Source organism: Coregonus lavaretus (genome assembly GCF_964263955.1).
Source record: "Coregonus lavaretus genome assembly, chromosome: 17".
NCBI lineage: Eukaryota > Metazoa > Chordata > Actinopteri > Salmoniformes > Salmonidae > Coregonus > Coregonus lavaretus.
In genome coordinates, this window is record NC_140004.1 from 32,003,014 (window position 1) to 32,147,192 (window position 144,179).

The following is a 144,179-nucleotide window of genomic DNA, read 5'->3' on the forward strand; positions in this document are numbered from 1 at the left end:
TTGTGCTGAGAGGGAGCACGCTGACCTACCATAAAGACGAAAAGGAGGGGACTGTCCAGGTGAGAGATGATGTGGTGAGGAGGGCAGATAGGTCTGGGCACTAGCTATCCTTTAACTGGCGTTTCCTGATCTGGTCATGTGGTTAGGAAAAACTCAGAGCCCTTTAAGCATCCAAACAACACTACTGCTGTCAATATTCAGTTAGCATGTTTCCATCTTTATTGAAGTCCTTTCCTGTGTTTCCTGTAGCCTATATGTGTTCTTTACTAAGATGTCAGTGTCTGTCTGTCCCTCTGTCCGCAGGGAGTGATCCAACTGAGGTTCAGTAAAGTCAATGAGCTCCCACTGAACCAAGATGACCCAGGGAAATTCCTCTTTGAGATCATGCCGCGTAAGCAGAAGACTGTCTCTGTCTCTTTCTCTCTGTCTCTCTCTCTTTCCCCTTTTCCCTTTATCTCTCTATCTCTCTTTCACCCTCTCTCTCTCCCTCCGTCTCTCCATTTCTCACTCTCTCTCTCGTCTCTCCTCTGAGAGAGGAATTAAAGAGCCATCTATGTATGATGTATCCCAGTATGTTGGAGAGTCATACCCTCTCTGTCTCTCTGTGTATTCCAGGCAGCAGTGGTGATCGGGAGCGGTGCCCCTACATTCTCATGGCCAACTCCCACAGTGAGATGGATGAGTGGGTCCGCACGCTGCGCAGGGTGGTTGGAGCGCCCTCTAGTGGAGGTACAGATAGCCTAGTGAACATATTTAGAGACAGGAGTTTTCCCTGACCAAGGGACCTGACCAGGAAAAACAATGTATAACTAGGACCTATAATATATTTTTCCTGGTTGGATCACGTGGTCAGGAAAAATGCAGGGCTCTAGCGTGACATCTGAACTTATTTCCTTGACTTTTGGTTCGAGAACTCTTTTTGGAGTTGTCTTCGGGCCCATGACATAAACCATACAAATGTTTCTAGCCACAGGTCAGTAGGCCTACATGGTCGCAAAGCATGAGGAGCTAGCCACCGCTACCCACCAGACCAGTGGGTCTCGAGCCTCGACCCACAACTTGAGAAACCCTGTTTTTGATTCTCCACATTGTCCTCCAGTCTGGGCTGTGACTTACTCTAACTGCTCTCTTACCCCCTCAGCGATATTTGGCAAGAGCCTGGGTGATACGGTGACCTATGAGCAGCGGTTCGGCCCCCACATGGTACCCATCCTGGTGCAGAAGTGTGCTGAGTTCATCAGAGAACACGGACTAAGTGAGGAGGGCATCTTCAGACTGCCAGGACAAGACAACACCGTCAAACAGTTCAGGGACGCTTTCAACGCCGGAGAGAGACCTTCCTTCCCAAGGTGAGATGCCTCAGAGCTAAGCTAACTTACGCAAGAGCGTTTGAAGGAACGCTCAAGGGTGCCAACATACAAACAGATAATTATTACACCCTTTTTATACAAACTCAAATCTGCCAATTACCTAAAAGTTGCACAGAGAGATGAGAGAGATGCAGTCAGGATGATAGCGCAGAGAAGCCTAATACACTTCTTCTGCTCTCTGTGCTCTGTGGCTTACACCACATCCTGTCCAAGTAGAAAGAGAAGAGGAGTGCAACATTAGTCAACATCACAGGAAACAGTCTTATTAGAACCTTCTGCCCACACTGAACTCTCTATTGTGACAAAATGAATGAAAACGGGGATAAACTGTTTTGTAGCTGGATTCAACACAAAATAGCAATACACTCAGCACGACTGTATGTTTGTGTGTGTGTGTGTGTGTGTGTGTGTGTGTGTGCATGCATGTGTGTGTGCGGTAGTGTGTGTGGCTGCGCTTGCCTATGTACAGTATGCACTGTTTATGACTGTTTTGTGCCCTGCAGTGACACAGATGTCCACACAGTGGCGTCGTTGTTCAAGTTGTACCTACGGGATCTGCCTGAGCCGGTGGTTCCTTGGACACAGTACCAAGACTTCCTGGACTGCAGCCCCATGCTGGACCCCAACAGTGCTGCAGTAGGAACTCATATTTACTTAAATGAAGACTTTAAGCAAATATTGTCATAAATAAACCCTTTGCACTACAATTTGTGTTTCTATCAACTTGTATTGGAACAAATATTTACTTCAATTAATTATTTAGCTAATATTCTTATAAATAAACCTTTTCTCCAGGCTACAATTTGTCATTTAGCCTTATTTCTATCAACAGTTCTAAAATGAGTATCTACTGACTCAATGTTTTGACTTCCTCTCAATGAAGACCATAGCCAAATATTAATATTTTAAAAAAAATTCGGTACCGTTTGAAATGTATCTCTATTTCTGTCAATTGTGCCAAAATTACTATATGGCTGCATTTAGACAGGCTGCCCAATTCTGATATTTTTTCCAATAATTGGTCTTTTGACCAATCACACCAGATCTTTTCACTTCAGATCTTTTTCAAAGCTGATCTGATTGGTCAAAAGACCAATTTGTGAAAAATATATCTGAATTGGGCTGTCTGTTTAAACGCAGCCTATGTAGGCCAACTGAATCAGTGTTTTGACTTACACAATGTATGTTCTAACTCTCTCTTTGCTCAGGGTCGTGAAAGACTGGAGAAGCAGATCACCCTCCTTCCTAGACCCAACTATAACCTCCTCAGCTACATATGCAGGTGAGCTTACAGTCACACAACCAAAGATCAGGGGGATAAGGGGGTAATTGATTGAATTACAATTCATAGAACCTGTAGTTTGAAGCGCCTTGCGAAACATTTGAAAAGCAATTTGATTACTACACTGTAATATTTAGTCTACAGCTTGCTCATACAGCATTTTGTGTTTGATTCGAAAATGTTTCTGGTGTGTGAGTGACTTTGCTGCATAACCTCTCTTTGCAGGTTCTTATTTGAGGTCCAGCAGAACTCCAAGGTGAACAAGATGTGTGTTGAAAACCTGGCCACGGTCATTGGGATCAATCTGCTCAAGCCTCAGATCGAGGACCCCATCACTATGATGAAGGGTGAGACCAGACCACTGCCTGTCAGGATCCTCTTAGTGCACAATGTAACAGGGTAGTACTGTCATGATCAGCAGTACGCTTTTATCATACTTAGATTTTTCACAAACTGCTGCTGCTTGACACAATGACCAACTGACCTTACTGACCTAGAATAAATACAAATCATGATGTACTATTTGATTAATTATGAAATTAATATACATAAGCAATGGCTCATAGATACAGTTTAATGCACTGTATATCTACAAATTACCTTGACTAACCTGTACCCCCGCACATTGACTCGGTACCCCCTGTATTTAGCCTCGTTATTGTTTTTTTATTGTGTAACTTTTTATTTATTTTTTTACTTTATTTTATTTAGTAAACTGCATTGTTGGTTAAGGGCTTGTAAGTAAGCATTTCACGGTAAGGTCTACACCTGTTGTATTCGGCGCATGTGACAAATAACATTTGATTTGATTTGATTTGATATCAACAAATTGTTTATTTATCCTCATTATATGTTTCCCTTTCAGAACTGTTTGTGTGTTAACAGACTGTATACTTGTCTGTGTCTCCTCCAGGTACTCCTCAGATCCAGAAGTTGATGACAGTGATGATCAGACAGCATGAGGCTCTGTTTCCTCCGTCTGAAGACGTGGCTCCTTCACCCCCCAGCAAGAAGAGTGAGAGCAAGAAGCACAGCGCTCCACGCAGCTTCGTGGGCTGGGAGTCTGCTGAGGTAACAACATAACATCATTAAACGCAGCACATAGGGCCCTAATCAAAAGTAGTGCACTATAAAGGGAATAGGGTACCATTTAGGATGTATACTTAAAGAGGTTCTCCTATTATATCCAAGATGGCATAGCAGTGCGGTCGTGTTTTCTGTAGTGTCCTTATGTAAATAGCCTGTTTTTTGTTTTTTTGTCTTTTTTGTATATATTTCTCAATCTCACTTTCCATCCTTTAACTAAATATACTTTCCTGCAACCCGCCTCACCCAATGTGGAACGGATTCTGTTGTTTCTTCATACATTTTTATCCAGAACCTCTGGCTGAAACTAGCCAGCTAACTAGCTACTTGCTATTAGCCACCATTAGCGGTCTTTACCATTGTCCGTGGCTGTGGCCTGCACTACCTACCAGCCAGCTCTAGCCTGGACAATTGTCGGCCAGTCTGCACAGTCTGCACAGCGCGCTAACGAGCCAGAGCATATCGGATTTTCTGCCGGAACCACTGAATCACTGGACCTTAACACCGGATCATCGCTAGCCAGCTAACTAGCTACTTGCTATTAGCCACCGTTAGCGGTCTTCACCATTGTCCGTGGCCATGGCCTGCACTACCTACCAGCCAGCCAGCTCTAGCCTGGACTATTATTCGGCCAGTCTGCACTGTCTGCACAGCGCGTTATCGACCCTGAACATATCGTTTTTCTGCCGGAATCACTGAACCTTTAACACCGGATTCATCGCTACTAGCTAGCTGCAACCAAATTGACATTTGTGGTTGGCTAATCAGCCCTGAGTTAGCCTTGAGCCAGGCCCATCTCCCGGCTATCTACCTCTCTGTCAACCGGACGGGACCTCCTAGTGTTGACACGGAGCCCCGCCGATCCAACACGACTGGTCTGCCGACGAAATCGTCTGATGTGGTTACAACAGGCTTCCCATTACGACGTCGACCACGAAGATCTGCTAGCCCCGGCCCGCTAGCACACGCTAGCCGTGGCCTCTTGCTCGCTAGTGCTATAGCAGCCCCCGAACTACCTCCGAACTATCCTATTGCTGTTCACCGGACCTTATGATAACTCAGCTATACAGCTGATGCCTGCTGGACTGTTCCTTTATACAGTACCGCATCCTGTTTATGTTTAGCCTCAGCCCAAACTTTGTCGCCATTACCAGCTGTTGTCTTAGCTCTCTCGAATTACACCTGTGATTGCTTTATGCCTCTCTCCCATGTCAATATGCCTTGCTTATTGCTGTTTCGGTTATTTCTTATTGTACTATTTCACTGTAGATCCCCCAGCCCAGCTAAACCTGCCTTAGATAGCTCCTTTGTCCCACCCCCCATACACGTGGAGACCGACTCAATCGGTGCCTCCAGTGATGCTATCTCTTTCATCGTTACCCAACGCTTAGGTTTACCTCCACTGTACTCATATCCTTCCATATCCTTTTCTGTACATAATGCCCTGAATCTATTCTACAACGCCCGGAAACCTGCCCCTTTTTTTCTCTGTACCCAACGCACTAGAAGACCAGTACTTAAAGCCTTTAGCCATATCCTTATTCTACTCCTCCTCTGTTCCTCTGGTGATGTAGAGGTTAACCCAGGCCCTGTAGCCCCCAGTATCACTCCTACTCCCCAGGCGTTATCATTTGTTGACTTCTGTAATCGTAAAAGCCTTGGTTTCTTGCACGTTAACATCCGAAGCCTCCTCCCTAAGTTTGAGTTATTCACTGCGTTAGCACACTCCGCCAACCCTGATGTTCTAGCAGTGTCTGAATCCTGGCTTAGGAAGGCCACCAACAATTCAGAAATGTCCATCCCCAACTACAACATTTTCCGTCTTGATAGAACTGCCAAAGGGGGTGGGGTTGCAATCTACTGTAGAGATAGCCTGCAGAGCTCTATCGTACTATCCAGGTCTGTGCCCAAACAGTTTGAGCTTCTACTTCTAAAAATCCACCTTTCCAGAAATAAGTATCTCACTGTTGCCGCTTGCTACAGACCCCCCTCAGCCCCACCATTGTGACCTGTACGCTCTTGTTGGCTGGCCGTCACTACATATTCGTCGCCAAACCCACTGGCTCCAGGTCATCTATAAATCACTGCTAGGCAAATCCCCGTCTTATCTTAGCTCACTGGTTATCATAGCAACACCCACCCGTAGTCTGCGCTCCAGCAGGTATATCTCACTGGTCATCCCCAAAGCCAACACCTCCTTTGGCCACCATTCCTTCCAGTTCTCTGCTGCCAATGACTGGAACGAACTGCAAAAATCTCTGAAGCTGGAGACTCTTATCTCCCTCACTAACTTTAAGCGTCAGTTGTCAGAGCAGCTTACCGATCACTGCACCTGTACACAGCCTTTCTGAAATTAGCCCACCCAACTACCTCATCCCCATATTGTTATTTATTTTGCTAATTTGCACCCCAGTATCTCTATTTGCACATCATCTTTTGCACATCTATCATTCCAGTGTTAATACGAAATTGTAACTATTTTGCACTATGGCCTATTTATTGCCTTACCTCCATAACTTACTACATTCGCACATACTGTATATATCTTTTCTGTTGAATTTTTGACTTTATGTTTTGTTTACCCCATATAATAATATAATGCCATTTAGCAGACGCTTTTATCCAAAGCGACTTACAGTCATGCGTGCATAAATTTTTTGTGTATGGGTGGTCCCGGGGATCGAACCCACTACCTTGGCGTTACAAGCGCCGTGCTCTACCAGCTGAGCTACAGAGGACCATATGTAACTCTGTGTTGTTGTTTTTATCGCACTGCTTTGCTTTATCTTGGCCAGGTCGCAGTTGTAAATGAGAACTTGTTCTCAACTGGCTTACCTGGTTAAATAAAGGTTAAATAAAAAATAAAACATTATTTCATACTGTGAACGTGGTATTCTATACAAAACGAAATGAGTCATATATTATGATACATTATACCAGTAAGCATTGCATAAAGCTAAACAATATAAATATAATCTCTCATTCTAGTTTTGTGGTCTATACTACATTCCACATCCTCTATGTCCCTGCAGTGTGAGGGCTTTCTGTCAGAGTCTCCAGAGGAGGAGGAGGAGGACACAGACACCCTGGGGGCTGAGCCAGTTACCATCTCCATCCCCCAGACTGGTCCCCAGCAGCCCCACTCCCCCTCCTCATCCTCAGCCTTCGACCCCTTGTCTGGGAGCCCCCGCAAACGCACCCAGACCCTACCTACTTTGAACTGCCCTGTCCCGGGGAGCGGGAGAGCCGGCAAGCTGGAAGCCATGAACCGCTGGAGCCGCATCCAGGAGAGCAGCGAAGAGAAGGGGGAGAAGACTCTCTCAGAGGACATCTTTAAGATCCTGGACCTGCAGAAGACGTCTCTGTTCGGAGGCGCCCAGAAGGACTGGGAGGACAGAGGGACGGCCAGGAGAGGATGTGACATCACAGTCACCTATGATGACATCACAGCCACCTCTTCGAAACCCATTAATGTCCCCCAGCAAAAGTCTCAGCCCTCGACTCCTGAGAAGAAGACAGAGGCCAGTACAGCTGTGGTTTCATCTTCAGCCCTCCAACCAGACAGCAAGGCTGACCAGCAGGAAGACAGCCAGGGAAACTCAGAGCACCTCATTACCAGGTCTGTATAATGGGGGTAAGAATACTGTCTGCATCCCAAATGGCACCCTATGCCCTACATTATGTTTTACTTATGTAGGGAATTGGATGCTATTTGAGACGCAGACACTATCTTATTGGAAAGGACAAAATGTCAACACTAGTAAGATTATTACATAAACACATGCTTACACACACGCACACACACACTGACCTATACATACTTTACTCTGCATTCATAAATAATATCTCCCCTCTCCCTCTCCCCTCTTCATTCTCCGCTGTCATGCAGCCTGCAGCAGAGGAACAAAGAGCTGAGTGCCACAGTAGCAGAGCTGCAGTCAGCCCTGGACGCAGAGAAGCGCTGTGTGTCCGCTCTGGAGATCAGGCTGAGGAACGCGGAACGCAGCCGAGATGAGGCCCAGAGACGTAACCAGGAGCTGGACCAAGAGATACAGCAGTTCCTCAGCAGAGAACCATGAGGGCCAACTTAGAACCACAAGGGCCAACTTAGAACCACGAGGGCCAACATAGAACCACAGGAGCAAACTTAGAACCATGAAGGGGCTAACCTAGAACCACGGGGGCCAACCTAGATCCAGTAGCTCCCCACCAGGGAACCATGAAGCCCACCTAGAACATAGAACTGCCCATAGCCTTAAGTTATCAAAGAGATCCCTCAATAAAGTATATGGATATTTAACATAGAGATCTCTAAACTGTAACATAACATAGAGATCCCTCAATATAGAGATCTCCAACATAGAGAAGAAAGCTCATCACAGTGGACATCACAGCCTCATGCAATTCACTGACTATACGCCACCTGCTGTCCTACAAGACGTAGAGAGTCAGTGTCTTGGCCAGAGCTGTAACTCTGGCTGGGACAAGGAACATGTTGCTACAGATGCACGATCTTAATTTGACAATTTTCTCACAGCAGGAAAATAATCCTGCAGCAACAGGAAATGTGAATTATTGTGTGGATTATAATTAATGGACATTTTTGTAGGGGGTGACACATTTTTAGTTAGGGCAAATCAAGTCTGACATTTTCAAGTGGACATTACAAACTTTAGAAGCCTTTTTAAACCTTGAATACATTTTACATTTGAGTCATTTAGCAGACGCTCTTATCCAGAGCGATTTACAGTTAGTGAGTGCATAATAATTTTTTTTTTACACTATACACTATAAGTTTGCAACAACAACAAGGTAATCAAATTAAGATCCTATATCTGTAGCTTGTAAGTTTGTTTGTTGAGAAAACCCATGGGTAAACTCTTTATCCAAACCAGCTGTTATGTTGACTACACATCACATTTTATAAACACAAAATGAGGAATACTGTGACTGTTTATGAATGGCCTTTGCTTGGTGTAGCTGATTATGTAGTATGGATGTGATGTGCAGATGCCTATAAAATGCTGATAGTTGTTGACCATGCAGGCTCCATTACATGTATATTCTTAGAGTACTTACAGCATGTAAATGCAATAGCAGTTTGTGCGTAATGTCCAGGTTAAGAGAATGTCCAGGACACTTGGACTATAATGGTCTGTATAAGTATTTTTACCGACGTTCACGGAGATCGTATTCACGGGAAACGCTGTGCACGTCTGCTCAATTGTTAACGTTTGAATCGTGTTCATATTTTGTTTGACCAGCCATTAATAAAGAGGAATAGAATAAGTTGACTTGACTGACCAACAATCTGCACCGTTTGTCATTATAATGACTTACAGGGTTGAACTACAACCTTTTAAGAGGGATTGGCAATACAATAATAACATATATAATGATAAATAGACTTGAAACTTGTATCTCATTATGGTGTATGGTGAAATAAGTATAGCCAGTTATAATTGTAATGGCTTAGCTGATAATAACAAAAGAAGAACGATATTTACATGGCTCAAAGAGAAGGAATAGTTGCGTGGAAAAAGGAATGGGGAGGGGGGGGGGGGGGGGGGGGGGGATATACTTCTCCCATGGGCAAAGAAATTCAAAAGGGGTGATGATATTAATTAATAGTAATTTCAATCCGAATGTGCAAATTGTCAAAATAGATACACAAGGTAGATGGATTATTTTAAATATGTTATTGGACAATAAACAGATATGGCTCATTAACATTTACGGACCAAATAATGATGATCCACACTTCTTTGACAATATATATAATAAATTATCAACCCTGTAAGCAATTCAAGACAATATTATTATGGTGGGGGATTATAATACTGTTTTAAATAGCTCAATGGACCGTAAAGGAAATCACACCACAAACAATCACCCACATGCTCTTAAGGAAATCGTGAATGTCATGGATACATTAGAACTAGTAGATATATGGAGGCTTAAATATCCTGACCAAGTGAGATATACATGGCGGAGACTCAATCAAGCTAGTCGTCTTGACTTCTTTCTTATCTCATTCTCGTTGGCACCAAAAGTTACAAAAGTGTTGATAGGGGACAGAATGCGGTCGGACCATCATATAATTGGCATATACATTACTCTTACTGAATTTCCACGTGGGCGAGGATATTGGAAATTTAATGAAAGCCTATTGGATGATAATTTATTTTTAACTAGGACAAAGGAATTTATAACTGACTTTTTCCGACATAACATACAGTGGGGAGAACAAGTATTTGATACACTGCCGATTTTGCAGGTTTTCCTACTTACAAAGCATGTAGAGGTCTGTAATTTTTATCATAGGTACACTTCAACTGTGAGAGACGGAATCTAAAACAGAAATCCAGAAAATCACATTGTATGATTTTTAAGTAATTAATTTGCATTTTATTGCATGACATAAGTATTTGATCACCTAACAACCAGTAAGAATTCCGGCTCTCACAGACCTGTTAGTTTTTCTTTAAGAAGCCCTCCTGTTCTCCACTCATTACCTGTATTAACTGGACCTGTTTGAACTCGTTACCTGTATAAAATACACCTGTCCACACACTCAATCAAACAGACTCCAACCTCTCCACAATGGTGTGGGGATCTATTTTCTTATAACTAGATGTGATGCCTAGCTTAGAAAGAATACATTAATGATAAAACATAATAGGTTTGTGCTGTACTGATACAGATTGTTTAACATAACAAGCTGTGATTAATGTGAGGAACCATTAGGGGGTAGGCCGAGACAGATTTGTGATTCACATACACACACACTGCCTCTTTGTTAAACCGCTCAAGGACAAACTGTGTCTGGGGTTGCTGACTCGAGACAAGTTGTGGAGATAACAACTAATGCCTGGCAATAGTGAAGCGCCAAGGGGATTGGACCAGCCTGTGCGCCAACGATAGGCTGAGTAAGTCTAAACCACGCTCAGACTCTACTCTGATAGGCCTGCTTGGAGCAGGAACTATCTCTGTCAGAGTATTTAAAGAAGAACTTATGACAATGGCTCAGTTCTCTGACTGCCCTGCGTGGTTTTTCAGTGGGCCCGTATATACGAACATCATATTTACCAATTCAAGTATTTGCATTAATTAAAATATAGTCTATTTTAGAAGACGTGTATTGACCTCTTTTTGTTCCTATACCAGATTTGAATCGATGCAACTTAACAATTGGTGACCGCCGACGTGATCTGGTAGAGGGACTTCGCTGGATATCGTCCGGCCCATTGGACATCGCTGTCGTTGGACGGTGTGTTTCACAAAGAGTCCGGACAACTAAAAACAGGTAAGCAGACACCTATTGTTATATAACTAAAGTTCTGCACATTGGCTTTATCCAAATTAATTTTGTGAAACACCTGTTTGATGTAAGTGAACTAAATTATGAATTATTATACAAATTATTATGAGTAGATAAGCACCATATTGTGACATGCAAACCTGTGGTGAATGTGATGTTAAACCATGGTACCATAGAGTATTGTTCCACTGGCAAGGTCCGTAACTACGAGGGTACGGCTAGGTTCGGGGAAAATACTGAAATCTATCGGCAAGGTCCGTAACTACGAGGGTACGGCTAGGTTCGAAGATACAGGGAATAATTGAATTAGTAATTGCTATCGGCAAGGTCCGTAACTACGAGGGTACGGCTAGGTTCGAAGAATTACACCGGCAAGGTCCGTAACTACGAGGGTACGGCTAGGTTCGGGAAATTTTAGATAAATACTGGCGACTGGCAAGGTCCGTAACTACGAGGGTACGGCTAGGTTCAGCGGAGTATTTTTTAGATAGGGAGGAGGATAGTAGGCGAGGTTGAGATTGAAAATAGAGGTAAAAATAATGAATAGTCAATATAACTAAATTGAAATGTATTGAACTGATATAATTAAACTGTAACGTTGGTGTTTGAAATAACATAATACTGGTTTTAAAGAAGAAATTAAGTTGAAATTTGATATTATTCAACTTAACGTTGGATGTTCAACACAACATGATATTGGCTTGATGTGATTAAGTTCCCAAATATAAATGTTTTATGTTTGACGCCACATTAATTTAACATTTGATGTTTGACCCTGCAAAAATACTGGTTAAATAATTAGACTGAAATAATTTGGTTTATCGTTGAAATATAAATATGCACCGACTTTAACTAATTAGGTGGGAATAATTTGATTTAAATAAATAGATAGACACACTTTAAATAATTAAATAACGGACGAATATTACAAATTAAAACGAAAAACATGACTACCAGTGGAGAAGCGGAAAGAATATTGACGTATGAACCTGCTCACCCGAACGTAGACGTACATCATGGGTGAGAAAGTAGAGAATATTTACATTTGCGGTCATTTAGCAGACGCTCTTGTCCAGAGCGATTTGCAGGAGCAATTGGGGTTGGGTGCCTTGCTCGGGGGCACATCGGCAGATTTTTCACCTGGTCGGCTCGGGGATTGGAACCGGCGACCTCTCGGTTGCTGGCACGGTGCTCTTGGTTACTGGGCTACCTGCCGCCCCATATGAGTTTAAGGTTGTGCCGTTGTTTGATCATGTGATGGGGTTTGATGGGTGATCGGACCATGACTGGTGTGGTTATGGAAGTAATGTATAAACAGTGGAGAGCCAATAGGAGGTTCCATTGAACTATTATGTTTTGTTGGGCATTTCGGTGGCATGGGGTGGGGTCTGTGTGTATGAGTGAATTCGGCGGCTGGTATGGGTGGTGACCGGATACTACTGAGTATTTGGTTTGTTGATGTTGAATGGAAGATATGTAGCGTGGTTGGGGTTAAATACAGTGGGGAAAAAAAGTATTTAGTCAGCCACCAATTGTGCAAGTTCTCCCACTTAAAAAGATGAGAGAGGCCTGTAATTTTCATCATAGGTACACGTCAACTATGACAGACAAAATGAGGAAAAAAAATCCAGAAAATCACATTTGTCACGCCCTGACTCAGAGGACGCTTATATGTTGAGTCAGGGTGTGTATTTTCCTTGTTGTGTTTTTCTATGTTGTATTTTCTATGTTGAGATCTAGTATGTCTAGATCTATGTTGGCCGGTGTGGTTCCCAATCAGAGGCAGCGGTCGCTCGTTGTCTCTGATTGGGGACCATACTTAGGCAGCCTATTGGCACTAGTGGGTTGTGGGATCTTGTTCCGTGTGAGGTTTGTTGTGTGTACCTTAGGACGTCACGTATCGTTAGTTTATTGTTTTGTCATTGTGTTTATTCGTTTAATAAACATGTTGGCATATCACGCTGCGCCTTGGTCCGTCCCGTTCATGAACGATCGTGACAGAAGATCCCACCAGACCTGGACCAAGCAGTGTGCTGAGGAGGAGCAGAGAGGATGGACTTGGCAGGAGATGAGAGAGGATCTGGCAAGAAAGAGGGAGGCCCTGATCAGGGTGGAGAGGCAATCCCCCAAAAAAAATTTGGGGGGGCACACGGTGTGGACGACGAGGCAGCAGGAGGCCGCGACAGGGCGGATCTGCTGGTTAGGAGTGGAGGCCACCAGATTACGTGGGCCATTGGTTCAGAGGGAGCAGAAGGAAGGTGTAGAGGCACGGCGAGAGGAGCTGGTTAGGCAGCAGAAGGAACCCAGTCCCGCTCCTCGCACCAAGCAAGTGGTGCGTGTCGCCAGTCCGGTCTGGCCCGTTCCTGCTCCCCGCACTAAGTCAGTGGTGCGTGTTCCCAGTACGGCCCGGCCCGTTCCTGCCCCTCGCACCAAGCCAGTGGTGCACGTCGCCAGCCCGCCCCGGCCTGTTCCCGCTCCTCGCACCAAGCAAGTGGTGCGTGTCGCCAGTCTGGTCCGGCCCGTTCCTGCTCCCCGCACTAAGCCAGTGGTGCGCGTCGCCAGCCCGGCCCGGCCTGTTCCTGCCCCTCGCACCAAGCCAGTGGTGCGCGTCGCCAGCCCGGCCCGGCCTGTTCCTGCCCCTCGCACCAAGCCAGTGGTGCGCGTCGCCAGCCCGGCCTGTTCTTGTCGCTCGCACCAAGCCAGTGGTGCGCGTCGCCACTGGCAGCTGACCGGTGCCTGGTCTGGCACCGGTCAGCTGCTCTACTCCGGAGCCAGAGCAGTCCACTCCACCGGTGCCCAGTTCAGCTCCGGTCAGCTGCTCCACTCCGGAGCCAGAGCAATCCGCTTCACTGGGGTTCAGTCCAGCTCCGGTCAGCGGCTCCACTCCGGAGCCAGAGCAGTCCGCTCCACCGGTGCCTGACCCAGCTCCGGTCAGCTGCTCCAGTCCGGAGCTTGAGCAGTCCGCTCCACCGGTGCCCAGTTCAGCTCCGGTCAGCTGCTCCACTCCGGACCCAGAGCAATCCGCTTCACTGGGGTTTAGTCCAGCTCCGGTCAGCGGCTCCACTCCGGAGCCAGAGCAGTCCGCTCCACCGGTGCCTGACCCAGCTCCGGTCAGCTGCTCCAGTCCGGAGCCTGAGCAGTCCGCTCCACCGGTGTGTACCTTAGGACGTCACGTATCGTTAGTTTATTGTTTTGTCGTTGTGTTTATTCATTTAATAAACATGTTTGCATATCACGCTGCGCCTTGGTCCGTCCCGTTCATGAACGATCGTGACAACATTGTAGGATTTTTAATGAATTTATTTTCAAATTATGGTGGAAAATAAGTATTTGGTCAATAACAAAAGTTTCTCAATACTTTGTTATATACCCTTTGTTGGCAATGACACAGGTCAAACGTTTTCTGTAAGTCTTCACAAAGTTTTCACACACTGTTGCTGGTATTTTGGCCCATTCCTCTAGAGCAGTGATGTTTTGGGGCTGTCGCTGGGCAACACGGACTTTCAACTCCCTCCAAAGATTTTCTATGGGGTTGAGATCTGGAGACTGGCTAGGCCACTCCAGGACCTTGAAATGCTTCTTACGAAGCCACTCCTTCGTTGCCCGGGCGGTGTGTTTGGGATCATTGTCATGCTGAAAGACCCAGCCACGTTTAATCTCCAATGCCCTTGCTGATGGAAGGAGGTTTTCACTCAAAATGTCACAATACATGGCCCCATTCATTCTTTCCTTTACACGGATCAGTCGTCCTGGTTCCTTTGCAGAAAAACAGTCCCAAAGCATGATGTTTCCACCCCCATGCTTCACAGTAGGTATGGTGTTCTTTGGATGCAACTCAGCATTCTTTGTCCTCCAAACACGACGAGTTGAGTTTTTACCAAAAAGCTATATTTTTGTTTCATCTGACCATATGACATTCTCCCAATCCTCTTCTGGATCATCCAAATGCACTCTAGCAAACTTCAGACGGGCCTGGACATGTACTGGCTTAAGCAGGGGGACACGTCTGGCACTGCAGGATTTGAGTCCCTGGCGGCGTAGTGTGTTACTGATGGTAGGCTTTGTTACTTTGGTCCCAGCTCTCTGCAGGTCATTCACTAGGTCCCCCCGTGTGGTTCTGGGATTTTTGCTCACCGTTCTTGTGATCATTTTGACCCCACGGGGTGAGATCTTGCGTGGAGCCCCAGATCGAGGGAGATTATCAGTGGTCTTGTATGTCTTCCATTTCCTAATAATTGCTCCCACAGTTGATTTCTTCCAACCAAGCTGCTTACCTATTGCAGATTCAGTCTTCCCAGCCTGGTGCAGGTCTACAATTTTGTTTCTGGTGTCCTTTGCCAGCTCTTTGGTCTTGGCCATAGTGGAGTTTGGAGTGTGACTGTTTGAGGTTGTGGACAGGTGTCTTTTATACTGATAACAAGTTCAAACAGGTGCCATTGATATAGGTAACGAGTGGAGGACAGAGGAGCCTCTTAAAGAAGAAGTTACAGGTCTGTGAGAGCCAGAAATCTTGCTTGTTTGTAGGTGACCAAATACTTATTTTCCACCATAATTTGCAAATAAATTCATTAAAAATCCTACAATGTGATTTTCTGGAAAAAAAATTCTCAATTTGTCTGTCATAGTTGACGTGTACCTATGATGAAAATTACAGGTCTCTCTCATCTTTTTAAGTGGGAGAACTTGCACAATTGGTGGCTGACTAAATACTTTTTTTTCCCACTGTAGAAAGACTCACTTATTCAATAGGGAATGGGTGAAGGGAGAGATAATTTTTGTGTTGCTGAATGAGGTGAGAGCTAGTGCGGTTTTCATTTGGTGACGTCACTTGCTCTATGAACTGGAAGTATATACTTTGAAAGGATCGCGGAATGTGTGGGGTGACTGGCAATGTATGTAGAGGGTCCCTGGTTCGAACCCAGGTAGGGACAGTGGGTAAAGCTTTCGCATTGGGGCTATAGACCTAGATTACTACGTGGATTGAGAAATGTGAAAGGTTGAATTAGATAGCTTAAGTAGAAGTATTCTAGAAAGGTCTATGAAAATATGTTACAAGGTCCCCGCGCCTCCCCCGTTGTGTAGGAAGGAGCAAGGGAAGGGGTGAGAGATAGTTCAAATGATAGGAATATCATTAAATGTATGCTTATCAACGATAGCAAGTATTTGTTTTATTAATTAGGGCCTAATCAGAGAGAACAGTTAAAGAAATTGAATAGCGAACTGAAATGGCGATAGAGCTGTGACAACTGAGTTGAGGACAAAGGAGAATATTTTATGGCTCTGGTTAGCGAAAAATAAAATAAAAAAAATATAGAGACAGTCCAGCGAGTTAGATTGAGCTGTAAGATTTCAAGTAGAGGTCTAAATACTTGACTGGAAGGCAGTGCTTTAATAAATTCTAATTGTTATTACTTTATTCGATAGGTTGCTTAACACCAGTGGTGTATGCAAATAGTTGGTGAATTCTAGAACGATAATTTGTTTTCGTTACGGGGACCAGGGGATGCAAGTAGCTTCAGCTATTATGCTGTGGGAATAGCACCAACCTATAGTGGGTTCTAGATTTGTTAAATAAACAAACTTATATTTTAAACTAAAGTAATGCAATAGGCTACAATTATAACATTATTAGAAAAAGGCACAATTTAATGTGAAATAGTTGTTACAATTATTATTAATAGTTATTACAGTTATTATCATTGATCCAGTAATGATAGAAGGATAGTAGAGGAAAGGCAAGGGATTAAATCTCATTTAGGGAAAGAAGAAGAGTATGAAGATATATTAGGGAGAAAATACCATTAACTGAGGGATATAAAACGTTTAGCTGAAAAAGACAACAGAAATCATTTACCTTACACCCTAATATATACATTAGACCACACCAGAAGTAGAGATGGCAGGATCACCAGTAGCAATCATGAAGAGAAGGTTCCCAGAAAATAGTGAAGATATTGGTAATATCTCTAACAAATGAGAAAAAGGACCAGAAAGATAGTAACTAAATGGCCAAAGGAGGGAACATTTGATGTAACCGTGATTGTATTGGCAAAAAAATGAAATATGACATTTACAGGGGGGACAGGAACAATAGAAGGGGGTTGATCAAATAATTGATAATGGATCATTTGAGATGAGATCACATGTAGCAGATTTAGGGTATTCAATTAAATAATCATTGTATACTCGAGGAATTTTGAGTGGTTTTATGGATTACTTATGAGGAATTAGATTGATACAAACAATTATTGATGGGTTAGGACTGGGGTTTAACAAAATGTATAACCAGGAGAAAGAGATTAGCTTATCTCATTGGTATGTTGCCCAGGGCTAGGGGGAGCAGTAGTGAAGTTAGGCAGTATTTAGGTCATAAAAGTGAGCTACCAAATTAAGTGGGGCCTGGCTATTTGTGGTTGTTGTTTTTCAAATTGGGATTTTCAAATAAAAAGCAACACACCTAGTATGATGGTTATAAAGGGTTGTTATGTTAAAATTAGGGGGTAAAAATAAGGGATGGCAATTGGATGATAAATTACCAATATATTTTTTAGATACAGTCTAGAAAGAGAATGCAGTCAGAAATAGAAATTGAGAGCTGAACACGTGTGAAGATAGTTTATTAACCACACCCGTATGTCAGAGGTTTTGTGCCCAACAGGTGAACTAAAGGAGAAGGTGACCCACTCTATCTAACCAGGTGACTGGTGAGCATCCAGTCCCTAAAGAAGAAAAACTGGAAGCAGGCCTGTTGGGAAGGGCCCTATCAGGTTATATTGGTCACTGCCTTTGCCATTAGAATAGCAGAAAGAGCAACCTGGGTCCACGTTGCCCACTGCAAAAAGGTAAGAACACATGCAAGCACCACTGAACACATGCATAGTTAGAGAGAAGAACTGAACCAATAGGGTCTGGGGATCACCTCTGTTAACGAAGATCTCCTACCCCGAACTATCATCACTGTAGTGTGTTCTCAGGGTGTGAGTATGGGGTAGTACCAAGCAGAAAGACTGAGGACAGGAGAGGGTTGGCGGTTTTTGGGAATATGGATAACTTGAGTTGCATCATAGTCTCGGCAATGGTCTTGATATGTCAAGATCCACCACCAATTGTGCTATGCCCTTACCATTGTTAAGAAGTAAAAGAGAAGAGAAGCGACCCGACATACTGACCGTCAAGGACGAGTGGCCTACAAAATGGGAGTCAGAGAAGGGCAGACTGTCAGATTCAAAATAAGGGTTAGGGACGTAGCCAACGGGTGGGGTACATGTCAATAAGCAGCTTGGGATTATAAAATCCTATTATATTCGTGTTCGGCCCCCACGGCGGATTGTTCCTAGACTCAATTGTTTAAAAACACTTGGGGATGGGGATATGAGACTGAGGGGGACTGAACATCCAGATGGGGGGTAAAGAGAAACAAAGATATCACCAATTATCAATTGGAGATAGTAGTAATGTGACAGACTTAAGTTCGGAAGCACAGGAGAGAATTCTAAACCTTACAGCCCCTGTAACCAATGTGTGGTGGGCGTGTGCCAGTAAAGGCAGTATAAGGCAGAGAATTCCAAAAGGGTGGCTAGATACGTGCGCCCTGGTTCTACTGGTTCAGCTAGTTAGAATTAGTCACCAGGAACCAAGGATTAAACAGATGTAGGAGGAGTTTTAACAAGAAGGAGAATAGCCCTATTTAGATGGATGCGATTGGGATACCAAGGGGGGTATCGGATGGATACCGAGCTATGAAACAATTAGGGGAAGGGTTTACTACCACGTTCTTTTGGTGGGTGACAGCCAAAATTGTGGATTGGATTAATTATATCTGTTACGACCAACAACGATTTATTGGCTAGACTAGGGATGCAACAGAAGGGATCTTTGATCATCTCACTCTTATGACTATCAGGCAGAAAGGGGTGGTGTCTATAGAATGGTAAGCCATTGTTGTACGTTTATCCCTAACAATACCAGTCCTGACGGGAGTATCTCTAAAGCCCTAGTTGGTTTAGATAAACTATCAGCTGAAATGAAGAGCATGGCTGGAGTGGAGGAAACCGGACTGTTCTCCTGGTTGGGGGAGTGGTTTGGTAAGTTCACATCATTGGTGGTTACTGGATTTCTGACCCTAGTAGTTGTGTTTCTAATATTAATGTGCTGTGCTGCCTGTGTAATTCCTTGTCTGAGAAAGTCTGTTACAGATGTCGTGCATACGGCTGGTATGATGCCCCTCCTAGGGGCTCAAGAAGGAGATGCAGACACTGAGATGAAGTTGACAAAGGATGACCCTTGGTTTACTATTGGTGAGGTGGTGGAGTGACACCCTAGAGGGTGTCTAAAGGGGGCCAAAGTTTACTTCCCCGTTTATGTTTTATGCTTTAATCAAGTTAACCATTGTGAATGTTTGTCTTTCCTTATGTGAAGGTTTGAAGTTCCTGGGTGGCTGGTAGCCAAGCTAGTACAAGTTAGGTGTAGATGGAAGGACTGAAGGCCTTTTTATTATCATTATTGCCTATTAATAAAAGTGTGATTCTTTTTGTTTGTATTGTATTTTAATGAGTGACACCCTAGTGGGTGTCAAAAGGGGGAATCCTACATTTCCCTGAAATGTCTTATTTTGGGTTCACACCCAGCGGGTGTGAAAAGTGGGATTGTGGGGGTCTATTTTCTTATAACTAGATGTGATGCCTAGCTTAGAAAGAATACATTAATGATTAAACATAATAGGTTTGTGCTGTACTGATACAGATTGTTTAACATAACAAGCTGTGATTAATGTGAGGAACCATTAGGGGGTAGGCCGAGACAGACTTGTGATTCACATACACACACACTGCCTCTTTGTTAAACCGCTCAAGGACAAACTGTGTCTGGGGTTGCTGACTCGAGACAAGTTGTGGAGATAACAACTAATGCCTGGCAATAGTGAAGCGCCAAGGGGATTGGACCAGCCTGTGCGCCAACGATAGGCTGAGTAAGTCTAAACCACGCTCAGACTCTACTCTGATAGGCCTGCTTGGAGCAGGAACTATCTCTGTCAGAGTATTTAAAGAAGAACTTATGACAATGGCTCAGTTCTCTGACTGCCCTGCGTGGTTTTTCAGTGGGCCCGTATATACGAACATCATATTTACCAATTCAAGTATTTGCATTAATTAAAATATAGTCTATTTTAGAAGACGTGTATTGACCTCTTTTTGTTCCTATACCAGATTTGAATCGATGCAACTTAACAATTGGTGACCGCCGACGTGATCTGGTAGAGGGACTTCGCTGGATATCGTCCGGCCCATTGGACATCGCTGTCGTTGGACGGTGTGTTTCACAAAGAGTCCGGACAACTAAAAACAGGTAAGCAGACACCTATTGTTATATAACTAAAGTTCTGCACATTGGCTTTATCCAAATTAATTTTGTGAAACACCTGTTTGATGTAAGTGAACTAAATTATGAATTATTATACAAATTATTATGAGTAGATAAGCACCATATTGTGACATGCAAACCTGTGGTGAATGTGATGTTAAACCATGGTACCATAGAGTATTGTTCCACTGGCAAGGTCCGTAACTACGAGGGTACGGCTAGGTTCGGGGAAAATACTGAAATCTATCGGCAAGGTCCGTAACTACGAGGGTACGGCTAGGTTCGAAGATACAGGGAATAATTGAATTAGTAATTGCTATCGGCAAGGTCCGTAACTACGAGGGTACGGCTAGGTTCGAAGAATTACACCGGCAAGGTCCGTAACTACGAGGGTACGGCTAGGTTCGGGAAATTTTAGATAAATACTGGCGACTGGCAAGGTCCGTAACTACGAGGGTACGGCTAGGTTCAGCAGAGTATTTTTTAGATAGGGAGGAGGATAGTAGGCGAGGTTGAGATTGAAAATAGAGGTAAAAATAATGAATAGTCAATATAACTAAATTGAAATGTATTGAACTGATATAATTAAACTGTAACGTTGGTGTTTGAAATAACATAATACTGGTTTTAAAGAAGAAATTAAGTTGAAATTTGATATTATTCAACTTAACGTTGGATGTTCAACACAACATGATATTGGCTTGATGTGATTAAGTTCCCAAATATAAATGTTTTATGTTTGACGCCACATTAATTTAACATTTGATGTTTGACCCTGCAAAAATACTGGTTAAATAATTAGACTGAAATAATTTGGTTTATCGTTGAAATATAAATATGCACCGACTTTAACTAATTAGGTGGGAATAATTTGATTTAAATAAATAGATAGACACACTTTAAATAATTAAATAACGGACGAATATTACAAATTAAAATGAAAAACATGACTACCAGTGGAGAAGCGGAAAGAATATTGACGTATGAACCTGCTCACCCGAACGTAGACGTACATCATGGGTGAGAAAGTAGAGAATATTTACATTTGCGGTCATTTAGCAGACGCTCTTGTCCAGAGCGATTTGCAGGAGCAATTGGGGTTGGGTGCCTTGCTCGGGGGCACATCGGCAGATTTTTCACCTGGTCGGCTCAGGGATTGGAACCGGCGACCTCTCGGTTGCTGGCACGGTGCTCTTGGTTACTGGGCTACCTGCCGCCCCATATGAGTTTAAGGTTGTGCCGTTGTTTGATCATGTGATGGGGTTTGATGGGTGATCGGACCATGACTGGTGTGGTTATGGAAGTAATGTATAAACAGTGGAGAGCCAATAGGAGGTTCCATTGAACTATTATGTTTTGTTGGGCATTTCGGTGGCATGGGGTGGGGTCTGTGTGTATGAGTGAATTCGGCGGCTGGTATGGGTGGTGACCGGATACTACTGAGTATTTGGTTTGTTGATGTTGAATGGAAGATATGTAGCGTGGTTGGGGTTAAATACAGTGGGGAAAAAAAGTATTTAGTCAGCCACCAATTGTGCAAGTTCTCCCACTTAAAAAGATGAGAGAGGCCTGTAATTTTCATCATAGGTACACGTCAACTATGACAGACAAAATGAGGAAAAAAAATCCAGAAAATCACATTTGTCACGCCCTGACTCAGAGGACGCTTATATGTTGAGTCAGGGTGTGTATTTTCCTTGTTGTGTTTTTCTATGTTGTATTTTCTATGTTGAGATCTAGTATGTCTAGATCTATGTTGGCCGGTGTGGTTCCCAATCAGAGGCAGCGGTCGCTCGTTGTCTCTGATTGGGGACCATACTTAGGCAGCCTATTGGCACTAGTGGGTTGTGGGATCTTGTTCCGTGTGAGGTTTGTTGTGTGTACCTTAGGACGTCACGTATCGTTAGTTTATTGTTTTGTCGTTGTGTTTATTCGTTTAATAAACATGTTGGCATATCACGCTGCGCCTTGGTCCGTCCCGTTCATGAACGATCGTGACAGAAGATCCCACCAGACCTGGACCAAGCAGTGTGCTGAGGAGGAGCAGAGAGGATGGACTTGGCAGGAGATGAGAGAGGATCTGGCAAGAAAGAGGGAGGCCCTGATCAGGGTGGAGAGGCAATCCCCCCAAAAAAATTTGGGGGGGCACACGGTGTGGACGACGAGGCAGCAGGAGGCCGCGACAGGGCGGATCTGCTGGTTAGGAGAGGAGGCCACCAGATTACGTGGGCCATTGGTTCAGAGGGAGCAGAAGGAAGGTGTAGAGGCACGGCGAGAGGAGCTGGTTAGGCAGCAGAAGGAACCCAGTCCCGCTCCTCGCACCAAGCAAGTGGTGCGTGTCGCCAGTCCGGTCTGGCCCGTTCCTGCTCCCCGCACTAAGTCAGTGGTGCGTGTTCCCAGTACGGCCCGGCCCGTTCCTGCCCCTCGCACCAAGCCAGTGGTGCACGTCGCCAGCCCGCCCCGGCCTGTTCCCGCTCCTCGCACCAAGCAAGTGGTGCGTGTCGCCAGTCTGGTCCGGCCCGTTCCTGCTCCCCGCACTAAGCCAGTGGTGCGCGTCGCCAGCCCGGCCCGGCCTGTTCCTGCCCCTCGCACCAAGCCAGTGGTGCGCGTCGCCAGCCCGGCCCGGCCTGTTCCTGCCCCTCGCACCAAGCCAGTGGTGCGCGTCGCCAGCCCGGCCTGTTCTTGTCGCTCGCACCAAGCCAGTGGTGCGCGTCGCCACTGGCAGCTGACCGGTGCCTGGTCTGGCACCGGTCAGCTGCTCTACTCCGGAGCCAGAGCAGTCCACTCCACCGGTGCCCAGTTCAGCTCCGGTCAGCTGCTCCACTCCGGAGCCAGAGCAATCCGCTTCACTGGGGTTCAGTCCAGCTCCGGTCAGCGGCTCCACTCCGGAGCCAGAGCAGTCCGCTCCACCGGTGCCTGACCCAGCTCCGGTCAGCTGCTCCAGTCCGGAGCTTGAGCAGTCCGCTCCACCGGTGCCCAGTTCAGCTCCGGTCAGCTGCTCCACTCCGGACCCAGAGCAATCCGCTTCACTGGGGTTTAGTCCAGCTCCGGTCAGCGGCTCCACTCCGGAGCCAGAGCAGTCCGCTCCACCGGTGCCTGACCCAGCTCCGGTCAGCTGCTCCAGTCCGGAGCCTGAGCAGTCCGCTCCACCGGTGTGTACCTTAGGACGTCACGTATCGTTAGTTTATTGTTTTGTCGTTGTGTTTATTCATTTAATAAACATGTTTGCATATCACGCTGCGCCTTGGTCCGTCCCGTTCATGAACGATCGTGACAACATTGTAGGATTTTTAATGAATTTATTTTCAAATTATGGTGGAAAATAAGTATTTGGTCAATAACAAAAGTTTCTCAATACTTTGTTATATACCCTTTGTTGGCAATGACACAGGTCAAACGTTTTCTGTAAGTCTTCACAAAGTTTTCACACACTGTTGCTGGTATTTTGGCCCATTCCTCTAGAGCAGTGATGTTTTGGGGCTGTCGCTGGGCAACACGGACTTTCAACTCCCTCCAAAGATTTTCTATGGGGTTGAGATCTGGAGACTGGCTAGGCCACTCCAGGACCTTGAAATGCTTCTTACGAAGCCACTCCTTCGTTGCCCGGGCGGTGTGTTTGGGATCATTGTCATGCTGAAAGACCCAGCCACGTTTAATCTCCAATGCCCTTGCTGATGGAAGGAGGTTTTCACTCAAAATGTCACAATACATGGCCCCATTCATTCTTTCCTTTACACGGATCAGTCGTCCTGGTTCCTTTGCAGAAAAACAGCCCCAAAGCATGATGTTTCCACCCCCATGCTTCACAGTAGGTATGGTGTTCTTTGGATGCAACTCAGCATTCTTTGTCCTCCAAACACGACGAGTTGAGTTTTTACCAAAAAGTTATATTTTTGTTTCATCTGACCATATGACATTCTCCCAATCCTCTTCTGGATCATCCAAATGCACTCTAGCAAACTTCAGACGGGCCTGGACATGTACTGGCTTAAGCAGGGGGACACGTCTGGCACTGCAGGATTTGAGTCCCTGGCGGCGTAGTGTGTTACTGATGGTAGGCTTTGTTACTTTGGTCCCAGCTCTCTGCAGGTCATTCACTAGGTCCCCCCGTGTGGTTCTGGGATTTTTGCTCACCGTTCTTGTGATCATTTTGACCCCACGGGGTGAGATCTTGCGTGGAGCCCCAGATCGAGGGAGATTATCAGTGGTCTTGTATGTCTTCCATTTCCTAATAATTGCTCCCACAGTTGATTTCTTCCAACCAAGCTCCTTACCTATTGCAGATTCAGTCTTCCCAGCCTGGTGCAGGTCTACAATTGTGTTTCTGGTGTCCTTTGCCAGCTCTTTGGTCTTGGCCATAGTGGAGTTTGGAGTGTGACTGTTTGAGGTTGTGGACAGGTGTCTTTTATACTGATAACAAGTTCAAACAGGTGCCATTGATATAGGTAACGAGTGGAGGACAGAGGAGCCTCTTAAAGAAGAAGTTACAGGTCTGTGAGAGCCAGAAATCTTGCTTGTTTGTAGGTGACCAAATACTTATTTTCCACCATAATTTGCAAATAAATTCATTAAAAATCCTACAATGTGATTTTCTGGAAAAAAATTTCTCAATTTGTCTGTCATAGTTGACGTGTACCTATGATGAAAATTACAGGTCTCTCTCATCTTTTTAAGTGGGAGAACTTGCACAATTGGTGGCTGACTAAATACTTTTTTTTCCCACTGTAGAAAGACTCACTTATTCAATAGGGAATGGGTGAAGGGAGAGATAATTTTTGTGTTGCTGAATGAGGTGAGAGCTAGTGCGGTTTTCATTTGGTGACGTCACTTGCTCTATGAACTGGAAGTATATACTTTGAAAGGATCGCGGAATGTGTGGGGTGACTGGCAATGTATGTAGAGGGTCCCTGGTTCGAACCCAGGTAGGGACAGTGGGTAAAGCTTTCGCATTGGGGCTATAGACCTAGATTACTACGTGGATTGAGAAATGTGAAAGGTTGAATTAGATAGCTTAAGTAGAAGTATTCTAGAAAGGTCTATGAAAATATGTTACAAGGTCCCCGCGCCTCCCCCGTTGTGTAGGAAGGAGCAAGGGAAGGGGTGAGAGATAGTTCAAATGATAGGAATATCATTAAATGTATGCTTATCAACGATAGCAAGTATTTGTTTTATTAATTAGGGCCTAATCAGAGAGAACAGTTAAAGAAATTGAATAGCGAACTGAAATGGCGATAGAGCTGTGACAACTGAGTTGAGGACAAAGGAGAATATTTTATGGCTCTGGTTAGCGAAAAATAAAATAAAAAAAATATAGAGACAGTCCAGCGAGTTAGATTGAGCTGTAAGATTTCAAGTAGAGGTCTAAATACTTGACTGGAAGGCAGTGCTTTAATAAATTCTAATTGTTATTACTTTATTCGATAGGTTGCTTAACACCAGTGGTGTATGCAAATAGTTGGTGAATTCTAGAACGATAATTTGTTTTCGTTACGGGGACCAGGGGATGCAAGTAGCTTCAGCTATTATGCTGTGGGAATAGCACCAACCTATAGTGGGTTCTAGATTTGTTAAATAAACAAACTTATATTTTAAACTAAAGTAATACAATAGGCTACAATTATAACATTATTAGAAAAAGGCACAATTTAATGTGAAATAGTTGTTACAATTATTATTAATAGTTATTACAGTTATTATCATTGATCCAGTAATGATAGAAGGATAGTAGAGGAAAGGCAAGGGATTAAATCTCATTTAGGGAAAGAAGAAGAGTATGAAGATATATTAGGGAGAAAATACCATTAACTGAGGGATATAAAACGTTTAGCTGAAAAAGACAACAGAAATCATTTACCTTACACCCTAATATATACATTAGACCACACCAGAAGTAGAGATGGCAGGATCACCAGTAGCAATCATGAAGAGAAGGTTCCCAGAAAATAGTGAAGATATTGGTAATATCTCTAACAAATGAGAAAAAGGACCAGAAAGATAGTAACTAAATGGCCAAAGGAGGGAACATTTGATGTAACCGTGATTGTATTGGCAAAAAAATGAAATATGACATTTACAGGGGGGACAGGAACAATAGAAGGGGGTTGATCAAATAATTGATAATGGATCATTTGAGATGAGATCACATGTAGCAGATTTAGGGTATTCAATTAAATAATCATTGTATACTCGAGGAATTTTGAGTGGTTTTATGGATTACTTATGAGGAATTAGATTGATACAAACAATTATTGATGGGTTAGGACTGGGGTTTAACAAAATGTATAACCAGGAGAAAGAGATTAGCTTATCTCATTGGTATGTTGCCCAGGGCTAGGGGGAGCAGTAGTGAAGTTAGGCAGTATTTAGGTCATAAAAGTGAGCTACCAAATTAAGTGGGGCCTGGCTATTTGTGGTTGTTGTTTTTCAAATTGGGATTTTCAAATAAAAAGCAACACACCTAGTATGATGGTTATAAAGGGTTGTTATGTTAAAATTAGGGGGTAAAAATAAGGGATGGCAATTGGATGATAAATTACCAATATATTTTTTAGATACAGTCTAGAAAGAGAATGCAGTCAGAAATAGAAATTGAGAGCTGAACACGTGTGAAGATAGTTTATTAACCACACCCGTATGTCAGAGGTTTTGTGCCCAACAGGTGAACTAAAGGAGAAGGTGACCCACTCTATCTAACCAGGTGACTGGTGAGCATCCAGTCCCTAAAGAAGAAAAACTGGAAGCAGGCCTGTTGGGAAGGGCCCTATCAGGTTATATTGGTCACTGCCTTTGCCATTAGAATAGCAGAAAGAGCAACCTGGGTCCACGTTGCCCACTGCAAAAAGGTAAGAACACATGCAAGCACCACTGAACACATGCATAGTTAGAGAGAAGAACTGAACCAATAGGGTCTGGGGATCACCTCTGTTAACGAAGATCTCCTACCCCGAACTATCATCACTGTAGTGTGTTCTCAGGGTGTGAGTATGGGGTAGTACCAAGCAGAAAGACTGAGGACAGGAGAGGGTTGGCGGTTTTTGGGAATATGGATAACTTGAGTTGCATCATAGTCTCGGCAATGGTCTTGATATGTCAAGATCCACCACCAATTGTGCTATGCCCTTACCATTGTTAAGAAGTAAAAGAGAAGAGAAGCGACCCGACATACTGACCGTCAAGGACGAGTGGCCTACAAAATGGGAGTCAGAGAAGGGCAGACTGTCAGATTCAAAATAAGGGTTAGGGACGTAGCCAACGGGTGGGGTACATGTCAATAAGCAGTTTGGGATTATAAAATCCTATTATATTCGTGTTCGGCCCCCACGGCGGATTGTTCCTAGACTCAATTGTTTAAAAACACTTGGGGATGGGGATATGAGACTGAGGGGGACTGAACATCCAGATGGGGGGTAAAGAGAAACAAAGATATCACCAATTATCAATTGGAGATAGTAGTAATGTGACAGACTTAAGTTCGGAAGCACAGGAGAGAATTCTAAACCTTACAGCCCCTGTAACCAATGTGTGGTGGGCGTGTGCCAGTAAAGGCAGTATAAGGCAGAGAATTCCAAAAGGGTGGCTAGATACGTGCGCCCTGGTTCTACTGGTTCAGCTAGTTAGAATTAGTCACCAGGAACCAAGGATTAAACAGATGTAGGAGGAGTTTTAACAAGAAGGAGAATAGCCCTATTTAGATGGATGCGATTGGGATACCAAGGGGGGTATCGGATGGATACCGAGCTATGAAACAATTAGGGGAAGGGTTTACTACCACGTTCTTTTGGTGGGTGACAGCCAAAATTGTGGATTGGATTAATTATATCTGTTACGACCAACAAAGATTTATTGGCTAGACTAGGGATGCAACAGAAGGGATCTTTGATCATCTCACTCTTATGACTATCAGGCAGAAAGGGGTGGTGTCTATAGAATGGTAAGCCATTGTTGTACGTTTATCCCTAACAATACCAGTCCTGACGGGAGTATCTCTAAAGCCCTAGTTGGTTTAGATAAACTATCAGCTGAAATGAAGAGCATGGCTGGAGTGGAGGAAACCGGACTGTTCTCCTGGTTGTGGGAGTGGTTTGGTAAGTTCACATCATTGGTGGTTACTGGATTTCTGACCCTAGTAGTTGTGTTTCTAATATTAATGTGCTGTGCTGCCTGTGTAATTCCTTGTCTGAGAAAGTCTGTTACAGATGTCGTGCATACGGCTGGTATGATGCCCCTCCTAGGGGCTCAAGAAGGAGATGCAGACACTGAGATGAAGTTGACAAAGGATGACCCTTGGTTTACTATTGGTGAGGTGGTGGAGTGACACCCTAGAGGGTGTCTAAAGGGGGCCAAAGTTTACTTCCCCGTTTATGTTTTATGCTTTAATCAAGTTAACCATTGTGAATGTTTGTCTTTCCTTATGTGAAGGTTTGAAGTTCCTGGGTGGCTGGTAGCCAAGCTAGTACAAGTTAGGTGTAGATGGAAGGACTGAAGGCCTTTTTATTATCATTATTGCCTATTAATAAAAGTGTGATTCTTTTTGTTTGTATTGTATTTTAATGAGTGACACCCTAGTGGGTGTCAAAAGGGGGAATCCTACATTTCCCTGAAATGTCTTATTTTGGGTTCACACCCAGCGGGTGTGAAAAGTGGGATTGTGGGGGTCTATTTTCTTATAACTAGATGTGATGCCTAGCTTAGAAAGAATACATTAATGATTAAACATAATAGGTTTGTGCTGTACTGATACAGATTGTTTAACATAACAAGCTGTGATTAATGTGAGGAACCATTAGGGGGTAGGCCGAGACAGACTTGTGATTCACATACACACACACTGCCTCTTTGTTAAACCGCTCAAGGACAAACTGTGTCTGGGGTTGCTGACTCGAGACAAGTTCTGGAGATAACAACTAATGCCTGGCAACAGTGAAGCGCCAAGGGGCTGGGACCAGCCTGTGCGCCAACGATAGGCTGAGTAAGTCTAAACCACGCTCAGACTCTACTCTGATAGGCCTTCTTGGAGCAGGAACTATCTCTGTCAGAGTATTTAAAGAAGAACTTATAATAATGGCTCAGTTCTCTGACTGCCCTGCGTGGTTTTTCAGTGGGCCCGTATATACGAACATCATATTTACCAATTCAATTATTTTCATTAATTAAAATACTAGTCTATTTTAGAAGACGTGTATTGACCTCTTTTTGTTCCTATACCAGATTTGAATTGACGCAACTTAACAATGGCCAAGACTAGAGAGCTGTGTAAGGACATCAGGGATAAAATTGTAGACCTGCACAAGGCTGGGATGGGCTACAGGACAATAGGCAAGCAGCTTGGTGAGAAGGCAACAACTGTTGGCGCAATTATTAGAAAATGAAAGAAGTTCAAGATGACGGTCATTCACCCTCGGTCTGGGGCTCCATGCAAGATCTCACCTCGTGGGGCATCAATGATCATAAGGAAGGTGAGGGATCAGCCCAGAACTACACGGCAGGACCTGGTCAATGACCTGAAGAGAGCTGGGACCACAGTCTCAAAGAAAAACATTAGTAACACACTACGCCGTCATGGATTAAAATCCTGCAGCGCACGCAAGGTCCCCCTGCTCAAGCCAGCGCATGTCCAGGCCCGTCTGAAGTTTGCCAATGACCATCTGGATGATCCAGAGGAGGAATGGGAGAAGGTCATGTGGTCTGATGAGACAAAAATAAAGCTTTTTGGTCTAAACTCCACTCGCCGTGTTTGGAGGAAGAAGAAGGATGAGTACAACCCCAAGAACACCATCCCAACCGTGAAGCATGGAGGTGGAAACATCATTCTTTGGGGATGCTTTTATGCAAAGGGGACAGGACGACTGCACCGTATTGAGGGGAGGATGGATGGGGCCATGTATCGCGAGATCTTGGCCAACAACCTCCTTCCCTCAGTAAGAGCATTGAAGATGGGTCGTGGCTGGGTCTTCCAGCATGACAACGACCCGAAACACACAGCCAGGGCAACTAAGGAGTGGCTTCGTAAGAAGCATCTCAAGGTCCTGGAGTGGCCTAGCCAGTCTCCAGACCTGAACCAATAGAAAATCTTTGGAGGGAGCTGAAAGTCCGTATTGCCCAGTGACAGCCCCGAAACCTGAAGGATCTGGAGAAGGTCTGTATGGAGGAGTGGGCCAAAATCCCTGCTGCAGTGTGTGCAAACCTGGTCAAGACCTACAGGGAATGTATGGTCTCTGTAATTGCAAACAAAGGTTTCTGTACCAAATATTAAGTTCTGCTTTTCTGATGTATCAAATACTTATGTCATGCAATAAAATGCAAATTAATTACATAAAAATCATACAATGTGATTTTCTGGATTTTTGTTTTAGATTCCGTCTCTCACAGTTGAAGTGTACCTATGATAAAAAAGTACAGACCTCTACATGCTTTGTAAGTAGGAAAACCTGCAAAATCGGCAGTGTATCAAATACTTGTTCTCCCCACTGTATATATATATATATATATATATATATATATATAAACATGGGGGATTGGAAGTGATGCAGACAATTACATTGATGGAAGTTACAATCTATCTGCAATATTAAGCTGATCTACCCCCAAGAAAAATATATATAATAACAAAAAACAAAAAATAAAAAATAAAAAATAAGTGTTATTATAATAATCATTTGCGATAGAGTGAGTGCTAGAGTGAGAGAGACAGAAGGAATGAATGAGGGTCAAAGAGAATGTCGTCACTCACACTGATGGGGATAGAGGAAAGATAGTGTGTCAGTTTTGATAACGTGTATGTAAGGCCAGGGGAGAAATAGCTGCTGGGAAGTGTGTGCATATGTGCGTGTGTGTGTGCATGTTTGTTTGTTCATTCGTGTGTGTGGGCGCACGTTTGTACGTGTGTGTGTATTTGTGAGAAAGGTCACGATAGTGAGAGAGAGAGTGGGGCAGGGGCGTTATCAAGCATTCTTCAGCAATGGCGGAAGATGGAAGGGAGAAGGGACTGCACTTAACCCTAATTGCTCCTGTAAGTCGCTCTGGATAAGAGCGTCTGCTAAATAAATAATAATAATAATAATAAATGGGACAGCAGGGGAGATAGCAGCACCTCTGTCAACTGTCACCCTGGAGGATGAGTAACAGGGGAAGGAAAAGCCTGTTCCATCCCATGTTCTCTCCTCCTCACTATCAACAGTGTATTTTTGCAGGTCATAGTCAGAAGCTCAGGAATGAGGACCCCTGAATTGTGGTTGAACCAAGCAGTAGCATCCATACAGATTTTGAAAATGTAGTTAAATGATACGTCTGAATTTAGGATCTGGAGCTAATGGTAGCATACATTTATCTCACAGTCAAGCTTTAAAGGCAAATCTGAGATGACCAAGTGTTATGATGAGGTATTGAGTGTTTGGAATCACGGTGTTTGGAATCAGTCATCGACGGAGAGAGAGAGGAGGTAAAAAGGGCTTTCTAAATACATTTGATTGATTTGATTGATTGATTGATTGATTGAGAGGTAGATACAGTGGGCACACAGTGTAGCGTACTCCTCTGGTCACTGGTCAGTGGGGAAGTGTTCTAATTTGAGTCATCCAGGTTGCAGTTCTAGTGTGACCTTTGACTCCATGCTGTCTCCCCAATCACAGTGGAATGCATGGAGACCAGTCCGCCCTTACAAAGCATGGAGTCTGGCCATGCAAAGCCCTTTCTCTCCTGCACTCCATTCTGGGCTGTGGAATCTGGACTAAAGCTAAACTCAGGACCTCGGAACCACTGAATTGAGGGACGTGTGAGGGAACAGCACAGGGCATACTGGTAATTGTATGTTCTGACTGCTGTGCATTTAATAGGCAGTGAGGCCTCTTAATCAGACATCCAGACAGAGATAACCAATTTCCAACACTCATGTGACGTCTGCAAAGTGTTTGCCTACTAAAAAATGAAGCGTATTTACATTAAGTGTTGCAAACTTCTAAACTCAATTGGGTAATGAGTGGATTATGGGAAGGTTGTGTTGTGTTGTGTAGTCTACTCCGTTTCCACAACAGACGAGGAAACAACTGAAAAGTTTTATTTCAAAACGCAATATATCAATTTTCTGAAATGTTGGTAAATTAGCTGTTATTGTTTAAAGGAATTATGAACGAGATTGGTGTGTTTTTTCACTATCTAATCATGGTATGGGGTTGTTCAATTACAGACATGCATTTGTTTCAAAACTATCACTTGATGGTTTCATTTCAAATAATCATGTTTCTTTGCAAAATGCTCTACACTGAGTGTACAAAACATTAGGAACACCTTCCTAATATTGAGTTGCACCCCCTTTTGCCCTCAGAACAGCCTCAATTCATCAGGGCATGCACTTTACAAGGTGTCGAAAGCATTCTGCAGGGATGCTGGCCCATGTTGACTCCAATGCTTCCCACAGTTGTTTCAAGTTGGCTGGATGTCCTTTGGGTGGTGGACCATTCCTGATACACACGGGAAACTATTGAGCGTGAAAACCCCAGCAGCGTTGCAGTTCTGGACACACTTAAACAGGTGCACCTGGCACCTACTACCATACCCCGTTCAAAGGCACTTAAATATTTTGTCTTGCCCATTCACCCTCTGAATGGCACACATACACAATCCATGTCTCAATTGTCTCAAGGCTTAAAAATCCTTCTTTAACCTGTCTCCTCCCCTTCATCTACACTGATTGAAATGGATTTAACAGGTGACATAAATAAGGGATCATAGCTTTCACCTGGATTCACCTGGTTAGACTACAGTGCCTTCGGAAAGTATTCAGACCCCTTGACTTTTTCCACATTTTGTTACGTTACGGCCTCATTCTAAAATTGATTAAATCGATTTTTTCCCTCATCAATCTACACACAATACCCCATAATGACAAAGCAAAAACAGGTTTTTATAAATTTTTGCAAATGTATTTCAAATAAAAAACTGAAATACCTTATTTACATAAGTATTCAGACCCTTTGCTATGAGACTCGACATTGAGATCAGGTGCATCCTGTTTCCATTGATCATCCTTGAGATGTTTCTATAACTTGGAGTCCACCTGTGGTAAATTCAATTGATTGGACATGATTTGGAAGGCACACACCTGTCTATATAAGATCCCACAGTTGACAATGCATGTCAGAGCAAAAACCAAGCCATGAGGTCGAAGGAATTGTCTGTAGAGCTCCGAGATAGGATTATGTCGAGATACAGATCTGGGGAAGGGTACTAAAACATTTCTGCAGCATTGAAGGTCCCCAAGAACACAGTGGCCTCCATCATTCTTAAATGGAAGAAGTATGGAATCACCAAGACTCTTCCTAGAGCTGGCCTCCCTGCAAAACTGAGCAATTGGGGGAGAAGGGCCTTGGTCAGGGAGGTGACCAAGAACCCGATGGTCACTCTGACAGAGCTCCAGAGTTCCTCTGTGGAGATGGGGGAACCTTCCAGAAGGACAACCATCTCTGCAGCAATCCACCAATCAGGCCTTTATGGTAGAGTGGCCAGACGGAAGCCACTCCTCAGCAAAAGGCACATGACAGCCCACTTGGAGTTTGCCAAAAGGCACCTAAAGACTCCCAGACCATGAGAAACAAGATTCTCTAGTCTGATGAAACCAAGATTGAACTCTTTGGCCTGAATGCCAAGCGTCACGCCTGGAGGAAACCTGGCACCATCCCTACTGTGAAGCATGGGGGTGGCAGCATCATGCTGTGGGGATGTTTTTCAGCGGCAGGGACTGGGAGACTAGTCAGGATCGAGGGAAAGATAAACGGAGCAAATTACAGAGAGATCCTTGATGAAAACTTGCTCCAGAGTGCTCAGAACCTCAGCCTGGGGTGAAGGTTCCCCTTCCAACAGGACAATGACCCTAAGCACACAGACATGACAATGCAGGAGTGGCTTCGGGACAAGTCTCTGAATGTCCTTGAGTGGCCCAGCCAGAGCCCGGACTTGAACCCAATCTAACATCTCTGGAGAGACCTGAAAATAGCGGTGCAGCGACGCTCTCCATCCAACCTGACAGAGCTTGAGAGGATCTGCAGAGAAGAATGGGAGAAGCTCCCCAAATATAGGTGTGCCAAGCTTGTAGCGTCATACCCAAGAAGACTCGAGGCTGTAATCACTGCCAAAGGTGCTTCAACAAAGTACTGAGTAAAGGGTCTGAATACTTATGTAAATGTGATATTTCAGTTTTTGCGAAAATGTCTAAAAACCTGTTTTTGCTTTGTCATTCTGGGGTATTGTGTGTAGTTGGGTGAGAACAAAATCAATTTAATCCATTTTAGAATAAGGCTGTAACATAACAAAATGTGGAAAAAGTCAAGGGGTCTGAATACTTTCCGAATGCACTGTATGTCATGGAAAGAGCAGGTGTTCTTAATGTTTTGTACACTCAGTGTATATCTGCCTCACTCTCAGAGAAATAAGTTACACAGTCAAATGTAACAAATAACTAAAATGTTTATAAAGAAATATACAAATGATACATTTGTGACTTCAATATTATTATGTTAGATGTTTTATAATTCAATACAGTAATATGAGCTCTGTATGTAAAACATTTACATTTGCCATTTTAGTCATTTAGCAGATGCTCTTATCCAGAACGACTTACAGTAAGTGCATTCATCTTAAGATATCTAGGTGAGACAATCACATATCACAGTCAAATATACAGGATATGAACATTCTGTTATAGCTAAACAGTGAGGGAATTTTGTACGTTTGCCCACTGACAAAGAAATGATCAGTCTATAATTTTAATGGTAGGTTTATTTGAACAGTGAGAGGCAGAATAACAACAAAATAATCCAGAAAAACACATGTCAAAAATGTTATAAATTGATTTGCATTTTAATGAGGGAAATAAGTATTTGACCCCTCTGCAAAACATGACTTAGTACTTGGTGGCAAAACCCTTGTTGGCAATCACAGAGGTCAGATGTTTCTTGTAGTTGGCCACCAGGTTTGCACACATCTCAGGAGGGATTTTGTCCCACTCCTCTTTGCAGATCTTCTCCAAGTCATTAAGGTTTCGAGGATGACGTTTGGCAACTCGAACCTACAGCTCCCTCCACAGATTTTCTATGGGATTAAGGTCTGGAGACTGGCTAGGCCACTCCAGGACCTTAATGTGCTTCTTCTTGAGCCACTCCTTTGTTGCCTTGACCGTGTGTTTTGGGTCATTGTCATGCTGGAATACTCATCCACGACCCATTTTCAATGCCCTGGCTGAGGGAAGGAGGTTCTCACCCAAGATTTGACGGTACATGGCCCCGTCCATCGTCCCTTTGATGCGGTGAAGTTGTCCTGTCCCCTTAGCAGAAAAACACTCCCAAAGCATAATGTTTCCACCTCCATGTTTGACGGTGGGGATGGTGTTCTTGGGGTCTTAGGCAGCATTCCTCCTCCTCCAAACATGGCGAGTTGAGTTGATGCCAAAGACCTCCATTTTGGTCTCATCTGACCACAACACTTTCACCCAGTTCTCCTCTGAATCATTCAGATGTTCATTGGCAAACTTCAGACGGGCATGTATATGTGGTTTCTTGAGCAGGGGGACCTTGCGGGCGCTGCAGGATTTCAGTCCTTCACGGCGTAGTGTGTTACCAATTGTTTTCTTGGTGACTATGGTCCCAGCTGCCTTGAGATCATTGACAAGATCCTCCCGTGTAGTTCTGGGCTGATTCCTCACCGTTCTCATGATCATTGCAACTCCACGAGGTGAGATCTTGCATGGAGCCCCAGGCCGAGGGAGATTGACAGTTCTTTTGTGTTTCTTCCATTTGCGAATAATCGTACCAACTGTTGTCACCTTCTCACCAAGCTGCTTGCCGATGGTCTTGTAGCCCATTCCAGCCTTGTGTAGGTCTACAATCATCTGAAATCTATGAATAAGAAATCTGAGAACAGTAATATTTTACACACACGAAGGTACCCATTAGCAATCATTTCTGATGAAAAAACACACGTGAAAAATTGGTGGATATACTGTTAGCGTTTTGGAAATAAACTCTTCAATTTATTCTTCTCTCATTATACTTTTTCTCCAACTAAAAGAAATGCTTTTTAAAAAAGTATTACAACTGATTTATGAAATAATACAACTTCTGTCATAAAATGCAAAAGAAATGCAGGATTCTGCGGTGTGCTTTTCTCATCAGCTGATCTCAATCTGTTTGTTGTGTGCTGACCTGCAGAAGTCCAACAAATCTCTAATCCGTACCAATTACATCTCACACCTCATTACATTTCAATTTCATTTGGGAAGGTACTGTCCAACCAACATATCCTGTCGCATTCATCAACATCAACAGACCCTTTACGGATTTGTCAACAAGAAATGGTCAGTGGAGCAAAGTCCTGTGTCTGCAGCTCCACCATTTACAAAACAAATAAACACATGAGCAAGATCATCCCAGCCTGATTTTCGGACCCCAACAAAATATTGCTTTCACGAGGAAGAGGCTACAGGACAATGTTTACAAAATTGTCATTAAGGAAGTGGTGAGATAACACACACACACACACACACACTCACACACGAGAAATGCAGAGCTTACCATATCATAGATAAGGGACAGAAAGAAAGCGGGAGAGAGAGAGCGAGAGAGAGAGAGAGAGGGAGAGAGAGAGAGAGAGAGAGAGAGAGAGAGAGAGAGAGAGAGCGAAAGTGAGAGAGAGAAAGAAAGAGAGAGAGAAAGAAAGAAAGAAAGAAAGAACAGAGGGATAAACTGGGAGAAAAAACTAAAGAGATGCCTCCGTTGGACACCGCAAAGCCACCCTCTTGCCAGAACTCCAACTCTTTGGAAAACAACATCAAAAGGTGTGCATGACGATAAAGGCGTAAGATCTGGAATAAAAGCAGTTAATCTGGGTTCCAAGCCACACACAGAGAGAGGAACACACAGAGAGAGCGACAGAACACAGACCTCCACACTGATCAACTCCAAGGTTCAACAGCACCTTTTAAGTCACCAGAGAACCGACAACCAACCGGATCAGCAAGAGGAAAACACGGTTGCTGTTTCTTACCCTTCATTAAGCTGAATCCAACCTCCAGTGGACCATTGGATTAACACTGTGATAGATCTAATTTTGTTCAATCGCAAACAACTTTGGATAGTCCCTGTGGACACAACAACAGTACCACTCCTCTCCATGGCGGATACTGGGCTCTCCAGGTTGGAGGCTACCTTTATCACCCGGATCCCCTTCCCCCTGCTCTCCTTGCTGCTCCTGCTGTGGCCCCTGTCTGGGCAGGGCAGCCCCATCTCCCTGGCCCCAGAGAGGCATCACCCTGCTCCCGGGCTGGGGGACAGCCACGGGGGAGTCATAGACCCATCTCTGTTGGAGCAGGACAGTGATGTGGACATGCAGACCCTGCTTGTGAATCTGAGAGGCCAGTTTCTCCGGACCTTCAACCTGTCTGGCCTGGGCCCTCCTGCCCAGCCACCTGGCAGTGCCCGCGTGGAGCCTCCTGAGTACATGATGGAGCTGTACAACCGCTTCGCCAATGACCGCACTGCCATGCCCACCGCCAACATCATCCGCAGCTTCAAGAACGAAGGTAGAGAACCGCTGTACTGTACTCGGTATCCGTATCCTGTACTGAGTTCAAATTATGCCAGATGGTGTTCTTTGCTTTCATTTGGAGAAAAAAAATCATTAATGTGCTGTAAGCCTTTTATCCCTTTATAATTAAAGTATTATTATCAGAACTGTTCATCAAAAATGTATTATGTATCAAAATTGACCTGTAGAAGGTCAACACATGCATGCATAGTGAAAAAGCAATGAAGCATAATTAAAAAATGTTCAAACAGATTTGTAATACATTATTTATCTTACAAATACTGGAGCAACTTCAATATTTGAGAGTCTGCACTGTGTAAATTAAAGTGTTTTTTAATTATTTGGTTGAGAATATAACAAATATTTCAAAGTGAATTTCTCATAATTTTTTATTTTTTTAATACAATTACATATTAATTCAACTTGTTCTAGTTCAATGTTTAATGGGATGTTACAGTAAAGCTACAATTGCCTCACGGAAGTGTGTTGGACAAAATCTTGGCTCTTGCTGTACTTCCAATTCTGCATGAAGTGTAGTACAATGGTGGTCTATTCAAATCATCAACAAGGAGAACTACTGATTAACAGCCTTTGTCTCTGTGTATTCCTCTCCCCCAGACTCGCCTCCCTGCAGTTTGGGTAGTGGAGGGGTGAGACGACACCCTCTGCTCTTCAACGTATCCTTCCCCCACCATGAGCGCATCACCGCCGCACAGCTGCGTCTCTACACCCTGGTCCAGACCGACCGCAACCTCTATGCTGGGGTCGACCGCAAGGTGACCATCTACGAGCTAGAGCAGCAGGATGGAACAGGGGAGGACAACAGAACAGGGGAGGACACTGAGAAAGGAGGAGGAGGTGGAGGAAGGGAGCAGTTAGTGGAGCTGGCATCACGGCAGGTCTATGGTACTGATAGCGGCTGGGAGGCCTTTGACCTGACCGCTGCTGTCCAAAGCTGGCGCAAATCAGAGTACGGCACCACCCACAGGCTGGAGGTGCACGTAGCAAGCCTGGCCTCTGAGGGGAAAGGAGGGCAGGCACTGGCAGAGGGTGAGGGAGAAGGAGAGGAAGAGGGGAGGAGGACATTCAGAGGAGACATGGAGATAGACACCAGCCCAGAGGACAAACACAAACCCCTGATGATCGTCTTCTCCAATGACCAGAGCGGTGATCACCGTGATGACAAGCAGGAGCTGAACGAGATGATTGGACACGAGACTTCGGAGGCGGTGCTTCAGGGTGACCTGGGGCTGGGGCTGAATGGGCTATGGGGGGAGCTGAGCCGGGCGGAGGGCCAGGAAAAGGAGGGAGATGAGGAGGAGCAGGATGAAGAGGCCCTGATCCAGATGCGCTCTAACCTGATCTATGACACAGCCTCTAGGATCCGCCGCAACGCCAAGGGCAATCAGTGCAAGAAACAGTCCCTCTATGTGGAGTTTGAAGACATCGGCTGGGACAGCTGGATCCTAGCGCCGGCCGGGTACGAGGCCTTCGAGTGCAGCGGCGTCTGCACGTACCCACTGACAAAACACGTGACGCCCACCAAGCACGCCATTGTCCAGACGCTGGTGAGCATGAAGAGCCCGCAGAGGGTGGTGCGGGCCTGCTGTGTGCCCACCAAGCTGGATCCTATCTCCCTGCTTTACCTGGATGACACAGGAGTGGTCACGTACAAGTATAAGTTTGAGGGCATGGTGGTGGCAGAGTGTGGCTGCAGATAGCTAGTCCACATACCCTGCTAGTCATATGGACATGGAGAGAGACAGTGGTGAAGAGAAATTACAGGGTGTGGTTGGAACAAAGCAAAAACTAAGAACAAAATGGAGGCATTAGAATCCACAGACTCTGAATTGTATCTGGTATCACCATTGGAAACAGTTGAGAAGAGAAACAAAAAAGAAGAGAATAGTTTAGGTGAGCCTTGACAGGAGCCTTGACTATGAGTCATCTAAACTCCTACACTTTGTACATTGTAAATGTATATTTTGTATTTCAGGAAAATGTATATGTTATTTTGTATAGTACAACGTCTATGAAACCAATTCATCATTCTGTAAGAGAAGCAGTTGGATGCTGAGGAAAAAAGGATGGACCTTCATAAATAAACTGTCCTTAGTTCTCTCTAAGGATTTTAGCCACACAGCACCCAGGCATACAGTCCTGTCCAGTAGGCCTAGCTGGTGGGACCTGACAGGTGGAGTGTTAGCCTAGCTGGTGGGACCTGACAGGGGGAGCGTTAGCCTAGCTGGTGGGACCTGACAGGGGGAGCGTTAGCCTAGCTGGTGGGACCTGACAGGGGGAGCGTTAGCCTAGCTGGTGGGACCTGACAGGGGGAGCGTTAGCCTAGCTGGTGGGACCTGACAGGGGGAGCGTTAGCCTAGCTGGTGGGACCTGACAGGGGGAGCGTTAGCCTAGCTGGTGGGACCTGACAGGGGGAGCGTTAGCCTAGCTGGTGGGACCTGACAGGGGGAGCGTTAGCCTAGCTGGTGGGACCTGACAGGGGGAGCGTTAGCTCTCCTCCTCTGACACTGATCTTCCAACTTATGTCTTCCTCTCCACTTATCTCTGTTCTCCCCCTCCCTGGACGCTAACACTAATCCACACTTCATTTAGCCTGTCTCTCTAACAGTAATAGCAACAGGCCTCCCAAGGGGAAACACAAACCTGACTGGACTGGACTTCTGCTAGGGGCCTGCCCTCATCCTCACCCCCACCACCTCCCCCTGGCACTTAGGACAGTGGGCTGAGGTCAGAGGTTAGGGTGGACTGGGTTATCTCCCTCACCGGACCCTCACCTACTTTCCCACATTGTCCTCAGAGAGTCAGTCACATGCCATGCGAGCCACTCTCTCCCACTCCTCTGCGCCGATAGGGAGGTGTTGGCGCTGAGAAACATGTGCTCTGCCACTCACGACTAGGGGGGGGGGGGGGGGGTAGTGGGCCTGTCAAGATTCCATGGTTACTAATAGAAACATGAAAAGATAAACAGCGTGCTCGACTCATCCTCATATAAACTTAGACCGGGTGTTGAATCATTGTATGTATATAATCCAAAGAACAAAACAATAGGACAGCACTCCAGTGAATACATTTAAATGAACATATTTTTATTGCCACACTGTTTGGGTATGAGTCTTTCTTCAGCGTGCATAGGAGGCAATGGCAATCAGTGTCACGACAACAAATGTTTGTGATGCAATAAAAATATGTTCATTTAAGTTTATTCACCGGAGTGCTGTCCTATTTTTCTTCTACTAACGTTAATAGAAACAGACTCTACTACACTCTTAGAAAAATGGGTTCCAAAAGGGTTCTTCGGCTGTCCCCATAGGAGAACCCTTTTTGGTTCCAGGTAGTTCCCTTTTGGGTTCCATGTAGAACCTTCTATGGAAAGGGTTTTACATGGAACCCAAAAGGGTTCTACCTGGAACCAAAAAAGGTTATTCAAAGGGTTCTCCTATGGGGACAGCCGAAGAACCCTTTTAGGTTCTAGATAGCACCCTTTTTTTCTAGTGTAGCATAACTCACTGACCTACATGTAGCCCCATGTGCCCCCACCATCACCACCCTGAAAACTCTGTCTCTGTCCCTTCAACTCTACCTCCCCCCATCACTCACCCCCTGGCCCTGCCATCCTTCACGTTTAAGGAAAATATTTACCTGCATTTGGCCTGTTATCATGGACAGGCTGAGAGGATGAGGGGAGAAGGTGGCACCTCATGTCTCTCCTCCCCTCCTCTGAGAGTCTTAAGGAGTCCTGTTTGGGGTCCTCTCTTGTTGTTCTGTGTTCTTGTAATACAAATCTAATACAGTTCTCTGCTGCTTGATAATGTGAAAGCCTATTTATTGATTAATTTATTTATGTAAAATTGTATAACATGGATATGCATACAGAGGGTGAACATACAGTACATACCCTGACCATATTGTAGAAAACATAATTAATTTATTGATATTTTGTGAATATTATATTTTGTTACCTGTTGTTCTGGTTGCTTTGTGAATCCTATTGTAAAATACTGAAGCAGCAAAACTGCAGTCTTAGAGTGCATAAAAGGCGTCATGAATCATTCTATTTTCATACAATGAATTAAAAAATATATACTATTGAATATATATTATCATAATAACGTCTTTATCAGGAATCATAATCCATTTCTCCCCTAGCCTGACAACTATGAACACTTATTTTCTTTAGAAAAGGGGGCTTTCAGGACTTGGATGCATAACTCTGAGGTTGGGACAGTTGCATACCACAGTATCAGCTCACAGGCTGGATGGTCTGCCTGATGGTCTGCCTGATGGTCTGCCTGATGGTCTGCCTGATGGTCTGCCTGATGGTCTGCCTGCCGCTCACTACGACAAACTGCAGACGCAGACAGCTGCTCTGGATGGAAAACCTGTTCTTCAAAGCTTTTTTGTACGCTTCAAAAAACGGAGAGAAAATTAACTATAAACGTATTTCCTTTGCTTCCAATGCTCTTCCTGATGTACTTATATCAACAACAGCAGCGGTGTCAAGGCATGTATCATGTACCAACGCACATAGTGGATGTAAATAAAAATAATGTGTTCCAAAATGTTGTGTAAAGATGCATGACTCTTGCAGTTGTGATATAATGGCTTGGTGTAGAAGTACTTGTTGTAGGCCGAGAACATTTACCCAAGGTTGTGGTATTCCCGTCACAGATGTAATAATCACTTTGAAGCAATAAGAGTTTTTCAGAAAGCTACAGACTCTGGACTTGATGTAGCAGTAGGCTTACTGTACCCAGCTAAACAGTACCCAGTACACTGACAGTGCAAGGGCCAGTTGACTGTATGCCAGTCTGAGTAGGCAGAGAGGGCTGGTGTCACCCTTGTCAACACACTGAGGAGGGACACATGCAGGGAAGCAGAAACATGGAGGAGCTATTGGCTCTCTCAAGAAGCATTCCTTAAACTGCCAGGAGCCAAACATACAGCTAGTTTAAACCTTGTGATAACACAAATACATAAAAGAGTATATAAGGACATAGTACTAATAGCTCTCGCTCGCTCTGCCTCTCTCTCTCTCCTACTAAACCTCTCTGTTCTTCTTTATCTGTGCATCTAGTATTTTTTTCTCTCTCTGTTGCTCACTTGTGCTTTTCCTATGAGCATGGATAGATAATTAGGGCTCTATTCAATCTGTATCACTGAAGCGTTACAGATTCCGTGATAGAAATGTAAAGGTAATTTCTGATTGAGCCAATATATGCAGCGTTTACTGTGAATGCAGTCTCCGCTAAAGCCTTTACATTTCAATCACGCTGTAAATCTGAACTTCCGCGATGTGGATTGATTCAGAGATTCAGATTCAGAGTGTGTAGTAGTCAAATGTACAGGGTTGCAGGTGTGATTGCAGGGTACAGTGAAAATCTTAGGCTCCGAGCTCCAACATGCAGGACTAAGTGAAATTAAATAATAAAAAAGAACAACAATAGAACTAGAAATTTACATATTTAGCAGACGCTCTTATCCAGAGTGACTTACAGGAGCAATTAGGGTTAAGCGCCTTGCTCAAGGGCACATCGACAGATTTTTCACCTAGTCGGCTCAGGGATTAGAACCAGCAACCTTTCGGTTAGTGGCACAACGCTCATAACCACTAAGCTACCTGCCGCCCAAGCTAGTGCTAGAAATAGCACTAGCTATATGAATAGTCTGGAAGCCGTTCCCGCCACACAGAAAAACATTTCTAACTATGAGTTATGATATAGTAAGTCATAATTATTAGATAGTAAGTTATTATTATGAGATAGTAAGTCATTATTATGAGAAATGTAAGTCATAGTTATGAGATAGTAAGTCTGGATCATGGACATTGAATAGTCCTGCTGGTCGACCCTTTTTAAAGGGGCAATCTGGAATTCAAACATTAACAAAGCGTACTCCCCGCCATTTCATTTGGTAAACAGCTGAGGAATGGAGATCAAAATGATAGTTTTAACTGTGTTTTGAAGCTATACAGTGTTTGTTTATAATTACATTGCCTACAAACAACAGAGTAAAACAGGCTTATATGTTGGGTTCTGATGGGGTCAGACCGTTGCTCATGGGGCATTTCTAAGTTACATTCTTCAAGAATCAATGGCTATATATTAATAATTTATATAAAAGTCCAAAAATGTATATACCAATCCCAGATTGCCCCTTTAATGGATTGAATTGAATTAATTAATTAATTAAATCTGATGTCAACCAGACGTCATCAAACAGGCACCAACTCACATCAACAAAACTCTCCAATCCAATAAAATGGAACTATATCAACACCAACTCTCGCTCTCTCACACACACACACACACACACACAAGCACAAGCACATGTGCAGACACACACACACACACACACATTTATGACTTGCTATCTCATAATAATGACTTGCTATCTCGTAATAATAACTCACTATCTCATAACTCGAAGTCAGATTTTATTTTTTGTTTGCTGGAACGGGCTTCCATAGAACAGAGCCCTTACACAAAATGTAATATTTATGAAAGGATTAGTTCAACAATACACATAACACTTGACAAAACATGCCTCCACCAATCAAATACGTACATCAAAAGCTCATCAACTGCAAAATATGAAAAGTTAAGTCACATCAAACCACTTTTCTTGAAGAGTCCTATACCATAGAACTACGTGTCTGAGTTATTCATAACCATAGACACAGCTCTTTGAAATCACCATACTAATGACAAGTGCACTGAAATGTTTTGGCAAGTAAACAATAGGAAACTATGAGATCAGTGACCTCTGTCGTCTCGTGTTAGATGAAAGCAGAGGCCGTCTATATATGGCTGCAGACCAGAGGGCAAGGACCCTAACCAATTACTGAACGACTGGACGTCAACATGCCTTGGTGTAGGAGCTCACTAATTGAATATTTACAGAAACCACTGAAAAGAGGAGTCTGGCCACTGTCAACTAATGCCCAAGTCTAGGAAGCATGTTGAAATAGGAAGTCTTTACGGTTTGTGCTGACGATAACACATGAATGTGGTTTCTATGGCTACTGCTCATGTAACAGAATGACACGGTTCTCAAAACATGCAGTGTAATGACCCATCAATTGACTATGATAAAAAATAGGTTCTTACTCTTTGTGTAAGGGTGCTTGTGCCAGATTTGTGGAAACAAGTTTTTTCTGGACGTGATACACACTTAGGCATAACTGTGCAATTGCTATGTTTAAGTAATACATTAGGTTTGTCAAAGCTAGAAAATGTGTTTTGATATGTCATCCTGCCCTGTCTTTTCTCTGACGTGGGATAGCTCCCATCCCATCCCTCCCTCTGGATCCCTCAGGCCCATATCAACACACCTCCACCCAACCCAACTCCTTACTCTGATCCCCCTCATCCTGCACTGCAGCTGGACAGCAAGACATCACATAGACCTAAACTTTACTCCATCATTGTATGTGTCTACTCCATCAATTGTGCACGTGTGTGTTTGTGGGTGTTCTTTCCAGCTGTAATTTTGTGTAATTATCTATCCATGCTCGTAGGAATAGTACAAGTGAGAAGCGGAAAGAGAAGAAATACTAGATGCACAGATAAAGAAGAACAGAGAGGTTTAGTAGGAGAGAGAGAGAGAGGCAGAGCGAGACAGAGTAAGACGGAGAGAGATGAGAGAGATGGAGAGAGAGAGAAAGAGAAAGAGAGAGAGAAAGAAAGAAAGAAAGGGAGAGCGATCGAGAGAGGCCGAGCAAGCGCAAGAAAGAGGGAGGGAGCTGTGAGATGTAAGGAACCATCGAACGTGGGTATTTACATGGGAGGAAACCTCCTAATTGCCTGTAATGGGGACAGGGGGTTGTGTGGCGTACGGTCGAGGATGCTGCCCTCCATTCAGCCAGCTCTCTGCCCTGCAGCCCCACTGATAAGGGAGATAGTTGGCACAATTGTGGGAGGCCAATTGTCCTGAGGAAGCTGTGCTGAGGTCACTTTGCCATGTGGACTAGCTGTGTGGCGAGGAGCTACGTGTGTGCCTGCATCCTCCAGGGATGGCCCCCGGGCCTGTCTTCCCCCTTCTACCCCCACCAGTGTTCATTACAGCTAGGGCGAGCCACATGTCATCAGGAATAAACACTACTGTTCTGTACTGTAATACAGGCAGTGACAGCTCATTCAGGAGCTCTGGTGGATGCACAAAGACTTCTGCGGAGTGTAATGACGTTTAGGGATGTCTGGAACTATCTGCAGATTTCCACGCTCTGCACAGAGACTTACTATTCCAGCTGTGTTCTATGCTGCCCAGGGCTTTATTATTGTACTATTAGTAACTTTTATCTCCTCAATCAGTGCTAAACTGACTATCACTGATATGGGGGAAATGGGGGTGGGCCGTAGGGTTTTGTGATCCTTTTTTGGGGGACAATTTACCTCATTTTTGTCATTGTAGCCTCAACACACACACTAGACTAGTGTGCTGTGAAAAATAACTATTTCCTGTGTCTTTGATTCATGGTTTCCCTCTCAGTCTAGCATCTATTTCTCCCCAACCACGCTGTGACTCTACTGAATAGCCTACATGTTGCAATTTATTGACTTGAGCCCCTTGTTAATATCAGTGAGACAAAAATTGACTCAATGAAGACATCTTGTGGTCTTCCAGGGTATTTATGGACTCTGATACTGCATCATGTAAACTTTCCAGGACCACCATTCTGACATTATTTTGAAACCGCTGAGTCTTAATGAAATACAGCAGTTACTACTCAGCCGTATACCAGAAAACATTATCTGTGATCGAGTTCAAGTACAGTGAAATTTAGTTGCTCAACAACCTCAAATCTCTAAAAGAAATAAAAAAAAAACTCATCAACATTAATAGACTGGTATTCACCAGGGACCTACAGAAAACAAAACCCACATGTGTTAAATTGACATTTATTCATCCTGAGTAGCCTAATACTTTTACTCATGTTTGTTTGCAGTGTTGTGAGAGGCTGTTATACTGCTCCCATGGTAACGACCCCCTCCAAGCGGATAAAATATATATATATGCAGTACCAGTCAAAAGTTTGGACACACCTACTCATTCAAGGGTTTTTCTTTATTTTTACTATTTTCATTTACATTTACGTCATTTAGCAGACGCTCTTATCCAGAGTGACTTACAGTTAGTGAATACATTTTTTTTTTATACTGGCCCCCCGTGGGAATCGAACCCACAACCCTGGCGTTGCAAATGCCATGCTCTATCAACTGAGCTACATCCCTGCCGGCCATTCCCTCCCCTACCCTGGACGACACTGGGCCAATTGTGTGCCGCCCATGAGTCTCCCGGTCGCGGCCGGCTGCGACAGAGCCTGGATTCGAACCAGGATCTCTAGTGGCACAGTTAGCACTGCGATGCAGTGCCTTAGACCACTGCGCCACTCAGAAGATTTTCCACATTGAAGAATAATAGTGAAGAATTTAAAACTATGAAATAACACATATGGAATCATGTAGTAACCAAAAAAAGTGTTAAACAAATCAAAATATATTTTATATTTGAGATTCTTCAAATAGCCACCCTTTGTCTTAATGACATAATTGCACACTCTTGGCATTCTCTCAACCAGCTTCATGAGGTAGTCACCTGGAATGCATTTCAATTAATAGGTGTGCCTTCTTAAAAGTTAATTTGTGGAATTTCTTTCATTCTTATTGCGTTTGAGTCAATCAGTTGTGTTGTGACAAGGTAGGGGGGTATACAGAAGATAGCCCTACTTGGCAAAAGACCAAGTCCATATTATGGCAAGAACAGTTCAAATAAGCAAAGACAAACGACAGTCCATCATTACTTTAAGACATGATGGTCAGTCAATACGGAACATTTCAAGAACTTTGAAAGTTTCTTGAAGTGCAGTAGCAAAAACCATCAAGCGCTATGATGAAACTGGCTCTCGTGAGGACCGCCACAGGAATGGAAGACCCAGAGTTACCTCTGCTGCAGAGGATAAGTTCATTAGAGTTACCAGCCTCAGAAATCGCAGCCCAAATAAATGCTTCACAGAGTTCAAGTCACAGACACATCTCAACATCAACTGTTCAGAGGGGACTGTGTGACTCAGGCCTTCATGGTCAAATTGCTGCAAAGAAACCACTACTAAAGGACACCAATAATAAGAAGAGACCTGCTTGGGCCAAGAAACACGAGCAATGGACATTAGACTGGTGGAATTTGTCCTTTGGTCTGGAGTCCAAATTGGAGATTTTTGGTTCCAACCGCCGTGTCTTTGTGAGACGTGGTGTGGGTGAACGGATGATCTCCCCATGTGTAGTTCCCACCGTAAAGCATGGAGGAGGAGGTGTTATGGTGTGGGGGTGCTTTGCTGGTGACGCTGTCTGTGATTTGTTTAGAATTCAAGGCACACTTAACCAGCATGGCTACCACAGCATTCTGAAGCGATACGCCATCCAATCTGGTTTGGGTTTAGTGGGACTATGATTTGTTTTTCAACAGGACAATGACCCAACACACCTCCAGGCTGTGTAAGGGCTATTTTACCAAGAAGGAGAGTAATGGAGTGCTGCATCAGATGACCTGGCCTCCACAATCCTCCGACCTCAACCCAATTGAGATGGATTGGGAAGAGTCGGATGGCAGAGTGAAGGAAAAGCAGCTAACAAGTGCTAAGCATATGTGGGAACTCCTTCAAGACTGTTGTAAAAGCATTCCAGGTGAAGCTGGTTGAAGAAATGCCAAGAGTGTGCAAAGCTGTCATCAAGGCAAAGGGTGGCTATTTGAAGAATCTCAAATATAAAATATATTTTGATTTGTTTAATACTTTTTTGGTTACTACATGATTCCATATGTGTTATTTCATAGTGTTGATGTCTTCACTATTATTCTACAATGTAGAAAATAGTAAAAATAAAGAAAAACCCTTGAATGAGTAGGTGTGTCCAAACTTTTGACTGGTGCTGTACATCACAGACGACTGAAATATAACAGAACCGTTTGACATATAAACACCAGATTTGCAGCGTGTTTTTAAAAATAATGTTGATTAATTATGAAATTATGAAAAATATTAATAACATTCCATTCGCATGAGAAAGATAGTATTAAATTAATCCTTCTACCCCCCCCACCCCCTACCCCCCCATAAAAAAAGAAAAGAAAAAAAGAACGTGGTTGTCCCACTGGCTATCATAAGTTGAATGCACCAATTTGTAAGTCGCTCTGGATAAGAGCGTCTGCTAAATGACGTAAATGTAAATGTAAATGTAAAAGAGACGGAGATATCGTGGACGTAGGTCGGGGTGCCTTGTAAGGACACGACGGCGAGCGAGTAAACTGCCTCTTCCATCAATTCTATTAGCCAATGTTTAATCATTTGAAAACAAATTGGACGACCTAAGATTAAGGTTATCCTACCAACGGGACATTAAAAACTGTAATATCCTATGTTTCACCGAGTCGTGGCTGAATGACGACATGGATAACATACAGCTGGCGGGTTACATACACTACATCGGCAGGATAGAACGGCTGACTCCGGTAAGACAAGGGGTGGCAGTCTGTATATATTTGTAAACAACAGCTGGTGCATAAAATCTAATACTAAGGAAGTCTCGAGGTTTTGCTCGCCGGAGGTAGAGTATCTCATGATAAGCTGTAGACCACACTATTTACCAAGAGAGTTTTCATCTATATTTTTCGTAGCTGTCTATTTACCACCACAAACCGATGCTGGCACTAAGATTGCACTCAATGAGCTGTATAAGGCCATAAGTAAACAGGAAAACGCTCATCCAGAGGCAGTGCTCCTAGTGGCCGGGGACTCTAATGCAGGGAAACTTAAATCCGGCTTGCTAGCTCCCCTACCTCTATGGAAGCACAGTTCCTGCTCAGCCCAGTCAAAGCTATTCGCTGCTCTGTCACCCCAATGGTGGAACAAGCTCCCCCACGACGCCAGGACAGCGGAGTCATTGACCACCTTCCAGAGACACTTGAAACCCTACCTCTTTAAGGAATACCTGGAGTAGTATAAAGTAATCCTTCTTCCCCCACCCCCCCATAAAAAAAGAAAAAAAAAAGAAAAGGTGGTTGTCCCATTGGCTATCATAAGTTGAATGCACCAATTTGTAAGTCGCTCTGGATAAGAGCGTCTGCTAAATTATGATGTAAATGTAATGTAAATGTTCAACCTAATTTCTACCAGCATGTTAAATGTGCAACCAGAGGGAAAAAACAACTCTAGACCACCTTTACTCCACACACAGAGAGGCGTACAAAGCTCTCCCTCGCCCTCCATTTGGCAAATCTGACCATAACTCTATCCTCCTGATTCATGCTTATAAGCAAAAACTAAAGCAGGAAGCACCAATGACTCGGTTAATAAAAAAGTGGTCAGATGACGCAGATGCTAAGCTACAGGATTGTTTTGCTAGCACAGCCTGGAATATGTTCCGGGATTCTTCCGATAGCATTGAGAAGTACATCACATCAGTCACTGGCTTCATCAATAAGCGAATTGATGACGTCGTCCCCACAGTGACCGTACATACATACCCCAACCAGAAGCCATGGATTACAGGCAACATCCGCACTGAGCTAAAGGGTAGAGCTGCCGCTTTCAAGGAGCGGGACTCTAACCTGGACGCTTATAAGAAATCCCACTATGCCCTCCGACGAACCATCAAACAGGCAAAGAGTCAATACAGGACTAAGACTGAATCGTACTACACCGGCTCTGACGCTCGCCGGATGTGGCAGGGCTTGAAAACTATTACAGACTACAAAGGGAAGCACAGCCGCAAGCTGCCCAAGTACAAGTAGAACAAGTATTTGATACACTGCCGATTTTGCAGGTTTTCCTACTTACAAAGCATGTAGAGGTCTGTAATTTTTCAAAAATCCAGAAAATCACATTGTATGATTTTTAAGTAATTAATTTGCATTTTATTGCATGACATAAGTATTTGATCACCTACCAACCAGTAAGAATTCCGGCTCTCACAGACCTGTTAGTTTTTCTTTAAGAAGCCCTCCTGTTCTCCACTCATTACCTGTATTAACTGCACCTGTTTGAACTCGTTACCTGTATAAAAGACACCTGTCCACACACTCAATCAAACAGACTCCAACCTCTCCACAATGGCCAAGACCAGAGAGCTGTGTAAGGACATCAGTGATAAAATTGTAGACCCGCACAAGGCTGGGATGGGCTACAGGACAATAGGCAAGCAGCTTGGTGAGAAGGCAACAACTGTTGGCGCAATTATTAGAAAATGGAAGAAGTTCAAGATGACGGTCAATCACCATCGGTCTGGGGCTCCATGCAAGATCTCACCTCGTGGGGCATCAATGATCATGAGGAAGGTGAGGGATCAGCCCAGAACTACACGGCAGGACCTGGTCAATGACCTGAAGAGAGCTGGGACCACAGTCTCAAAGAAAACCATTAGTAACACACTACGCCGTCATGGATTAAAATCCTGCAGCGCACGCAAGGTCCCTCTGCTCAAGCCAGCGCATGTCCAGGCCCGTCTGAAGTTTGCCAATGACCATCTGGATGATCCAGAGGAGGAATGGGAGAAGGTCATGTGGTCTGATGAGACAAAAATTGAGCTTTTTGGTCTAAACTCCACTCGCCGTGTTTGGAGGAAGAAGAAGGATGAGTACAACCCCAAGAACACCATCCCAACCGTGAAGCATGGAGGTGGAAACATCATTCTTTGGGGATGCTTTTCTGCAAAGGGGACAGGATGACTGCACCGTATTGAGGGGAGGATGGATGGGGCCATGTATCGCGAGATCTTGGCCAACAACCTCCTTCCCTCAGTAAGAGCATTGAAGATGGGTCGTGGCTGGGTCTTCCAGCATGACAACGACCCGAAACACACAGCCAGGGCAACTAAGGAGTGGCTCCGTAAGAAGCATCTCAAGGTCCTGGAGTGGCCTAGCCAGTCTCCAGACCTGAACCCAATAGAAAATCTTTGGAGGGAGCTGAAAGTCCGTATTGCCCAGCGACAGCCCCGAAACCTGAAGGATCTGGAGAAGGTCTGTATGGAGGAGTGGGCCAAAATCCCTGCTGCAGTGTGTGCAAACCTGGTCAAGACCTACAGGAAACGTGTGATCTCTGTAATTGCAAACAAAGGTTTCTGTACCAAATATTAAGTTCTGCTTTTCTGATGTATCAAATACTTATGTCATGCAATAAAATACAAATTAATGACTTAAAAATCATACAATGCGATTTTCTGGATTTTTGTTTTAGATTCCGTCTCTCACAGTTGAAGTGTACCTATGATAAAAATTACAGACCTCTACATGCTTTGTAAGTAGGAAAACCTGCAAGATCAAATACTTGTTCTCCCCACTGTATATATATAATTTTTTTCCTCAAACTGATTGGGTGATTACACCCCTGATACACACCACACACACACACACGCACACGCACACAGGGCTCTAAAGTGCGACCATACGCTCTTAGATATTTTGCTGTGCGACCTGACATTTTGTTTTTGGAGCACTAGTTCGACCACGAAAAAAATCCAGATAATAATTGCTGTAATGATAGGCTTCCAGCCAGGTCACCCGTGATACAAGTCAGTATTCAATGTCCATCCATGTCTGAGGACATCGGAAGATGGATGACATGGAAACCGGCCACTAGGGGCAACAGTGAGCTCATTGTGTACCGGATGGCGGATGGGCGTAAGCATCTGCCTCTGATTCTGCCTCTGATACCAAAGGATGCAAGTTCGAATCCAGCGATAGAAAGTTTTGCCTCTGATTCCAAAGATTGCAAGTTCGAATCCAGCAATAAAAAGTTCCGCCTCTGATTCCAATGGTTGCAAGTTCGAATCCAGCAATAGAAAGTTCCGCCTCTGATTCCAAAGGTTGCAAGTTCGAATCCAGCGATATAACGTTTTTTTGTTTGTTATTTTTTTATGCCGAAACCTTAACCATTCAGAGTTAATGCCTAACCTTAAGATTTCAGAGTTAATGCCTAAACTTAACCTTAAACACTTCGGAATTTGATGTTTGAGAAATATTGACCAAATGTCTAACTCTGACGTGAGACTGTGAGAGCTAGTTGAGGCTTCACTGTGCAGCTGTTGTTTCCAAATGCCCTACAGAAAAAAGCAAGCACAGATTCATTCAACCCAAAGCGTACATGTAAAGAATATTAAAGAATGCATCTGTGATTTGTATTTCTTACAACTTTCTACAGATGTAATGGCATGGGAATGCCTGTGTCTACCACTTTGTGCAGCCAGTTAACATTGCCGAAACAGTAATTTCTAAAGGCTTGCCCATAAACTTTCCAAATGAAATGTTAACTGCAAAGTAGGCTTACCTGGTAGAATGATATGATATCATGATTTGTATCAATCGGGTGGTCTTTTGTTTTGCAAACTCTGCTATTGCACATGCAGTACGGAAACACTGCCAGCCAAACACAAGTCTCTTGAGGTGCTCAATTGAAATTAAAGGGCAACTAAACCCTCCAAAATATATATTTTTGTATTTTCTTCCCAGACCTCAAAAGTGGTCTCCTGATGTGGTTTAAGCATTGTTGTGGACTTAGAAAACAACAAAATTGGATGTTGTATTTTTAAAAAGTTTAATTTTGAGAGTGAAAACCTGAAAACTGACCTCTCAGTTATTTGATTGCTTCATTGCTTGCATCAATTTTAACACATGCACGCCCGTGCACACACACAGTCAGATCCCAGGCTTTTCCTCCTCTTCCTCCTCCTCCTCATTGTCCTCCCTCCATGTTTCCTCCCAGCCTCCTCCCTGACCCTCAGGTAGGTCCCACAGAGCCAGTCCCAGTGCCTGAAGTAGGGGGCGTAGTTCCCCCTGTATATGTGGTGGTGTGCCTGGTGGAAGGGGGCCCCTCCGAAGCAGGGCAGCAGTCTATGGAGGGCCCAGGGCAGGTCATAGCCACAGTGGTCCTCTACGGCCAGCCAGGTGTTGAGCAGGTGGAACAGGGCCTCGCTCAAAGGGTGGCAGCCCACCACCCAGGCACTGGTCAGGGCCAGCACCTGCAGGGAGAGGAGCTCAGCCGGGCTGGCATCCTGGGCAGTCAGGGCAAAGGTAATGCGGTTCTGGTGGTGAGCCTGGTGGACCCTCCGATACAGCCAAGGAACCCTGGGGACCATACAGACAGAACTTTCATGTGTATGCACTGTATTGTGTTGGTTTATAACTTTGTTGTCTGGTTTACAACCAAATTATCAAAAATATGGCTGTGTGGTGAATTAAGAGGAGTAGCCTCTGGTGATTGAACCAGTGACCCCTGCAGTTACAGGGCGAGCCCACTACGCCCTGTGCCATAAAGGTCCAGACGTCTGACTCTTGGCAGATGCCATGATATGCTTACATACAGGAAGGCCCTGAGAAGCAATGTAGCATTGACGTGCAGTCAGGGTAGGCAGTGCTTACCCTGTGATAATTTTAAAAAATGTAAGCTGTTATGAAAAGCCAAATAAATAAATAAATTATATAAATTATAATTTTTTGTTATCTAATGTTTTTTCTCAATGATTCTGGTGGTTTTTATGCTCAATCTCAACATTTTCTAAAACTTCATCAAAACCTCAGGAAAGGCACCAGGGTATTCATGCCTTCCTTCCTGACTCCAGTCACTGTTGATGGACAGGGTCAGCACAGGCCTCGCTTCATTCGTTGCATTGAGACAATTTCATATTTTGCGCATGCGTATTGCCTAAACATGTGTGGGTAAGCCTGCGGTAAGCTCTGCACATTTGGGCGTGTCTACATAATTTGGCGCTCACATCCCTTGAACTGAACGAAGCTAGCAACAAAAACAGCCTGACAAATGGACACTATACTGCACCTCAAACAATTTTCCATGTTGGATTTCCAAGGAAAACTTGGCATAATTAAGAGAGGAAGACCAACACCTGCACTTCCTGACCATCAGAGGAAGGGACAGAAAATCATCAGCTCGAATGCACCACACTCGGCCTGACAGACCCATCAACCCGGAGCAGACAGCTGATCTGAGATCAGAGGAATGTTTTACAACATTTTGGACAATAGTGTTCCAATGAAAGCCAGGTTTGATAATTTTGTTATCCTTGGCCCTACAACGCTGTCACTGAGAGGTTCACCCTAAAAGACAGACGAATAGACTTCATTTATAAGTAAAGATAGGCCTAAACACATTTTCCTTTGCAATTTGTAGGTTAGGCTACTGTTGAATGAAAATGAGAATACATGTAGACCATATCCCTTTGATGCATTTGATTTATCAAGCTAGAATTTCATTTGAGACCGTTTTTTGAAGTTTTTAACTGCATTTTTCAGTCATTTCAATTGTTGGTATGGACATTTTGTTAGAACCTTATTTATCATATATGTGTGTGCAATACTATTTCACATAATAATATTATTGTGTGTGTTTGTGTGTGTGTGTTTGCAAGCGTGCATTGGAAGAATTGTAAATCCATTGTGAAAGGCTATGGAATTTGTGTTGCAAATTATTCGAGAAGTGTGCAATTGCCGCCTAGAATTCGGGGTGTTCCTGCATGTGGGCATTCCTGCATCAGCAGGAATCCCTCTTTATACTTCTATTGGTAATTTTTTTAGCTAGGACAGGCGGGAGGTGGGGCGCTCCAGTACAGTAGGTGCCATTAATCCACAATAACGTTGAGGGCAGGTGTTTGGCAGGCGGGAGCGAAGGACACTGTGTGCTAGCTTAGTCAGCTAGTCCTAAGGAGGACCCTGGTACACAGCAGACAGGCGGCGGGGGCGACACCATGTGTTAGCTAACTAGCAAGCTAGCTAGCTAGCACAAGGTGTTGCTAACTATCAAGCTAGCTAGTACACGGTGTCGCCCTAGCCTCCCGTCTGCTGTGCTAGTGGGAGGCGGGGACGACCGGTAGACAGTCTCATTCACCCCACTCCCGCTAGCTAGCAAGGATGACTCCAGTACCAGCAGGCGGGGGTACTGGAGTCATCCTTGCTAGCTAGCTATTTCCCTTTTGGCCCACATTCAAAAGTGTCACACAAGCATGAAGAAGTGCTCGTGGGGGGGTTCATATAAGTGCTTGTGAGTTAGAGTTCATATAAGTCATTTTAAATCAATTCATTAGGCCCTAATCTACGGATTTAACATGACAGGGAATACAGATATGAATCTGTTGGTCACAGATACCTTGGATCAGAAAACCAGTCAGTATCTGGTGTGACCACCATTTGCCTCATGCAGCGCGGCACATCTCCTTCGCATAGAGTTGATCAGGCTGTTGATTGTGCCCTGTGGAATGTTGTCCTACTCCTCTTCAATGGCTGTGCAAAGTTGCTGGATATTGGCGGGAACTGGAACACACTGTCGTACACGTCAATCCAGAGCATCCCAAACATGCTCAATGGGTGACATTTCTGGTGACTATGCAGGCCATGGAAGACCTGGGACATTTTCAGCTTCCAGGAATTGTGTATAGATGTGAGATGGGGCCGTGCATTATCATACTGAAACATGAGGTGATTGCGGCAGATGGATGGCATGACAATGGGCCTCAGGATCTCGTCATGGTATCACTTTGCATTCAAATTGGCATTGATAAAATGCAATTGTGTTTGTTATCCGTAGCTTATGCCTGCCCATACCATAACCCCACCGCCACCATGGGGCACTCTGTTCACAACGTTGACATCAGCAAAACGCTCGCCCACACGATGCCATACATGCTGTCTGCCATCTGCCCATTACAGTTGAAACCAGGATTCATCCGTGAAGAGCACACTTTTCCAGCGTGCCAGAGGCCATCGAAGGTGAACATTTTCCCACTGAAGTCGGTTACGATGCCGAACTGCTTTCAGGTAAAGACCCTGGTGAGGACGACGAGCACGCAGATGAGCTTCCCTGAGTCGGTTTCTGACAGTTTGTGCAGAAATACTTCGGTTGTGCAAACCCACAGTTCGATCAGCTGTCCGGGTGGCTGGTCTCAGATGATCCCGCAGGTGAAAAAGCAGGATGTGGAGGTCCTGGGCTGGCCGGTTACATGTGGTCTGCGGATGGACTGCCAAATTCTCTAAAACGTTGGAGGAGGCTTATGGTAGCGAAATTAAATTTAAATTATGTGGTAACAGCTCTGGTGGACATTCCTGCAGTCAGCATGCCAATTGCACGCTCCCTCAAAACTTGAGACATCTGTGACATTGTGTTGTGTGACAAAACTGAACATTTTAGAGTGGCCTTTTCTTGTCCCCAGCACAAAGTGTACCTGTGTAATAATCATGCTGTTTAATCAGCTTCTTGATATGCCACACCTGTCAGGTGGATGGATTATCTTGGCAAAGGAGAAATGCTCACTAACAGGGATGTAAATAAATTTGTGCACAACATTTGAGCGAAATAAGCTTTTTGTGCGTATGGAACATTTCTGGGATATTTTATTTAACACTTTACATGTTGCATTTATATTTTTGTTTAGTATATTTGGATGAAATGTGTCCATATATTGGTATTTTAGTGCCACCTATTGGTTGTAACTGTGGATGCTACATCGGGCTATAGAGCCCCACAGTGGAGGTGTCATACAGAGAAATGTTTCCAAATGTTTTTCCACCATTCACTTTTCCCATAGGGGATTTTAGAAACACTTAAAATAAAGGCTGTGTTTCGTGTAGGCTTACCTTGGTGTGATGTTTTGATACCCATGTAAATCTCTCTCGGACAAGTTGACTTTTATATTCGGCTTTATTTACTCTCAGATTCAAAAAATCTTATTAGCATCAATGTAGATATCATGCAAAACTACAAATTCCTGCAAGCTCCTGCACATCATCTCTAGCTGACACCTTTGCTAACAGGTATTGTGTCAATTTAAAACTTGCACAAGACAGTTCACAGCATCACCCATTTAAAGAAATATAGCCAATTTATTCATTCCTACATTTAGTTAGCATTAGGTAGTTAATCCAGAGATTCTTACCTTCACTTCGATTCAGCTGTCTCTTCCAGATCATCATGACATTTGTAGTTCTTTATGATAGCAACATTAGCATCTAATTAGCATTTATTTTTTATTGAGTAAATGCAGGCAAATATATTGATCAAAGTCACCTTGTCCTAGAGAGACTTATACTGTTATCAAAACGTCATGCCAGGATAAGCCTACACGAAACACAGCCCTTATTTTAAGTGTTTCAACAACAAAAAAATATCAGAAAAATGAATGGTGGTTGGAACCATTTCCCTGTTTGACCACTAGGTTTTATGGGTATTATGACTCATACTGTGGTACTCTATAGCTGAGCTGAGCTGAGCAGTGTCATTTTATCGGATGATATGAAATATGCCGCAATATTATGCACAACCTGAAGAGATTTTATTCCAACTGTCTCATAAACAGCTCATGTAAATTGAGACCTGCTTATTTGCAGTTGAATCACTACACATCAAAGTGCCTCATAAAAACAAAAAACTTTCCGATGCATGGAATAATGCCATATAAAGAACAGCGCATCGAATAAAAGTAGGCACGCGATAACCTCCGCAATGAGCACTCTCCAGGATGGCGCGAGTTCTGGAGATATATGATTCCGAACGCTTTGGTAAAGCGCGCTGGCCGGGAGAATAGTTGTCAGGTATTTGATAAAAATCCTCCAAAAGCAGTCAACCCATCTCTGCAAACACAACCCCAACGGTTCAGCGTTCCTAGAGATCCTGTAGAGATGTATCCTTGGCCAGAAACATCCCAGCGCTTCAAATACTAGAAAAGGTGAGCAGAGGAGAAGGTGGATGAGGAAAGCGAAGCATGCGGGCAGGTAAGGTGACATGAGGAACTCCCGTCGCGCTCGCAGATCATCCCACAGCGCCTGGAGCAGTAGTCTATCTCCATTTGGGTCCCCATGTTGATCAAAAGTACAATTCATATCAGCCATAGGCTTCATATTTAATCAAACCAAATTTCCAACACGACGTGTTCTCAACATCTAACCAAGTGTTGGCTATTTGAAATATTGGCAGTCCTCTCCAGCAATTTCCCTCCAACTGAAGGTAGACTATGAATTTAGTTATACAAATCCTTATTTTTCTCCTCCCTCATGGTTGGGAACACACCCACTGCATTTACAGAAATTCAAGGTTGGTTCAACGTTATTTAATTGTAAACCAGTGTGAGCCTAGTGGGCAGGCTTGTCTGCCCTTTGGTGGGAGGGTAGTAGATTCCTATAACCAAACCTCTTGCATGGGTCTCTCTATGGTTAGGGCCGGATTCAGAAATCATAGGCCCGGGCTTTTTATTTTATTTTTATAGCCCCCCACCCCTCTTCCCTGCACACCATACTTTTCTGTAAACAAATCCTTGCACCAAGATGCAATTCGATGCGTGTTAAATGTACTGTTGAAGAAAAATATCCTTTATAATAAAGCCATAATGTTTGCCACATGGCAAAAGGCTACAGTTGAGCAGAGGCAATTTTTGGATTTCCACACATGGATTTTTAAAAAATTAGCAGGGTCCGGAAAAAATCAGCCTTTTCATCTTTTTTAATACAACACAAATGACCGAAATTAGTGGCTACACTGACTGACAAACTGAGATCAATCTGGTCTTGAATTTAAACAAAACATAGCCCAGGCCAATGAAGCGACACACAGATTGTACAATACATTTTAAGAGGAGATATATATATATATATATATATATATATATATATATATATATATATATATATATATATATATATATATCATAGGCTACAATAGGCTACTAAATACAATTTCCAGTGACACACTGACTCACCTAATGATGCAGATGAAGGCTACTCACAGACCGGTGATGGCCGATGCGCTCGTCGTGGCAATAGCCTATCTCAAGATTAGCTACTTTGAAAAACAGTGCTACTGTTAGCGAACATATTGGGAGTTGTTGAGAAACAAATAGTTTCTAGCAGTTCTACAGACAGATTAGTGTTCTCTTTTCCGCAGTTGCTTTCCAAACTGTACGTTTTTCCCGCGATTGTATTTTGAAATCTGCAAAAGGCAAACCGACAGCCACAACCAACCATATAAATATAATCCATAGATGGCAGTTCCCATTCATATCAGGAATGGCATCCATTGCTACTGTACACATGAGTTTAACAGTCAAATTGCCAGGGTGAGAGGTTACAAAACCCTTCTATGGATTATATGTCAATGGCCACAATGCAACAAGCGGTATATTTGCGAGGCTGCCCAAACTGCACGCTTCCTGACTGTAGGCATACCGGTAAATGTCAAAAATAAAGGAAACACTTGAGTAAATGAGGGATACAAAGTATATATTATGGTGTGGGGTGCATTTTCCTGGAATGGTTTAGGTCCACTTGTATAATCTATACCAAGCCGCATTGAAACTGTTCTGGCAGCTCATGAAGGCCCAACACCCTTTTTAAGGCACTTTATGTTGGTATTTACTTTATTTTGGCAGATACCTGTATGTGCTTGTGATAAAACCTAATCCACCGTTATTTTTTTAATAAACTATTGATCCTCTGTGGCTACATTATGCTCTCTGGTGTATTTTGAACATTGAAAGGGTGCTCCTGTGGTTGGATAAAAAATGATAATAATAACAAAAATACCTTCTTTTTTTGGGGTTTGACTTGCAGATTTTGCCTTATGCAGTTAATTAAAAAAAAATTATGAATCAGGTTACCCAACCAAGGCAGGTCCCTCCCGTTACCCACCTCCTCTCCTCCCCCATCTGATGATTAGCAGAGCGGTAGCAGGCAGCAGCAGGCTGTCTAAACTCATTGCGAGCAGGCTCCTGAGTCCTCCAGTGGTTGGCGATTGCAGTAACAAAATACAATATCTATCTATATTTTTGTATTATTTACAGTTAAAGTCGGAAGTTTACATACACCTTAGCCAAATACATTTAATCCTAGTAAAAATTCCCTGTCTTAGGTCAGTTAGGATCACCACTTTATTTTAAGAATGTGAAATGTCAGAATAATAGTAGAGAGAATGATTTATTTCGGCTATAATTTTTTTCATCACATTCCAAGTGGGTCAGAAGTTTATATACACTCAATTAGTATTTGGTAGCATTGCCTTTAAATTGTTTAACTTGGGTCAAACGTTTCGGGTTGCCTTCCACAAGCTTCCCACAACAAATCCCACAAACGAATTTTGGCCCATTCCTCCTGACAGAGCTGGTTTAACTGAGTCAGGTTTGTAGGCCTCCTTGCTCGCACACGCTTTTTCAGTTCTGCCCACAAATGTTCTATAGGATTGAGATCAGGGCTTTGTGATGGCCACTCCAATACCTTGACTTTGTTGTCCTTAAGCCATTTTGCCAAAACTTTGGAAGTATGCTTGGGGTCGTTGTCCATTTGGAAGACCCATTTGCGACCAAGCTTTAACTTCCTGACTGATGTCTTTATATTTTGCTTCAATATATCCAAATAATTTTCCTTCCTCATGATGCCATCTATTTTGTGAAGTGCACCAGTCCCTCCTGCAGCAAAGCACCCTCACAGCATGATGCTGCCACCCCCTGTGCTTCACGGTTGGGATGGTGTTCTTCGGCTTGCAAGCCACCCCCTTTTTCCTCCAAACATAACGATGGTCATTATGGCCAAACAGTTCTATTTTTGTTTAATCAGACCAGAGGACATTTCTCCAAAAAGTACGATCTTTGTCCCCATGTGCAGTTGCAAACCGTAGTCTGGCTTTTTTATGGCGGTTTTGGAGCAGTGGCTTTTTCATTACTGAGCGGCCTTTCAGGTTATGTTGATATAGGACTCGTTTTACTGTGGATATAGATACTTTTGTACCTGTTTCCTCCAGCATCTTCACAAGGTCTTTTGCTGTTGTTTTGGGATTTATTTGCACTTTTCGCACCAAAGTACATTAATCTCTAGGAGACAGAACGCGTCTCCTTCCTGAGCGGTATGGCGGCTGCGTGGTCCCATGGTGTTTATACTTGCGTACTATTGTTTGTACAGATGAACGTGGTACGTTCAGGTGTTTGGAAATTGCTCCCAAGGATGAACCAGACTTGTGGAGGTCTACAATTTTTTTTCTGAGGTCTTGGCTGATTTCTTTGGATTTTCCCATGATGTCAAGCAAAGAGGCACTACGTTTGAAGGTAGGCCTTGAAATATAACCACAGGTACACCTCCAATTGACTCAAATGATGTCAATTAGCCTATCAGAAGCTTCTAAAGCCATGACATAATTTTCTGGAATTTTCCAAGCTGTTTAAAGGCACAGTCAACTTAGTGTATGTAAACTTCTGACCCACTGGAATTGTGATACAGTGAATTATAAGTGAAATAATCTGTCTGTAAACAATTGTTGGAAAAATTACTGTCCTAACCGACTTGCCAAAACTATAGTTTGTTAATAAGAAATCTGTGGAGTGGTTGAAAAACTAGTTTTAATGACTCCTAAGTGTATGTAAACTTCCGACTTCAACTCTACATTATATATTTCCTTTTTTTAAATATATATATTTTTGTAAAACATATATTTATTTTTGCTTCCTGTTGGGCCCCCCACGGACCTGGGCCCAGGGGCTTCAGCCCCAGGAAAGCCCCTGCATCAATCCAGCCCTGTCTATGGTACAGACACACCTATACATCTGACTGCAGATATGTACTTAGCACAGTAGGAGGCCATTCCTTCTCTTGCTAGAACAAAATACAAATTTTCTAGCTTTGACAAACCTAATGTATTACTTAAACATATCAATTGTACAGTTATGACTAAGTAGGCTATGTATCAAATCAAGAAAAAACGTTGCCACGAATCTGGCACAAGCACACATGTACACAAAGGGTAAGAATCAATTTTTTTGTGAAATAAGGGCAGTCTAGTCTAGTCTGTTCCCAATGTGTTTCATTCAAATCAATGATCTCTTGACCTGAAACTTCTTCACTTCACTGTTCTGTCAGTCCTCAATAAACTAAAATGAAACAGAAGTGGTCCTCTGTATCTCAGCTGGTAGAGCACGGCGCTTGTAACACCAAGGTAGTGGGTTCGATCTCCGGGACCACCCATACACAAAAAATGTATGCACGCATGACTGTAAGTCGCTTTGGATAAAAGTGTCTGCTAAATGGCATATTATATTATTTATGCTTAAAATCCCCTCTACAAGACTATCTGAAGCAAGAATACTGGCACCCTGGTCCTGCCCACGCAGCCGAGTCACAGACTTCTGATTGCACACACTTCATACCTGACTGGGAATCTACACTCTTAGAAAAAAAGAACCCTACACTCTTAGAAAAAAAGAACCCTATATGAATGTTTCCACCAGCCTTATTAGCCTTTAAAATTTAACTTTTTATGACAAGTGTTTTACTCTACACAGAGAAAAATTACACAATCACACTCAACTCTGGCTATTAACACCAACACTGGGGTTCTTCTACACCACTGAGTGTTAAGTTAATTTAACTCCTGAATGAACACTAGAAATGTTAAAAATCAACACAACGTACAACTGGCCAATTTGCTGTGTACCATACAAATACACTGCTGGTTCACTCATACTCCCTTCTATTCTTCTACTCTCTGCTCAATAGAATTCTAGAAAATACTAATTTGAAAGACAGAATTCATGGCAAAGATATCAAGTATGTCAGTACTGTATATGTAAAATGATTAAGGGAATACCAGATACATGCACAAATATTCCCATATAGGTAGTTTCCAACATTCTCATACATTTTTAAACTGATCAGATTACTCAAACTCCTGATGTTAAAGTTTAAACACAGAGGTTAACACTAATGCTCAGGAACTATTTAAAATAAAGAAAAAAGTTATAATATAAAAGCTTATTCAGAAGGGTTCTATGTAGAACCCTTCTTGCCTTCCAAATAATAATTATTGCCTTACAAATAATTATTCTTGCCTTACAAAGAATAATCAAATAACCATTTCTTCCAAAAACTGTTCTTAGGATGTTAAAGGTTCTAGGTAGAACACTATCCCTCCGCAAAGAACCCTTTTAGTAAACAAATATTCTAAGAGTGTAGGGTGTTTCTCACAGGAGATAATAGGTGATTGTTTCTTTGACGGTAGTACTTACGAGATAAAACTAGGCTTCGCTATTGGACATAGACTGTATCCAGAAAGATGACAGTGAAGTCATGGCACTTTAGTGCTACATGATATAAACAATAGGCTAATGCTGTATGATGCAAAATCATTTCCTAACGGATACAATAAAGCCATCATAATGAAAGACTTAGGGCTCTATTCAATCCATATCGCGGAAGTTCAGCGTTACAGCGAGATTTAAATTTAAAGGCAATGTTCCCGCGTTAGCGGAGACTGCATTCACGGTAAACGCTGCATATGTCGGATCAAGCGGAAATTACCTTTACATTTATATCGCACAATCTGTATCGCTTCAACGATACATCTTGAATAGAGCCCTTAATCTGTTGTGTATCATTCAAAATGTGAGTCAATCATCTCTCAAATAAGAGTTCAATTTAACAGAGGATGCTTGAAAAAAATATTTTCTAATATTTATTTACTGCAGGCCACATCTCTTCAAGTGTAAATTGGAGTTGTCTCTAATATATGTAATCAGATTGGGTAACTTCTCATCTTCATAACTTCAGAAATACAGTCTGTATCTTAGTGCAATAGTCTGAATGGCTATGAACCTATTATCACATTTGACATAACATAAGCACATCTAAACAAGCCTTTCAATAGGCAGTGGTATGTAGCCAAATCCAATCAAGATTCAACATGTTTGTCTTTCTTCCTTGACAGATGTGAACGTGCAATGTAAGAAAAAGTCAATAAAAACACCCACAGAAACATCACTCTACATTTGAAGACAAAAAGTACCTTGTTGTCAAAGAAAAACGAATTTTATTATATAAATGCCAAAAGTATGGATTGCTCATTCACAATTTAATATCAGTGAGAGTGCAAAAACAGTTCCCTTCAAGTCATAATCAGTCAAGTCAACCTGAGCGAGTCTAACAAACAGTTTATACAGGTAGTCACTCGCACGGCTAACGCAGAGCAAACCAGAGTTACATTAAGAGAACAGTTTTCTAGATACACAGCACAATAATCAAATGCCTCGCAAACAAGTTTAGTTAAGCACTGGTGAAAAAACTACAAATGATTAACCCCAAATGAACTCTGTCTCCAACATTGAAATGCAGAGTTAAAAACGCTGCTGCTGTATCCTTCATTACAACCCCATTGAGATCATTATACCATTGAATCCATGACCAAATCCTTCCAATAAGAATGACTAACATAAGCCATTAGCTTTTGTTTGTTTTTCTGTGAAGAAATCACACTGCGAGTCTATACATGAGAAAAAACGCACAATTATGCGATTAGTCAAGATCTGTTACATCTGTTGTTGTGAAAGGACCCTGGCAAGATAAGGTAAAGATAGTAAGACAATTCTTATGGGAGAGGGGTCTGTATGAAGAAACAAGGTATTCCCAACATTTTAGTTATAAAATAATTAACAATTAATCATACACAACTGTCTCTCTACACACATCTCTCATACACTTATTATGAGCTATGCAACACATAAAAGACGACCATCATTAGAAAATACAAGAAAGCGCTACCAAATGAAGTAACAATGGAACAAAACATACATCACACACTTGCATAAGTTCAGTTAATGTTTAAATGTCCCTGGTGCAAGAGGAAATTAGAAAAACAATACAACACAAAAACAAAACCGAGTGACAATTAGGCCTACATTTAGTTTTCAGCCAACAGAAACAAACCACATTACACTGTTACATTCAATATCTCTTTGTTTCGCCTACAGTCTTCTCAGGATAGTCTGTTGTAGAGCTAGTAAAACCTCCTGGTCCAGGTCTGCGTCCCAAATGGCATCCTATTCCCTATATAGTGCACTACTTTTGACCAGAGCATTATGGGTAGTAGTGCACTATAGTAGTTCAAAGTAGTAGTGCACTATTTAGGGAATAGGGTGCCATTTGGGATGCATAAAACAAAAAACAAAACCCAAAACCCAAGCCTCCTCTACCACCCCACCTTGCGGCTGGCCTGGGCCCAGCTCCACAGCTCCAGCCCTGGAATGGGACTCTCCTCTCCTCCTCTCCATCCCTCCATCAGTCCAGGTCCAGGATCTGTTCAGCTAGGACGTCCATGGCAGCTGAGGCCTTAGAAGCGCCTGGCCCAGAGTCAACAAACATCTGGGGGATCTCACTCCCAAAGTAGATCTTACTATTAGCTGCTATGGCCTGGAACTTCATCAGCTGCAGGTACTCTGGCGTTAGCTTCAACTGGGAGCGCAGAGAGAGAGGCAGAGAGAGAGAGAGACATACCAATTAGGATCTGGCTAAAAATACTTGAATCAATTATAGAACCCATTGCCCTTTATGGTTGTGAGGTCTGGGGTCCGCTCACCAACCAAGAATTCACAAAATGGGACAAACACCAAATTGAGACATCACCTACAGAGAGATGAGTCCCCTAAGTAAGCTGGTCCTGGGGCTCTGTTCATAAACACAAACAGACCCCACACAGCCCCAGGACGACAACAACAACAACAACAACACAATTAGACCCAACCAAATCATGAGAAAACAAAAAGAGAATTACTTGACACATTGGAAAGAACAAACAAAAAAACAGAGCAAACTAGAATGCTATTTGGCCCTAAACAGAGAGTACACAGTGGCAGAATACCTGACCACTGTGACTTACCCAAACTTAAGGAAAGCTTTGACTATGTACAGACTCAGTGGGCATAGCCTTGCTATTGAGAAAGGCCGCCGTAGGCAGATCTGGCTCTCAAGAGAAGACAGGCTATGTGCACACTGCCCACAAAATGAGGTGGAAACTGAGCTGCACTTCCTAACCTCCTGCCAAATGTATGACCATATTAGAGACACATATTTCCCTCAGATTACAGCGATCCACAAAGAATTAGAAAACAAACCCAATTTTGATAAACTCCCTTATCTACTGGGTGAAAAACCACAGTGTGCCATCACAGCTGCAAGATTTGTGACCTGTTGCCACGAGAAAAGGGCAACCAGTGAAGAACAAACACCATTGTAAATACAACCCATATTTATGTTTATTTATTTATTGTACTTTAACTATTTGCACATTGTTACAACACTGTATATATACATAATATGACATTTGAAATGTCTTTATTCTTTTGAAACTTCTGAGTGTAATGTTTACTGTTAATATTTATTGTTTATTTCACTTTTGTTTACTATCTACTTCACTTGCTTTGGCAATGTTAACATACGTTTCCCATGCCAATAAAGCCCTTAAATTGAAATTGAATTGAATTGAGAGAGAGAGAGAGGGGAGGGGGGAGACAGGAGAAGGAAAGAGATAAAGAGTGAGAGGAGGAGAGAGAAAGAGTGAGAGGAGAGGGGGAGAGAGAGAAAGCGGGGAGGAGAGAGAAAAAACGGTGGGAGAGAGAGAGAGAGCAGTGATGGACGCCTGGCTGTACTGTGATGCTGTTAGATTGTAGCCTGAGGGGCAGTGTGTTCTCTCTCACTGTTCCAGCCACTCCCAATTCACCCCCTTCTACCTTCCCTTGGCTCTAACCCTTGGATATTTGTAGATCTGCATGGAGGAAGCAATATAGTGGGAGCAGAGAGCTCTTTAACTGCCCTGATTATGCAGACCCTTCAGATCTGCAAACATGGAAGGGTTAGGGCAGAGGGGAGGGTGTAGAGAGCACACTGGGAACCAGCTGTCCTCTCTCAGTATGCTCCTCTCACCTTATTGGCCTCAGCAGCTCTTTGTGCTGTGTAGAACTCTGCATCGGCCCTGGCCCTCATCTTGGCCAGGAAAGCTCTGTCTGAAACCCAGAGGTCAGAGGTCAGAGACAAAGAGGAGTGGGTCAGAGAGGAGGCAACGGCATTAGCAGGGCTATAAAGTGTAGAAAGTAAAACATGACGATAAACTATTGTAGAAAAGAAGAGTCCCTTGGGCTTTGGGAAATGCCAACACTAGTTAAAATTGAAACTATGTCTGAGGAGACAGGAGGGAGCAGGGATATGTCTAAATCAGGGGTTCTTCAACTTTTTCAGCTCAAGACCTAAATGAGCAACTGACCGTCCTCCCGTGACCCAAATTGTCCTCCAACGACCCGAATTAATAAGAAATATTGGGTAATTATAGATGTATTCTCATAACTCGCGACCCACCTTTCACATGCCCAGGGCCCACCATAGTTTAAGAAACCCTGTTTAAAATGTATTTCACCTAAGCTTTGAGCTTCTACACTCAGTCAGTCCTCAGAGAACGGCTTTTTCTACCATCATGACTCACAAAAATGTAGAGCATCCTAAAAGCCCAGTTGTTCCACTGGCCAGTGGCCTAATGAGAATTATACAGGTCTTATCATTTCGCCAGATATACACACCTTCAATTTCAGAGATCGTTTTCTCTGTTTCTTTCTCCATGACTTTCTGGCTAAACTTGATTTCCGCCACTTGAGCCACCTTCTCTGCCTCTGTAGAGCAGCACATGGAGGAGACAGGAAATTAACCTTATATTCTGTGATTTAAGCGAGAAAACTGACAGAATCCCTCTTAAAAATGGTCATTTGTTTATAAAATGTCAGTGTATTATCGTAAATGTCAGTTTAATATTTTGTCAGTGTAAATGTAAGGTCATAGTGCGTTAGTGTCTCTCATGACTCACCAATCACAGCCCTCTTCCGCTCTGTCTCCGCCTCCTTCTCCACCACCTTCTGAGTCTGAGCAGAAATCAGCAGCTTTGTCTTCTCAGCTTCCCTAAACCCACACACACACAAATATTACAGCTGCGTGCCAACAGCTGGTTAACATCTTTCTCCAGTCCCACAGCACACAGTGATTCCATCACTCCCTAGAACATCCTTAAACAACAACAGCCTGGTGAGTGTCCCTCCAATAACATTACTCAACACCATGAATAAATAGCATCATCAGTCCATCACTAAAGTCTTCCAGATGGAAGTGGAGAGCAGACAGAGAGACATGAACCAGCAGAGACAGATCCACATACTTTGGGTCTGCATCCTTCTTTTTTATGTAGTACATTGGTCAAAAGTAGTGCACTATTTAGGGAATATGGTGCAATTTGAGACGCACACTAGGTCCGGGGAGAACAAATATGGGTGATTCTACAGAAGTGGTGTAAATTCCTGTCTCACCCCCAAAAAACTATAAAAATCATATGCTCTATTCCAAGGCAATAACAAACATACTTAAATTAATATAGTACAAAGCTATTGTTTATACATCTATTTCAATTGAAAGGTTACTGTCCCAAACCATGACTCCTTACCTTTAGCAACTCATGACTTTTGTATTTTCTTAACACTATTATTTCAATAAAACATCTTGAGTTGTTCTATTATTACACAGAAAGATACTGATCTAATTATTTGTTTATTTTATTTTTAAATATCTTTCTCTGAAAAATGCTGCCCCCACTTTTGATGTCGCTACCGAAACACACACTAAAACACTGTAGAATGAATGTCCCTTAAGCTACCACCCTACAAATACACTACATGACCAAAAGTATGTGGACACCTGCTTGTCAAACATCTCATTCCAAAATCATGGGCATTAATATGGAGTTGGTCCCCCCTATGCTGCTATAACAGCCTCCACTCTTCTGGGAAGGCTTTCCACTAGATGTTGGAACATTGCTGTGGGGACTTGCTTCCATTCAGCCACAAGAGCATTACTGAGGTCGGGGCACTGATGTTGGGCGATAAGGCCTGGCTCACAGTCAATGTTCCAATTCATCCCAAAGGTGTTCGATGGGGTTGAGGTCAGGGCTCTGTGCAGGCCAGTCAAGTTCTTCCACACCTATCTCGACAAACCATTTCTGTATGGACCTCGCTTTGTGCACGGGGGCATTGTCATGCTGAAACAGTATAGGGACTTCCCCAAACTGTTGCCACAAAGTTGGAAGCACAGAATCATCTAGAGGACCACCATGTGGGTAGGTGACACAAGGTCTTTACCGGACTCTCTTTTCAAAGATGGCTAGAAATGCAAACATTTTGTGCTCTTGTTGGAAGCAACCACTCCCCCATTGTTGACTAGAAATTAGCTATAACTGGGCGAATATCTCACTAACTAGCAAAGAATATGAACAAATGTGCACAAGTGGCTACATGCAGCTCTCACTTTGATCTCAAAACAAGCGCATCTACTTGCGACCACTCATACTGTAGCCTAAACACAGTCCAGTTCAAAGTGAATGGCAAAGATCCATATATGGCAATGGTTATTTGCATATAGGCCTACTGCAGCTCTGATTGGTTATGGCGCACCGGTCTGTGTAGAGTACGGGCCTAAGTTGTGCCTGTCAATGCAATATAATCATAGAAAATCTCTTGCACAGTTAGTTTTGCATACTAAATCTTGCATAGTTCATTTTGTTACGGTATATTACATTGAAAGTGGCTAATATTGAGTTGATTCGATCACAATTCCCACAGTTGAGCACAACGTTGTTAGTGTTAACTAAAGGGGAAAACTGTAGAAAGTTGAGTGAAGTTCAATCTCGTGCTTCTCTGCGTGGGCTGATATTTCTTCTACGTGGCAGTCCCAGGGGAGCTGCGCGCAGTTTAGAGGGATCATTGCTCCCAACCCATAGGAATCCCCACCCAGTTGACTACTTTTAAATGGTGGAAGCTCTCAATGACAATGTCTAAACTCATTTTGGTAATTTCCATCTAGAATCCATTATTTATCTCTATGATTGACACTTGACACCGAAACGCCTGTTATTTTGCCAAAATAAAGATAGATGTTTAAACTATCACTTTACCTATCAACATAATTAATTATATGCATAAGTAATTCAATCAACAAGTTTTAGATTCATACAATCAACATTGAACATTTTCCAGAGAACAAGAGATTATATTTCTCTAAATTCAATTTAAAAGGTTTTGAAAATCAGGTAAAAAAATAATGTATTTATTAAATCAGTATGCAAATAAAATTGATGTAAGGAATTCAGGTAAATATTCAATACAAACAGTGTGTGAGTAGTATATACACTCCCCGACAGTTTATTAGGTACACCACCCTGTTCATGAAAATGGATCACTCCTACAGACAGTGAGTCACGTGGCCATGGCTTGCTATATAAAGCAGGTAGACAGGCATCGAGGCATTCAGTTACTGTTCGATTTAACGTTACAATGGGCAAAATGAGTTACCTATGCGACTTTGATGATGATCGTTGGTGCCAGGCACGCCGGATCCAGTATCTCAGAAACGGCCGCCCTCCTAGGCTTTTCACGCACGACAGTGTCTAGAGTTTACCGAGAACGGTGCAACAAACAAAAAACATCTCGTCAGCGGCAGTCCTGTTGGGGCGGAAACAGCTCGTTGATGAGAGAGGTCAAAGGAGAATGGCAAGAATTGTGCAAGCTAACAGGCGAGCCACAAACAACGGCGCAGTACAACAGTGGTGTGCAGAACGGCATTTCGGAACGCACAACTCATCGATCCTTGTCACGGATAGGCTATTGCAGCAGACAACCACACCGGATTCCACTCCTATTAGCTAAAAACAAGAAGAAGAGTCTCCAGTGGGCACACGATCACCAACACTGGACAATTGAGGAGTGGAAAAACATTGCCTGGTCCGACGAATTCCGGTTCCTGTTGCATCATGCTGATGGCAGTCCATGGACCCATCCTGCAGTGTCAATGGTACAGGCTGGAGGCGGTGGTGTACCGCCGTCCAATCTGCAGCAACTGCGTGATGCCATCGCGTCAGCATGTACCAACACACCTGTGGAATGTTTCCGACTTGTAGAATCCATGCCCCGAAAAATTCAGGCTGTTCTGGCGGCAAGGGGGGTGTCCAACCCGGTACTAGATTGGTGTACCTAATAAACTGTGTATGTGTATGTCTACCTGACATATGTTGGAAGACAAGTGTGCTGAAAGTTTGGAACAAATATGATACAAATGTGATTTTCTTTCCAACCCCCAATTTATACTGCTTCTGTAGAACGGCCCATATAAAGAACAGACAGCAGGGGGTTGGGATTTCTATAATGTTTTAGAATGTTTCAGTGTTCTACAGCCAACTGTTCTACTCACATCATCTCATAGTTCCTGCGAATGCTCTCAGGGATGTTGGGCTTCGTGACCCGGACCGCCTGTGGTAAAGATTGCCAAACCACAATCATGAAGAAGAGGGGAGACTGGAGATTATATTGAACATTCTTTTACTGTGGTACTGCAAGTGAATACATGGTAATAAGAGGACTTATCATTACCAGAGGATCATCTAGGCTGAGTTCCAAATGGCACTCTATTCCCTTTGTAGTGCACTACCTTTGACCAGGCCCCATAAGCTTCTAATCAATGGAATAAATAGGGTGCCATTTGGGAGACAGCCCTTGTAAAACTTGGGAGCAGAAAAAACAAACACAACCCTCCCCCTCTTCCCCAAACTCCCTCTGGAGTTAACTGTGGTGTAGTATTATTAGTTCCTGGCAGAACCTACAGTTGTTATTGTGGTTTCTTGTAGAGGATTTATGGGAAGAAACAGCTGAGTGTTTTTAAACCCAGTGGGGCATTAAGACCTTTATTTTTTTAAGCTAGAGACCCAAATGAGGAAAACCCTTTTTTTAACCATATCAGCTCTACAGGAATAGAGAAAAGACTGAAACCATATCAGCTCTACAGGAATAGAGAAAAGACTGAAACCATATCAGCTCTACAGGAATAGAGAAAAGACTGAAACCATATCAGCTCTACAGGAATAGAGAAAAGACTGAAACCATATCAGCTCTACAGGAATAGAGAAAAGACTGAAACCATATCAGCTCTACAGGAATAGAGAAAAGACTGAAACCATATCAGCTCTACAGGAATAGAGAAAAGACTGAAACCATATCAGCTCTAACAAGAATAGAGAGAAAAGACTGAAACCAGGAATGAGCAGAGTTGGGGAGGAAGTTATTATTTCTCTCCTATGTCTGCCAGAATGTTCCCATTGTTCTCCAGTCCAGAAATTGCAACTAGGGATGTGACAAATTGAACATTTTTCTTAACGTTTAAATTAGTATTTGAGAACTAACAATTACCTAAATGAAAACGAGACAGTCAGGGAGAATTGAAAATTACCAAAGCAATTAATTTAGCAGAATATATTTTGTTATTATGTTTAAGCAAAATAACACAGCATTAGCCATGGCAAATGCATAGAATTGCAGGAAATTTGCTCTAAAACTGCAAAATTGTCTCTCTGCTGCATGGCAAAATGTGCAGGATTGCAGGAAATGTGCTTTAAAACTGCAAAAATGTTTCTCAGCTCCATGGAGAAATTTGTAGAATTGCAGAAAAGTGCCTTAAAAATGCAAACATTTCTCTACACCGCCAAAATGTGGGCCTCTAAAATTCTCTGAAATTAAGCCGCGCCAGCTGGCCGACCCTGCCACGACCACCTCCCACGCCCACCACCTAAGCCCCCTTTTGATCCAGAAAGAACCCTGCTTTACAGTCCATACAGAAGCCTTTAGCAGCCCACTCATCACCTGACATTCATCATCACAATATCAGGTTTTTGGCACGACTGAATTTCAGAGAAAATGTAATGGGGGCCTCAGTCGAGCAGTGAATTCAACTACAAAGACCAGGGAGGTTTTCCAATGCCTTGCAAAGAAGGGCACCTATTGGTAGATGGGTAAAAAATAAAGAAAGCAGACATTGAATATCCCTTTGATCATGGTGAAGTTATTGATGACACTTTGGATGGTGTATCAATACACCCAGTCACTACAAAGATACAGGCGTCCTTATTCAGTTGCCGGAGCGAAAGGAAACCGCTCACCATGCCAATGGTGACTTTAAAACAGTTAGAGTTTAATGGCTGTGATAGGAGAAAACTAAGGATGGATCAGCAACATTGTAGTTAGGCTACTCCACAACACTAACCTAAATGACAGAGTGAAAAGAAGGAAGCCTGTACAGAATAAAAAATATTCCAAAACATGCATCCTGTTTGCAATAAGGTACTAAAGTAAACTGCAAAAAATGTGGCAAAGAAATTAACTTTATGTCCTGAATACAAAGCGTTGTTTGGGGCAAATTGAAAACAAAACATCACTGAGTAACACTTCATATTTTCAACTATGGTGGTGGCTGCATCATGTTATGGGTTTGCTTGTCATTGGCAAGGAGTTTTTTTTTAGGATCAAAAGAAACAGAATAGAGCTTAGCACAGGTAAAATCCTAGAGGAAAACCTGGTTCAGTCTGCTTTCCAACAGCCACTGTGAGACAAATTCACCTTTCAGCAGGACAATACCCTAAAACACAAGGCCAAATATACACTGGAGTTGCTTACCAACACGACGTTGAATGTTCATGAGTGGCCTAGTTACAGTTTTGACTTAAAATCGGCTTGAGAATTTATGGCAAGACTTGAAAATGGCTTCTAGCAATGAAGAATTGATCTTTTACAAATGCTCAAATTTTTCTTCCACTTTGACATTAGAGTATTTTGTGTAGATCGTTGACAAAAAATTACAATTAAATCTATTTTAATCACACCTTGTAACACAATCAAATTTGGAAAAAGTCATTCTGAAGGCACTGTAAATATATTTAAATAAACATTGATTAATTCACCTTCAATTAACATATTTATACTGGTATGCAAGGATTCCCTAAGACTAGTTTTTAGTCTCTCTCGCCCTCCTCACGTCTCCCACCTCACATGTCTCTCTCCCTCCTCACACGTCTCTCTCTCCCTCCTCACATGTCTCTCTCTCCCTCCTCACACGTCTCTCTCTCCCTCCTCACACGTCTCTCTCTCCCTCCTCACACGTCTCTCTCGCCCTCCTCACACGTCTCTCTCGCCCTCCTCACACGTCTCTCTCGCCCTCCTCACACGTCTCTCTCGCCCTCCTCACACGTCTCTCTCTCCCTCCTCACGTCTCCCACCTCACGTCTCTCTCCCACCTCACGTCTCTCTCCCTCCTCACACGTCTCTCTCTCCCTCCTCACACGTCTCTCTCTCCCTCCTCACACGTCTCTCTCTCCCTCCTCACACGTCTCTCTCTCCCTCCTCACACGTCTCTCTCTCCCTCCTCACACGTCTCTCTCTCCCTCCTCACACGTCTCTCTCTCGCCCGCCTCACGTCTCTCTCCCGCCTCACGTCTCTCTCTCCCTCCTCACACGTCTCTCTCGCCCTCCTCACACGTCTCTCTCGCCCTCCTCACACGTCTCTCTCTCCCTCCTCTCACGTCTCCCACCTCACGTCTCTCTCCCACCTCACGTCTCTCTCCCACCTCACGTCTCTCTCCCTCCTCACACGTCTCTCTCTCCCTCCTCACACGTCTCTCTCTCCCTCCTCACACGTCTCTCTCTCCCTCCTCACACGTCTCTCTCTCCCTCCTCACACGTCTCTCTCTCCCTCCTCACACGTCTCTCTCTCCCTCCTCACACGTCTCTCTCTCCCTCCTCACACGTCTCTCTCTCGCCCGCCTCACGTCTCTCTCCCGCCTCACGTCTCTCTCTCCCTCCTCACACGTCTCTCTCGCCCTCCTCACACGTCTCTCTCGCCCTCCTCACACGTCTCTCTCGCCCTCCTCACACGTCTCTCTCGCCCTCCTCACACGTCTCTCTCGCCCTCCTCACACGTCTCTCTCGCCCTCCTCACACGTCTCTCTCTCCCTCCTCACGTCTCCCACCTCACGTCTCTCTCCCACCTCACGTCTCTCTCCCTCCTCACACGTCTCTCTCTCCCTCCTCACACGTCTCTCTCTCCCTCCTCACACGTCTCTCTCTCCCTCCTCACACGTCTCTCTCTCCCTCCTCACACGTCTCTCTCTCCCTCCTCACACGTCTCTCTCTCCCTCCTCACACGTCTCTCTCTCGCCCGCCTCACGTCTCTCTCCCGCCTCACGTCTCTCTCGCCCTCCTCACACGTCGTCTCTCTCGCCCTCCTCACACGTCGTCTCTCTCGCCCTCCTCACACGTCTCCTCTCTTGCCCTCCTCACACGTCTCCTCTCTCGCCCTCCTCACACGTCTCCTCTCTCGCCCTCCTCACACGTCTCCTCTCTCGCCCTCCTCACACGTCTCCTCTCTCGCCCTCCTCACACGTCTCCTCTCTCGCCCTCCTCACACGTCTCCTCTCTCGCCCTCCTCACACGTCTCCTCTCTCGCCCTCCTCACACGTCTCCTCTCTCGCCCTCCTCACACGTCTCTCTCGCCCTCCTCACACGTCTCTCTCGCCCTCCTCACACGTCTCTCTCGCCCTCCTCACACGTCTCTCTCGCCCTCCTCACGTCTCTTTCTCCCTCCTCACGTCTCCCTCTTCCTCCTCCCATCTCTCTCTTCCTCCTCCCATCTCTCTCTTCCTGTTCCCATCTCTCTCTTCCTGTTCCCATCTCTCTCTTCCTGCTCCCATCTCTCTCTTCCTCCCCCCATGTCTCTCTCCCTCCTTCCATGTCTCTTTCCCTCCTTCCATCTAACTCTGCCAGTCAGTTCCAGTACCTGTATGATGAGTCCAGGAGCCATGCTGGTCAGATCCTCTTGTAGGGTCAGCTTCAGGTTCTCATCTATCTGGTCTGAGGAGGGAAAAACAACACACACACACAGACACCCCACACACACACAGAACAGGGTTAGAGGATATACCATGGAGACAGAGGCTGCCATTTGTGATACCCACTGTAGCATGCATAGGTCGTAAGCCCATAGTAGAGCTAACTAGCTAGCTACTGCTGTTAGCTAGCCAGATAGCCATGAATAATTTTTAGCTAGCTACCCATGAAGAATTGACATCTACCTTAGATAACATTGGTTTTAGGTCATTTTTTACTGTTATACTATCTAGATTATTACATTATTACAATTCACATATATCTAGCTGATAATTATGAAGTAAAATGTTTGCTTTGTGTATATATCTTGTTTCGCCGCTATTGCCATTGCCCTGGCTTGAAGAAGGAAGGTTCCGTGAATGGGTAAGTCCATAGTAAGTCAATAGGGCAAACTGGCTAGCAAGCTAGCCACGAAGAATTGTTAGCTAGCTACCCACAAAGAATTGACCTTGGATAACATTGGTTTTAGGTCATTTTTGCCTGTTATACTATCTGGTTAGCTACACTATTACGATTCACATATATCTACCTGATACTTATGAGGCAAAACGTTTGCTTTGTGTATATCTTGTTTTGTCTCTATTGTTGCGATTGTCCTGGCTGGAAGAAGATTCCGTGAATGGGGAGATGCAGCGTGAGTTAATACAGTAGGGGGAGTGCGAGTGCTTCTAAAATGAAATGTTTTATGCGTTCTACACAATCTCGTCCTCACAAGAACGTACTCAAGAGAACGTCCTCGGAGAATGCACTTGGAGCATGGTAGTATGCATATTGAGAAACACCCTTTAAACCCTTTTAACGAATATTCTAGAACTGCCTATTGTTTACACTTACCGAACAAGCCAATGTAGACCTCCTGTAGAGAATGGACGCTGCAGAACTGGTTGAGCTCATGGTGAACCTTATTGAATATTAGGGCCTTGTCGTAATCCGCTGTGAAGTTCTTCACTATATCATACACTGTAGAGGAGAGAAGAAAGAGTTGCTGTGAAGTTTCTCATTATATCATACACTGCAGAGAACAGAGAAAGATATCATACACTGCAGAGAACCGAGAAAGATATCATACACTGCAGAGAACAGAGAAAGATATCATACACTGCAGAGAACAGAGAAAGATATCATACACTGCAGAGAACAGAGAAAGATATCATACACTGCAGAGAACAGAGAAAGATATCATACACTGCAGAGAACAGAGAATGATATCATACACTGCAGAGAACAGAGAATGATATCATACACTGCAGAGAACAGAGAAAGAAGTGTGGCTACATTAAGTAAGTAGTAGTGGCTACAGTAAATAACCCACTGGGCACACACTGGTTGAATCAACGCTGTTTCAACGTAATTTGTCAACGTTTTGTGACATGGAATCTACGTGGAAAATACATCGGATTTGAAAGAAAGTCATCAACCAGAACCGTTTTCATCTCATTTCAACCAGCGTTGCAAACATTGTGGGGAGTCACGTGACGCAATCTGTGGAATGGCAGCTTGAAAAGACAGCTCCGGGCACAATTGCAATTTTCATTACATTTTTACCTGTTAAACAACCAATTTTAACCTTTTGAGTTTTAAAATGCTCATACATTTGTCGTAGTAAATATAATTTGTTATAGATTGGTCTGACTAAAATGTTCTGTAAGACCCATTTGGAGCCTGTTTTCAATAAATGCTGTTCCAGGTCAGAGAACAAAAGGTCAGAGAACAAAAGGACAGAGAACACCTTATCTTCTCACCAGATGGCCTAGGAATGCGATAATAGGACAACAGCCCCACCTCCGGCCATAGATCAACAGATACTCCTCAACGAGTTCCCTGGACACACACAGACATTTCACTGCACGCACACTCATTCTCAAACTCCCCTGTCTACTGGTCGGGTGCCAAGGGCAGAGGACTCTGCCGTGCACCAATGGGGCTTCTGCTCTGGACAGAGCAGACCCGCCTCCTACGCCTCGGGAACCAACCAGGGACTAGAAGAAGGACCCCTTCCTTTATGTTACATTGTATAAAGTATGCTGTAAACTCTGTTTAATCATCCTTCTCAGCTGACACTAATAGAGTGCTATATGATTAGGTCCATGCATGTTAATTAGCAGGATCCCATGCATGTTAGCTAACAGTAACAGATATCTCTGTGTTTAATAAACTGCCTTTTGCTTAAGCAAATTCCTCTCTGTCTAGCGTCGATGGTTTTGTACTCCCTCTCCTAATTATGGTTTCACCAACACATCCAACATGCATACATCTAAAATGCCAAATTCGTCGAAAGAGGAAAGAAAACAGGGAAATATTAAGCCCACAGTCCCGAAAGCAAACGAGCGAGGTGACGATGCTAAAGATGGCGACAACAAGGACAAAGCTACAGAGCTAGAAGAGAACAACCTGACTAAAGAATTAGCGGGTATCTACCGGCTCTTAAAACAAATACAAGAGGACCAGAAAAGCAACATGGTGGAGCTTAAGAAAACCACAACACCAATCAAAGGAAAGCTTTCGGATGTTCTTGAACGCCTTTCCAGTGCAGAGGCCTGACTTGGCTTTTTGGAGGAGGCGAGTAAGCAGGCTCTAGCTAACCCTTCTGTTAGCCTAGCTGACCTGGAACTCCTCATAGAGTGGACAGTCAAGATAAACTTTTTAAACGCAATAATTTACCTTTCACAATCTTCCCAGAGAACTGCGAGACAGGCAATGCTCTAGCTTTCCTTCAGAAAACCATCCCTGAGATCCTCGACATCGACTTCCTCAGGACTGCTGATAGAACGGGCGCACCGCACACTGACCCACAATGGCACGGGCCAACCACTGAGAACCCTAATCTCAAAGTTCCTCTTCTTCCAAGATGCCATCTGCATAAGGAGGGCTGCAAGTGCAAAGAAAGACGTCCACAAGATCAACGAATCAGCATCTACCCGGACTACAGCAGAGATGTCCAGAACCAGCAACAGAAATTCCAGGAGCGCAAGAAGCTTCTCCACGAGCGCCAAGCGCACTGCGCATCGACACCGGGGGATGATAGCGCTAGTTCAACGGCCCGAAGAAGGCACCACAATTCATCAACTCCATGTGATTTACTACAGTACCAGTAAAACGTTTCGACACACCTACTCATTCAATGGTGGTTCTTTATTTTTACATTGTAGAATAATAGTGAAGGCATCAAAACTATGAAATAACACATATGGAATCATGTATTAAACAAAATAGTGTTAAACAAATCAAAATATATTTTATATTTGAGATACTTCAAATAGCCATCCTTTGCCTTGATGACAGCTTTGCACACTCTTGGCATTCTCTCAACAAGCTTCACCTGGAATGCTTTTCCAACAGTCTTGAAGGAGTTCCCACATAAATATATATGCTGAGCACTTGTTGGCTGCTTTTCCTTCACTCTGCCGTCCGACTCGTCCCAAACCATCTCAATTGGTTTGAGGTCGGGGGATTGTGGAGGCCAGGTCATCTGATGCAGCACTCCATTAATCTCCTTCTTGGTAAAATAGCCCTTACACAGCCTGGAGGTGTGTTGGGTCATTGTCCTGTTGAAAAACAAATGATAGTCCCACTAAGCCCAAACCAGATGGGATGTCGCATCGCTGCAGAATGCTGTGGGAGCCATGCTGGTTAAGTGTGCCTTGAATTCTAAATAAATCACATACAGTCTCACCAGCAAAGCACCCCCACACCATAACACCTCCTCCTACATGCTTTAAGGTGGGAACTACACATGCAAAGATCATCCGTTCATCAACACCGCGTCTCACAAAGACACAGCGGTTGGAACCAAGCATCTCAAATTTGGACTCCAGACCAAACCGGTCTAATGTCCATTGCTCGTGTTTCTTGGCCCAAGCAGGTATTTTCTCATTATTGGTGTACTTTAGTAGTGGTTTCTTTGCAGCAGTTCGACCATGAAGGCCTGATTCACACAGTCCCCTCTGGACAGTTGATGTTGAGATGTGTCTGTGACTTGAACTCTGTGAAGCATTTATTTGGGCTAACATTTCTGAGGCTGGTAACTCAATGAACTTATCCTCTGCAGCAGAGGTAACTCTGGGTCTTCCATTCCTGTGGCGGTCCTCATGAGAGCCAGTTTCATCATAGTGCTTGATGTTTTTTGCGACTGCACTTGAAGAAACTTTCAAAGTTCTTGAAATGTTCTGTATTGACTAACCCTCATGTCTTAAAGTAATGATGGACTGTCATTTCTCTTTGCTTATTTGAGTTGTTCTTGCCATAATATGGACTTGGTCTTTTACCAAATAGGGCTATCTTCTGTATATCCCCCCTACCTTGTCACAACACAACTGAAATTCCACAAATTAACTTTTAACAAGGCACACCTGTTCATTGAAATGTATTCCAGGTGACTACCTCATGAAGCTGGTTGAGAGAATGCCAAGAGTGTGCAAAGCTGTCATTTCATAGTTATAATAAAGAAAAACCCTTGAATGAGTAGGTGTGTCCAAACTTTTGACTGGTACTATATATACAATGCATTCGGAAAATATTAGTTAATCATCAATCTACACACAATACCCCGTAATGACAAAACGAAAACAGGTTTTTAGAAATGTTTGCAAATGTATTACAAATAAAAAAACAGAAATATCTTATTTACATAAATATTCAGAACCTTTGCTATGAGACTCGACCATCCTTGATATGTTTCTACAACTTGATTGGAGTCCACCTGTGGTAAATTCAATTGATTGGACATGATTTGGAAAGGCACACACCTGTCTATAAGGTCCCACAGTTGACAGTACACGCCAGAGCAAAAACCAAGCCATGAGGTCGAAGGAATTGTCAGTAGAGCTCCGAGACAGGATTGTGTCGAGGCACAGATCTGAGGAAGTGTACCAAAAAAGTTCTGCAGCATTGAAGGTCCCCAAGAACACAGTGGCCTCCATCATTCTTAAATGGAAGAAGTTTAGAACCACCATGACTCTTCCTAGAGTTGGCCGCCCGGACAAACTGAGCAAACGGGGGAAAAGGGCCTTGGTCAGGGAGGTGACCAAGAACCTGATGGTCACTCTGACAGAGCTCCAGAGATAGTCTGTGGAGATGGGAGAACCTTCCAGAAGGACAACCATCTCTGCAGCTCTCCACCAATCAGGCTTTTATGGTAGAGTGGCCAGACGGAAGACATTCCTCAGTAAAAGGCACATGACAGCCCGCTTGGAGTTTGCCAAAAGGCACCTAAAGGACTCTCAGAGCATGAGAAACAAGATTCTCTGGTCTGATGAAACCAAGATTGAACTCTTTGGCCTGAATGCCAAGTGTCACATCTGGAGGAAACCTGACACCATCCCTACGGTGAAGCATGGTGGTGGCAGCATCATACTGTAGAGATGTTTTTCAGCGGCAGGGACTGGGAGACTAGTCAGGATCAAGGGAAATATGAACTGAGAAAAGTACAGAGAGATCCTTGATGAAAACCTGCTCCAGAGCACTCAGGACCTCAGACTGGGGGCGAAGGTTCACCTTCCAACAGGACAACGACCCTAAGCACACAGCCAAGACAACGCAAGAGTAGCTTCGGGACAAGTCTCAGAATGTACTTGAGTGGCCCAGCCAGAGCCCGGACTTGAACCCAATCTAACATCTCTGGAGAGACCTGAAAATAGCTGTGCAGCGACGCTCCCCATCCAACCTGACAGCGCTTGAGAGGATCTGCAGAGAAGAATAGGAAAAACTCCACAAATACAGGTGTGCCAAGCTTGTAGCATCATACCCAAGAAGACTCGAGGCTGTAATCGCTGCCAAAGGTGCTTCAACAAAGTACTGAGTAAAGTGTCTGAATACTTATGTAAATGTGATATTTCAGTTTTGTTTTTTAATAAATTACCAAAAATGTCTAAAACCTGTTTTTGAGTTTGTCAGTATGGGGTATTGTGATGAGGGGGGGGGGAAACATTTAAATCAATTTTAGAATAAAGCTGTAACGTAACAAAATGTGGAAAAAGTCAAGGGGTCTGAATACTTTCCGAATGCACTGTATACACAAAAGTATGTGGAAACCCCTTCAAATTAGTGGATTCGGCCATTTCAGCCACACCCGTTGCTGACAGGTGTATAACATTGTGCACACAGCCATGCAATCTCTATAGACAAACATTGGCAGTAGAATAGCCTTACTGAAGAGCTCAGTGACATTCAACGTGGCACCGTCATAGGATGCCACCTTTCCAATAAGTCAGTTTGTCAGACGAATTTCTGCCCTGCTAGAGCTGCCCGGTCAACTGTAAGTGCTGTTATTGTGAAGTGGAAATGTCTAGGAGCAACAATGGCTCAGCCGCTAAGTGGAAGGCCACACAGGATTGAGATGGAGACGTGAATCCAACATATTAATAACTTGTAGATTACATTTTAAATCAACCAACCATCCTTCATATACAGTGGGGAGAACAAGTATTTGATACACTGCCGATTTTGCAGGTTTTCCTACTTACAAAGCATGTAGAGGTCTGTAATTTTTATCATAGGTACACTTCAACTGTGAGAGACGGAATCTAAAACAAAAATCCAGAAAATCACATTGTATGATTTTTAAGTAATTAATTTGCATTTTATTGCATGACATAAGTATTTGATCACCTACCAACCAGTAAGAATTCCAGCTCTCACAGACCTGTTAGTTTTTCTTTAAGAACCCCTCCTGTTCTCCACTCATTACCTGTATTAACTGCACCTGTTTGAACTCGTTATCTGTATAAAAGACATATGTCCACACACTCAATCAAACAGACTCCAACCTCTCCACAATGGCCAAGACCAGAGAGCTGTGTAAGGACATCAGTGATAAAATTGTAGACCTGCACAAGGCTGGGATGGGCTACAGGACAATAGGCAAGCAGCTTGGTGAGAAGGCAACAACTGTTGGCGCAATTATTAGAAAATTGAAGAAGTTCAAGATGACGGTCAATCACCCTCGGTCTGGGGCTCCATGCAAGATCTCACCTCGTGGGGCATCAATGATCATGAGGAAGGTGAGGGATCAGCCCAGAACTACATGGCAGGACCTGGTCAATGACCTGAAGAGAGCTGGGACCACAGTCTCAAAGAAAACCATTAGTAACACACTACGCAGTCATGGATTAAAATCCTGCAGCGCACGCAAGGTCCCCCTGCTCAAGCCAGCGCATGTCCAGGCCCGTCTGAAGTTTGCCAATGACCATCTGGATGATCCAGAGGAGGAATGGGAGAAGGTCATGTTGTCTGATGAGACAAAAATAGAGCTTTTTGGTCTAAACTCCACTCGCCGTGTTTGGAGGAAGAAGAAGGATGAGTACAACCCCAAGAACACCATCCCAACCGTGAAGGATGGAGGTGGAAACATCATTCTTTGGGGATGCTTTTCTGCAAAGGGGACAGGACGACTGCACTGTATTGAGGGGAGGATGGATGGGGCCATGTATCGCGAGATCTTGGCCAACAACCTCCTTCCCTCAGTAAGAGCATTGAAGATGGGTCGTGGCTGGGTCTTCCAGCATGACAATGACCCGAAACACACAGCCAGGGCAAGTAAGGAGTGGCTCCGTAAGAAGCATCTCAAGGTCCTGGAGTGGCCTAGCCAGTCTCCAGACCTGAACCCAATAGAAAATCTTTGGAGGGAGCTGAAAGTCTGTATTGCCCAGTGACAGACCCGAAACCTGAAGGATCTGGAGAAGGTCTGTAAGGAGGAGGCCAAAATCCCTGCTGCAGTGTGTGCAAACCTGGTCAAGACCTACAGGAAACGTATGATCTCTGTAATTGCAAACAAAGGTTTCTGTACCAAATATTCAGTTCTGCTTTTCTGATATATCAAATACTTATGTCATGCAATAAAATGCAAATTAATTACTTAAAAATCATACAATGTGATTTTCTGGATTTTTGTTTTAGATTCCGTCTTTCACAGTTGAAGTGTACCTATGATAAAAATTACAGACCTCTACATGCTTTGTAAGTAGGAAAACCTGCAAAATCGGCAGTGTATCAAATACTTGTTCTCCCCACTGTACAAGACAATATCCAAAGGTAAAAGTGTATTATTAATATCATGAATTTGGCATCCTATTTATAGGGCTAATGGTAACTACTTCTAAACTTCCAAAGATCCAATCAACCATGGATGAATGATAGTATACCTAGCTACGCAATTAAATGATGTTGTCCTTTGTTGGGCTAATTAGATGTCAATGTAGCCTACATAAACCCAACCTCACTCCATCTGTCATAACAAAAGAGACTGAGCACTTTGAGAGAACTTAAGAGTATACACAGTGTTTAAATGTCTCCAGATGCCTTTCACTAACAGAAAAAGTGATTTGCTAAAGATTTGTTTTATTTTACTCAAACAGCTAAAAAGGTCCAATGAAGACAGTTTTATCTCAATATCAAATCATTTCTGGGTATTCAGAAGTGGGATTCAACGTGCAAGGAGTCGAGGAATCAACATTTTGTGCATCGACTTTCCACCACTACGTCATCTCCGTTAACTTTGGAAAAATGACGACAGCAGCAAAGTCCTGTATGGCAATACTTTGAGAAGTTAAATGAGAAGGAAATGCAAACTTTGCAAGGTGGAATTGAGGTACAGCAATGGTAGTACAGGTGCAATGCTTAACCATCTGAAAGGGACTGTCACGTCTAATCCCACTCTCCGGCGCCGGTCCACTAACTGGCAACCCATCTTTACGCACACCTGAGTCTCATCAGTCACACCTGATTTTGTTATCAGTTATCAGGCAGTATTGGTTGTTTCCTTGTCAGACGTTTCTCTTGTTTTGAATCGTTCTATGTTCTAAGGAAGGCCAAAACTCCATCCCACCAAAACAGGCAGTCTTTTCAAACAGCTCTTACACTAAAGGGGCATTATCATCAATTTCACAATTTTACAGTATTATTCCAACCTCATAGTGTGGAAATATATACACACGTTTTTACTGCACAGGGCCGTTAAGACTGAATACAATACACAAGTTGGAAAATGAGCCACCCTTTGAAATAATGGTGCAGTGGACAACGCACTGTTACAATACATAGGTTACAAAGTTCTGAAATAGTACAGCCTATATACTAAGGAGGGATTAGAAAATTAGACATGCTATGCCACAAGTAAGATCAGTTTTGAGTTTTGTGTTGAGAGAGATTAAACTTGAGCACATAGTAAAATTAAAATTAAACTACAATAAGGGTTGTTGTTGTTTTATCCGTTCCACCTTTTGATTTATTGGCTAATGACTTTACCTGCTGAGGGTACGAGGTAGTTCACCACTTCTATCCGGTCAAAGTAAATCATCACTCCACCACTGAAATAAATCAAAACAGAATGTAACTACACATACATGCAATAAATCATCAAGAATGGAGATAAAAGTAGCTGGTCGTTTTTTTTGCATCTATCAAGTTTATTTTGGGAAGAGATGGCAGACAACCCTACCCTGTTCCACACGGTACATTCTTCACTTCATCTGTCTGTAGAGTGGTCTACAAAGACAGAAATAAAGAGAAGGCATTCAACACTCAACAAATCCATTATTTCCGCAGGGCTCAATTCAATAAAACCTGCATTTTAGTATTTACACAGTAGTTCCTTTTTCCAAGGACAAATAACTTCACAGACTGGTCTTGGGCACTGTATACTGTCACTTTCCAGAAAAAGTGTGTGGGCTTGGGGCGATGTTTGTAAACAAACTCACAAAGACACTGCTTAGCCTAAACATTGAATTCCAGCCTCAGTCTTTGTTCAACTACATTTGAACCTAAACCCCTCACTCCCAGTCAGACCTGGCATGCCGAGGGCCTGTTCCTGAGACCGTTCTGTCTGTCTCACCTGCACAGACTTGAAATTAGTGATGAAGGGCATCATCAGGTGGAAGCCAGGGCTACTGGTGGTGGTCAGGAGAGCTCCTCCTCTGTGGAACACACACATGATCACATCACATGTAAATGACAAGAATCACATCAGGGCCAAATGTCCAAATGGTTCTGATGTAGTGTGCAACCACAGTTGCAAATGTTAGTTGTAAATGTGAGAGGAGACTGGAGATTTTGCTGGACTTATCTGATGTCTAACACAAAATAATGTTAGCCCTCTTTCTATAATCACACTACAGATATAATCTGAGTTTAGTGGTGGTATTTGAGGTATGTGTGCAGTGCACTGCAAGGTGAACTGATGCATGTCTCCAGAAACCAAAATGCATTAATACACAGTAAGCCTCACAGTAGAGAAAGCAATGACTAGCCAAATATCTGACTGACCTGTAGTAAACTCCAGTGTGTCCCTCCTCAATCTTGTGCACAGAAGAGAAGAGAGCTGCACCTCCAATTGCACAGATTATTGAGGCTATGGCACCCAACTGTGCCATCCTGGGAAGAAGAAGGACAAACAATGAGTTTCAAAAGGATCAACATACACAATGTTGGACATTGGGGATAGATGAATGAAATAATAGCTCAAAAGCCTTTCACTAGCCACTATAACAAGTAGGCTAGCATATGGCGTTTATGACAATACATTTGTAGTAAATAGAGTTATCTTGCAAGCTCTGGATATTAGCTAGAACAGTTGAATAGAATCAACCAGTGCCTTCTATACTGAACAAAAATATAAACGCAACATAAAAAGTGTTGGTCCCATGTTTCATAAACTGAAATAAAAGATCCCAGAAATGTTTCATACGCACACAAAGCATATTTCTCAAAAATGTTGTGCACAAATTTGTTTACATACTGTACCTGTTAGAAAGCATTTCTCCTTTGCCAAGATAATCCATCCACCTGACAGGTGTGGGATATCAAGAATCTGATTAAACAGCATGATCCTTACACAAGTGCACCTTGTGCTGGGGACAATAAAAGCCCACTCTAAAATGTGCAGTTTTGTCACACAACAAAATGCAAAAGATGTCTCACGCCAGCCCAGGACCTCCACATCCGGCTTCTTCACCTGCGGTATCATCTGAGACCAGCCACCCGGACAGCTGATGAAACTGTGGGTTTGCAAAACCAAAGAATTTCTGCACAAACTGTCAGAAACCATCTCAGGGAAGCTCATCTGCGTGCTGGACGTCCTCACCAGGGTCTTGACCTGACAGCAGTTCGGCATTGTAACCGACTTCAGTGGGCAAATGCTCATCTTTGATGGCCACTGGCACGCTGGAAAAGTGTGCTCTTCACAGAGGAATCCCAGTTTCAACTGTACTGGACAAATGGCAGACATCGTGTATGGCATCCTGTGGGCGAGCGGTTTACTAATGTTAACGTTGTGAACAGAGTGCCCCATGGTGGCGGTGGGGTTATGGTATGGGCAGGCATAAACTAAGGACAATGAACACAAATGCATTTTATTGATGGCAATTTGAATGCATAGAGATACCGTGACGAGATCCTGAGGCCCATTGTTGTGCCATTCACCTGCTGCCATCACCTCATGTTTCACCATGAGCATGCATGGCCCCATGTCGCAAGGATCTGTACACAATTCCTGGAAGCTGAAAATGTCCCAGTTCTTCCATGGCCTGCATACTCACCAGACATGTCACCCATTGAGAATGTTTGGGATGCTCTAGATCGACATGTATGACAGCGTGTTCCACTTCCCGCCAATATCCAGCAACTTCACACAGCCATTGAAGAGGAGTGGGACAACATTCCACAGGCCACAATCAACAGCCTGATCAACTCTATGCGAAGGAGATGTGGCGCGCTGCATGAGGCAAATGGTGGTCACACCAGATACTGACTGGTTTTCTGATCCACGCCCCTACTTTTTTTTTTTTTAAGGTACCTGTGACCAATAGATGCATATCTGTATTCCCAGTCATGTGAAATCCATAGATTAGGGCCTAATGAATGTATTTCAATTGACTGATTTCCTTAGATGAACTGTAACTCAGTAAAGTCTTTGAAATTGTTGCATGTTGCGTTAATATTTTTGTTCAGTGTATTTGGAATAGGCTATAGCTTTATAAATAGAAGGCTCTGGAATCAATCACATGTAACAATAACATATGTGATACCCAGGCACAGGGCAGGCATATTGCTGTCAAGCTAAACTCCTCTGTCAGGAAGAAGAAGCTTAGCTGAGACATCAACAAGGATATCCTCTTATAACCTTGTAGCGTTTTAAGAGGATTGGCCAAGACAGGGCGTGATTAAAACTTCTCCCAGCTGCCTTACCTCATAACAATCCTAACAACAACTGCAGCCAGCCCAAACTTACTAGTGTGTAGTTAGCTATATAAACAAGAAACTCAATAAGCTAGCTACTATAGTGTTCTTAGATCGCTAAACAAACCTCAAGTCAAGCAATGACAGGAAGCAGGCCTTTGATACCAGGAGGTCGTGAACATTGATCTTGCACGTGTAAGATCAGTAACTTTGGTTCCACTTTCTAACATGGAGAAGTTGATTCACTTTGAGTTGACAGAATACTGACAGTTAAACATGAATTCGCTAGTCGCCCAGTCTTGGACGTATTCATACACCCCTCTCCAGCAAGGCAAGACGAAATAAGACAACAACGTAACAGGCAACAGTTTAGCTTTTTAGCAAGCTATGCTAACGTTACAGAGGAAGGTAACTAGCCAGCTATGCTAGCTACTTTAGCTAGCTAGCTAACGTTAACCTAGGCTACGTTCGATTTCAAACACGGAGACGGTCACATCCATTGACAAAATATTTCACTCACATTGTTGTCATTGTAGATACTTGATACGTACGTTAAACCTCCATTGATAAAAGTGTTCTAGAAAACCGTACTATTACCTGTATTATTATCGTTTGAGGTGCCTCCTCCACGGACAACAATACGCAAACACCTGCTACCAGGTTCACTTCCGCATTTTGCGTCCTACGTCATCAGTTGGACGTTCTTCAATGAGGAAATATCCCACAAGACCAACAGAGGGCGACAAAGAGTATCAAAGAAAGCAAATTATTCTGTTGTGAAGTTGATTATGTGAAAAGAGCAATCATATCTCTAGCATAATTATATTTATATTCATTGTGACACTGATGTTACCCATTTACACAGGAGTACTGATAGGTCAATTGCTACCCCTTGGCTTAAGTGATACTTGAGTGATTAGACTAGGGGGCAGAGTAGCTTTTATATTACTGCAATAGCATGGTAGGAACTAAGTTTTCGTCAGTGTTTCACAGGGGATAAAAATGACTGGGGAACATGTTATTGTATAAATTCACCCCTTAGTCCTGTGCGAATATGAGAGTTGTGAGGTTTTAATGGGTGCAGGGTTAGTTGGTAGGGCAATGCACATCCAATACAATAGGTGGCGGCATGTACCTGTAACATTTGTTTGCGGACCACCATAATACCAAAGAAGTGGTGTGCAGATGAGCGCGTTGTCCCTGAAGGTCTTGTGTGGGTAAAAGCCAATTTATGCTTGATCTGTTAATGTGCTCGTAGGCGCCGTATGGATGGTGTGATGCAATTGCGTAGCCTCTGGAAGCAAGCAGAGGCCAAACTGAGTGCTGCACTGCACCGCCGTGCACCTTTCATTTTTAACAATGCGGAGGGTTCCATATACAGTTGAAGTTGGAAGTTTACATACACCTTAGCCAAATACATTTAAACTCAGTTTTTCACAATTCCTGACATTTAATCCTAGTAAAAATTCCCTGTCTTAGGTCAGTTAGGATCACCAATTTATTTTAAGAATGTGAAATGTCAGAATAATAGTAGAGGGAATTATTTATTTCAACTTTTATTTATTTCATCACATTCCCAGTGGGTCAGAAGTTTACATACACTCAATTAGTATTTGGTAGCATTGCCTTTAAATTGTTTAACTTGGGTCAAACGTTTCGGGTAGTCTTCCACAAGCTTCCCACAATAAGTTGGGTGAATTTTGGCCCATTCCTCCTGACAGAGCTGGTGTAACTGAGTCAGTTTTGTAGGCCTCCTTGCGCGCACATGCTTTTTCAGTTCTGCCCACAAATGTTCTATAGGATTGAGGTCAGGGCTTTGTGATGGCCACTCCAATACCTTGACTTTGTTGTCCTTAAGCCATTTTGCCACAACTTTGAAGTATGCTTGGGGTCATTGTCCATTTAGAAGACCCATTTGCGACCAAGCTTTAACTTCCTGACTGCTGTCTTGAGATGTTGCTTCAATATATCCACATCATTTTCCTTCCTCATGATGCCATCTATTTTGTGAAGTGCACCAGACCCTCCTGCAGCAAAGCACCCCCACAGCATGATTCTGCCACCCCTGTGCTTCACGGTTGGGATGGTGTTCTTCGGCTTGCAAGCCAACCCCTTTTTTCTCCAAACATAACGATGGTCATTATGGCCAAACAGTTCTATTTTTGTTTCATCAGACCAGAGGACATTTCTCCAAAAAGTACGATCTTTGTCCCCATGTGCAGTTGCAAACCGTAGTCTGGCTTTTTTATGGCGGTTTTGGAGCAGTGGCTTCTTCCTTGCTGAACGGCCTTTCAGGTTATGTCGATATAGAACTCGTTTTACTGTGGATATAGATACTTTTGTACCTGTTTCCATCAGCATATTCACAAGGTCCTTTGCTGTTGTTCTGGGATTGATTTGCACTTTTCGCACCAAAGTACGTTCAGCTCTAGGAGACAGAACACGTCTCCTTCCTGAGCGGTATGACGGCTGCATGGTCCCATGGTGTTTATGCTTGTGTACTATTGTTTGTACAGATTAACGTGGTACCTTCAGGTGTTTGGAAATTGCTCCCAAGGATGAACCAGACTTGTGGAGGTCTACAATTTTTTTCTGAGGTCTTGGCTTATTTCTTTTGATTTTCCCATGATGTCAAGCAAAGAGGCACTGAGTTTCAAGGTAGGCCTTGAAATACATCCACAGGTACACCTCCAATTGACTCAAATGATGTCAATTAGCCTATCAGAAGCTTCTAAAGCCATGACATCATTTTCTGGAATTGTTAAAGGCACAGTCAACTTAGTGTATGTACACTTCTGACCCACTGGAATTGTGATACAGTGAATTATAAGTGAAATAATCTGTCTGTAAACAATTGTTGGAAAAATGACTTGTGTCTTGCACAAAGTAGATGTCCTAACCGACTTGCCAAAACTATAGTTTGTTAACAAGACATTTGTGGAGTGGTTGAAAAACAAGTTTTAATGACTCCGCATTGACATGATTGGTTGACGGTAGGTGAGGGCGGGAGGTCCTGTATAAACACAAATTCACTTTCTTGACAACTTCCTTCACAACAGCCCCTGCGCTGCTCCACGAAGCGCAAGAAGTATGAATTCCCTGACTTCTGCAGAGGCCATATCACCATAAATGCTGCACGGCAAATGCAGCCCTCGGGTTGACCTTGCAGTGCCTATAAGCCCATATAGGCTGTCCAGTGTCATTGCTGTACATTGCTAGTCATTTGTTTGAGAGCCATTTGAGGACCATGCTGTCTTAAAATGTTTGGGCTTTACATTTTAGTCATTTAGCAGACGCTCTTATCCAGAGCGACTTACAGGAGCAATTAGGGTTAAGTGCCTTGCTCAAGGGCACATCTACAGATTTTTCACCTAGTCGGCTAGGGGATTAGTTACCAGTGACCTTTCGGTTACTGGCACCACGCTCTTAACCACTAAGCTACCTGCCGCTATAGTCTAATGTATTCTGGAGGTCTGTTGGTTTATCTGTATGCCTATCAGTGTTTAAGTTTACAATATTCTCAAAGGTTTATATACATTTGCCACTGCCGTAATTGTCTTTGTTTTCAGTTGGTTGCAGTTGAGCCCATGTGCTGGACTGACTAACTTCACTGATGGTGGTGGTTCAAGGAACTGACTGTAGGTTTGCCTAATAAATCAGCTTCCACACATGGATTCGAAACAAGGGTCAACCATAGGTAGGCAATAGGTGTGGATTGCAGCACTGGCAGCCAGTAAAAAAAACTAAACAATTTAAGATGATCTACATTATATTATAAATACATTTTAACATATTATTTACAGCCTACAAAGTAGAGTGAGAACTCTTCAACAAGCTTGAAAAACATTTATGATTTATGTGTGTGCACATGTCCAGGGCAATGGTCCTGGGCAGAGATTTGGATATAACGTCCAGGGTCATGACACAAAGATGGTGAACGCTTTGTTTATAGCCCTCGGCCGGTCGCCTCAGAAATATGAAACGCCAACCCTAACCCCTAGGTGCCACAGTGCATGGCAGATCTGTGCTGCACATTTTAAACGAGGAGAGAAAAAGGAACAACCGAGCGAGGGGAAAATAAGTTTGTCAGAGTTCATTAAGTAGCCTATCAAGGGAACATCGCCGGAACTGGCAACGTAAGCCGCGCCGTGGCCCCACTGCCATTAATCACAACTGACAAGGAACCAGGGCCAGGAGGACGGGGGGAGCACGGGTGATTATAGCATGGGGTCCACTCACAGCGAGGGTGTTGAAGGTAGAATTTCGAACAGACCAGACCACTGCCTATAGCTCATAGTCCAGGTAGGCTACACTCAGTGTGATCCCACAGTCTAAACCATTAATAAATTATCACTCTTTTACTTGTCCTTTACCGTTACTCTTTGTAGAATATAATATATATCACACCCTGTCAAATAAGTGTATTATTCCTAAGAAATATATTGAGTTTCTGTATTTCAAAGTGTGTGTAGCAGCACCAAAGTGTGGTGTGGTGTTCTGAGACTAGCTTTCACCTATTTTGTGTCAAGTCTGGCTTAATAATGTGTATTAGGTAGAGAGGAGTGGAAATGAAAGAGAGCATCCTCCATATATCAGTCTGCTCTGCCTTGTTCTCTATGTATCCCAGTGCTCTCGTGGCAGCTGGCCCTCTCCACACTGCCACCACAGAAGAGAAAATGAGAGAGGGAGAGACCATCTACAGACAGCCCAATCTACACACAGCCCAACACACAGAGAGAGAAAGCATCTACAGACAGTCCAATCTACACACAGCCCAACACACAGAGAGAGAAAGCATCTACAGACAGCCCAATCTACACACAGCCCAACACACAGAGAGAGAAAGCATCTACAGACAGTCCAATCTACACACAGCCCAACACACCGAGAGAGAGAGCACCAACAGAGAGTCCAATATACACACAGCCCAACACACTGAGAGAGAGAGCATCTACAGACATTCCAATCTACACACAGCCCAACACACCGAGAGAGAGAGCACCAACAGAGAGTCCAATATACACACAGCCCAACACACTGAGAGAGAGAGCATCTACAGACATTCCAATCTACACACAGCCCAACACACAGGGAGAGGGAGAGAGCATCTACAGACAGCCCAATCTACACACATCCCAACACACAGAGAGAGAAAGCATCTACAGACAGTCCAATCTACACACAGCCCAACACACCGAGAGAGAGAGCACCAACAGAGAGTCCAATATATACACAGCCCAACACACTGAGAGAGAGAGCATCTACAGACATTCCAATCTACACACAGCCCAACACACAGGGAGAGAGAGCATCTACAGACAGCCCAATCTACACACAGCCCAACACACAGAGAGAGAGAGCATCTACAGACAGCCCAATCTACACACAGCCCAACACACAGGGAGAGGGAGAGAGCATCTACAGACAGCCCAATCTACACACAGCCCAACACACAGAGAGAGCATCTACAGGCAGCCCAATCTACACACAGCCCAACACACAGAAAGCGGGAGAGAGCATCTACAGACAGCCCAATCTACACACGTCCCAACACACAGAGAGAGAGAGAGCATCTACAGACAGTCCAATCTACACACAGCCCAACACACAGAGAGAGAGAGAGCATCTACAGACATCCCAATCTACACACAGCACAACACAGAGAGAGAGCATCTACAGGCAGTCCAATCTACACACAGCCCAACACAGAGAGAGAGAGAGCATCTACAGACAGCCCAATCTACACACATCCCAACACACAGAGAGAGAGAGCATCTACAGACAGTCCAATCTACACACATCCCAACACACAGTGAGAGAGAGCATCTACAGGCAGCCCAATCTACACACGTCCCAACACACAGAGAGAGAGAGCATCTACAGGCAGCCCAATCTCCACACAGCCCAACACACAGAGAGAGAGAGAGCATCTACAGACAGTCCAATCAACACACAGCCCAACACACAGAGAGAGAGAGGGAGAAAATGACAGCCCAATCTACACACAACCCAACACACAGAGGGAGGGAGAGAGCATCTACAGACAGCCCAATATACACACAGAGAGAGATAGCATCTATAGACAGTCCAATCTACACACAACCCAACACACACACACACACAGAGAGAGCATCTACAGACAGTCCAATCTACACAGAGAGAGAGAGAGAGAGAGAGAGAGAGAGAGAGAGAGAGAGAGAGAGAGAGAGAGAGAGAGAGAGAGAGAGAGAGAGAGAGAGAGAGAGAGAGAGAGAGAGAGAGAGAGAGAGAGAACACACAGTCCAATCTACACACAGCCCAACACACCGAGAGAGAGAGAGTATCTACAGACAGTCCAATCTACACACAGCACAACACAGAGAGAGAGAGAGAGAGAGAGAGAGAGAGAGCATCTACAGACAGCTCAATCTACACACAGCCCAACACAGAGAGAGAGAGAGCATCTACAGACAGTCCAATCTACACACAGCCCAACACACAGAGAGAGCATCTACAGACAGTCCAATCTACACAAAGCCCAACACACAGAGAGAGGGAGAGAGCATCTACAGACAGTCCAATCTACACACAGCCCAACACAGAGAGAGAGAGAGAGCATCTACAGACAGTCCAATCTACACACAGCCCAACACACACAGAGAGAGAGAGCATCTACAGACAGTCCAATCTACACACAGCCCAACACACAGAGCGAGATCATCTACAGACAGTCCAATCTACACTCTGAGAGAGGGAGGAGAAAGAAAAGGAGCCTGTGACTGGTGAAGATGGAGGCCTCTGTTAAGTGCTGTGCTTGAAAGCATGTCTGGCCTTATTAGCTGTCAGTTGTAACAATACTGAACTGGCAGCGAAGACTGCTCAAAGTCTCGTAACCATAAATCACAGCCTGACAGCCGTCTGACAGGCTGGGAACCAGCACACATGCGAACCCTTCTCCTGCTCTCTCTCTCTCTCTCTCACACACACACACACACACACACACACACACACACACACACACACACACACACACACATACATGCCCACTGCAGCACTTTCTTACCTTTCTGAACAGGAGAGACTGATAAGTGGGTTTCGATTGGACATTTCTGAATTATCTCTAGAGCTTTGAATCGTGTGTGTCTCTGCACTTGTGTGTGTGTCTCTGAGTCTCTGTGTGTGTGTGTGTGTGTGTGTGTTTGCGTGCATGCGTAGTACCTAGTAACCCTCAGTCCATTGCTGTGGCCTAGTGGAGGTTGCTCCAGTGTCAATCTGCCGGTGTCCATTAGGTTGACGTGTGACGGTGTGTGTGACATGGCTGGAAAGGAAGGAAGCAGGAGAAACAAGGCCTGTGAGTCCTTAATCACAGGGCCCTGACACACACATACCAGGAGTCCAGAGGTACAAGCAGGCACACACACACACACACACACATACGGGGGCAGGCACTCGCACACATACAAACACAAGCACGTGGGCGCGCACACACATACACACACACCCTCAGACAGAGGAGAAGGCCATGGCACCATGAGTGAGTGAGCTCACAGCTGGGCCAGATTCCACTCAACTCACAAGACATGCTGACCCACCACTCATACTCAAACTCTACATTCCCCTCCCTCCCTCAGCCTTCATCTCTCTCTATTTGACGTCCACCTGCTACCTCCCCCTTTTTTTATATAAATCACCATCGCCTCACATTGGCGAAGGCACCTGACACAACGTTAGGGAGGAAGGGAATAAGTCAATATATTACTTTCAGCTTTTGGACACTGATGTTTTACCTTTCCCCTGTCCTCCTTTTCAGTGCCATTCATTATCATTACTGTTTGTGTTCCAGATCTAGGATATCCTCCTCTCCTCTCTGCTGCCTGCTGCTCTCTCTCTCCCTCCCCCTCTCACCCTCTCTCTCACCCTCTCTCTGTCTCTCTCTCTCCCCTCTCTTGCCCCTCTCTCTCGCCCTCCCTCTTTCTCCCCCTATCCCTCCCGCTCTCTCTCTCTCTCCAGCACCACATTCATCTTCTCCTCGTTGCTGAGATCTCCATTTAATGCCTTCCTCATGGGTGTCCGCCTGCTTTTACTTCATCTGGAGATTTATTAGAGGGCTCAGTGTGTGTGAACAGTATATGTGTAGTACAGTGTGTCTGTGTTCATTTGAGTGTGTGTGTGCATGTGTGTGGGGGAGGGGTAAAATGGTCCTATGAATGTGCTTGAGTATATTTGTGGTACATAGACGCAGTGTGTGGCTGGTGCTGTGGGGGTATGGGAAAAGCTCTTCGAACACTTCAGAGGGGCAGTGGAAGAATGAAAAATGTGCAGATACACTGAAAAAAAATATAAACGCAACATGTAAAGCGTTGGTCCCATGTTTCATGAGCTGAAATAAAAGATCCCAGATATTTTCCATACGCACAAAAAGCTCATTTCTCTCAAATTTTGTACACAAATTCGTTTACATCCCTGTTAGTGAGCATTTCTCCTTTGCCAAGATAATCCATCCACCTGACAGGTGTGGCATATCAAGAAGCTGATTAAAACATGATCATTACACAGGTGCACCTTCTGCTGGGGACTCTAAAATGTGCAGTTTTGTCACACAACACAATGCCACCGATGTCTCAAGTTTTGAGGGAGCGTCCAATTGGCATGCTGACTGCAGGAATGTCCACCAGAGCTGTTGCCAGAGAACGTCGTTTTAGAGAATTTGGCAGTACGTCCAACCGGCCTCACAACCGCAGACCATGTGTATGGCGTAGTGTGGGCGAGCAGTTTGCTTATGTCAATGTTGTGAACAGAGTGCCCCATGGTGGCGGTGGGGTTATGGTATGGGCAGGCATAAGCTATGGACAAGTAACACAACAGCATTTTATTGATGGCAATTTTAGTGCACAAAGATACCGTGACGAGATCCTACGGCCCATTGTCGTGCCATTCATCTGCTGCCATCACCTCATGTTTCAGCATGATAATACACAGCCCCATGGTCGCAAGGATCTGTACACAATTCCTGGAAGTTGAAAATGTCCCAGTTTTTCCATGGCCTGCATTCTTACCAGATATGTCACCCATTGAGCATGTTTGGGATGCTCTGGATCGATGTGTACAACAGCGTCTTCCACTTCCCGCTAATATCCAGCAACTTCGCACAGCAATTGAAGAGGAGTGGGACAACATTCCACAGGCCACAATCAACAGCCTGATCAACTCAATGCAAAGGAGATGTGTCGCGCTGCATGAGGCAAATGGTGGTCACACCAGATACTGACTGGTTTTCTGATCTACTCCCCTACTTTTTTTTAAGGAATCTGTGAACAACAGATGCATATCTGTATTTCTAGTCATGTGAAATCCATAGATTTGGGCCTAATTAATTTATTTCAATTGACTGATTTCTTTATATGAACTGTGACTCAGTAAAGTCTTTGAAATTGTTGCATGTTGCGTTTATATTTTTCTTCAGTATATATAGCCCCTCATGCATCTGCTCTAGTAACTAGGAAGAGGCTGTAAGGCTAACAGCTGCTAGCCATCTATCTGGCCTTGCTGGAAGGCCAAGGGTGGTCTGCAGGGACTCAGTTAGACAAGGAGTTTGTATACTAGGGCTTCGTCCCAAATGTCACCCTATAACTATATATTGTACTACTTTTGCAATAAGGAAAAGGGTGCCATTTTGGACGCACTTTAGCACCTTTGGTGCCTACCTTTATGGTAAACCAGGTGGTTTTGATGGATGCATTGATTGCCTTAGTAATGTCCATTGAGAGATGTTCTGTAGTTGTATTACACTCGATAGTATATATCCCATGGCTTAGGAAACATGTTGTACATGTGTGCACAGTTATGACATAAAGTCTCACCCTGATTAATGGAGAAAGAAATGGTTTTGTGTCCCTTTCTCACTTAAAGGGGATTTATAGTATAATGTAGGCCTATTCATTCACTCATTCAAAGGAAGCTTAACAGGCTGATTGATTTACTGCTTAGGTGATTTATTGTACACTTTTTCTTTCATAACACAGAAAATATCAAAGTAGCACTGGAAAGCCTCATCTTGACATGTTGCTTTCTAAAACCTAGTTTGTGAGAGTCACAGTATTTACTTGGCTGTTTCTCCTTCCCTCCCTTCCATCCCCTCCTTCCTTTCCTCTATCGCTCCCTAACTGTTTACCTCCTGTCTGTTCCCTAATGCTCCCTCACCACAAATCCCTTTCCTCCCTCCTCACCATCCTGCCCCCCCCCCTTCCCCCAGCACCCCCCTAACCCCACTATGGTCTCACACAACAGGCCTGCCATAAATCAATGGGCAGGATCGTGTCTGCCAGTTAGACTAAACAAGAGCATTTGTGAGGATTTGCTCTAGCCCATTAATCATCTTGACAGTTTGAAAAACAGATTTCCCCTTTAATGACTGTATTTGGATAATCATCTCTGTTTCCCCTCCTGCCTCTGCTCTCCCGGCCCAGGCCCTCCCCTCCTATACCCTCCCTCTTTTTCTTTCTGCCCCAAGCAACATCACAGGCAGCTAGCTGGGTGGACTTACTGCAGGACAGAGACTGCATCCCAAATGGCACCCTATTCCCTATTAAGTGCACTACTTTTGACCAGGGCCTATAGGGCTCTGCTCAAAATTAGTGCACTATATAGTGAACAGGGTGCTATATGGGACACACACGGAGAGGAGGGGTGGAGAAGGAGTGAGGGAGTGGTCTCTCTCAGGCTTCTAAAAGGGTTTTGAGTAATCACAGCTAGGGTCTCTGGTGGATTTTTTTTCCCACCCATAACTCAAGAAACCGCAATGACTCTCCTAATGTAAACTCCTGTATGTGAGCACACACATACTCACAGTCCTGCTGAATTAAAATTCACAAAACACATGAATGGGCATGAGATGCTGACAGCGAACAACTCTGTAATGTAACGTTAGAGGGGCAACAAGAGCTAGGGAGACTCGTGGGACAATATATCTATCCACTAGCTAAATACAAGGGCTCAAAGCACGTACTTAGAGTCACTGTGATGGAATCAGGCAACCTTGCCAGTTTAGACCAACTGTGTTCACTGTCTTACTCAGAGCTGTCATTGCATAAGCGAGCCATACAAACTGAAGCTGAGGTATGGGAGTGAGAAGGGTGACTCCCACAGTGACAGTGTGTTGACACCTGGAATTATGTCTCTGTTTGAACAGTTGCGGGATGACAATACCATCCCCTGACTACGCTCTCTATAGATGAGTGAACATGGCACACAGAGATACACAACACTGTTTGGTCTAGAGACAGAGCTCATACAGTCAGTCCATCAATCGTTTAATTGTCGTTCATTACCTACTTTCAGATGAAGTCAGATTTTCACAAACTAGGGTTAAGTGCCTTGCTCACGGGCACCTCGACAGATTTGTCACCTAGTCAGGTCGGAGAATCGAACCAGAGACCTTTTGGTTACTGGCCCAACGCTCTTAAACGCTAGGCTACTTGCCGCCCACTGACTGTGTAATAGATGAATAGATGGTTACTCATTAAGAATGTTCACATCCTCCTTGCTTTGACATGTGGTTTTAATGTCACATGTTAGATAAGTATGCCCTAGGCCCAAAAAGAATTGTATAAGATAACCTTGACTTTGTCTCTGATAAAAATAATAATCTAATTAGACTTTGAAGTTCATGACTTGAGAAAATTCAGACCAGCTGCATTCAAAGTGTGACCTAAATAACTGTTCTAGGCCTAGTTAGCCATTTTGACTAAAGACTGCATCTGGGCTGGATGCACACTTGGATTTGAGAGAGACAGCAGAGGCAGAAACCATAAATACTGTGTGTATTATGACCATGGGCCATCCCAAAGTGAAGGGGAAAAAACTTGTCAACCAGGGTACGAATGGCAAGTAGTAGGGCTGCCACTCATTCCTTTCCAGGCACCTTCTCCTGAGCAGCGCTGCACTCTCCCAGCACGCAAACAAGGCTGCAATAGCGGTATGCGCGTTATTAGCGGTGCGCCACAAAAGGTGATGTCCTTTTTTGCTCTGCGATTACCGGGTGTATAACCTAACAAAGCAGGCGTAGAAAGATGCCTGAGCGGAGTCCCCACATCCGTTTTTCAAGGGAAACGAAAGTTAGGTTGAAAAATGCTGTTTGCCTGAAAACCAGAAACATCTGCTTTCTGCCAACGCTGCTAAGGGTGCTGGGTGTGTGTCTGTGAACGGTGCACAAGCACGGAATAGGGCAACTGAGTGTGGAGCAGAGGCAAAGCAGCAGAGGTGTTAGTTCAAATGAGTTTGGCCATCACTTGGGGCGCCGTGTTTATTTTGTCGTTATTGCTTTTAAGTCTGGCGTTATGCTGTGCTTTAATGCAGGTGTGAATGAGACCAGAGGTTGGAATGAAGCATGTGGAGAGGGAGTCATTTCTTATGTTTATATGTGGAAATAAAGCAGGGGTTGTGTGATTGCTTAACGGTCCTGATGAAGGACGTGTTTCACCATCTGGGTTGCTTTACAGTGTGGTCACTGTTGGAAAGACTAGAGCTCTGCATTGTGTCCTGTTCCTGAATGACACTCAACATGGAGGTGATAGTCAGGGAAGTTGAAGTTAACGTTTTGTTTGGCTGTTTGTTTGTGCGTGTAAGAGAGAGAGAGAGTGAGAGAGAGAGAGGTCATGAGCTAATGGACTCCTGAACAGGGGCGGCCTGTTCAATAGGGCGATATGGGCGACGCACTGCCAAACGGGAAAAGGAAGGGATTTTTTTTCTAATCAATTATATCACAGCAACAGTAGTTATCAGTGTTGTAATCTAGACGTCTGATCTGCCACAGTGCCACACTGCCACTAAATGTCCAATTGCTTCAAATGGCCACCCCCCCTTTTGGGGCGATTTCAGTCAGGTTGAAAATCGCCCAGAAGTCTGTCATAGACTCCCATGTAAAATCTATTTTTTTCAAATTTCAGAGCTTTCAATACAATCTCTATGGGTGTCTGAGGGCTTGCACTTACGCGCTTTCGTCATACGTAACGTAACCATGAACGTAACAACTCGATTGTGTCTTTGAAAGAAGTTCCTTTTTGTCGGCGAACAAATGAAGATAAATTGGCAACGAAACAATTAGGACCTCCCAGACCAAATTTAATAATTCAACAGGTTTCTACTAAAGGCGGAAAGTCCTACACCCGAGGATTTTCCAAAAATTGGTACGAACGAAAAAAGACATTGCCACTCAACTGGATGAGGGATACAGGCTAGCTGTCCGCCGCCACAACGATGAGGTTAGTGTTGATAAAGTTTACTGGAGAACTGAGACCAAGTAGAGACTTTGGACAGGGTGGATATGGTATAATAAAGGCAGTTTATTCAGAGGTAAAGATATCTGGAATCGCGTGCACGGACCCGTTCGTCAAACTCTTAGGGAGCTATACATTAAGCCCCATTACTTACCATATCAGATAAGAGAAATTGCTGCAGCTACATATATTTTACATCCTGGCCCTACATAGTTCACTATTTGCATCACTTACCAAAATATTACATGTGGTCATATATGCTTGGAAAGTGGAGATGCCATAGAACGTCAAAAAAGTAAACATTGCTGGAGACACATTGCCGTTTTGGAGAAGACATCGCGTTTGCTAGCGAAGAGATTTGTTGTGGCAAATGAACTTGGGCTGGGAATTGCCAGGAACCTCACGATAAGATATATGCATTGCGAGTCTCATGATTCTATACGTATTGCGATTCGATACTGTGATTTTATTGCACACCATATGTCTGTTGCAGAGGGATCAGAAAGCCATGAGAACGAGTTTTGATCAGTCATGGAAATAAAAGTGCTGAAAACAAATTGGCTCCCAATGTGAAAAGATTGAGAACAAGCTATGAAGGAACAATAATGGTGTTTTGGTGCAGGTACAGCCAACTAGCGCTAAAATATTGCGATATTGTCAATACAGTATATCGTAAAGTATCACTATGTAACTCGATTTCTTTCACCCCAATCCCTCAAATTAACGGTAAATAACTGAATTGTTTGCCCCACATTTAGCTAAGATGATTAGCTAGCCAGCTAAAATGTTTTATTTAGTTAGCAGTCGCATCTACAATAGTTTACTGTCAATAACATGTCTCCAAAAATGACGTGGTGTCTCCAATTGTGTTGACATTTTACAATTGCGATGCGCATCCATGAGTATCCACTTTCTGTAGCTCAGCTGGTAGAGCACTGCGCTTGTAATGCCAAGGTAGTGGGTTCGATCCCCGGGACCACCCATACACAAAAATGTATGCACGCATGACTGTAAGTCGCTTTGGATAAAAGCGTCTGCTAAATGGCATATTATTATTATTATTATCTGAAGAGAGCCCCGAAACATTGTGTGCAGACATTTTAAAAAGATGAAACTGAGGGCTCCACCAACCCTGGTAAGCCAACACTTTTGAGATCAGTCAATAAATGCTTCTGGTATTGACTTATATGCTGCCCCTGTCTTCATGTTGTTGCTGGACATATCTTTTTTAAAATGTGTGTAGGTCACCTAAATCATCAGAAAAATTGCCCCCCCTGAGAATTTTTTCAGGAGCCGCCACTGCTCCTGAATTATTCTGCCAAAAAATAAAAGGAGATCAAATTTGATTTTTCTTATACAGGATACTACCCTCTACATCAAAACCTTCACTCCAAATCAAAATTCCAAACCTAAAACCTTGATTTTGGACAAAATTACCTTGAAGGATTCTTACCACAAAGGTTTATCCAGAAAAAACATAATGGCGCACTACAACAGTGGTGTGCAGAACGGCATCTCGGAACGCACAACTCGTCGATCCTTGTCAAGGATGGGCTATTGCAGCAGATGACCACACCGAGTTCCACTCCTACCAGCTAAAAACAAGAAGAAGCGCCTCCAGTGGGCACGCGATCACCAACACTGGACAATTTAGGAGTGGAAAAACATCGCCTGGTCCGACGAATCCAGGTTCCTGCTGCGTCATGCTGATGGCAGAGTCTGGATTTGGCGTAAGCATCATGAGTCCATGGACCCATCCTGCCTGGCGTCAACAGTACAGGGAGGTGGTGGTGGTGTACTGCTGTGGGAACATTTTTCCTGGCACAATTTAGGTCCCTTGATACCAATTGAGCAACAATTGAACGCCACAGCATATCTGAACATTGTTGCTGACCAAACCCAATAAAGCATCTTTGGGAAGAGATGGAACAGGCTGATCGCAGCATAAATGTATCGCCGTCCAATCTGCAGCAACTGCGTGATGCCATCGCGTCAGCATAGACCAAATCCCTGTGGAACGTTTCCGACACCTTGTAGAATCCATTTTACCCACTTGCGTCCAGAGATTCTTGCTCTTTCATCCTCTACCCTGTCTCATAAGGGTCCAGCTCAGGGGGTTTCTACCACAGGGTAGTACCCACCAGGCTCCCTCTCACATCAGGCCTCGAGGGTGTCTGAGGCTGTTGTCTATAGTTCCAGGGGTGTTGTCATTTGTAATCTTGTACCCATTCATTTGAACTCTTAGATCTGCTATTGTTAGCTCAAAAGAGAAGCCCGCTGTGGTCTGCACACTCAGTGCTTTTAGTTCAAATGTGAATTCCAAAAACTTGAATACCCCCTTGATTTTCAAATCACTGAGAGGGCTTGGGCTGGGGCTGCACAATAGCAACCTAAGCCCATGTACGTCAGTTTATAAGATTCTATCATTGGTTACTCTGAGAGTGGCCATTGTTATTAAAAATAATTTCTGTCTCTTTACTGAAATCAATTTCCCTTGCCAAAACATTTGAGCTATTATTTTTAAGCCTTTGTCTGTGGAAAAATGAATCCATAACTGTTAAATGGGCCTACCGTCTTCCCTCAGCTAACCTTTGTGCACTCAAGGATTTAACTTGTTTGTTGTCTTCTTTTATTAAATCAGAAGTTATTATCCTGGGTGTCCTAAATTATGATTGGGAAATGGAGGCTTCAGACAATCTAAAAGACATGTGCAATGATCTAAACCTAACCCAGCTGGTGACTAAGACTACACGGCCCAACCCTAAAGATACTTCAAAGTAAACTCTGATTGATCTTATTTTAATGAATACACCAGATAAATATGTTTCTACTAGTGTCTTCGCACAAGACATTAGTGACCATTGCCCAGTTGTGTGTTAGAGATGTGAGAATACAAAAATCTAAGCCTTGATTGTATTTCAGCTATCCCTGATCCTGGTTTAGCTTTGAGCCTTTTTGCAGATGTCTTCAATACTACTAATGCTCCCTTCAAAAAATTAAGGGTTAAAGGTAGATCGAATGCCTGGTACACTCCGGAATGATCAGAAGTCATTCATAAAAGAGATGATGCTTGGGTCAAGGCCAGGAACACAGTCTTAGGCCTGGACTGGCAAGCTTTTAAGCAACTGAGGAGTCATTGTGAAAGACAAAAGGCTAAATCTGCTTTTTCGGTTTGCAATGGGAATTCTGGAAAACTGTCAAATCCCTGAAGGGTTCTGCTTTTTCCTCTCTGCCACAACAAATTAATTCAGACACTGGCCTCATTACGGAAACAAATGGCGTCATTGATGCATTTAATCACCATTTTATTTCAGCGGGCTATCTCTTTGGAAGAACTTCTAAGCCTAATCACAATGATATTGGGCTGTATGCTGATGAGGAAAACCTGCTGAATGATCAGAGAAAAAGCAGTCAAAGCTTTTCTTTTAGGCTATTTACAGAAACAAGTCCTGAATGCTTTGCTAGCAATAGACAACAATAAATCCACAGGGGCCAACCAATTGGATCCTGGTCTGCGTAAGTGTGCAGCGCCCATCATTGTTGGCTCAATAACCCATACTTTTGATTTAACATTATTATCAGGAAATATTCAAAAAGTATGGAAATCAGCTCTTGTGCTGCCACTCCATAAGGAAGGGGATAGTAGTGATCTTAATAATTAACGCTCCATTTCAAGGCTTCCTTGTCTAGCTAAGATTCTTGAGTCCTTGGTAAATGTACAATTTTGCTCTTTTTTATCTGAGAAATGTATTTTGAATGTAAACCAATCAGGGTTTAGGCCTGGGCATGGCACTATTATAGCAAACACTTTAGTTGTTAGTGATCTTGTCAATGCTTTAGACACTAAAATGAAATGTGCTGCTTTGTTTGTGAACCTGTCAAAAGCTTTTGATACTGTTGATCATGCTATTGAATAATTTGTCTTCGATAGGCCTGAGCTCTGACACCTGTTCATGGTTTCATCATTATCTTAGTGACAGAACTCAGGCCATCATGATTGATGGGGTTAAGTCTGAATTTCTTGAAGTATATAAAGGTGTACCACAGGGGTCGATTTTGTGACCTGTTCTCGTCACTATTTATATAAACATCATTGGTCAATCTGTTAAAAATGTTAATCTTCATCTATATGTGGATGATACTATTATGTATGCTATTGCCCCGACTGTTGATTTGGCTATGTCAAAACTAGTCAGATTTGATAGCTATGCAGGAATCCCTTGTTGATTTAAAACTTGTGTTTAATATGGGCAAAACGAAATACATGTTGTTTTCAAACTCTCGGAAGAACGTTTCAGATGAACTATACTGAACAAAAATATAAACACAACATGTAAAGTGCTGGTCCCATGTTTCATACGCTGAAATAAAAGATCCCCGAAATGTTCCATATGCACTAAAAGCTTATTTCTCTCAAATTGTGTGCACAAATATGTTTACATCCCTGTTAGTGAGCATTTTATCCTTTGTCAAGATAATCCATCAACCTGACAGGTGTGGCATATCAAAAAGCTGATTAAACAGTGTGATCATTACACAGGTGCACCTTGTGCTGGGGACAATAAAATGCCACTCTAAAATGTGCAGTTTTGTCACACAACACAATGCCACAGATGTCTCAAGATTTGAGGGAGCGTGCATTTGGAATGCTGACTGCAGGAATGTCCACCAGAGCTTCTTGCCAGAGAATGTAACGTTCATTTCTCTATCATAAGATACATTTTGAAACGTTGTTTTAGAGAATTTGGCAGTACGTCCAACCGCCTCACAACCGCAGACCACATGTAACCACGCCAGCCGAGGATCTCCACATCTGACTTCTTCACCTGCGGAATCGTTAGAGAGAGGGGCGGGGTGGGGGGGGGGGGAGTACTTCTGTCTGTAAGAAAGCCCTTTTGTGCGGAAAAACTCATTCGGATTGCCCCTGCCCGGTCATATGAAATCCATAGATTAGAGCCTAATGAATTTATTTCAATTGACGGATTTCCTTATATTTACTGTAACTCAGCAAAATATTTGAAATTGTTGCATGTTGCGGTTATATTTTTGTTCAGTATACATGTTCACTCATTAGATGGTTCTCCAATAGAATGTGTTCCCGCATATAAATACTTAGGCATTTGACGTTTAAAAAACATATGGATGAGCTGGTTAAGAAGCTAAGATTTAAAGTTTGCTTTTTTCTACAGAAACAGATTGTGCCTTTCTCTAAGCAGTAGGAAGCATTTTATTCAGTCAACCTTTTTATATTATTTATCAAAGTGCAGCTGCTACTACTCTTAAAACGTTGGATGCCATCTACCATAGTGCCCTTCATTTTGTTACAGTTGCCAGTTTTGATACTCATCACTGCATCCTGTATCAAAAGGTTGGCTGGACTTCGCTAATGACCCGTATATCTCTACATTACTCCGTTTTTGTTTAAAAGGCCCTACTTCATAAACTTCTGTCTTATCTAACTTTGCTGTTGAAGTATAGACACCTGAGTTGCCTAAACCATTCATAGGACTGGTTAACTCTTGAGGTTCCTAGGGTCTCCACCGAGTTAGGTATATCTGCTTTTAGTTTTAATGCACCGTATTGCTGGAAAAAGATTCAAAATACATTTCATCTTGATGTTAGGGCAATTTAAAATATTGATTGGTGAATTATGTGTAACTGTTTTTCTGGGTGATTTGTGATGTTTGTGCTTCCCATGACTGTGTTTTTGTACTATTATATACACTACCTGTCAAACCTTTGGACACACCTACTCATTTCAAGGGTTTTACTTTATTTCTACTATTTTCTACATTGTACAATAGTAGTGAAGACATCAAAACTATGACATAACACATATGGAATCATGTAGTATCCAAAAAAGTGTTAAGCAAATCAAAATATATTTTATATAAAGTAGCCACCTTTGCCTTGATACAGCTTTGCACACTCTTGGCATTCTCTCAACCAGCTTCATGAGGTAGTCACCTGGAATTCATTTCAATTAACAGGTTTGCCTTATTCAAAGTTAATTTGAAGGATTTCTTTCCTTCTTAATGAGTTTGAGCCAATCAGTTGTGTTGTGACAAGGTAGGGGTGGAATACAGAAGATAGCCCTATTTGGTAAAAGACCAAGTCCATATTAGGGCAAGAACAGCTCAAATAAGCAAAGAGAAATGACAGTTCATCATTACTTTAAGACATGACGGTCAGTCAATACGGACATTTTCAAGAACTTTGAAAGTTTCTTCAAGTGCAGTCGCAAAAAACATCAAGCACTATGATGAAACTGGCTCTCATGAGGACCACCACAGTAATGGAAGACCCAGAGTTACCTCCGCTGCAGAGGATAAGTTCATTAGAGTTACCAGCCTCAGAAATTGCAGCCAAATGAATGCTTCACAGAGTTCAAGTCACAGACACAACTCAACATCAACTGTTCAGACGAGGACCATGTGAATCAGGCCTTCATGGTCGAATTGCTGCCAAGAAACCACTACTAAAGGATACCAATAATAAGAAGAGACCTGCTTGGGCCAAGAAACACGAGCAATGGACATTAAACAAGTGGAAATGAGTCCAAATTGGAGATTTTTGGTTCCAACCGCCGTGTCTTTGTGAGACGCAGTGTGGGTGAACAGATGATCTCCGCATGTGTAGTTCCCACCGTAAAGCATGGAGGAGGAGGTGTTATGGTGTGGGGGTGCTTTGCTGGTGACACTGCCTGTGATTTATTTAGATCCAAGGCACACTTAACCAGTATGACTACCACAGCATTCTGCAGTGATACGCCATCCCATCTGGTTTGGGCTTAGTGGGACTATCATTTGTTTTTCAATAGGACAATGACCCAACACACCTCCAGGCTGTGTAAGGGCTATTTTACCAAGAAGGAGAGTGATGGAGTGCTGTATCAGCTGACCTGGCCTCAACAATCCCCCGACCTCAACCAAATTGAGATGGTTTGGGATGAGTCGGACGGCAGAGTGAAGGAAAAGCACCCAACAAGTGCTAAGCATATGTGGGAAATCCTTCAAGACTGTTGGAAAAGCATTCCAGGTGAAGCTGGTTGAGAGAATGCCAAGAGTGTGCAAAGCTGTCATCAAGACAAAGGGTGGATATTTGAAGTGTATATTTGATGAAATATATTTTGGTTTGTTTAACACTTTTTTGCTTACTACATGATTCCATATGTGTTATTTCATAGTTTTGATGTCTTCACTATTATTCTACAATGTAGAAAATAGTCAAAACAAAGAAAAATGCTGGAATGAGTAGGTGTGTCCAACCTTTTGACCGGTTTGGGTATAATCTGTATGTTTATTTACATTTACATTTACATCATTTAGCAGACGCTCTTATCCAGAGCGACTTACAAATTGGTGCATTCAACTTATGATAGCCAGTGGGACAACCACCTTTAAAAAAATATATATGGGGGAAGAAGGATTACTTTATACTATTCCAGGTATTCGTTAAAGAGGTAGGGTTTCAAGTGTCTCCGGAAGGTGGTCAATGACTCCGCTGTCCTGGCGTCGTGGGGGAGCTTGTTCCACCATTGGGGTGCCAGAGCTGCGAATAGCTTTGACTGGGCTGAGCGGGAACTGTGCTTCCGTAGAGGTAGGGGAGCTAGCAGGCCAGAGGTGGATGAATGTAGTGCCCTCGTTTGGGTGTAGGGTCTGATCAGAGCCTGAAGGTAAGGAGGTGGCGTTCCCCTCACAGCTCCGTAGGCAAGCGCCATGGTCTTGTAGTAGATGCGAGCCTCAACTGGAAGCCAGTGGAGTGTGCGGAGGAGCGGGGTGACATGAGAGAACTTGGGAAGGTTGAACACCAGACGGGCTGCAGCATTCTGGATAAATTGAAGGGGCAAGATGACAAGTGCCTGGATTAGGACCTGTGCCGCTTTCTGTGTATGGTAGGGTCGTACTCTGCGAATGTTGTAGAGCATGAACCTGCAGGATCGGGTCACCGCTTTGATGTTAGCGGAGAACGACAGGGTATTGTCCAGGGTCACGTCAAGGTTCTTTGCACTCTGGGAGGAGGACACAATGGAGTTGTCAACCGTGATGGCGAAGATCTTGGAGCGGGCAGTCCTTCCCCGGGAGGAAGAGCAGCTCCGTCTTGCCGAGGTTCAGCTTGAGGTGGTGATCCGATATCCACACTGATATGTCTGCCAGACATGCAGAGATGCGATTCGCCACCTGGTTATCAGAAGGGGGAAAGGAGAAAATGAATTGTGTGTCGTCTGCGTAGCAATTATAGGAGAGACCATGTGAGGATATGACAGAGCCAAGTGATAGGAGAGGGCCTAGGACTGAGCCCTGGGGGACACCAGTGGTGAGAGCACGTGGTGCGGAGACAGATTCTCGCCACGCCACCTAGTAGTGTTGGAGGAGAGCGAGAGAGAAAAGGATACAAAGTAGTGGTCGGAGACTTGGAGGGGAGTTGCAGTGAGATTAGTAGAAGAACAGCATCTAGTAAAGATGAGGTCAAGCGTATTGCCTGCTTTGTGAGTAGGGGGGGGGACGGTGAGAGGGTGAGGTCAAAAGAGGAAAGGAGTGGAAAAAAGGAGGCAGAGAGAAATGAGTCAAAGGCAGACGTAGGGAGGTTAAAGTCACCCAGATCTGTGAGGGGTGAGCCATCCTCAGGAAAGGAACTTATCAAGGCGTCAAGCCCATTGATGAACTCTCCAAGGGAACCTGGAGGGCGATAAATGACAAGGATGTTAAGCTTGAATGGGCTAGTGACTGTGACAGCATGGAATTCAAATGAGGAGATAGACAGATAGGTCAGGGGAAAAAGAGAGAATGTCCACTTGGGAGAGATGAGGATTCCTGTGCCACTGCCGCGCTGACCAGATGCTCTCGGGGTATGCGAGAACACATGGTCAGACGAGGAAAGAGCAGTAGGAGTAGCAGTGTTTTCTTTGGTAATCCATGTTTCTGTCAGCGCCAAGAAGTCGAGGGACTGGAGGGTAGCATAGGCTGAGATGAACTCTGCCTTGTTGGCCGCAGAACGGCAGTTCCAGAGGCTGCCGGAGATCTGGAACTCCACGTGGGTCGTGCGCGCAGGGACCACCAGATTAGAGTGGCAGCAGCCACGCGGTGTGAAGCGTTTGTATGGCCTGTGCAGAGAGGAGAGAACAGGGATAGACAGACACATAGTTGACAGGCTACAGAAAAAGGCTACAATAATGTAAAGGAGATCGGAATGAAATGAACTAAACATCTGGGAAAGCGAGAGAGCGGGGCCTCCCTCACTTGTGTTTCACTGAAACACTCAAATATAACTCTCCCAGCTTCCACTTTAGAAATTATAATTGTTGTAAACTACAGCGGTTCAATGTTTTCTAGGAATAGACTCTAACTTAGTTTATTCAGCTAACTTGGTACAGTATTATTCCGTGAAAACCATCCAGGGCACATTTGTTAAAAGAGACCTACAGTGCATTCGGAAAGTATTCAGACAGCTTGACTTTTTACACATTTTGTTACGTTACAGCCTTATTCCAAAATTTATGAATATATATATTTTAATCAATCTACACACAATACCCCATAATAACTTTTTTTTTATGTATTAAAAATTAAAAACCGAAATATTACATTTACATAAGTATTCAGACCCTTTACACAGTACTTTGTTGAAGCACCTTTGGCAGCGATTACTGCCTCGAGTCTTCTTTGGTATAACGCTACAAGCATGGCACACCTGTATTTGGGGAGTTTCTCCTATTCTTCTCTGCAGATCCTCTCAAACTCTGTCAGGTAGGATGGGGAACGTTGCTGCACAGCTATTTTCAGGTCTCTCCAGAAATGTTAGATTGGGTTCAAATCCGGGCTCTGGCTGGGCCACTCAAGGACATTCAGAGACTTGTCCCGAAGCCACTCCTGCGTTGTCTTGGCTGTGTGCTTAGGGTCGTTGCCCTGTTGGAAGGTGAAACTTCGCCCCAGTCTGAGGTCCTGAGCACTCTGGAGCAAGTTTTCATCATGGATCTCTCTGTACTTTGCTACGTTAATCTTTGCATCGACCCTGACTAGTCTCACTGCCGCTGAAATACATCCCCACAGTATGATGCTGTCACCAACATGCTTCACTGTAGGGATGGTGCCAGGTTTCCTCCAGACATAACACTTGGCATTCAGGCCAAAGAGTTCAATCTTGGTTTCATCAGACCAGAGAATCTTGTTTCTCATGGTCTGAGAGTCTTTAGGTGACACCAAGCGGGCTGTCATGTGCCTTTTACTCAGGAGTGGCTTCCATCTGGCACTCTACCATAAAAGCCTGATTGGTGGAGTGCTGCAGAGATGGATGTCCTTCTGGAAGGTTCTCCCATCTCCACAGAGGAACTCTGGAGCTCTGTCAGAGTGACCATCGGGTTCTTGGTCACCTCCCTGACCAAGGCCCTTCTCCCCCGATTGCTTAGTTTGGCTGTGCGGCCAGCTCTAGGAAGAGTCTTGGTGGTTCCAAACTTCTTCCATTTAAGAATGATGGAGGCCACTGTGTTCTTGGGGATCTTCAATGCTGCACACATTTTTTGGTACCCTTCCCCAGATCTGTGCCTCGACACAATCCTGTCTCTGTGCTCTACGGGCAATTCCTTTGACCTCATGGCTTGGTTTTTGCTCTTACATGCACTGTCAACTGTGGGTCCTTATATAGACAGGTGTGTGCCTTTCATGTCCAATCAATTTAATTTACCACAGTTGGACTCCAATCAAGTTTAGAAACATCTCAAGGATGATCAATGGAAACAGGATGCTCCTGAGTTAAATTTCAAGTCTAATAGCAAAGGGTCTGAATACTTATGTAAATGTGATTTTTCAGTTTTCTATTTTTAATACATTAGCAAAATTTTAAAAAACTGTTTTTGCTTTGTCATTAGGGGGTATTGTGTGTAGATTGATGAGGGGAAAAAAACAATTTCATCCATTTTAGAATAAGGCTGTGGAAAAAGTAAAGGGGTCTGAATACTTTCCGAGTGCACTGTAGGTCTCAATATTCCCCTATAAAAGAAAAAGTTGAAATATATATTTTTTAATAACATAATTTAGGCTGTTCTGGAGGCAAAGGGGGGTCCGACCCGGAACTAGGTGGGTGTACCTAATAAACTGTGCAAACAGTGCCTTCAGAAAGTATTCATATACCCTTGACTTATTCCACATTTTGTTGCGTTACAGCCTGAATTCAAAATGGATTTTAAAAATTATAATTCTCACCCATATACACACAATACCCCATAATGACAAAGTGAAAACATGTTTTTAGAAATCTTTGCAAATGTATTCAAATTAAATACAGAGATACACTGTATATACAAAAGTATGGGGACACCCCTTCAAATTAGTGGATTCGGCTATTTCAGCCACACCCGTTGCTGACAGGTGTATAAAATCGAGCAAACAGCCATGCAATCGCCATAGACAAACATTGGCAGTAGAATAGCTTACTGAAGAGCTCAGTGACTTTCAATGTGGCACCGTCATAGGATGCCACCTTTCCAACAAGTATGTTTGTAAAATGTCTGCCCTGCTGGAGTTTCCCCGGTCAACTGTAAGTGCTGTTATTGTGAAGTGCAAACGACTAGGAGCACCAACAGCGCAAAGTGGTAAGCCACACAAGCTCACAGAATGGGACTGCCGATTGCTGAAGCACGTAGTGCGTAAAAATCGTCTGTCCTCGGTTGCAACACTCACTACCGAGTTCCAAACTGCCTCTGGAAGCAACGTCAGCACAATAACTGTTCATCCGGAGCTTAATGAAATGGGTTTTCATGGCTGAGCAGCCGCACACAAGCCTAAAATCACCAAGTACAATGCCAAGCGTCGGCTGGATTAGTGTAAAGCTCGCTGCCATTGGAGTCTGGAGCAGTGGAAACGCGTTCTCTGGCGTGATGAATCACTCTTCACAATCTAGCAGTCCGACGGACGAATCTGGGTTTGGTTGATGCCAGGAGAACGCTACCTGCCCGAAGGCATAGTGCCAATTGTAATGTTTGGTGGAGGAGGAATAATAGTCTGAGGCTGTTTTTCATGGTTCAGGCTCCTTAGTTTCAGTGAAGGGAAATCTTAAGGCCCTTTCCTGTTTAAGCATGACAATGCCCCTGTGCACAAAGCGAGGTCCATACAGAAATGGTTTGTCGAGATTGTTGTGGAAGAACTTGACTGGCCTGCACAGAGCCCTGACCTCAACCCCATTGAACACCTTTGGGATGAATTGGAATGCTGACTGCGAGCCAGGCCTAATCCTCCAACATCAGTGCCCGATGTTCTTGTGGCTGATTGGAAGCAAGTCCCCGCAGCAATGTTCCAACATCTAGTGGAAAGCCTTCCCAGAAGAGTGGAGGCTGTTATAGCAGCAAAGGGGGGCCAACTCCATATTAATTCCCATAATTTTGGAATGAGATGTTCGACGAGAAGGTGTCCACATACTTTTGGTCATGTAGTGTATCTTATTTACATAAGTACAGTATTCACACACCTGAGTCAATACTTTGTAGAAGTTCTGTCAAGTTGATTGTTGATCATTGCTAGATAGCCATTTTCAAGTCTTGCCATATATTTTCAAGCCAAATTAAGTCAAAATTGTAACTATGTCATTCGGGAACATTCAATGTCATTTTGGTGAGCAACTCCAGTGTATATTTGGCCAGTGGTGTAAAGTACTTAAGTAAAAATACTTGAAAGTACTACTTAAGTAGTTTTTAGAGCATCTGCACTTTATTTTACTATTTATATTTTGGACAACTTTTACTTTTACTTCACTACATTCCTAAAGAAAATGATGTACTTTTTACTCCATACATTTTCCCTGACACCCAAAGGTACTCGTTACATTTTGAATGCTTAGCAGGACAAGAACACTTTCTAATTCCCACACTTATCAAGAGAACATCCCTGGTCATCCCTACTGCCTCTGATCTGGTGGACTCACTAAACACATGCTTGGTTTGTAAATTATGTCTGAGTGTTGGAGAGTGCCCCTGGCTATCCGTAAATTTAAAAAACAAGAAAATGATGTCGTCTGGTTTGCTTAATATAAGGAATTTGAAATAATGTATTATTTCAATTTTACTTTTGATACTTAGTATATTTTTGCAAATACATTTACTTTTGATACAGTGAGGGAAAAAAGTATTTGATCCCCTGCTGATTTTGTACATTTGCCCACTGACAAAGAAATGATCAGTCTATAATTTTAATGGTAGGTTTATTTGAACAGTGAGAGACAGAATAACAACAAAAAAATCCAGAAAAACGCATGTCAAAAATTTTATAAATTGATTTGCATTTGAGGGAAATAAGTATTTGACCCCCTCTCAATCAGAAAGATTTCTGGCTCCCAGGTGTCTTTTATACAGGTAACGAGCTGAGATTAGGAGCACACTCTTAAAGGGAGTGCTCCTAATCTCAGTTTGTTACCTGTATAAAAGACACCTGTCCACAGAAGCAATCAATCAATCAGATTCCAAACTCTCCACCATGGCCAAGACCAAAGAGCTCTCCAAGGATGTCAGGGACAAGATTGTAGACCTACACAAGGCTGGAATGGGCTACAAGACCATCGCCAAGCAGCTTGGTGAGAATGTGACAACAGTTGGTGCGATTATTCACAAATGGAAGAAACACAAAATAACTGTCAATCTCCCTCGGCCTGGGGCTCCATGCAAGATCTCACCTCGTGGAGTTGCAATGATCATGAGAACGGTGAGGAATCAGTCCAGAACTACACGGGAGGATCTTGTCAATGATCTCAAGGCAGCTGGTACCATAGTCACCAAGAAAACAATTGGTAACACACTACGCCGTGAAGGACTGAAATCCTGCAGCGCCCGCAATTTCCCCCTGCTCAAGAAAGCACATATACATGACCGTCTGAAGTTTGCCAATGAACATCTGAATGATTCAGAGGAGAACTGGGTGAAAGTGTTGTGGTCAGATGAGTCCAAAATCGAGCTCTTTGGCATCAACTCAACTCGCTGTGTTTGGAGGAGGAGGAATGCTGCCTATGACCCCAAGAACACCATCCCCACCGTCAAACATGGAGGTGGAAACATTATGCTTTGGGGATGTTTTTCTGCTAAGGGGACAGGACAACTTCACCGCATCAAAGGGACGATGGACAGGGCTATGTACCGTCAAATCTTGGGTGAGAACCTCCTTCCCTCAGCCAGGGCATTGAAAATGGGTCGTGGATGGGTATTCCAGCATGACAATGACTCAAAACACACGGCCAAGGCAACAAAGGAGTGGCTCAAGAAGAAGCACATTAAGGTCCTGGAGTGGCCTAGCCAGTCTCCAGACCTTAATCCCATAGAAAATCTGTGGAGGGAGCTGTAGGTTCGAGTTGCCAAACGTCAGCCTCGAAACCTTAATGACTTGGAGAAGATCTGCAAAGAGGAGTGGAACAAAATCCCTCCTGAGATGTGTGCAAACCTGGTGGCCAACTACAAGAAACGTCTGACCTCTGTGATTGCCAACAAGGGTTTTGCCACCAAGTACTAAGTCATGTTTTGCAGAGGGGTCAAGTACTTATTTCCCTCATTAAAATGCAAATCAATTTATAACATTTTTGACATGCGTTTTTCTGGATTTGTTTGTTGTTATTCTGTCTCTCACTGTTCAAATAAACCTACCATTAAAATTATAGACTGATCATTTCTTTGTCAGTGGGCAAACGTACAAAATCAGCAGGGGATCAAATACTTTTTTCCCTCACTGTACGTAAGTATATTTAAAACCAAATACTTCTAAACGTTTACTCAGGTAGTATTTTACTGGGTGACTTTCACTTTTACTTGAGTCATTTTCTATTATGGTATCTTTACTTTTACTCAAGTATGACAAATGGGTACTTTTTCCACCACTGGATTTGGCCTTGTGTTTTAGGTTATTGTCCTGCTGAAAGGTGAATATGTCTCTCAGTGTCCGTTGGAAAGCAGACTGAAACAGATTTTCCTCTAGGATTTTGCCTGTGCTTATAGTTGTATTCCGTCCTTGCCGATGACAAGCAAACCCATAACATGAAGCATCCACCAACATGCATGAAAATATGAAGAGTGGTACTCTTTGTCCCAAACATAAAGCTTTGTATTCAGGACAAAAAGTTAATTTCTTTGCCACATTTTTTGAAGTGTTGTTTAAGTGCCTTGTTACAAACAGGATGCATGTATTCTGTACAAGCTTCCTTCTTTTCACTCTGTCATTTAGGTTAGTATTGTGGAGTAACTACAATGTTGTTGATCCATCCTCAGTTCTCATATCAAAACCATTAAACTCTAACTGTTTCGTCTCTCTGTGTTTTCATAATTTTCTGTCTATTTGCAAGTGGCTGAATATCACAGGATAAATAATCAGAGCGAGGGAAACAGCACCCCTCTTTCTCAGTATGTGTAGTCCATCTTTCTGATGCTGTCTGGAATCAAATAGTATGACATGTTGTCGCTGTAGCATTTGGTTGATTGATGCCAGCAAGCATTTGGCCTCCCTTGATAAAAAAAATAATACAATAATTAGCCAATCAGCATTGAGCTGAGCTCAACTGTGGGTTGTCCTGGCGCTGCAAAACGTCCCCCAAGGGAAGCCAGTTTGGATTTGGCTTCACACCAATCAAATCACATCCTAAGCAAAATGTCAAGGTCAGAAAAACGTGTCTGTTTCTGGTCTACTTGTGTTGATGTCCTGCAGCTTGCTTGATTTCGTCCCCGAGGGGTGCAGTGGTCTAAGGCACTGCATCGCAGTGCTAGCTGTGCCACTAGAGATCCTGGTTCGTATCCAGGCTCTGTCGTAGCCGGCCGCGACCGGGAGACCTATGGGGCGGCGCACAATTGGCCCAGCGTCGTCCAGGGTAGGGGAGGGAATGGCCGGCAGGGATGTAGCTCAGTTGGTAGAGCATGGCGTTTGCAATGCCAGGGTTGTGGGTTCATTTCCCACGGGGGGCCAGTATGAAAAATAAAAAAATAATGTAAGTCGCTCTGGATAAGAGCGTCTGCTAAATGACTTAAATGTAAATGTAAATTTCGCTTGCTAAATTGGCCCTTTCCTAAGCCATGGAAGGAGATGGGGATTTTGACTTTTGGTTTAGACTTAATACTCTGTACAGGCAATGATTATGATGGTGATTCTGAACTAACATACATGTATATATTGTGCCACTGGCCTGAGATGATTGAAGTTCAGTGTGTAGCCTAGATGTAGTCTAGTAGGCTCCAGGGGCGGCCTGTTCAATAGGGCGATATGGGCGACGCACTGCCAAACGGGAAAAGGAAGGGATTTTTTTTCTAATCAATTATATCACGGCAACAGTAGTTATCAGTGTTGTAATCTAGACGTCTGATCTGCCACAGTGCCACACTGCCACTAAATGTCCAATTGCTTCAAATGGCCACCCCCCCTTTTGGGGCGATTTCAGTCAGGTTGAAAATCGCCCAGAAGTCTGTCATAGACTCCCATGTAAAATCTATTTTTTTCAAATTTCAGAGCTTTCAATACAATCTCTATGGGTGTCTGAGGGCTTGCACTTACGCGCTTTCGTCATACGTAACGTAACCATGAACGTAACAACTCGATTGTGTCTTTGAAAGAAGTTCCTTTTTGTCGGCGAACAAATGAAGATAAATTGGCAACGAAACAATTAGGACCTCCCAGACCAAATTTAATAATTCAACAGGTTTCTACTAAAGGCGGAAAGTCCTACACCCGAGGATTTTCCAAAAATTGGTACGAACGAAAAAAGACATTGCCACTCAACTGGATGAGGGATACAGGCTAGCTGTCCGCCGCCACAACGATGAGGTTAGTGTTGATAATCACAAGTTTACTGGAGAACTGAGACCAAGTAGAGACTTTGGACAGGGTGGATATGGTATAATAAAGGCAGTTTATTCAGAGGTAAAGATATCTGGAATCGCGTGCACGGACCCGTTCGTCAAACTCTTAGGGAGCTATACATTAAGCCCCATTACTTACCATATCAGATAAGAGAAATTGCTGCAGCTACATATATTTTACATCCTGGCCCTACATAGTTCACTATTTGCATCACTTACCAAAATATTACATGTGGTCATATATGCTTGGAAAGTGGAGATGCCATAGAACGTCAAAAAAGTAAACATTGCTGGAGACACATTGCCGTTTTGGAGAAGACATCGCGTTTGCTAGCGAAGAGATTTGTTGTGGCAAATGAACTTGGGCTGGGAATTGCCAGGAACCTCACGATAAGATATATGCATTGCGAGTCTCATGATTCTATACGTATTGCGATTCGATACTGTGATTTTATTGCGCACCATATGTCTGTTGCAGAGGGATCAGAAAGCCATGAGAACGAGTTTTGATCAGTCATGGAAATAAAAGTGCTGAAAACAAATTGGCTCCCAATGTGAAAAGATTGAGAACAAGCTATGAAGGAACAATAATGGTGTTTTGGTGCAGGTACAGCCAACTAGCGCTAAAATATTGCGATATTGTCAATACAGTATATCGTAAAGTATCACTATGTAACTCGATTTCTTTCACCCCAATCCCTCAAATTAACGGTAAATAACTGAATTGTTTGCCCCACATTTAGCTAAGATGATTAGCTAGCCAGCTAAAATGTTTTATTTAGTTAGCAGTCGCATCTACAATAGTTTACTGTCAATAACATGTCTCCAAAAATGACGTGGTGTCTCCAATTGTGTTGACATTTTACAATTGCGATGCGCATCCATGAGTATCCACTTTCTGTAGCTCAGCTGGTAGAGCACTGCGCTTGTAACGCCAAGGTAGTGGGTTCGATCCCCGGGACCACCCATACACAAAAATGTATGCACGCATGACTGTAAGTCGCTTTGGATAAAAGCGTCTGCTAAATGGCATATTATTATTATTATTATCTGAAGAGAGCCCCGAAACATTGTGTGCAGACATTTTAAAAAGATGAAACTGAGGGCTCCACCAACCCTGGTAAGCCAACACTTTTGAGATCAGTCAATAAATGCTTCTGGTATTGACTTATATGCTGCCCCTGTCTTCATGTTGTTGCTGGACATATCTTTTTTAAAATGTGTGTAGGTCACCTAAATCATCAGAAAAATTGCCCCCCCTGAGAATTTTTTCAGGAGCCGCCACTGGTAGGCTCACATTAACTAGCTAAATTAGCTGGTTTATTTTCGCCCATTGGAGGAAGTTAGGCTAGCAAGCATTTTAGCCAGTCATACAGTGTACTGTATGACAGAGCCATAGACCATTTTGCCAACATGAAAGAGAAGGGGATGGCATTAGCGTTACACTAGTCTACAAGTAGGGTGAGTCTCACACACACACACACACACACAGACATAAATCAGTGCCATGGACAGCAACATGATATTTTGCAACATTGATTGGACACTATTATTTTTGGTATCTTTAATTAAGTTTGTTTTCAGTGTATTAAACTAAGCATATAGTCTTGTTGATTTGATGATGTTTAAATGTTTAAGTTGAAATGGTGCTGGAATAGTGGAGGCAGAGCTCCTGTTGTCCCCTGTAGTCCCCTGTAGCTCAGTTGGTGGAGCATGGTGCTTGCAACGCCAGGGTTGTGGATTTGTTTCCCACGGGGGGCCAGTATGAAAATGTATGCACTCACTAACTGTAAGTCGCTCTGGATAACAGCATCTGCTAAATGACTAAAATGTAAATGTTGTCTTTGTTGTGACTTGCGGTAACTCCATGGTTCTAAATCAGTAGTTGTTGAGTAAACTGTCAAACATTAACTAGCTTGACCATGCTGCAGGTCATTTAACTGTTTGTAATAGTATTATTTGCTTTGTGGACTTCACCGGACAGATGTTCTCCAGTTTGGTGGTGAAACAAACGTATGTGTATTGTTGTCTTTTTGTTGTCACAGCCTCATTGTATATCACGGTGGCGTATTAACTAATAGGTTATAGAGCAAACAATGCAAATATCACAACATAGGTTGTAATATGGCTTTTTTACTGGCTTGGCTTCCTCAGTGATATTACCCACACACCGCTACTGGGAAGGATTCCTGTATCTTTGTAGTGACTGGGTGTATTGATACACCATCCAAAGTGTAGTTAATAACTTCACCATGCTCAAAGGGATATTCAGCATCTGCTTTAAAAAAAAAGAAGTACACATCTGTCCTTCTTTGCGAGGCATTGAACAACCTCCCTGGTCTTTGTGCTTGAATCTGTGCTTGAAATTCACTACTCTATTGAGGGACCTTACAGATAATTGTATGTGTGGGGTACAGAGATTGGGTAGTCATTCAAAAATCATGTTAACCACTATTTTTGAACACGGAATGAGTCCATGCAACTTATTATGCAATTTGTTAAGCACATTTTTACTCCTGAACTTATTTAGGCTTGCCATAACAAAGGGGTTGAATACTTATTGACTCAAGACATTTCAGCTTTAAATGTATTAATTTCTAAAAATGTTCTAAAAACAAAATTCCACTTTGACATTATGGAGTGTTGTGTGTAGATCAGTGACAAAAAGTTGCCACGACCACAAATACAAATTCCATCAAGACACCACTGCCCTAGAGCACACAAAAAACTATACTTACCTTGGCCTAATCATCAGCACCACAGGGAACTTCCACAAAGCTGTGAACGATCTGAGAGACAAGGCAAGAAGGGCCTTCTATGCCATCAAAAGAAACATAAAATTCGACATCCCAATTAGGATATGACTAAAAATACTTGAATCAGTTATGGAACCTATTGCCCTTTATATTTGCGAGGTCTGGCGTCCGCTCACCAACCAATAATTCATAAAATGCAAAGGATTTACTGCTGATACCGGACCAGGCCCAAATCCCCGTCATTCGCATGAAGAAGAGACGGCGATACAGGGGACGCAGGTCTTGGTGCCTTGTGAGAATTCATCAGCGAGTGGGTAACCAGCCTCTACCATCAGTCCTATTGGCCAACGTACAATCATTGGAGAATAAAGTGGAGGAGCTTTGTAGAAAACTATCCTACCAACGGGACATTAAAACTGTAATATCTTATGTTTCACCAAGTCGCGGCTCAACGACGACATGATAATATACAGTTGGCTGGGTTTTCCATACATCGGCTAGACAGAACAGCTACCTCTGGTAAGACAAGGGGTGGTCTGTGTCTATTTGTCAATAACAGCTGTTGGCGATATCTAATATTAAAGAAATCTCTAGGTTTTGCTCGCCTGAGGTAGAGTATCTCATGATAAGCTGTAGACCACACTATTTACCAAGAGAGTTTTCATCTATATTTTTCGTAGCTGTCTATTTACCACCACAAACCAATGCTGGCACTAAGACCGCACTCAACGAGCTGTATAAGGCCATAAACAAACAAGAAAATTATAATCCAGAGGCGGCGCTCCTAGTGGCCGGGGACTTTAATGCAGGAAAATTTACATCCGTTTTACCTCATTTCTACCAGCACATCACATGTGCAACAGGAGGAAAAAAAACTCTAGACAACCTTTACTCCACACACAGAGACGCGTACAAAGCTCTCCCCCGTCCTCCATTTGGCAAATCTGACCATAATTCTATCCTCCTGATTCTTGCTTACAAGCAAAAACTAAAGCAGGAAGTACCAGTGACTCGCTCAATACGGAAGTGGTCAGATGACGAAGATGATAAGCTACAGGACTGTTTTGCTAGCACAGACTGGAATATGTTCCGGGATTCATCCGATGGCATTGAGTAGTATACCACATCAGTCACCGGCTTCATCAATAAGCGCATTGATGACGTCGTCCCCACTGTGACCATACGTACATACCTCAACCAGAAGCCATGGATTACAGGCTACATCTGCACTGAGCTAAAGGGTAGAGCTACCGCTTTCAAGGAGCGGTACTCTAACCCGGACGCTTATAAGAAATCCCGCTATTGCCCTCCGACGAACCATCAAACAGGCAAAGCTTCAATACAGAACTAAGATTGAATCCTATTACACCGGCTCTGACAGTCGTTGGATGTGGCAGGGCTTGCAAACTATTACGGACTACAAAAGGAAGCCCAGCCGCAAGCTGCCCAGTGACACGAGCCTACCAGATGAGCTAAATGACTTCTATGCGCGCTTCGAGGCAAGCAACACTGAGCACCAGCTGTTTCGGACGATTGTGTGATCACGCACGTCATAGCCGATGTGAGCAAGACCTTTAAACAGGTCAACATTCTCACAAGGCCGCAGGGCCAGACAGATTACCAGGTCGTGTAATCAGAGCATGTGCTAACCAACTTGCAAGTGTCTTCACTGACATTTTCAACCTGTCCCTGACTGAGTCTGTAATACCTACAGTGAGGGAAAAAAGTATTTGATCCCCTGCTGATTTTGTGCGTTTGCCCACTAACAAAGACATAATCAGTCTATAATTTTAATGGTAGGTTTATTTGAACAGTGAGAGACAGAATAACAACAACAAAATCCAGAAAAACACATGTCAAAAATGTTATAAATTGATTTGCATTTTAATGAGGGAAATAAGTATTTGACCCCTCTGCAAAACATGACTTAGTACTTGGTGGCAAAACCCTTGTTGGCAATCACAGAGGTCAGACATTTCTTGTAGTTGGCCACCAGGTTTGCACACATCTCAGGAGGGATTTTGTCCCACTCCTCTTTGCAGATCTTCTCCGTCATTAAGGTTTCGAGCCTGACATTTGGAAACTCGAACCTACAGCTCCCTCCACAGATTTTCTATGGGATTAAGGTCTGGAGACTGGCTAGGCCACTCCAGGACCTTAATGTGCTTTTTCTTGAGCCACTCCTTTGTTGCCTTGGCCGTGTGTTTTGGGTCATTGTCATGCTGGAATACCCATCCACGACCCATTTCCAATGCCCTGGCTGAGGGAAGGAGGTTCTCACCCAAAATTTGACGGTATATGGCGCCGTCCATCGTCCCTTTGATGCGGTGAAGTTGTCCTGTCCCCTTAGCAGAAAAACACCCCCAAAGCATAATGTCTCCACCTCCATGTTTGATGGTGGGGATGGTGTTCTTGGGGTCATAGGCAGCATTCCTCCTCCTCCAAACATGGCGAGTTGAGTTGATGCCAAAGAGCTCGATTTTGGTCTCATCTGACCACAACACTTTCACCCAGATCTCCTCTGAATCATTCAGATGATCATTGGCAAACTTCAGACGGGCCTGTATATGTGCATTCTGGAGCAGGGGGACCTTGCGGGCGCTGCAGGATTTCAGTCCTTCACGGCATAGTGTGTTACCAATGGTTTTCTTGGTGACTATGGTCCCAGCTGCTTTGAGATCATTGACAAGTTCCTCCCGTGTAGTTCTGGGCTGATTCCTCACCGGTCTCATGATCATTGCAACTCCACGAGGTGAGATCTTGCATGGAGCCCCAGGCCCGAGGTGAGATTGACAGGTCTTTTGTGTTTCTTCCATTTGCGAATAATCGCACCAACTGTTGTCACCTTCTCACCAAGCTGCTTGGCGATGGTCTTGTAGCCCATTCCAGCCTTGTGTAAGTCTACAATCTTGTCCCTGACATCCTTGGAGAGCTCTTTGGTCTTGGCCATGGTAGAGAGTTTGGAATCTGATTGATTGATTGCTTCTGTGGACAGGTGTCTTTTATACAGGTAACAAGCTGAGATTAGGAGCACTGCCTTTAAGATTGTGCTCCTAATCTCAGCTCGTTACCTGTATAAAAGACACCTGGGAGCCAGAAATCTTTCTGATTGAGAGGGGGTCAAATACTTATTTCCCTCATTAAAATGCAAATCAATTTATAACATTTTTGACATGCGTTTTTCTGGATTTTGTTGTTGTTATTCTGTCTCTCACTGTTCAAATAAACCTACCATTAAAATTATAGACTGATCATTTCTTTGTCAGTGGGCAAACGTACAAAATCAGCAGGGGCTCAAATACTTTTTTCCCTCACTGTACATGTTCCAAGCAGACCACCATAGTCCCTGTGCCCAAGAACACCCAGGTAACTGCCTAATTTACTACCGACCCGTAGCACTCACGTCTGTAGCCATGAAGTGCTTTGAAAGGCTGGTCATGGCTCACATCAACACCATCATCCCAGAAACCCTAGAACAACTCCAATTTGCATACCGCCCCAACAGATGCACAGATGAAGCAATCTCTATTGCACTCCACACTGCCCTTTACCACCTGGACAAAAAGAACACCTACGTGAGAATGCTGTTCATTGACTACAGCTCACCGTTCAACACCGTAGTGCCCTCAAAGCTCATCACTAAACTAAGGACCCTGGGACTAAACACCTCCCTCCGCAACTGGATCCTGGACTTCCCGACGGGCCGACCCCAGGTGGTAAGAGTAGGCAACAACACATCTGCCACGCTGATCCTCAACATGGAGGCCCCTCAGGGATGCGTGCTTAGTCCCCTCCTGTACTCCCTGTTCACCCACGACTGCGTGGCCAAGCACGACTCCAACACCATTATTAAGTTTGCCGACGACACAACGGTGGTAGGCCTGATCACCAACAACGATGAGAAAGCCTATAGGGAGGAGATCAGAGACCTGGCAGTGTGGTGCCAGGACAACAACCTCTCCCTCAATGTGACCAAGACAAAGGAGATGATCGTGGACTAAAGGAAAAGGAGGGCTGAGCACGCCCACATTCTCATTGACTGGGCTGTAGTAGAGCAGGTTGAGAGCTTCAAGTTCCTTGGCGTCCACATCACCAACAAACTATCATGGTCCAAACATACCAAGATAGTCGTGAAGAGGGCACGACAATGCCTATTCCCCCTCAGGAGACTGAAAAGATTTGGCATGGGTCCTCAGATCCTCAAAAAGTTATAGAGCTGCACCATTGAGATCATCGTGACTGGTTGCATCACCGCCTGGTATGGCAACTGCTCAGCCTCTGACCACAAGGCGCTACAGAGGGTAATGCGTACGGCCCAGTACATCACTGGGGCCAAGCTTCCTGCCATCCAGGAACTCTATACCAGGCGGTGTCAGAGGAAGGCCATAAAAACAGTCAAAGACTCCAACCACCCTAGTCATAAACTGTTATCTCCGCTAGCACATGGCAAGCGGTAACGGAGCACCAAGTTTAGGTCCAAAAGACTTCTTAACAGCTTCTACCCCCAAGCCGTAAGACTGCTGAACAGCTAATCAAATGGCTACCCGGACTATTTGCATTGACACCCCCTCCTTTTTTTATGCTGCTGCTACTCGTTGTTTATTATCTATGCATAGTCACTTTACCCCTACCTACATGTACATATTACCTCAATTACCTCAACTAACCTGTACCCCCGCACATTGACTCGGTACCGGGACCCCCTGTATATAACCTCGTCATTGTTCTTTTATAAAAAAAATGTTTTACATTCATTTCTGTATTTTATTTGGACTTAACTATTATTTTTCTTAAAACTGCATTGTTGGTTAAGGGCTTGTAAGTAAGCATTTCACTGTAAGGTCTATACCTGTTGTATTCGGGGCATGTGACAAATAAAATTTGATTTGATAAAAAAAAAAAAAAAAAAAAATGAGACAAACAACTAATTGAGACTCTGCATGCAGAATTCTTCAAAAACATCCTCAGTGTACAATGTAAAACACCAAATAATGCATGCAGAGGAGAATTAGGACTATACTCGCTAATTAACAAAATTCTAAAAAGCCTTTAAACTCTACAACCACCTTAAAGGAAATGATTCCCAAACCTTCCATCACAAAGCCATCACCTACAAAGAGATGAGCCTAGAGAACAGTCCCCTCAGCAAGCTGGCCCTAGGGCTCTGTTCACAAACAGACCATACAGAGCCCCAGGACAGCAACACAATAAGACCAAACCAAATCACAAGATAATTACTTTACACATTGGAAAGAATTAACCTTGAAACAGTGCACACTGGAATGATATTTGGCCCTAAACCGAAAGTACACAGTTGCAGAATACCTGACCACTGGGACTGACCCAAAATAAAGGAAAGCTTTAACTATGTACAGATTCAGTGAGCATAGCCTTGCTATTGAAAGAGGCAGCCATAGGCAGACCTGACTCTCAAGAGAAGACAGGCTATGTGCACACTGCCCACAAAATGAGCTGGAAACTGAGCTGCACTTCCTGACCTCCTGCCAAATGTAGGACCATATTAGAGACACATATTTCCATCAGATTACAGAGATCCACAAAGAATTCAAAAACAAATCCAATTTTGATAAACTCCCTTATCTACTGGGTGAAATACCACAGTGTGCCATCGTAGCAGCAAGATTTGTGACCTGTTGTCACAAGGGTAACCAGTGAAGCACAAACACCATTGTAACTAAAACCCATATTTATGTTTATTTATTTTCCCTTTTGTACTTCAACTATTTACACATTGTTATGACACTGTACATTGCCATAATATAACATTTGAAATGTCTCTATTATTTTGAAACTTTTGTGAGTGTAATGTTTACTGTTAATTTCTGATTGTTTATTGGACTTTTGTTCACTTGCTTTGGCAATGTGAACATACAGTGCCTTCGGAAATTATTCAGACCCCTTGACTTTTTCCAAATTTTGTTACATAACAGCGTTATTCTAAAATGGATTAAAACGTTTTCCCCCCCCCTCATCAATCTACACACAATACCCCATAATAACAAAGCAAAAACTGTTTTTTAGACATTTTTGCTAATTTATAAAAAAATATATTACATTTACATAAGCATTCAGACCCTTTACTCAATACTTTGTTGAAGCACCTTTGGCAGCGATTACAGCATCGAGTCTTCTTGGATATGATGCTACAAGCTTGGCACACCTGTATTTGGGGAGTTTCTCCTATTCTTCTCTGCAGATCCTCAAGCTCTGTCAGGTTGGATGGGGAGCGTAGCTGCATAGCTATTTTCAGGGCTCTCCAGAGATGTTCGATCGGGTTCAAGTCCGGGCTCTGGCTGAGCCACTCAAGGACATTCAGAGACTTGTCCCGAAGCCACTCCTGCGTTGTCTTGGCTGTGTGCTTAGGGTCGTTGTCCTGTTGGAAGGTGAACCTTCGCCCAAGTCTGAGGTCCTGAATGCTCTGGAGCAGGTTTTCATCAAGGATCTCTCTGTACTATGCTCTGTTGATCTTTGCCTCGATCCTGACTAGTCTCCCAGTCCCTGCCGCTGAAAAACATCCCCACAGCATGATGCTGCCACCACCATGCTTCACCGTAGGGATGGTACCAGGTTTCCTCCAGACGTGACGCTTGCCATTCAGGCCAAAGAGTTCAATCTTGGTTTCATCAGACCGGAGAATCTTGTTTCTCATGGTCTGAGAGTCCTTTACGTGCCTTTTGGCAAACTCAAAGCGGGCTGTCATGTGCCTTTTACTGAGGAGTGGCTTCCGTCTGGCCACTCTACCATAAAGGCCTGATTGGTGGAGGGCTGCAGAGATGGATGTCCTTCTGGAAGGTTCTCCCATCTCCACAGAGGAACTCTAGAGCTCTGTCAGAGTGACCATCAGGTTCTTGGTCAACTCCCTGACCAAGGCCCTTCTCCCCCGATTGCTCAGTTTGGCTGTGCGGCCAGCTCTAGGAAGAGTCTTGGTGGTTCCAAGCTTCTTTCATTTAAGAATGATGGAGGCCACTGTGTTCTTGGGGATCTTCAATGCTGCAGACATTTTTTGGTAACCTTCCCCAGATCTGTGCCTCGACACAATCCTGTCTCGGAGCTCTACGGACAATTCCTTCGACCTCATGGCTTGGTTTTTTCTCTGACATGCACTGTCAACTGTGGAACCTTATATAGACAGGTGTGTGCCTTTCCAAATCATGTCCAATCAATTGAATATACCACAGGTGGACTCCAATCAAGTTGTAGAAACATCTCAAGGATAATCAATGCAAACAGGATGCACCTGAGCTCAATTTCGAGTCTCATAGGAAAGGGTCTGAATACTTATGTAAATAAGGTATTTCTGCTTTTTATATTTAATACATTTGCAAACATTTCTAAAAACCTGTTTTCGCTTCGTCATTATGGGGTATTGTGTGTAGATTGCTGAGTTTTAGAATAAGGCTGTAACATAACAAAATGTGGAAAAAGTCAAGGGGTCTGAATACTTTCCGAAGGCACTGTATGTTTCCCATGCCAATGAAGCCCTTTGAATTGAAATAGAGAGAAGGAGAGAGAGAGAGAGAAATAGAAAGAGTGTGTATGAGAGAGAGAAAATGCCCCCTCCCTCCCCTCCTCACTCTCTCTGTCGTGGCTGTCAGTATGGTGAGCCAGTGTGGACTTGGCATCTAATTGAGGAGCAGCTCCACACCCTGTCGTCATTAATCACTGGGGCTGTCGGCTGTCTGCCCAGGACCCCACAGTGACACGTAGCCAGCCAGCCGGGCAGCCAGGCAGGCATGGTAGCACAGCTCTCTCTCAGCCCGAGAGAGTGACAGAGAGGGGACACTTCCTTCTGTGTCCCAAATGGTACCCTATTCAATTTATAGTGCACTACTTTTGACCAGGGTCCATACAGCTATGGTCAAAAGTAGTACGCTATATAGGGGACACTATGTTGCCATTTGAGATGTAACCTCTGTCTGTCTGTCCCCACCACACCCAGGATGGAGGGACAGGACGGAGATCAATCTATCTCAGGTGTGGGCCCTCCTGTGAGAACAGCAGTTGGAAACTAAATGAACTGCCCTCCTCCCCTCCAGCCTCCCCCTCCTCACCCAGCCAGCCAGCCTGCAGAGCAGAGGGGACAGAAATTTAGTATCTGGGTGTTGACTCAGCTGGAGCAGTGAGAGAGGACAAAGATAGATGGAGAGTTTGACTGAAGAGAGTACTGAGATGGAAAGAATAGTGAGGCATTTGATGAACGAGTGTAAATGGGTGACAGCGGAATTAATTCCTCCCTCTTGACAAGATTGAATGTTTCATCCTCAGTTTGACCTCTGGTTCTAGGCCCTCTCTAATACACTACTGTGAGGCTGATCTCTCACAACATTCTTTTAAGGGCCAGTGCCAGCCTCTAGCGGGACATTAACTTCATTTTTTGAACTCTGACATTTACTACTACATTTACACAGGGATATGGATATACAAAGCCAATAGCTACGTACAACATGGCAAAGAGTAATAATGCAATACTGAGTCAAATATATAATCTGTACTTCTACCACAGACCCATAGGTGGCAACATAAACTAGGATATGACCCATTTAGTGGCCCTCTTTTAGCAGTTTAATATATCTTCAATATAAACTGTATTCTTATTTACAGTACAACCTCAAAACAACAACTTCCCTGTCCTCATTTTGATTCCAGCCTTTGATCCAACCCTGAAAACAGATAGAGAACCCAGATAAGCCATATGTGTGGCAGACCCTCCCCATCCCAGTCTGCAGGCATTAGCTTGTTTCTGGGGGTGAAAAATGTGTCCGCTGGGCCTCCCTCCTGATGAGTTCCCCTGCTCAGCTCTCAGGGCAGAGTGACCTTCCTGGGCTGGAAGGGCTGGAGCTGGCAAGCCCACAGAGGTTTGGGAGGGTGATCTATTTTGTTAATGGCCCTGTCAAGTGACACCTGTGCTCGCCTCTCCCTTTATCTGTCTGGAGTGCTAATGAACCGAGAGTCCTTCTCTAGCTAGGGGAGTCGGGGCCAATAGCCACCCCTGAGACTGACTACTAGCCTCTTCACTCCTGGATAAACCTCCTATCCTCCACACTATCAGACCATTTAGGCTAGAGAAATAAACCATTATTTAATTTAACCAAGACACAAAACACTGGAATTACTGAACTGTGGTGTTGTTGTAACATTGGCTTTCATTCTCGATCCCTGAATATTAGCATCTAACAGATACTTAAAACAGAGAAAGCTGACCTCCGATAATACATAATACAGTATTGTATTTATTAACCTACAAAATGCTTTTCCCCACCAGGGGAGAGCCATGGTATCTGTCCCAAATGGCATCCTAGTCTTTATATAGTGCACTACTTTTGACCAGGAACCAGGGGGCTCTGGTCAAAAGTATTGTACTACATAGGGAATAGGGTGCCATTTGGGACACAGCTTGTTGTTTGTGTTGCCTGGTTTAAAGGCTGTGCTTCTCTTCTCTAGAGAAGACAAGGTGTCAGGATCTTTGATTAATATTTCTCTATTAACTACCTCCCATTGTCAGCCCTGGCCTTTGTGTAGCAGGGCCATCCGTCAAACATGGAGGGGAGCCAGGGTCGGCATCCCTTCAGTCATTATCGAAATCCCACTGACCCAGCGGCCACTCAGAGACAGCCAGCAAGCCACAGTGCTGCTGAGATGGCTATTCTGGCCCCCTAACAAACAAGCATCAGCAATTAAACCCTGGCTTGCACTCCCAACATTGTGGTGGAGGTAGAGGGAGAAGGAGAGGAAGGAGGGATAGTGGTCTTTAGAAAGAAGCAAACTGGCTAAATGTGAGCGCACCTGATCTGCCTTCTCTGGGACACTGTGAAATCCTGTCAACTGTTGTTATTTATTCTGAATTATTACACATATCCATATAGCTGTAGCATATCACTAAATTACAACTATACTGATCCATAGAGAACTGCAGTACATCAGCAGTGCAACAGCTAAATTACATGATTCATTTAATAATTAAATTGTTTACTAAATTAATTTAGTAAAATTTAGCAAACAGATAAATTACCCCCTTATAGCCATAATGAAAACTAGTTTCAAGTTATGACACTATGTAAGCATTTAAATAAAATTTTAATGCAATCAAGTATAATTTTTTTAACAAAATAAGACCTTTCCCTGTCAGATGGATAGCACTGCCATCATTAAGTGTTTTTATTTTGTTTGAATTAATATCATCCTCTTTCAATGACAGTTAGCAACCCCAACGGGCTGACTCGATACCACTTGAAAATTGTTTACATCTTTGCTTATGTACAAATGCAAAATAAATGGCCATTTATCAAGAAGACTTTTCATCGTCGTGACATACAATTTTCCATCAGTCTGAATAGCAGAAGAAAAAAACAGCAGAGATGGAAAGATACAGAAGCAAAGAACAAATGTAGGCTTATTCCTCCAGAAAAAAAAACACAGTCCATCTTTGCCATGGTGCAAAACTTTATTTAAAGAGTGTATGATAGGCATAATAATAATAATATAATTAAAATCATTTTTTTCAATTAGAATACTTATGAACAATTCATTTGGATAGTAAACTTCCCCCAAGTTTGAATGCCAAGCGCTCAAGTGAAAAATAAATACATGTTTTCAGTCATGGGATGGAGCGAAAGAAAACAATCTAAAATAAAAAACCAATCGAAATCCCACAATCTCATCCAATCAAATTCAAGCTCCTTTCTGTTCCCAGGCAGGTGTCTGGCCCACACATGAATGTCTCTGGGCCTGTACTGCTGGCCAGCCATCACCACTGGGTCTTGCCATTGAAATGCCATTCAGAATCCTGTGGCTAACAGGTGGTATTCCAGGCAGGGTAAGGCCCCCTTGTTCTGGCGACTGGCGAGGACCCCTCCTGTCCAGACGGGGCCTTATCCATCCATCCACTGTTTATATCTGAGGTGTCCAGCTTGTGCCTGTTCTGTTGTCTCTGTGTCCTCAGATGTCACTGGTAGCCCAGGGTGGAGGCTGAGCCTAGTCTCTGGCTGTAGATGGCATAGGGGGAGTAGTAGGGCGAGGACGCCTGCAGTGAGTGCATGGGCAGGCCTGGGGCTCCGGGCAGGTGGGCCTTGCTGTAGGGGTGGTAGCGGGCCAGGCTCAGGCCAGGTGACCCCCGCAGGGAGAAGGAGCTGGGCAGGGTGCCGGGGCTGCCGGGCTGGGGAAGGTGGAGGTGGCAGGAGGCTGCTGAGGGGGGGTAGGCAGAGAGGGGCTTACTGTCCAGCCCACCAGGGAGAGACGTGTGAGTACGCAGGTGGGCCAGCAGCTCCTCTGACGTGGAGAAACGTTTGTCACACGGCCCTCCTACTGACACCCAGTTACAGGCGTGTGGCTGGGGCTCGTTCTGCAGCATGTAGCCGTAGGTGTAGAGCGGGTGGGACAGGGTGGGGGTGGTGGAGGATAGAGAGCTGGGGTGGAGGGAGTGAAGGTGGTGTGATGGGTACATGATTTGGTAACCTGATTTTAGGGAGGAGGGGTCGTGGACACATGTATTGCAGTTGCTGCCCCCTAGATGGGGGTGGTTGGGGTAAGTCAGACAGTACGGGTCCCTGCATAGAGCCTGCATGAGGGATGGAGGTGAGGCCCCAGTGAGGGGGCTGGAGCTGGGGTGCTTCCCTGGGATCCCCATCCCTAGACTAGACTTGGTATGATCCAGGAACTGAGATGGGTAGCCTGCATAGGCGCCCACTATGGAGCCATGGTAGCCCATGGAGGAGGGGGGCATGGGGAAGACTGAGTGGCCTGGTTTGAAGGGGGAGACAGGGGCGATGTGTCCGGAGCCTAGCCCAGGCTGAGAGGACTGTGGGTCAGCCTTGCTCTCCGGCCGCGGGCTGCTAGCGGAGCTGGCATTGCTGGAGTTGGCGCTAGCCCGCATGTGACTGGAGTTCGCTAGCTGGGCCCCGTCCAGCCTCTCCTTGCTGTGATCAGAGTCTTTCTTCCCTGTGCTGCTGTTGCTGTCTGAGTTGGCCTGGTCTGAGCTCAGAGGCTTGTTGTCTATGTGCAGGGCCTGAGAGTGTGATGTCTGCTGCTGTGTGGAGGGGGACTGGGTCTGTCTGTGGGACTGGCCCTGGGGGTGCAGGGGAGGGGAGCTGGAGCTGGGAGAGGTGGAGTGTGGGGGGAAGGACGGGCAAGAGCCGGCGCTCCCGGATCCACCACTGGGCACCCTGAAGCCAGCTTTGTCTGTAGCACCCTTGGTCAACAACCCATCCTTGCGGCATTCCCCTCCGGCCTTGTTGTAAGGCTTGAAGCTGGACTTATCCTCCAAGGACTGGTGCTGGTCTCCAGACTTGTGGCCGGAGCTGGAGGAGCGTCCGGATGGCTCCTTGTCACTGAGGCTGACGGAGGAGAGGGAGCCCAGCTTGGATGAGGAGGGGGGGTCTGGTTTGCCGATCTGTGAGCAGGTCTGAGCCAACAGGGCCAGGGGACTCTTCTTAGCATCCAGCTGAGGGGGCGACACACACAGAGACAGGATGATAACCCAGCCACATTAAAACACTCTATAGTCACACTCTATACTGGTCTTACATTGGATGGTAATTTGGTAACTATTGTGGTAATTCAGTAACTATTCGGTAAGTATTATGTAGTGTTTGTGCTGGTGTATAGTATGTCCACTAGAAATCTATTTTAGCCACTATCATTTAATAGGCCAAATAAAATGTCCAATAAATGAGGTGCAGTAAAATGCGTTGTAAATGTTAGTCATAATTTAGGCCATGAGTCATATATCTATCCGCAGAGGGAAGGATACATAAATCTGCTCAAAAGTTTTATTTCCCTGTGTTTGCCATATGAAAAATCCTTAACAGAAAGAGAGAAAGAGCGAAAAATGTATGACTGCAATGTTGGCACGGGGTAAATAGTATCTGTTCTATTTGGCGAAAACGAAGGAAACGATTTAACTATTTCTGTTTACACATTTTAGAGACAATTACACACAATATCTGAGAATATCAAATCAACACACTGGCCTATTTATGTAATCTCAATAACTCAAGAAAAACTCAATAATAGGCTACTCATTTTAAATATTAATTTCATAATCTAGTTTATTGGGTCATGTTTGTATTATCTAAGCGCAAACTTGAAAGGTAAAATAAATATAAACTGTATTGTAATGTGACGCATTAGTGACAATTTGATGCGTAGGCTAATTCATGCGTAATCTCTTAAACTACATGGGATATTTATAAATATCTGTAAATAATTCCAGACATTAACACGGTCGATGATGATCAAAGAATTCGACAGTTTTAGAAAATGTGCTTTGCTTACCTCAATGCTTACTGGCGCAGACGTAAGAGGTTGGAGATACTCTTGGTGTAGCAAGATGCTACTGTGTGCGCTCAACATATTTAGAATCCGAATAGGCAGCCTTTTAGCCTGGCGTGTTGGATCTGAGGGAGAAGGTACGGAAACCAGCTGTCTTTTCGTTCCTCTCCGAGGTGAATTACCACTGTCGTTACCGGTGCGCTCCGGGGACGGACTGCGTAAATGCGCGTCAGATCCACGGGGAGAATCGTTCATCTGGATCGGGGCGGCGCAGAGTTCGGGCGATGGCAGGGAACGTGTTGTTGTAAGTAGAAATGCATTTATGAAAACATCGTATGATGCACAAATCAATAATCAAGGTTAAGTACTCGGTCTGTTTTAATCCAAATATACCAACGGTAGCACGGGTCTCCTGAATCAGTTCAAATGATTGTCTTTACAGAAGAAGAATTATCTCAAATGTCATCATTCCTTGATCCAATCTTCTGTCCCTTCAAAATACTTTCCTTAGAATGGACAATTCCTTCCGCCAGTCTTGTAAAAGAGGAATGGAGTAGAAAGATCATCAGTAGTCAGTTATCACCAGAAAATAATAAACAAGGACTAGTGTAAATAGAATATCCCCGTAGACGATACGGTCAGGCTGTCCCACTGTCTCTGTTCACACAACAGCTAGTACCATGCTCATTTCACATACTAAAGATCTAACTAAGGAGGCGAAATTTCATAGCAGGCAACCGCGGTCCAATCGCGAGTTTCCGCATTCGTAATAAGGTGGGCGGCTCTCCTTGTAGAAGCGTAGCCTGCCTATGCCCACACCCCTACACTCTCTTTGACAATGTTTTTAAATATGGCCTAATATATAGACATATATTTTTATGATAACTTACATGTAAGTCGTTTTTTATTGACATAAAAATAATCTCTACCATATATAGCTCATAGCCTCACAACAAGCTGATGGTTTGCTTTAGAGGTCATTTTTTATATAGCCTATACCCATTCCCATTGTAAATTTGTCAATTTAATTCGAAATAACAGCCCTATGTTCATGTCTGGGTACAATTCTGGAATGTTAATGACTTTATTGCATTACTGCTGGCTGAATCACCAATTAGGTAATTTAACTAATCTAATTATGCAATGAGTTGGATGTATTATTTGAAAATTAGCCCTGACAGATGTAATTACTCTCTGGCTGAAATAAAGAAATGTTGATGTACTGGCTACTTTTCTCCTCCATTGGTCATAAATCGTGTCTAGCATGATAGTTCTAATTTATGTCCCAAGTAACCACATGATGCCATGTCACCTCCCGTTAAAAGCCATCTAATACATGTCATCATCTCCATTTAGGTGATACATTAGAATGCCACACTTGTGTCTAGAGGTGCCTGTCATGACAACACAATATCAACTGTCTGACAGTAAAACAGCAACAAAATTTACCCATATTCAACCAATATTATCCAATCAAATACTGATTAATCATGTTATGTCAACTTATGTGACAACCATCAACATCAACATTTTTGCCTTGTTCAAACAAAAGGACAACTATTCCACCATAAGTCTAGTTTGTAATCTCAGGCCCAGTTGAGATGATAAACAACTCATCTTGTACCAGCTGTGTGTGTTCTATCTTCCTAAACAACAGCTAGGAGTATATACCTGTTCTGTTTTAAACAAAACAACACCATTCATTTAAACCAATTAGACTGAGAGAACTCTAGTCTAGTTGACATACTCAATGACACAAGAGAACAATACATAAGGGCTTTTCCTGTGCTGCTTATGTGTCATAATGGCCCATTATAAGCTTGATAAGCTCTGTCACACTTTTTATGTCGCATTATGGGACATAAAAAGTGTGACAAAGCTTATCAAGTGCTGTCAGCAGTGTAGTCCTTAACTATAATGACTAATGCCATTCATCTTCAGTTAAGAGGAAAGGGAGTGGGATGCTGGCTGGCTGGCTGGCTGGCTGGGGGTGATTAGATGAAGTCACTTCTTCTGCCTCACTCAACAGGATCGCTGTTTGACCTGTCATCATTAGGCTTAGCCGTCACTTATCACCTACACACTGCAGCGAACGCTTGAATAACCTTCCCAGATCCAAGAACATGTGAATGCAGATGTACTCGGGGTTAAGTGTGATGTGATCTTCATTTTCAATGTGTCTGTCTGTCTGTGTGTGTTTGTTTTATTCTGTCTCAACCGTGTGATGAAAGCTGTACAAACAGATGACGCATACGCAGGTTGGTTATTATGTTCACAACACAAAGCCAATTCAAGAGTAGGCCACGAAGCAGGCAAGAATAGCATGAACTTCAAATCGATTTTTATTCAGTGTCTAGTGCTGATCTAAAGCGTTCGTGTAATTTCATGAGGAAACGTGCCATGCATATAACGCAAGTCATTCACTGACATACATGTAACTCAGTTCTCCATTTGCAAGCGGGTCAGTTGGTTGAGAGAAAGGGTACATTTTGGGTGTGTGGGAGGGGCAGGTTAAAGAAGGGGGGAGGGGGGGTAAAAGGGAGACCTGGAGGAGGGCAAGAGAGGAAAAAGACACAAAGAGCGAGAGAAAGAAAGAAGGGGAGGGCTGAAACAATGGGGAGCAGCTCCTTTCATGTCTTGCATTGAAGTTGGGCTGGTTACAGCTGTTGTGGCATGTTGGTGACTGATGGCCATTTCCTGTTGTTGATATTTAAGGGGCGGGTTTCCCATCAAGAGGGCGCTCAGCAGTAGAAATCCCTTTGGCCGGCCCTGGAAGCATTTGCCTTTGCATGGCCATATCAAAGCAAGAGGTCTTTACTAGAACAGCAGCCTAACAAAACGCCTTGTCCTGTCATCCTCTGTCTGTGACCTGTGATTTATAGACCCACTGAGGCCTGTAATGGATGCCTAGGGCGGCAAGTAGCCTAGCGGTTAAGAGTTTTGGGCCAGTAACCGAAAGGTCGCTGGTTCGAATCCCTTAGGTGAACTAGGGGGAAAATCTGTTGATGTGCCCTTGAGCAAGGATAAGAGGATAAGAGCATCTGCTAACATGTAAAATGGAGGCCTTATTCATTTAAGTGGTCAAAGGCTGGTGTTTGACTCACTTGAGTTTAGTGATATACAGAATGTAGATCAGCTGAATATTTCAAACCACTAGAGTAAATGGATTGCTCATCCTGTCAATTGTAGACCTACTTCTTGTAAGAGTAAAATAAAGTTTGAGGCACATGTGAGGATGTTCATTCTCAATTGACATCTTGTGTGATAGTTAAGTTGTAAAGGAAGATGCTGTAGTTCAGTCCATATTTCAAGGGGTTTTCAGTTTGTTTTCAGACCATGTCCATTTCTATAGCCCTCTGATTGTATCAATGGAGTGTAAATGGAGAGAAACCACTGACTGAGTGTAGTTTACTGTCTGCATCCCTAATGGCACCGTATTCCCTACATAGTGCACTACTTTTGACCAAAGCCCTGTTTTTGTATTTATTATGGATCCCCATTAGCTGCCGGGGTCCAGTGAAATTAAGGCAGTTCAAAAATTTTTTTTACATTGCAATACATTCACAACAGATTTCACAACAAACTAAGTGTGTGCCTTCAGGCCCTACTTCACTACCACATATCTACAACACAAAATCCATGTATACGTGTGTATAGTGCGTATGTTATTGTGTGTGTGTGTATGCATGTGTCTGTGCCTATGTTTGTGTTGCATCACAGTCCCTGCTGTTCCATAAGGTGTATTTTGCATCAGTTACTTGATGTGGAATAGAGTTCCATGTAGTCATGGCTCTATGTAGTACCTTGCACATCGCATAGTCTGTTCTGGACTTGGGGATTGTGAAGAGACCTCTGGTGGCATGTCTTGTGGGGTATGCATGGGTGTCCGAGCTGTGTGCCAGTAGTTCAAACAGACAGCTCTGTGCATTCAACATGTCGATACCTCTCACAAATATGGGCCCTGGTCAAAAGCAGTGCACTAAGTACGGAATAGGGTGTCATTTGGGATGCACATACTGTATCCTGCAGGCACAGAGAGTAGAATGATAAAGGGTCTGAGGGGCAGAGGAGGAGAAGTGAATGTAAATAACTCCTATTTAATTATCTGTGAGTGACTTATGGGGTGTGTGGAATGGGAATACAGGCCTGAGGCTGGGGCTTTGCTGCTCTAGCCCTGTCTGTGTGTTCTCCAGAAATAATAAAATGGGGGGGGGGAATAAGACTTTCATAGGGTGTAGCAGACATGGAATTTAGGCCTCAAACTCTTAAAAGAGAAGGAGCAAAGTTGGCAACATTGGTTCTGGTTTAAAACATGAGCATCTACAAACAGGGTTCTCTCTCTCCATCTGTCTCTCACACACACACACAGAGCAACACGCACGCACATGCATGCGTTAAGAAGTATAAATATATTTCTGGTACAATATAATTTATCTGGCTCTGTGTGTTAGGACTGCCTCTGTGGTTGACTTACTTATCTCTCCAGTTTAGGGGTTTAGATTGTCCATGTTGTCAGCTCAGCCTGTCTCTCCAACACAGCTCTCCTGTTATCTACCCTACCTGCCTACCTGTTGTCTACCTGTCTGCTCTGCCTGATCATCACACCAGGACAATGGGTTGTGCCCAAATGGAGCCATATTTCCTTTCTAGTGCACTACTTTTGACCAGGGCCTATAGCAGGGCTCTAGTCAAAAGTAGTGCAGTCTAAAGGGAATCATTTGGGATGCAGATATGGACTTCCATCGCAGTGTTAATAGTGGATTGCCACTTTTATTAATCATGCAAACACATGTATTTATTATTGTGGCACGGCCTCAGTGAGATTTGAACCTATTATGTAATGTTTTCTATCCATGGAATGAATCCACTGCGCCACCAGGATGGAGCTGGAATGATATGTTTTTTTTTACATATGGTTCTCAGAATGTTATGTGCTAGCTGGGTGTCCTGCACAGAATGTTGTGGGAAGATTGTATGCAAAATAACCATAGGACAACCATACTCTCATCAAGCGCTAAGAAACATATGGTTCTCATAGCTGGGCTCACACTTTCTAAACTCACTTCTGCATCCTGTCCTCAGACTCACAGTCTCACAATATCTTCATCATCCCACTCTGTCCTTTCTGTTACACTAAGGACACACACTGTAATACACACGCACTGACGCAGGAACACACACAGAGGTGCACTTGATTTCTTCATTGATCCTTCCAGTATTATCCCATTATATCAAAATACACTAAATTGAATAGGTTATGCACAACATAATAACTAACATGCAAATACTAATAACTAACAGGCTGCAAGCAGTATTATTGTGCTATTTATTGAACCTAATTAGAAAGAAAACACCAGCTTCCACATAAGTGAAATCAATTAGAGTTTACACATTGTAGGCTTGTAAAAGAGAAAATACATATGTTCTAATATCCATCATCAGATGCTAAAATACATGTCTCAATCAACAGCCACAGGCTAACCCTAGATAAAAATGGATTGCATACTTTCGAAATAGTTAGAATTGTTAGGGACTTTTATTGTGACAATATCCTACTCTTCCCATGCTCACTTGAGAGATATTCACGTGATTGACAGTAAAACTAGAAATTCAGTTACAATAATATGGTCATAGACTGTCAATAATAACCTACATTTATTCCCACAAGGCAGGCAGTATGAGTGGATAGGCCTAAACCTATAGGCCAACAATCCAGACCTGCCTACAACATCCGAATCCCGCACATTTTGTTTTCTTTCCTGCGATTCCTGCATTTCCTGGATCGACGTGGTGGTGGGAGAAGGAAGGGAAAAGTTTGACGTGGTGGTGGGAGAAGGAAGGGAAAAGTTAGGCAGCACAGTGTTACCTGTCAGTCATTGAGACCAGGAGTGAGAGGGGGGCATGACTGCCGCAGCGAAATCCCGGGATGGAGTAAAAAAAAGGGTAACTTTTTGTAACTTTTTGGGAGACCCAACCAAATTCACATAGAAATGTGAGTTATAGATCTGACATTCTCTTTGAAAGCAAGTCTAAGAAGCTCTAGATCTGTTCTACAGTGCATTCGGAAAGTATTCAGACCCCTTGACTCTTTCCACATTATGTTAAGTTACAGCCTTATTCTAAAATTGATTAAATTGTTCCCCCCCCCCCTCATCAATCTATACACAATTCCCCATAATGACAAAGAAAAAACACAATATAAAAAAAAAATACTGAAATATCACATTTACATAAGTATTCAGACCCTTTAATCAGTGCTTTGTTGAAGCACCTTTGGCAGCGATTACAGCCTTGAGTCTTCTTGGGTATGACGCTACAAGCTTGGCACACCTGTATTTGGGGAGTTTCTCCCATTCTTCTCTGCAGATCCTCTCAAGCTCTGTCAGGTTGGATGGGGAGTGGCGCTGTACAGGTATTTTCAGGTCTCTCCAGAGATGTTAGATTGGGTTCAAGTCCGGGCTCTGGCTGGGCCACTCAAGGACATTCAGAGACTTGTCCCAAAGCCACTCCTGCGTTGTCTTGGCTGTGTGCTTGGGGTAGTTGTCCTGTTGGAAGGTAAACCTTTGCCCCACTCTGAGGTCCTGAGCGCTCTGGAGCAGGTTTTCATCAAGGATCTCTCTGTACTTTGCTCCATTCATCTTTCCTTTGATCCTGGCAAGTCTCCCAGTCCCTGCCGCTAAAGCACATCCCCACAGCATGATGCTGCCACCACCATGCTTCACCGTAGGAATGGTGCTATGTTTCCTCCAGACGTGACGCTTGGCATTCAGGTCAAAGAGTTCAATCTTGGTTTCATCAGACCATGGTCTGAGAGTCCTTTAGGGGCCTTTTGGCAAACTCCAAGTGGCCTGTCATGTGCCTTTTACTGAAGAGTGGCTTCCGTCTGGCCACTCTACCATAAAGGCCTGATTGGTGGAGTGCTGCAGAGATGGTTGTCCTTCTGGAAGGTTCTCCTATCTCCACAGAGGAACTCTGGAGCTCTGTCAGAGTGACCATCGGGTTCTTGGTCACCTCCCTGACCAAGGCCCTTCTCCCCCGATTGCTCAGTTTGGCCGGGCGGCCAGCTCTAGGAAGAGTCTTGGTGGTTCCAAACTTCTTCCATTTAAGAATGATGGAAGACACTGTGTTCTTGGGGGCCTTCAATGCTGCAGACATTTTTTGGTACCCTTCCCCAGATCTGTGCCTCGACACAATCCTGTCTCGGAGCTCTATGGACAATCCCTTCGACCTCATGGCTTGGTTTTTGCTCTGACATGCACTGTCAACTGTGGGACCTTATATAGACAGGTGTGTGCCTTTCCAAATCATGTCCAACAATTGAATTTACCACCGGTGAACTCCAATCAAGTTGTAGAAACATCTCAAGAACAGTCAAAACTGTTCGCTGCTCTGGCACCCCAATGGTGGAACAAGCTCCCTCACGACGCCAGGACAGCGGAGTCACTCACCACCTTCCGGAGACATTTGAAACCCCACCTCTTTAAGGAATACCTGGGATAGGATAAAGTAATCCTTCTACCCCCCCCCCCCACCCCCACCCCAAAAAATAAAAATAAAATAATAATAATAATAATATACAAATAAAAAAAACAAAAATAAATGGAATAAATAAGATTTAAAAAATACAAATTTTTTATTTATTGTACAGTGGTTAACCCACTGGCTATAGGGTGAATGCACCAATTTGTAAGTCGCTCTGGATAAGAGCGTCTGCTAAATGACGTAAATGTAAATGTAAATGTAATGATCAATGGAAACAGGATGCACCTGAGCTCAATTTCGAGTCTCATTGCAAAGGGTCTGAATACTTATGTAAATAAGGTATTTCTGTTTTTTAGTTTGAATACATTTGCAAACATTTCTAAAAACCTGTTTTCGCTTTGTCATTGTGGGGTATTGTGTGTAGATTGATGAGGACGTTTAAAAAAAGAATTTATTTTAGAATAAGGCTGTAACGTATCAAAATGTGGAAAAAAGGAAGGGGTCTGAATACTTTCCGAATGCACTGTATGAACAGATCCAGATGGACAGTCATTGAAGATTCACAATTACATTTCATTTCGCCATTAGTCACTATAATTAATGTGTTACTTCATGGAAATAATTTGCTTAAAAAGCAAAACAATAAAAAGCTGCCTTCCAGACGTAGTGGGCCCGGCTGTAATTCAGACTGGAGATGAATACATGAAAGTGAAGCAGTCCTATACGTCACCCTAACCCCCCACTACGGCCATGTGTGCCCTAGAAAGTCCCATGCATGCGGCCGTTTGTCATTGGAGCGTGCATGTGCATTCTCATTTGGAACTCTGTGTTAAGGGCTGTGGGCCAAGCTGACACTTATGAAATAGTTCCCCTGCTGACCCCAGCTACCGCTGCAGCCCAGCCATTAATTCTCGCTCCACAGACAGACAGACAGACAGACAGACAGACAGACAGACAGACAGGGGGGAGGGGGTAGGGGGGGGAATCGAGTGAGAGAGAAACACAACACCAACAGCTCTGCTATAGCAATCAATACTGGGAGGATATGTAGCGGCATCATTTCCCCCCTCTCATCTCTGCTGTCTAATTCTCTATTGTGTTGCTTTCTCATATTTGGGTAATTTCATACTTTATCCCTCTTTTTTTTTGTGTTCTTGCATCTCCCCATTTTTATCCAGTTGAAATGTTTTGTCCTTCCTTTCCCAGGCCCAGTGCATGTGCGCAGCACCCCAATAACTTGGCTAAGTTTGGGCCTATAAAGGGTTATTTAGTTGCCAGGGGAGATAGCAAGCCGCTTCTGCAGGGCCTGCCAGAAGGTTACACTACCGGTGCATCCTAAACTACACATGACAGACTACAAGAACACACACACACACAGAGAGAGAGATTAATGAGTTTCAGAATGAGGCCGAAAACACATCATATCACCTTTAATGTGTACACATTTCTGCAGCCATAACTCAGCATTTATAAATAAAAAATAATGGGTGAAATATGGCGTCGTATATTCCTCCCAATGACACTTTTACGAGCCCTCCCTGCAGTATAAAGGCATTGATTGCTATTTCAAAGTACCATGTTAGACCCAATACTGAGTACAACCAGCTGTCACAGTGGAGGTGGAGGGAGGGAGGGAGGGAGGGAGGGAGTGAAGGAGGGAGTGAAGGAGGGAGGGAGGGAGAGGGCTTAGCAGTGCGGTCGTTTTTTTTCTTTCTGTGTCCTTGTGTAAATAGCCAGTGTTTTTAGTTTTTTGTCTGTTTTGTATATATTTCTCAATTTTACTTTTCATTCTTTAACTAAATATATTTTCAATTTGTCGGCCAGTCTGTACAGCAT

At 43.7% G+C, this 144,179-nt stretch overlaps 5 protein-coding genes across 6 annotated transcripts in view; 2 read left to right on the top strand and 3 right to left on the bottom strand.

Annotated features, from left to right (window-relative positions):
• The window catches only part of LOC311145132 (rho GTPase-activating protein 25-like), a 16,643-nt gene extending 7,607 nt beyond the window's left edge, over positions 1–9,036 (top strand). The window contains exons 2-11 of the mRNA XM_084181325.1: positions 1–59; positions 304–391; positions 616–729; positions 1,142–1,349; positions 1,874–2,006; positions 2,579–2,652; positions 2,878–2,999; positions 3,566–3,723; positions 6,771–7,357; positions 7,628–9,036. The exon at positions 1–59 is cut by the window's left edge and continues 144 nt beyond it. Of these exons, the coding sequence (XP_084037451.1) occupies positions 1–59; positions 304–391; positions 616–729; positions 1,142–1,349; positions 1,874–2,006; positions 2,579–2,652; positions 2,878–2,999; positions 3,566–3,723; positions 6,771–7,357; positions 7,628–7,817 (1,733 nt within the window). The 3' untranslated portion in view covers positions 7,818–9,036. The remainder of the gene's footprint in view (positions 60–303; positions 392–615; positions 730–1,141; positions 1,350–1,873; positions 2,007–2,578; positions 2,653–2,877; positions 3,000–3,565; positions 3,724–6,770; positions 7,358–7,627) is intronic.
• Positions 9,037–36,662: 27,626 nt separating this feature from the next.
• On the top strand, positions 36,663–39,893 carry LOC311145134 (bone morphogenetic protein 10-like). Its single transcript, XM_084181327.1, has 2 exons — positions 36,663–37,985; positions 38,609–39,893. Exons 1-2 carry the CDS (start codon positions 37,577–37,579, stop codon positions 39,709–39,711), a joined length of 1,512 nt encoding a protein of 503 aa, XP_084037453.1. The 5' UTR covers positions 36,663–37,576; the 3' UTR covers positions 39,712–39,893.
• Positions 39,894–53,661: 13,768 nt separating this feature from the next.
• Positions 53,662–58,897, bottom strand: LOC311145139 (cholesterol 25-hydroxylase-like protein; the record flags this gene model as incomplete). The annotated part of the gene is made up of 2 exons (XM_084181333.1): positions 53,662–54,121; positions 58,434–58,897. The coding sequence occupies 2 exons, from the start codon at positions 58,895–58,897 to the stop codon at positions 53,662–53,664; spliced, it is 924 nt and encodes a 307-aa protein (XP_084037459.1).
• A 5,895-nt stretch (positions 58,898–64,792) lies between these two features.
• LOC311145138 (erlin-2) lies at positions 64,793–89,437 on the bottom strand. Of its 2 annotated transcripts, none has more exons than XM_084181332.1 (12): positions 89,356–89,437; positions 86,848–86,955; positions 86,417–86,498; positions 86,024–86,070; positions 85,831–85,892; positions 77,425–77,550; positions 76,481–76,554; positions 72,074–72,132; positions 68,652–68,743; positions 68,371–68,460; positions 67,724–67,803; positions 64,793–66,256 (listed from the first exon to the last, which is right to left on the bottom strand). In XM_084181332.1, the coding sequence occupies exons 2-12, from the start codon at positions 86,952–86,954 to the stop codon at positions 66,083–66,085; spliced, it is 993 nt and encodes a 330-aa protein (XP_084037458.1). In that variant the 5' UTR covers position 86,955; positions 89,356–89,437; the 3' UTR covers positions 64,793–66,082. The 2 variants fall into 2 exon arrangements, with proteins under 2 accessions (XP_084037458.1, XP_084037457.1); XM_084181331.1 differs by having other exon boundaries at positions 89,279–89,425.
• Positions 89,438–131,717: 42,280 nt separating this feature from the next.
• Positions 131,718–135,534, bottom strand: LOC311145133 (zinc finger protein 703-like). The gene is made up of 2 exons (XM_084181326.1): positions 134,865–135,534; positions 131,718–134,031 (listed from the first exon to the last, which is right to left on the bottom strand). The coding sequence occupies exons 1-2, from the start codon at positions 135,114–135,116 to the stop codon at positions 132,538–132,540; spliced, it is 1,746 nt and encodes a 581-aa protein (XP_084037452.1). The 5' UTR covers positions 135,117–135,534; the 3' UTR covers positions 131,718–132,537.
• Between the last annotated feature and the right edge of the window lie 8,645 nt (positions 135,535–144,179).

What these genes read in the sequence shown, in the direction of transcription:
- LOC311145134 (XM_084181327.1), top strand. Translation starts at nt 37,577, where the DNA reads ATGGCGGATACTGGGCTCTCCAGGTTGGAGGCTACCTTTATCACCCGG. An exon ending in CCGCAGCTTCAAGAACGAAG is followed by an intron (nt 37,986 to 38,608) that starts GTAGAGAACCGC and finishes CCTCTCCCCCAG; the next exon opens with ACTCGCCTCCCTGCAGTTTG.
- LOC311145138 (XM_084181331.1), bottom strand. An exon ending in CTAATTTCAAGTCTGTGCAG is followed by an intron (nt 86,071 to 86,416) that starts GTGAGACAGACA and finishes CTGTCTTTGTAG; the next exon opens with ACCACTCTACAGACAGATGA. An exon ending in AATGTACCGTGTGGAACAGG is followed by an intron (nt 85,893 to 86,023) that starts GTAGGGTTGTCT and finishes GATTTATTTCAG; the next exon opens with TGGTGGAGTGATGATTTACT.
- LOC311145133 (XM_084181326.1), bottom strand. Translation starts at nt 135,116, where the DNA reads ATGAACGATTCTCCCCGTGGATCTGACGCGCATTTACGCAGTCCGTCC. An exon ending in CTGCGCCAGTAAGCATTGAG is followed by an intron (nt 134,032 to 134,864) that starts GTAAGCAAAGCA and finishes TCGCCCCCTCAG; the next exon opens with CTGGATGCTAAGAAGAGTCC.